We start from the raw sequence: 111,451 nt of genomic DNA, 5'->3' as shown, positions 1-111,451 counted from the left end.
TTATACTGAACTCCCACATTGATGTCATCTTCTCTCATCCCAACATTTGTTCACTCTTTTATGCTGTCTCCAGTGTGAAAGACCTTGGGGAAATAAAAAGATCCTTCAAATAATATACCCTTCTCAGTCTTCCAGGTTATGTAATACTTCAGTGCTGTTCTAGGTTCATCCACAATCCATCAAATTCAGTTTAATTCACTTATTCTAACTTCAATTCTGATATACAAACCCTGACCTCCAAAAGAAGTGTCAGATGAGAAACCGGGCACGGTGGCTGACGCCTGTAATCCCAGCACTTTGGGAGGCCAAGGCGGGTGGATCATGAGGTCAAGAGATTGAGACCATCCTGGCCAACATGGTGAAACCCCGTCTCTACTAAAAATACAAAAATTAGCCGGATGCGGTGGCAAACACTTGTAGTCCCAGCTACTCAGGAAGCTGAAACAGGAGAATCACTTGAACCCCGGAGGTGGAGGTTGCAGTGAGCCGAGATTGTGGCACTGCACTCCAGCCTGGGTGACAGAGTAAGACTCCATCTCAAAAAAAAAAAAAAAAAAAAAAAGAAGTGTCAGATGAGTCTCTCTCTCCCTCGTCTCCAAAGTTTTTTGGGGCTCTCCCTTTTGTTTCCCTCTAGAATGGAACTGTGTTGCCCCTAGCTACCTGCAGATGAGAAAATGTAGTCGTTCCTGGGGAAAAAAAAAAAAAGACTTGGATTTTACCAAGTTTACTTAAATTGGTATCTTTCCAATTACCTAGGCTGGATATTGCCCATATCTAGTAGGCTATACTCACCTTAGTTCTTTGCAACATATGAGGCACAACATACATATAGTACACCAAGCATGTGGTAAGTTAGAAATGACAGGGAAGTGCTCCCCAAAGCAGTGGGAGACGCAGTGTGGTCTCTCACATCCATTCAATGTGCATTCTTTTTCCTGGAATATCTGTTACCTACCCTTCTCAGGAACAAGAACCAGGATGATGGGGAGTATGTGTCAAATAAGCACAATCATCACGCACTGGTGCCTGTAATCACCCTGTGCACATAGTGAGAAACAGACATTCTGGAAAGGAGTTTTGATTCTCCCACTGACTGTCCACTGGACTGGTCACTAGCTCTGGGTGGTGCTCCAACAATGGTCACTTCTCGCGGAGAACACAAACACCAGCATCACAGCGCTGGGTTCCCATGGATGTCACGACTTCCCAGCTGTCGATGATAGGGTCATAACATTCAATGCTACTTAGCAGGGAATTACCATCATATCTGAGTGGGAAAGAAGCAAAAGAAAGAAATGAGTCAGCTGCGTGCAGTGGCACGTGCCTGTAATCCCAGCTATGCAGGAGGCTGAGGTAAGAGGATTGCTTAAGCCCAGGAGGGAATTTGAGACCAGCCTGGGCAACATGGTGAGACCCTGTCTCAATAAAATTTAAAGAAAGAAAGAAATTTGCCTTCTATTCCTTTCCACAAAAGTTCTTCATTAAGGCTGCCACTGGAGGCCAGGCATGGTGACTCTCGCCTGTAATCCTAGCACTTTGGGAGACTGAGGTGGAAGGACTGCTTGAGCCCAGGAGTTGGAGACCAGCCCAGGCAACATAAAAACCTAGTCTGGCACAGTGGCGTGCACCTGCGGTCCTAGCTACTCTACTCAGACTCCCGCCTGGGTGACAGAGCAAGACTCTGTCTCTAAAAAAGAAAAATCAAGTTGCCACTGGAGATGTCTACCCCTACCCAAGTCTTGTCTCCATCCAAAAGTGAGGATCAGATCACATAGACTCTTGCTCTGGCTACATATTGAGTCTGGATTCGTTTCTAAATCCTCACCCTGCAATTGCATAGAGTCTCCCCCGAAGCACTGTGGCCCCTACATAGCATCGTGGAGTGGTCATACTGGTGACAGTTGTCCAGGAATCAGTGCGAATGTTGTATGCTTCGACGGAAGAAAGGTGGGCTGTACCATCAAATCCCCCCACCACATAAATGTGGTCATTCAGCAGGGCTACTCCTGCACCTGGGGAAAATGAAGGCATTAGCAAATGAATGGTACTAAGCCTAGAATCTGAATTATAGAAATAAACTACAGTCACTAATGACTAGCTGAGTTCTAGAGTAGATGAGGGATATGGACTGGGCCCACATGGGCCTAGAATAATCTAGTCCAGCACAAGTTATTCCATCTATAAACTCTTTGGCTTGGACTTGAAATGATAAAAGATAAATCATAAAAATGGTTCTCTTCTTTACTTTCATTAACTCAGAGCCCAACCCTTCTAATTAGGAGAAAGGGAGGAAGTGAAAAAAAGGTGGCAATAAACGTAGATGGAGGGAAAGGAGTGTGATTATGGTTCTGAAGCAATTTTTACCCACAATAAGTAAACTAGAACAGCACAGTGTTCTCTCCTTTTCTACATCCCAGCCTGCTCCACTTCAAAAAGTTCTCGGTGAAGGTAAGTAGCTACACTTTTGTCCTTATGCATTAGAGACTTTATTTAATAGACATTTATTTAACATGTACTACACAGGCAAAATTGTACTAGATATTCTAAAACATAGGGAGAGAACAAAGACATGAAGGCTTTTGCTTTCAAATTTATAATCTACTTGTAAGTATCAACTGTCTTTATCCTCACTAATATTTAGAGAAAACAGAGACAAGGAAGAGAGCAGAATCTCATTTTTACATTAATCTACAGTTTGTCCCATGCACCACCATTATAGATGTAAAGGTCTGACAGCATTGCCTATTGTCCCCTCCCTCAGATCTGGTCTTACCAGAACGCTTTGTGGCCATTGGTGTAACATTAGTCCAATGTCCTGTATGAGGGTCGTATTTCTCAACTGAATTTAAGATATTCAAGCCGTCATATCCTCCTGGAAGACAGAGACCATTCCAGAAAGAGTGGTAAATCCTCATGCCCATTCCTGCTCAGTCTTTCTCTGAGTGCTTCAACTAATTATTTTAGTTTCAATTTTCCCACAAGGGTTCCAATAACTCTAAGAGGAATCTGACAGTACGCTTATAAGAAAAAGATAATCCCAATTAATGGAAAATATATTAAGACACACCAGGGTTGAAGGGAAGTCTACGAACTTCATTCTGGTAAAAAGGAATCCTTACCCACAGTCCATTACCCATTGAAGTCCCTCCCATTCCTGCATCCCAGACTCAATACCTAGACAGTAGATCACTCCACTGGCCACTACGAGTCCGGCACCTTCCCGGGCTGTCTGCATATCTCCCAGCATGCTCCACTGGTCAATGTTTGGATCATACCGCTCCATACTGGTGTGACGCCTGCTTCCATCAAAGCCTCCAGAGACATAGATCATATCTGCTCAGAATAAACAAATTAGACTATTAGAGAATGAGAGATTTCTAAGAACTCTTTCCTCTACAAATTTTCCAAGGGTTCTTTAAAAGTCTGAGAGCAAAAACAAAGTATTTTTTAATGAGATAAGTCAATTAAGTTTTATAGACAAGGAAGACATCTAAAAAGAATGGGGTAAAATAAAATCCTTAAAAGTATTCAAAGACCACCTGGGAGTTTGCAAAAATACAACTAGTGCCAGTTCCCCACCCAGCACATTGGAACTTGATTTGCCAACTTTGTAGTCAATACTGAAACATCCATGAATATTGAACAGCTTCTATTACACTGATATTTCTGAAAGCAAAAAGGAGTATTTGTCGGGTGGACACAGTGGCTCACACCTGTAATCCCAGCACCTTGGGAGGCCGAGGCGGGTGAATCACTTGAGCTCAGGAGTTAGAGATCAGCCTGGGCAACATGGCGAAATCCCATCTCTACTAAAAATACAAAAATATAGCTGGGCATGGTGGTGCATGCCTGTAGTCCCAGCTACTCAGGAAGCTGAGGTGGGAGGATCGCTTGAGCTTGGGGAGGTTGAGGCTGCAGTGAGCTGTGATCACACCACTGCACTCCAGCCTGGGCAACAGAGAGAGACCCTGTCTCAAATAGTAATAATAATAACATTTGACCTTAATTTTTTCTCCATATTTCATGCTCCTGCCAGACAACAGGAGAGGTTAAAAACCCTGGTCCAGCCACAGTAAGATGGAAATAATTGCCCTGCACATCCAGCCTACCTCCCAGGGTGGTGGCTCCGGCAAGACCTCGTCGGACATTCATAGGGGCCACAGAATACCAGACCCCATCCTCATCGGCTGTGTAGTCTAGACATTCCACTGAACTAAGGCGGGAACGGCCATCATAGCCACCAATGACGTAGATCCGGTCATGTAGGGACACTGAGGCCACATAACGTCTCTTACGAGTGATGCTCTATGGATTTGGAGAGAAGAGGTACAGAGCATTTCAGTTAGGCAAGTTTTGGGCCTTACCTTTTGCTATCTTCCCTGTTGTATCTGCACACCTCTATGTTTCTTCACCTGTCATCATGAACCCTCCTTAAGTGGTTCATCCTCAAGTGGCTCCCAAATAGCTACCTACTGAACAAAATGCCTGTTGTGGTACTCTTAAAGATACAAGCTTTCTGCATATCTGCCTCCTTCCAAGACTTCCAAAAGATTTAACAGCTTTCTGTTATCCAGTATCTGACTCCTTTCTTTTCCATAAGGCACTGGGCTAAGAGACTGATATCCTTCCATAAAGTGGAAAAGTATTCCCACATTGCTAATCAAAGGGCGAGGATTTATTATAAGAACCTTAAAAGGTAGGAGGGTTGGATTTCCATGTTTTCTCAGAAATTACTTTTGTTCATTCAGCACTGAGAGACTTGCTGAGGGAGACAGGTACACACTTTTTTTTTTCTGAGGTGGGATCTCACTGTCACCCAGGCTGGAGTGCAGTGGCACAATCACAGTTCACTGCAACCTCGAACTCCTGGGCTCAAGCAATCTTCTGCCACAGCCTCCCAAGTAGCTAGGACTATAGGCATGCACCACCATGCCTGGCTAATTTTTTTGTTTACTTTTTTGTAGAGACAGAGTCTCACCATATTGTCTAGGCTGGTCTTGAACTCCTGGCCTCAAGAGATCCTCCCATCTCAGCCTCCCAAAGGGCTGGGATTACAGGTGAGCTACCACGCCCAGCCCAAACTTCTGAGCTCAACTGAACACTAGGTTCAATTCAACACAATTTAACATTCAGTTCAGTTTAACACAGCACGACCAATGAAATGTGCTGGGAATTATACAGACAGCTTAGAAAGGCACCTAACTAGTGGTGGCCGTCTGAGTTTACCCTGACACAGGGCCACTGACATTTCTAAGGCATAATCTTCTAATCTAAACAGTCAAAAACTGTTTAGTGAGTACCTACTACATGCACAAGACTGTTGTAAGAAACATGATCCTGTTATTAGGCTTTTCTACTCTTAAGGCTGGATTAGCTATGATCTGGAGCCAGAGACTGAGGACATTTAAACTCCCTCCCAATGAATGGTTTCACCATTTTTACTGGCAAAAAGCTCCACTCCTGAGTCTTGGGGTCATATTTCTCTACCACGTCAATGGGAGACTGCTGGCTTCCGAAGCCCCCAACCACCAAAAGCACTTCATTGGCTCCTGAAGACAAAGGCAGAAAAAAGATGGGTTAGTTCGGCATCCCTGGATGGGTAACTAGTCACAGGGAAGTGTCAACAGAAACAGCTCTAGGATGTCTTGTTTTATGTGGCTGAGGGATGCAATCCGAAATGGGAGATAATCATAAGGCTGTTGAATAGGGAGTTATTTTTCCTTGAGGCTGTAGCTCTCAAGTCTCTGAAACTTAAATTTCTGGACATTAAAACTCTAGAAAGCAAACTTCAACATGACTCTGCACCATTTCTTTTTTTTTCTTTTTCTGGAGAGAGAATTTCGCTCTTGTTGACCAGGCTGGAGTGCAATGGCATGATCTCGGCTCACCACAACCTCTGCCTCCTGGACTCAAGCAATTCTCCTGCCTCAGCCTAAAGAGTAGCTGGGATTACAGGCATGTGCCACCATGCCCGGCTAATTTTGTATTTTTAGTAGAGATGGGGTTGGTCAGGCTAGTCCCAAACTCCCAACCTCAAGTGATCCGCCAGCCTCGACCTCCCGAAGTGCTGGGATTACAGGTGTGAGTCACTGTGCCCGGCAACACTGCACCATTTCAACCTATTGAGATGACTGGTTGACATAATCCTTGAGGTCTTAAATGCAGGTGAGAGGCTAAAGGCACTCTCTGCACTTCGCCTGAAAAACTCAAATTGGGAGGCTTTTTTGTTGTAATGGGGAAAGAACTGTCCTAACCTTGTCACAAAAAAAAGCTGCATGTTGAAACTCAGGATCCAAGTGATGGATTTAAAATCTCTTTTTCTTTTTCTGAATTGAGAAAGGGTCTTGCTATATTGCCCAGGCTGATCTCAAACTCCTAGCCTAAAGTGATTCTCCTGCTTCAGCCTCCCAAAGTGCTGGGATTACAGGAATGAGTCACTGTGCCTGGCCTAAAATCTCTTTTCCATGAACACTTCCTTCTCCAATTTAGTCAACTATATGATCACATTCCCTGCCAATTCATCAAAACCACCAGGCAACAAAAGACTAGAGTTTTAAAGGAAAAGTCTTTTTCTCTATTTTCTCAAAGAAGCTATTCTGACAGCCTTTATATCTTCCCCTTCCCCTAAGGCCTTACTCTGATAAAATATTTCCTACCTTGGCTCTTGGAGACAGGGTCTTGCTATATTGCCCAGGCTGGTCTCAAACTCCCGGCCTCAAGCGATACTCCTGCCTTAGCCTCCCAAGTAGCTGGGATTACAGGTATGAGCCACAGCACCTGGCTTGGCTTTTTTCAAAGAGCAAAGTCTCTTTGAGAAAATCCCCTGTGCATGTGCTTCATTAGAACTCATGGAGAGTATAGTTAGCTGGAGCTTTGGAAAATTCAATCACCAGGAAGCATCTAGGAGACCAAAGTGATCTTATAAGTAACCTGGACTTGAAAGAGCAAATGTAGTACCTTGAAGCTGACAGGAAACACAGATAAACCCCTAATGAAGTAATGGATTTGACAATTATCATCAATTGCTGGGCTGGAATCATTATTTCAAAAGCTAATATATTACTATGAGACACTGTGTGCTTCCTAATGGTGATGAATAGGAAGGACCACACTACCACCTAGTCTTTTTTCCAAAAAATTGAGCCTGACTTTTAACAAGCCTCTAGTCCAACCACTAGTTTACAGGCAATACATGGGAGAAGAACGTGTTCAATGACACTACAAAGATGCAACAGGAGAGTCTAGAATGTGGGAAATTCTACAGGTCGAATAGCTTGGCTTCTTCAAGAAATTGGCTAGGAAAAACCAAAACAGGGTGGAAACCTTGACTGAAAAGGGACATGAAATCGCGAGCAACGTGTGGACTTTGTCTGGATTCTGATTTGAACAACGTAAGTACTCAAAAACAAACAACAAAAAATTATGGAAAAAAAAGTTACACAAACACGTACTTATGACAATAAGGAATTGTGTGATTTTAAACAGTGATAATGGCATTCTAGATGTGTCAAAAACTTTTTCCTTATCTTTTAGAGACACATGTGGAAGTATGACACATAGGGATGGAATAATATCCAGTCTGGAATTTGCTTCAAAATAGCCCGGGCACAGTGGCTCACGCCTGTAATCCCAACACTTTGGGAGGCCAAGACTGGCAGATCACTTGAGGTAAGGAGTACAAGACCAGCCTAGCCAACAAGTCAAAACCCCGTCTCTACTAAAAATACAAAAATTAGCTGAGTGTGGTGGCGCACACCTGAAATCCCAACTACTAGGGCGGCTCAGGCATGAGAATGCTTGAACCCAGGAAGTGGAGGTTGTAGTGAGCTGAGATAGCGCCACTACACTCCAGCCTGGGCAATAAGGCAAAACTCCATCTCAAAGAAAAAGCTATGTGTTGATAATTGTTAAAACAGAGTGATGGGTATGGGGGATCATTATATTACTATTTTTATGTTTGAGATTTTTCTTAATAAAACATATACACCCACACATAAACCATGGGGTTTTTCTAAGAGGGCACTTGTCTTATGTACTTGACAAATAAAGTGGACCCTCTCCAAAGCGAGCCAGCAAGTAGGTCTCAGGAGTCAGCTCCTTCGAAAATCAAAGCATGGCCAGGTGTGGCTCACGCCTATAATCCTAGCACTTTGGGAGGCCAAAGCAGGTAAATCATCTGAGGTCAGGAATTCAAGACCAGCCTGGCTAACATGGCGAAACCCCGTCTCTACTAAAAATACAAAAATTAGCTGGGTGCGGTGATGCGCACCTGTAGTCTCAGCTACTTGGGAGGCTGAGGCAGGAGAATCACTTGAACCCAGGAGGCAGAGGTTGCAGTGAGCCAAGACTGCACCACTGCACTCCAGACTAGGCAACAGAGCAAGACTCCATCTCAAAAAAAAATAATAATAAATAAAAAAATCAAAGCATAAGAATGAAGGGTTCTTCAGTGATTGAACTAATTTTATGTCTGCCTAAAATTACTTCAAGTTGGGAGAAGCTAGGACCACAAGTTATTTGTTTCTTCTTTGGGAACACTATTCCCCTACCTATTCCTTTTTCTTACTCCACCTCTTTTCTTCCTGACTTGAATAGACAAGGTAAGTGTGATCCTTCTATCCAAATACATTTCCCATGTAGATGAATATGATGCCAGCAGATGATATATGTATGAATAAAAATTCCCACACCAATCAAGAGGTACTTCCTGTGCTATGCAAATTTTAAAGTTTTCTATTGATTTTTCAGCTCTTATTTCTGTTGCTTTATATAACTCCCTGCCCCACACCCTGCAACCCCCCAAAAATAAATATATATATCTAAAGAAGTCAGGCACAGTGGCTCATAACTATAATCCTAGCACTTTGGGAGGCCAAAGTGGGCAGATTGCTTGGGCCCAGGGGTTCGAGGCCACTTTGGGTAACATGGTGAGACTCCCGTATCTAGAAAAAAAAAAAAAAAAAATAGCCAGGTGTGGTGGCAAATGCCTGTGGTCCCAGCTACTCCTGAGGCTGACATGGGAGGATCGCTTAAGTCCAGGAGGTTAAGGCTGCAGTGAACAAGGTCGTGTTCCTGCACTCCAGCCTGGGGAACAAGAGTGAGAACTTGTCTCAAAAAATAAAGTAACAAAATAAAGAAGGCTGGGCGTGGTGGCTCACGCCTGTAATCACAGCACTTTGGGAGGCCGAGGTGGGTGGATCACTTGAGGTCAGGAGTTCGAGGCCAGCCTGGCCAACATGGTGAAACCCCATCTCTACTAAAAATACAAAAATTAGCTAGGTGTGGTGGCACACACCTGTAGTCCCAGCTACTTGGGAGGGTGAGACACAAGAATGGCTTGAACCTGGGAGATGCAGGTTGCAGTGGGCAGAGATCGCACCACTGCACTCCAGCCTAGGTGACAGAGCAAGACTCTGTCTCAAAAAAATTAAATACAAATACAAACACAAAAATTAGCCAGGTGTGGTGGTGTGCGTTTGTAGTCCCAGCTACTCCGGAGGCTGAGGCAGGAGAATCACTTGAACCTGGGAGGCGGAGGTTGCAGTGAGCCGAGATCATGCCACTGCAGTCCAGCCTGGGTGACAAAGCAAGACTGTCTCAAAAATAAGACAAAATAAAGAAAAAAGCCCTCTCTTTCTTGATATGATTTCATTCAGGCACCTTTTGAAGGGTGGGAGAAAAGAAGTAGAAAGGAAATAGATTATATTAAAAACCCAGAGAACTGACAGTACTTCCTGTTGGCTGAAATTTTCCCAATAAACATTCTGATAACTATATGTCTACAGTGGAACTTGGTAAGAGGTGTTGGTGTGATGTGTAAAGGAGTTTGTTTTGTTTTGTTTAAAAGACAAGGCCTTCCTCTGTCACCTAGGCTGGAGTGCAGTGGCACAATCTCAGCTCACCACAGCATCAACCTCCCAGGCTCAAGCAATCCTCCTACCTCAGCCTCCCGAGCAGCTAGGAGCAGTGTGCCACCAAACCCAGCTATTTTTTTTTTTTTTTTTAAAGAGAGGAGGTCTCACTATGTTGCTCAGGCTGGTCTCTAACTCCTGAAATCAAGCGATGCTTCTGCTTCAGCCTCCCAAAGTGCTGGGATGACAGACGTGAGCCACCGCACCAGCCACTCAGGGGTTTTATGGCTCTAAATGGCTGGGATTCTTCAATCACTGATTCCCAAACTTCTTTGCCGTGAAGGACTCTCTTCGTTATTTTCTCTGACAGATCCTGTGTTTTGACAGACTGTCTACCAAAGTGAGTTTAAGTAATTAACTTCCCCGCAACTGCCAACAGAGCTTTTGATAACTATGAGAGCAACAGTGTTTCACACTGAATGGATATAATTTTAGTTAAATCTGAAGTCTTTATTTAGCCTGTTCAGCTTTTTCTAGCACAAAAATGATTTTCTTTTAGAAAATTTAAAAATAACTCAAGGACTAGTATAATCACCATCCCCACTCACATATTACCCCTCCCTGTTAAAAAGACTTGAAAAGTATTTTCCTTGTGATTATAAAACATATAATATACATTTTTACTGCTAAAAAACTTGGAAAATACAGACAAGTATTATGAAAAAAAAAATTACCCATAGTTCCACAATACAAAGACACACCAAAATGTAACATAATTTCCTTCCAGCCTTGTTTCTGCACATTTATAAAACACAAATGGGGAACGGGCGCAGTGGCTAGCGCCTGTAATCCCAGCACTTTGGGAGGCTGAGGCGGGTGGATCAAGAGGTCAGGAGTTCGAGACCAGACTGGCCAACATGGTGAAACCCCATCTCTGGTGAAAATACAAAAATCAGCCAGACATGGTAGCACATGCCTGTAATCCCAGTTACTTGGGAGGCTGAGGCAGGAGAATGGCGTGAACCTGGAAGGCGGAGCTTGCAGCGAGCCAAGATCGCACCACTGCAGCCTGGCGATAGAGCAAGACTCCGCCTCAAAAAAAAAACCAAAAAAAAAAAAAAACCCAAAAACAAACAAAAAAACCTACAAATGTGACCATATTATTGTATCCTGATGTTTTTCATTTTCCAAATATATGAATAACTCTTTTAGTACATGATTATAATATTCTTAGGCATTTCAGGGTTTGTAATTTTGGGTTATAAACAATCACATAAATAACCCTGTGATAAATATCCTGAATATGAAACTTTTCCTGGTTGTTTTCTTAAAGAAATGGGAAGAATGCTGAGTAATGAACATAAATTAGAAAAAAATTTTTTGAGCCAGGCATAGTGGCTCACACCTGTAACCCTAGCACTTTGGGAGGCCAAGGCAGGCAGATCACATGAGCCCAGGAGATCAAGACCAGCCTGAGCAGCATGGCAAAACCCTGTCTCTACTAAAAATACAAAAAATTAGCCAGGTCTGGTGGTGGACACCTGTAGTCCCAAGTCCCAGCTACCTGGGAGACTGAGGTGGGAGGATCACTTGAGTCCAGGAAGTGGACGCTGCAGTGAGCCAAAATCATGTCATTGCACTATAGTGACAGAGTGAGACTTTGTATCAAAACAAACAAACAAAATAGATGACCATGGTGGCATACGCCTATAGTCCCAGCTACCGAGGAGGCTGAGATGGGAGGATTGCTTGAGCCCAGGAAGGGAAATTTCAGTGAACCAAGATCATGCCACTGCACTCTAGCCTGGGAGGCAGAGTGAGACCCTGTCTCAAAAAAAAAAAAAAAAAAAAAAAAAATTATTTTGATATATAAGGTGACTTTTTGAAGCTGTTACCAATTATACTCCCACCAACACTATAAAAGTGCCAACTCATTCTACTTTCTGAGGCACTGGATAGTTTTTAAATCTCTGACACTCTGGTAGGCAAAAAATTATGTTTAATTCTTTATTACTAATAAGACCCTATTATTAATTAGGTTGAACTCCCTCCCTTGTATCTAGTAGCCAGCTTTACTTGCCCTTCTGCGAACTGTACACTCAAATCTTTATTGTTTCTCTTATGCATTCTTTTTTTTTTTTTCTTTTTTGAGACAAGGTCTTGCTCTGTTGCCCAGGCTAGAGTGTACTGGTGCAATTATGGCTCACTGAAGCCTCAGCCTCGACCTCCTGGGCTCAAGCATCCTCCTAGCCTCCCACTTCAGCTTCCCTAGTAGCTGGGACCACTAATTTTTTTCTTTTCTTTCTTTTTTTTTTGAGACGGCATCTCGCTGTATGGCCCAAGCTGGAGTGCAGTGGTGTGATCTCGGCTCACTGCAACCTCTGCCTCCTGGGCTAAAATAATTCTCCTGCCTCAACCTCCCCAGTAGCTGGGATTACAGGCATGCGTCACCATGCCCGGCTAATTTTTATACTTTTGGTAGAGACAGGGTTTCACCCTGTTGGCCAGGCTAGTCTCAAATTCCTGGGCTCCATCGCCTGCCTCAGCCTCTCAGAGTGCTGGGATTACAGGTGTGAGCCACTGCTCTTGGCCCTGTCTCATGCATTCTTATGAGCTCTTTACACACAAATGGTTTTAACCCTTTAACCCTTTATCTATCTATCTATCTATCTATCTATCTATCTATCTATCTATCTAATCTATCTAAGATGGAGTTTTGCTCTTGTTGCCCAGGCTGGAGTGCAATGGTACGATCTTGGTTCACCACAATCTCCACCTCCCAGATTCAAGCAATTTCCCGAGTAGCTGGGATTACAGGCATGCGCCACCACGCCTGGCTAATTTTGTATTTTTAGTAGAGACAGGATTTCTCCATGTAGGTCAGACTGGTCTCGAACTCCCGACCTCAGGTGATCCACCTGCCTCAGCCTCCCAAAGTGCTGGGATTACAGGCGTGAGCCACCCCACCCGGCCAACCCCTTAACCCTTTAAAGGGTTGTTCCAAACCTATGTTCCTAATTTATCATAATTTTGTATATGATTTTTTTATTCAAATACGTTTTTATTCTTTGTCATTTCTTCCACTATTTTGTGCCTAGAAAGTCTTTCTTCCTCAGAAGAACTCCTAAGGTTTTAATGTTTTAACCCTAAGTTGGAGACCAATACTCAAACAATCTGACCCGTGTAAAAAAAAGCTAGTGAAAGAGTCAACCTGAAAGAAGCCTGTTTGTTCTCTGCCAGTGATGGAGTACTTGTTAGTGAGATTTTTATCTTTTTAATGAGAAAAGCTTGTCTAGGACATGTGACAAGAACAGTGTGAAAAAGAACATTTCTAAAACTGAAGAACCTGGCAGTGGCATGGTCATTATTTTTAGAAGGAGGGGAAGGGGAGTGTGTGTGTGCTGCAATACGTTGTTAGAGGAATAGGGCAGATGCAGGACTGCTAAAATAACCGGGTTCAGAGACTCACATTTCCATTTGCACTGATCTTTAGTTCAAAAAAGGAGACAGCCACAAATTAGAAAAGCAATTTCCATTCTATCTTCTTTGAGACAGTAATGGGTAAGGTTAATAACTAAAAATCCCTTATTTGGCAGGCTATTTTAACTTGGCTGTCAATTTAATTTCCTTCTGCTGTATGCAGAAGAGTCATTATCCTGGTAGCTGGTTTAGCAGCCAATATGCATAGAGATGGGTAGAGGACACGACGGTAAGAACAATCTACCTTCTAAGGCACTGACAAAACGATACTAAGAATCTAATTGGAAACTGCTTTGGCATTTCCCTTCTAGAACTTCTGAAAAATAACCTTGAGACTATGAAGATATATAGATTTATAGTTTAATCCCTTAAGGTCAGGGCAATAAGCAAGTTCTCTAACCAAGCAGGAGCCCCTTCTGCTGCCTGTTCAGAGATATGCAGGAAATGTACCTCCAAAGAATCTTCTGGGTTTACTGATTCACAAAAATTTTCATTAGCTTTTAGTTCAATTTAATAAGCAAATAATGAGTGCTATCATGCAAAAAGGAAACATTTTTCTGTGTTGGAAAGTACCTTAGTGACTGAACGTTAACTCTGTTGATATAAAGAACTGGTAACCCAGAGAAGTTAAAGGACTTGTCCAAACAGCAAGTAACTAGAGTGAGTGACGGAAATGGGAGTAAAAATCTAAGTAAGCAAAATGTCTCATCTCCTAGTGCCAGGTTCTTTCCACTACATGACTGGCTTTCATGGTGTAGGTTGAGTAACCCTTATTTGAAATGCTTACGACAAGAAGTGCTTCAGATTTCAGACACTTTTCGATTTCTGTAATATCTGCATTATTTCTTTGCATAACCAAATATTTGCGCATCCCTAATTCAGAAACCCCAAATCCAAAATGCCTCAATGAGCATTTCCTTTGAGCATTATGTTGGCACTCAAAGTTTTAGATCTTGGAGCATTTTGAATTTCAAGATTTTCAGATTAGGGATACCCAACCCGAATTTTTTTTTTTTTTAGACAGAGTCTCACTCTGTTGCCCAGGCTGGAGTGCAGTGGCGCAATCTCGGCTCACTGCAGGCTCTGTCTCCTGGGTTCACGCCATTCTCCTGCCTCAGCCTCTCGAGTAACTTGAACTACAGGCGCCCGCCACCACACCTGGCTTTTTTTTTTTTTTTTTTTTTGTATTTTTAGTAGATACGGGGTTTCACCGTGTTAGCCTGGATGGTCTCGATCTCCTGACCTCATGATCCACCCACCTCGGCCTCCCAAAGTGCTGGGATTACAAGTGAGAGCCACCGCGCCCGGCCACCCAACCCAATTTTTAAAAATAATAATAATTTATTTAAAAAACAAAAGTAATGGCCAGGCACGGTGGCTCATGCCTGTAATCGCAGCACTTTAGGAGGCTGAGGTGGGTGGATCACCTGAGGTCAGGAGTCTGAGACCAGCCTGGCCAACATGGTGAAACCCCGTCTCTACTAAAAAATACAAAAAATTAGCCAGGCATGGTGGCACACACCTGTAATCCCAGCTACTTGGGAGGCTGAGGCAGGAGAATCACTTGAACCCAGGAGACAGAGGTTGCAGTGAGCGAAGATTATGCCACTGCACTCCAGCCTGGGCAACAAGAGCGACACTTCGTCTCAAAAAAAAAAGTTCCTACCCTGAGAGGAAAGGCAAAATTGGGAGTTACTGTTTAATGGGTACAGAGTTTCAGTCTTGTTAAGATGAAAAGAGTTACAGAGATTGATTGTATAACAATGTAAGTGTATTTAACATGATTCAACTGTACACGCAAAAATGGTTAAGATGGTAAATTTTATGCTAAATATATTTGATTTATTTATTTTTGAGATGGAGTCTCACTCTGTCGCCCAGGCTGGAGTACAATGGCGTAATCTTGGCTCACTGCAACCTCCACCTCCTGGGTTCAAGCGATTCTCCTGCCTCAGCCTCTGGAGTAGTTGGGATTACAGGTGTGCGCCACCACACTCAGCTAATGTTTGCATTTTTAGTAGAGCTGGGGTTTCGACATGTTGGCCAGGCTGGTCTCGAACTACCGACCTCAAGTGATCTGCCCACCTTGGCCTCCCAAAGTGCTGGGATTACAGGTGTGAGATACCATGCCTGGCCTGTTACATATATTTTACAAAAAAGAAAAAAAAGCCTTCCATCCAGAAGGTATACAAATATTTTCCTATAATTTCTTCTAATATTCTCATAGTTTTTCAACATTCAGTTCTTCAATCTATCTTGTGTTGATATGTATCTGTGTATAAAGTATATGAAACACAGATCACATTTTGTCATCTTGCAGTAATAGCAAATACCACCTACAATGCCCTATCTAAAAGTTCTCTTTTTAAAAAAATGCAGTATCTTTGAATGGTAAGATGATGGATGATTTTTATTTATTTTTTGCTTCTCTGTATATCTAAAAGTGCTACATTGAACATACAGTACTTATGCCATTAAAAAATACAGGAGAGGTAGCCAGGCATGGTGGCTCATGCCTATAATCCCAGCACTTTGGGAGGCCGAGGTGGGTGGATCAATTGCAGCCAGGAGTTTGAGACCAGCCTGGTCAACATGGAGAAACCCTATCTCTACCAAAAATACAAAAATTAGCCGGGGATGGTGGCAGTCGCCTGTTGTCCCAGCTACTCGGGAGGCTGAGGCACAAGAATTGCTTGCGCCTGGGAGAGGTTGTAGCGAGCCAAGATTGCACCACTGCACTACAGTCTGGGTGACAGAGCAAGACTCTGTCTCAAAAAAAAAAAAAAAAAAAGGAAAAAAATATTTTTTATATATATATGGGAGGCCTGTAATCCCAGCACTTTGGGAGGCCAAGGCAGGTGAACTGCTTGAGTCCAGGAGTTCAAGACCCAGCCTGGGCAACAAAGGAAGGCTCTGTCTCTACAAAAAAATACAAAAATTAGCCAGGCATGGTGGCACGTGCCTGTGGTCCCAGCTACTTGGGAGGCTGCGGTGGGAAGACTGCTTGAGTCCAGGAGGCTAAGGCTGCAGTGAACCAAGATCACGCCACTGCACTCCACCCTGGGCAACATAGTGAGACCTTATTTCTATTAAAAAAAATAAAATATAGCAGATAAATCACCATTCTACCTAAACCCATCAGTGAGCAGCTTAATTATCAACTAACACCTTAGCACGCATGATGAGTCCTCAGTCAGATAAAAGGAAACAATAAAACAAAATACCACCCCATACATATAGAGTAATTCATAACTTATAAAATATTTTTATACACTATACACCTAGGCTTTTGGACAGTGAAGCAGAGAGAATAGGAAATGGAAAGTATGGTAATATCTGAGTGTGTGCCAGCTATAGTGTTAGGTATCTTATATACGTTATCTCATTCAATCCTCCCAACATTGAGATGAGACACTAACTCTCATCTTAATGGTAGATGTATTGGCTCAGATAAATTGATACCTTGCCCAACCAGTCATTGCTGGGGCTTGGATTTGAACCTAGGTCTATTTGCTAAGATAATAGCTAATACACATAGTTATTATGTGCCAAGAACTGTTTTAAGGCTTTACATAAATAACTTTATTTACTTTTCATAACAATGTTACATGCAGGTGCTATGATGATTCCATTTACAGATGAAGCAATTGAAGCACACAGAGGTTAAGGTTCCTGCCCAAGTTAATACATCTAGTACGACGTAAACTGGTACCTGCACTGACAGTAACTGCCAAAACCCATGTACTTTCTACCATACTGGGCTCCTTTTCTTCCTCTCTTCATTCCAGAATGGAAAAACCACATAAGGGGAAGTGAAGAGGTGGGTGGAAGCATATACTACTTACATGCCACTATGTGGCACTAAAATTATCTCTAATTCCCAGAATCTAAATAATATTGACAAAAAATTGTAACATATTATGTAATGCCTGACAATGTATAAAGTGCTTTTGTATTTTATCTCATTTAATTTCCAAATAATTATGCGAAGGAGATAGAGAAGATATCCTTGATTTACAGGAAAGAAAGCTTAAGAGTGGTAAAGTGACTTGTCTGAGATGATAGAAGAAAAGGTCTGAAACGAGGTCTCTGTACTTCTTATAGAGTGTTATTTTCAACTACATTGTCACCTGCAAAAAGTAGTTGAAAAGCATCCCCTCATTCTGCCAAGATACCAGCTTACCTAGGCGAGCCCTTGTCCTGGGTCCCTGCATCTGACTCCGAAGTTCAGGCCTCAGATGAAACTTCTTTGCTTCATCAACCAGATCCCTGCATTGTAAACTACAGCGGATGAAAGGCTGAAATACAGCAGACAGTAGAGTGAGGCACAGGGGATACCTGTAATACTGTAAGAGTACAAAGGGCACATGCAAATAATTAACTTCTGACTACAGAAAGTTTGCAAAGCCCTGTGATTCCAGGAGTACTGCTGGTAGTAACTATGCTCTGGGTTTCCAGAAATGATTTTTAAAATTTATTTGAAAAACAGATAATATACTAGATGGATCAAAAATCAAATGATATAAACAGATATGTTGAGCAGTATTTCCCATCTAGCTCAGCGCTTACATTTAACTATTTTTACATAGTTTGTATGCCCTTCCAGGGATTATGTAAACACATGTACTTAATAATAAGAATTTTAAGGGGAAAACCAAAAAGATTCTGTTATTTTCTGGGTGACAGGAAGAATCATATTTTGTCTGAAATATCTCCCCCAAGGTTCACCGTCCTGTTTTAATTACCATGTCTATTTCTGACAACTCTGTACTGGACATCTTTCATTTGCCTCCCAACTCACTCTGTACCCTTTTCCACTCTGCTCTCTGGCTCAGAAGACTGGCTTATATGAACTGTGTCAATAGGGCTTCCTATGCCTTCTAGCTTCTGGTTGGGATCAGCCCAACCAAAGGTCAAGGTTTCTCTCAAGGCAGTGACCTACATGATTCTCTTTCCTTTAAGGTTCTAGTAACCACTCCTCAACCTTATCCCTTCAGGCTTAGGGGCTGCTAATAGCTTATGTCCTAGATCCAGGTTATTTCACTGTCTTTTGTTGTTTCTCTGAACTTGCACCTTTGTAAACAGCTTCTTTATTAAAAGAAACTCTAAAATTGTCCTATTTTGAGTATAGCATCTGTTTCCTGTTGGGACCCTAAAGGACACAGCTCTAATTAAATAGCACCTCTATTAACCTGACCCAAGAAGTTCTTAGTTGAACTGGAAAGGAAAACAAACAATAAATAGTAGTAAACACTTATGTACAAAGACTTGGTTTTAAAAGCTTTCACATAGTAACTTACTGAATGCTAACAAGAACCTATGAGGAAGGTACTATTATCATCCCTGTTTTACAGATAAGAAAGCTGAGGCACAAATATATTAAGACATCAAATATATTAAGACATATTAAGTTCACAGAGTAAGTGGTGAATTTGGGATTTCAGGCCCGAGTCTGGGTCCAGAGTCTGTGCTCCTAAACACAATGTAAAGAACTAGACACAAGGGATATGTGAATTGGTTGTAAGAGAGACAGAATCACAAATAGGAGAAAAAGAGTTTGCGATGTGACACTGACCATGCTGCAACTTTTCTAATGTGAACAACTGAAAAACTGTTTGTAGTTAACTAAGAGATCTAGAGCTGGGCCAGCAAGAGGAACTCTCTTGCTGGGTTACCTACATATTATAAATCAATGCTCCCTCGAAGTATGGTCCAGGCAACACAGGTGGTACATAAGGTAAAAATTATGAAAAAGCATCACAGAGAACTTAAGTTGGAGAAACACTTTTATAAATCAACTCAACATGATATGACTACAGTTGACACTAAAATGCATCAAACTCCTTTCATGCTGGCTTACCAGATGTCAAAAATGAAGAGGCTTGCTAAGTGTGGCATAAGGGCAATTTGGAACAATTTATGTTTAATGGAGAAGGGGACAAAGTTTATTATCAGGTGTTTATATAAAACACTCAGGGGCATGTAAAACAAAAAGACAGCAAAACACAAAATTGAACCACAGATTTTCATTTGTGTCAAGAGCCTGACTTGCCAAGAAATTCGCTTTTCTTAGAAATATGCCTGGGGACTACCCAGCACCACTCTCACTGGCATTCCTAGAGAGGCAAAACAGGAGACTCTGTGCCTACATTAAAATAATCAATTCTGAATACGTAACACTAAGGTAAGAGTTTGTCAACATTTTGGATCCTGAGAGTGTTGCACTACTTACCTCAGCATCTATTACATCTGTGATATACCTGGGGGTTAGGAGGGGCATCCGCACATACTGTAGCAGGTTAGGCAAGGATTCTTCCCGCTCTTTCTTGGCATGCTTCACCCAGTTGATGACAGCCTCAAAGACTGGCTCTTCAGAATCCACCTGTAAATGTATAATTACACACCATGGATCCTACTTTTCCAATTAGCTTACCATCTCAAAAAGTAACCACGTTCACTTTCTCCTTCCTGCTTCCCATTGCCCACCACCATTATTTCCCATCTTCCAGAAATAGCTAGGCTCTTGGGAAAACAATTTTTTTCAGACACAGCTAACAGACCAGAAAAGAATGATAGTCAATTTGGGTAAAAAAAAAATAAAATAAAATAAAAAATATATATATATATCTATCTATCTAAGATAGATAGTACCTAATAAATCACCAGTTACATATTGGCCTTCGTTTCAGAATTTCTCCCATACCTGAATTGCTTCTGGTCTTCTCTATAACTTTAAGGAAGGTAGGTGGGGGAATCTGTTGCCTTATTCAAAATCAGCTCTTGAAATAATTTTAAGTCATAATTGTTACCTAATAATCTCCAGGCTCTCCCCTCAAATTGTTCACCCAAGCCTCTGAAGCAGGAGCTTCTCTAACATCACTATGTTGCAGTTTTCAAAAGCATTATCGCCTTTCTGCCCGTGGACGCTGCCGAAGAAGCATCTTTAAAGTCTCTCCTCCCTGCCGTCATGTCTAAGTCAGAGTCTCCTAAAGAGCCCAAACAGCTGAGGAAGCTCTTCATTGGAGGGTTGAGCTTTGAAATAACCAGTGAGAGCCTGAGGAGCCATTCTGAGCAATGGGGAACGCTCATGGACTGTGTGGTAATGAGAGACTCAAACACCAAGCGCTCCAGGGGCTTTGGGTTTGTCACATATGCCACTGTGGAGGAGGTGGATGCAGCCATGAATGCAAGGCCACATAAGGTGGATGGAAGAGTTGTAGAATCAAAGAGAGCTGTCTCAAGAGAAGATTCTCAAAGACCAGGTGCCCACTTCACTGTGAAAAAGATATTTGTTGGCAGCATTAAAGAAGACACTGAAGAACATCACCTAAGAGATAATTTGAACAGTTTGGAAAAATGGAAATGATTGAAATAATGACTGACTGAGGCAGTGGCAAGAAAAGGGGCTTTGCCTTTGTAACCTCTGATGACCATGACTCCGTGAATAAGACTGTCATTCAGAAATACCATCCTATGAATGGCCACAACTGTGAAGTTAGGAGAGCCCTGTCAAAGTAAGAGATGGCTAGTGCTTCATCCAGCCAAAGAGGTCGAAGTGGTTCTGGAAACTTTGGTTTGGTCGTGGAGGTGGTTTTGGTTGGGATGACAGCCGTGGTGGTGGTGGATATGGTGGCAGTGAGGATGGCTATAATGGATTTGGTAATGATGGAAGCAATTTAGGAGGTGGTGGAAGCTACAGTGATTTTGGCAACTACAACAATCAGTCTTCAAATTTTGGACCCATGAAGGGAGGAAACTTTGGGATGCAGAAGCTCTGGGCCCCTATGGTGGTGGAGGCCAATACTCTGCCAAACCACGAAACTAAGGTGGCTATGGTGGTTTCAGTAGCAGCAGTAGCTATGGCAGTGGCAGAAGATTTTAATTAGGAAACAAGGCTTAGCTGGAGAGGAGAGCCAGAGAAGTGACAGGGAAGCTACAGGTTACAACAGATTTATGAACTCGGCCAAGCACAGTGGCGGCAGGGCCTAACTGCTACAAAGGAGACATGTTTTAGACAAATACGTATATGGGCAAAAAACTCGAGGACTGTATTTGTGACTAATTGTGCAACAGGTTATTTTAGTTTCTGTTCTGTGGAAAGCGTAAAGCATTCCAACAAAGGGTTTTAACGCAGATTTTTTTTTTTTTGCACCCATGCTGTCGATTGCTAAATGTAATAGTCTGATGGTGATGCTGAATAAATGTCTTAAAAAAAAAAAAGAAAAGCATTATCAATTAGCCTTCAAGGAACTACTGTGTATTAGGCACTATGCTATTTGAGAAGATATGTTTAATTAATCATCTGGGGAACTTAGGTCTAAGCATACATATGACCAATTAGATAATGTGAGATACACTCTAAAAAAACCTACACTACATCACTGGAAGGATCTAGGTATATAATAACACCTAGGACTTCCCAAAGACAGACACCTGAATACAGGTCCTGTGTCCCTTCTACCAGCCCCTAGAGAGTATGTATTCTGGGAGATACCTTTCAGAGTGTCACTGTGATTAGATAAAAAAACTTTTCCGAAGAACTGTGATACTCTAAAAACGCAGAAGATGTTTCGCAAAGTTCATTCATTTGAGGGCTTTACTGAACCCCTCTCTTAACTGCCAGGCACTGTCCTGGAAACTGATTACACAATGGTGAACAAATCAGATATGGTGAACAAATAAGATATGATCCTTGCTCTTAACTGGGGAGTCAAACTGCTAAATCAGAAAAATGAACAATCTCACCATTATTACATGCTACATAGGAAAGGTACTGGGGCTATGAGACAGAACAACATGAGATTTCCTAGTTTAGATTGGTGAGGCAGGGAAGGCCTCCCTGAAGAAGCAACAAATTGAAATCTGATGGATGAGTAGCAGTTAGCCAGGGGGAGTAAGAGAGTACTCCAAGGCAGACAGAAGAGCACACTCAAAAGCACTAGAAATGCACTGTCCAATACACTACCCATGTGTGGCTATTTACATTCACCGTAATTAAAACTAAATTAAAAACAGCTTCTCAGTTGCATTAGCCACATTTCAAGTGCCCAACAGCAACACGGGGGTAGCGGGAGCAAACTAGACCCCATAGATATAGAGTACTTCCATCTTCATAGAATGTACTATTGAACAGCTCTGTCCTACAGCAAAAAAGAACTGGCAGCTTGAAGAAATGACTAGAAGGCTAGTGTAGCAGAGTGAATGAGAGTGATAGAGGAGTAAAATATGAAGCTGGAGAGTTAAGCAAGGGCCAGATACAGAGAGCATTAGAATACTGGATTTGACTCTAAGAGCAACTTGAAATCATCCGAAGGTTTCAAGCAGGCTAGTGATATGATCATACTGATGTTTTTTAAAGATTATCCTGGCTACTGTGGGTAGAACACTTTAAAGGGCCAAGAGCTAGAAGAGGTTAGATGCTGCTCTGGTACATTAGGCAAAAGGTGAAGGTGCTTACTGGACTATAGTTGTGGCAGTGGTGAGCCACTGGAGAAATACTTGGGAAGTCAAACTAACCCAGGCAATTGTTGGATGAGATGCAGGGGAGGGTATAGAAGGTGTCCTTGATCTTAATTTAAAACTTTTATATGATTGGCAAATAGTTTTAAGCAGATACATGCTAAACTCTGACACATTCTAGGTTAAATTAGACACATCAATTTAAAGATGGAGTTTTCCAACCATGAGCAGAGGTTTTTCAGTTTGTTTTTTTAAGACTAATCAAATGAAGCAGCAGGTGATTTAAGACTAATCAAATGATGAGCAGGAACGAAGAAATCTGTAACTGATTGTGATCAATAGTTGTAAACACCACTGCCCTCAGACCAGCCATGAGCAGATAATCATGAGAAGATAGAATAAATTAGAACTTCAGAAAAACAGCTAACGGGGAAGAAAAAACCCAAACATTAATGCCTCACTACAGAGAAAAATAGATTTTCTCCACAATAGATTTTCATAAAGAATTCTCTTGAGTATTAGGTACTGGCATTCTTATTTTATGCTCGGAACAGTCCTGTGTACTTAGCACTAATACTATCTAAATTTTATAGAAGAGGAAACTGAAGATTAGTGGTTAGGTAACACATGCCACACAGCCAAGACTAAATCCCAGTTGGACTCTAAAATCCATGCTGTTTTAACCAATATGACATCCTGCTTCCCATTGTTTTAAGTACTATTATTTTATTTAATAAGAGGGAGCATTAGCAACTGAGAGTCAGACATCTGGTTCCTATTTCTGGCTGGTATAGGGAACAGAAAAAATATGTCACTTGCTTTCTTTCCAGAAAAAAAGCAAAGGGTAGTCTTGATGCACACTTAACAAAAAACTATACATAAGAGTTCTCAAGCTGTTTTTCATTTCAGCTTCTAAATAAGGTTAGTTATTTGTTCTCTCTGCCCCATCCAGTTTTATTCCAAAGCCTGTATAATTCCAAAAGAAATGACTTCTATGATTATTTCCTGATTTGGACAATTAGAAACAAACTGAAAACATGATGAGCTCATAGTTGAGTGATTAAGAGAAGACACTCCGGAGCCAGACTACTCGAATTTGAAACCTGGCTCTACCACTTACTAGCGGTGGTACGAAATCTTCACTTTCCTCCTGTGAAAAATGAAGATGTGAGAATTAAATGAGATAAAAATACCAAGAATGGTGCCATTAGAATGGAAGCTCCAGTGGACAGGGATTTTTGCTTTGTTCATAATTTGATCTGCAGCACCTGGCAATGTTCTGGGCACACAGTAAGCATTCAACAAGTATTTAGTAAGTGAACCAACAGTAAATGCTGAGTAAGTATTAGCTATTATATGTAGTGAACGTCAAATCTGTAGTGCTCATTCTATTCACTGTATTTTCCAATATGTGTACAAATCAAGAAAAATCAAGATATTCTAGTGAATTGCCAGTTTCCAAGTCTGATGAATATGTTTTTTGGCTATGCCTGCCATTTCAGCACAAGGATACAATGTCCCACACTAAGAGGCTGAGAACTAAGATTTTAGCAAATTCTTGACTCAATAGCATTTGCAACAGCAGCTTCTCTGGGCTGATACAGAGCCCAGTGTGTCAGGCTGGAAAATAATTCCTCTACAGTTGGAACCAGTGTCACCAATGTGCTCTAATCCATTTTCCCTCGGAACAGTCACTAGAGAAAGGTGTAAAGAAACACTTGACTAAAATTTGATAAGAAATATACTTAAGGCCAGGAGCAGTGGCTCACGCTTATAATCTCAACATTTTGGGAGGCCGAAGTGGGTGGATCACCTGAGGTCAGGAGTTCCAGAGCAGCCTGGCCACGATAGTGAAACTCTGTCTACTAAAAATACAAAAATTAGCTGGTGTAGTGGTGGGCGCCTATAGTCCCAGCTACTTGGGAGGCTGAGGCAGGAGAATCACTTGAACCCAGAAGGTGAAGGTTACAGTGAGCTGAGATCACACCACTGCACTCCAGCCTGGAAGAAGTATACTTAAGACCTGTTATTGGCCGGGCGCGGTGGCTCACGCCTGTAATCCCAGCACTTCGGGAGGCTGAGGCGGGCAGATCACGAGGTCAGGAGATTGAGACCATCCTGGCTAACACGGTGAAACCCCGTCTCTACTAAAAATACAAAAAATTAGCCGGGCGTGGTGGCGGGCGCCTGTAGTCCCAGCTACTCGGGAGGCCGAGGCAGGAGAATGGTATGAACCCAGGAGGCAGAGCTTGCAGTGAGATGAGATCGCGCCCACTGCACTCCAGTCTGGGCAACAGAGCGAGACTCTGTCTCAAAAAAAAAAAAAAAGACCTGTTATTATATTACACAAATATCCTAGTTTTAACAAAATAAATCAGGAGAGAGTAATCGTTTAGTTTATGGAAGTATATTAGAGGCTTTCTTTAAATAGTATTGCCTGAGCCTAGCATTGCTTGAGCCTAGCAGTCCAAGACCAGCCTGGGCAACACAGCGAGACCCCATCTCAACAAAAATTTTAAAAAATTAGCCCGGTGTGGCAATATGCAGTTCCAGCTACACAGGAGGATGAGGTGGGAGAGCTGCTTGAGCTCAGACATCCAGGCTGCAGTGAGTCACAATTGCACCACTGCACTCCAGCCTGGGTGACAGAGCGAGACCATCTCAAAAGGAAAAAAAAAAAATTAAAGAATTGGGCCACTGGAGATCAATACTATAGGCTTCAAAGACATCTAATAACTATATTGGACTTCTCACTCCAATTCTTAGCCTAACTACAAACCTATATGCAATAAAAACTCTGCTACTGGTACTCTGATTTAGAATTAGGATTGACTTTTCTTCTGTGTAGGTTAAGTCACTGAATGCCTGCCTGGCACAGGTAGTATACCCCTGGTAGGTGAAGTATTATTCCTTCTGCTTCCCCCGCAAGAGACAGGGTCTCCCTCTGTTGCCTAGGCTAGAGTGCAGTGGTGCGATCATGGCTCACTGCAGCCTCAAACTCCCGGGCTCAAGAGATCCTCCTACCTCAGCCTCTCAAGTAGCTGGGACCACAGGTGCTCACCACCATGCCAGGCTAATTTTATTTTTTTGTAGAGACAGGGTTTTGCCATGTTGCCCAGGCTAGCATCAAACTCCTGGATGCAAGCAGTTCTCCTGGTCTCAGCGTCCCAAAGTGCTGGGATTACAGGCATAGGGCACTGCGCCTGGCCTACTATTCCTTTAACATCCAGTTCGCGTGTCCCTTCCTTCCATCCGCTGCATCCTCACAAGACAATTATGATTTGGTTCCTGCTTCTGTAGATCCTCACTTCCAAACTTTTGTCTCCTCATTTCTGATCCAGTCCTGAGCAAAGGTTTATTCTTTTTTCTTCTATGTAATGTCCTTACTTTGTATAGGCTCATTATTCTCATTATCCTCTTTATAACTTTTTTTTTTTTTTTGTCTATATCTCTGTCTCTACTAGCAGGCTGTGAATTTTCTGAAAGCAAGAACTATATTTACCCACTTGGGGATCTGTAGCACCTGGCATAGTAAGTGCTACATAGTAGATATTCTCAATAAATGTTTGTGAAATGAGTGAATGGGTAATAGAGAAGTGGTCTACAGATACCTACTTTACTTCCAATTTCTGCTTATTCTATACTCTGTTTAATTGTGATTCTTACCCACTGGAATCATATATCTAATTGAAGAAAGTAGCAAACTCCCTCTCCATAAAAATGCAAATAAATTTGGTACAGGAGGGGTTAATGAAAATGCACACTTGATTATGAAGCCCTGATGGTAAGTAACTGCATCCTACTTTGCAAGTTTTGTAATTGCCCAATCTTGAAGAAACCATAACATCAAGACAAATCTGTACCTGAATTTCGTCGCACTTGATTAGCTTTTCCACCTCTCCTTGACTCAGAAGAATGAATTCTTCATGCTGTACCACTTCAGGAAAATGCTTCTGGCTAAAAACCTCAGCTGCTTGCATCAGGTCAACACAATTGTGGGTTTCAGCAAAATCCCTAATACCCAGGCAATTAGAAGGGTCCAACTGACTTTCTAAGAACTCACAGCAGGCTTGTTTCACACCTAGGACAGACACAGGCAGCAAACACTTTAGAATAGTTGGACAGATGTGATCTAGGCTATATTCTTGTATCTCAGCATCTTCTCTACATGTTATCAGATGAACCCTTGTTTCAACACCTAAGAAACAGATTAGAAATTCTATGCTTAAGGAACTTAAACTCTATTTCTGGCTTATGTACTATGCCGCTTTCAGCAAGACCTTTACACCCGTCTCTGCTTAATCTTTAAAATGAGTATTGCAAGATGAATCACATCCAGAGACCTGGCACAATTCAACAAAAATGCCTATAAAACTCTTGGGAATCAAACTATAAAACCAATTGCTAATTCAGCATAATGTATCCATTTTCTACTCTACATGAAAACTTACTAAAAGACTAGAGTGAAAGAAAAGCAGAAGACAGTAATAACGAATCTCATATTTATCTAATTGAAAAGTTCAGAGTATTTTAATTTTATGACTGCACTAATGCAAAAGCTTCACACCGTTTAAATCATGCATTAAAAACTAAAAATGTGTCAATTATGTATATATAAAAACTGAAAATATAACTGAATGTTAAAAAAGAAAAACTGGGGACCAGGAATGGTGGCTCGTGCCTATTAATTCCAGCACTCTGGGAGGCAAGGTGGGAGGATCACTCCAGCCCATGAGCTTGAGACCAGCCTAAGCAACATTAAAAATTTTTTTTAATTAGCTGGGTGTGGTGGCATGCGCCTGTGGTCCCAGCTACTCAGGAGGCTGAGGAGTGAGAATTGCTTGAGCCCAAGAATTCAAGGATACAGTGAGCTGTGACTGCACCACCGTGCTCTAATCTGGGTGACAGAGTGAGACTCTGTCTCAAAAACAAAACAAAAAACCTGGGAATTGTAAGGGAAAACAAACCACCTGTAATCCTGTGAAAACATCATACTTTAGTATTTTGTGCATCAATTTAAATTTCATTTATCTTAATGAAATACTACCACTTAATGCTCCAGATAGATAAAGAGTATCCACGTAGGCTATGTATAGTATCAGTTTTTTATTATATTTCCTTATAGGTGTGTTATATACATGTATGTAAGAAAACACATAATTTCTCCTTCCTCCACTTTTTTTAAAAACAGAAAAGGTACAAATGCTCTCTCTTATAGAGCCAAATACTCATATCTGGAGAAGTTCCTTTATAGTGCTATTGACATCTGATCTCTTATTGCTCAATGAGACAAAAGCCATGGCCAGTAAACGTGAGCATCCATAGTTTGTCTCCAAAATGTTCATGATTAAGTTTACACTATTAATTTTCAACCTTTCCATGGCTATTTTGACATAAACAATAGCAAGTTTTAATGTCTGTACCTTTCAACTGAAGCAGACAGGCTGCAGGAAGCAGTTCTTGTACATTCTCCACTGTCACATGTACTGTTTCTGTGTACACAAAGTCCAATAAAATTTCCATGGTAGAGGCAGTCAAACCTTGGATGTCAACATAAGGTTTCCCCTTCTCTGAGAGCTAAAAATTCGAAAGGTATAAAAGAATGATGGTTATAATTCCACAAGATAAAGGCAGAATCTCATATCTAAGAGCTTAGAGATGTTAATAATATTAATTGAACATTTATCTTTAAAAATTATGGGCCAGGCATGGTGGCTCATGCCTGTAATCCCAGCACTTTCAGAGGCCAAGGCAGGCAGATCACCTGAGGCCAGGAATTCAAGACCAGCCTGGCCAACACAGTGAAACCCCGTCTCCACTAGAAATACAAAAATTAGGCATGGTGGCACATACCTGTAGTGCCAGCTAATCAGGAGGCTGAGGCAGAAGAATTGCTTCAACCCAGGAGGCGGAGGTTGCAGTGAGCCAAGATTGCGCCACTGCACTGCAGCCTGGGCACCAGAGTGAGACTCCGTTTCAAAAAAATAAAAAAGTAAGAAAATAATAAAATTATGCTCTATTTTGTTGGATTTTAATAAAGCAAATATGGCACATTATCTGTAGCTTTCCAAGTGAAGTGGGTAGTTATCTATACCCCAGGAGTAAGTATTAGGTGACACCTTCCTGCAATAGCAATTTTGCCAGTGAGTAACTTTAAAAATCTATTTCATATTAAAATACAGATGTATTGGCTGGGCGCGGTGGCTCACGCTTGTAATCCCAGCACTTTGGGAGGCCGAGGCGGGCGGATCACGAGGTCTGGAGATCGAGACCACGGTGAAACCCTGTCTCTACTAAAAATACAAAAAATTAGCCGGGCATGGTGGCGGGCGCCTGTAGTCCCAGCTACTCGGAGAGGCTGAGGCAGGAGAATGGCGTGAACCCGGGAGGCGGAGCTTGCAGTGAGCCGCGATTGCGCCACTGCACTCCAGCCTGGGCGACAGAGCGAGACTCCGTCTCAAAAAAAAAAAAAAAAAATACATATGTATTACAGAAAAGAATGCAAAAGTTCCATGAACGTAACACTGGTCCGTGAACTTTTAAGATAAGACACAAAATTTCAAAGAAATTTCATGTTTGTAGAGGACCCTGTGGGTTTTAACTCCAGTCTCTCCAGGATTACCTAGTTCTTATCATCTGTCCTTAGACTACATTTTTTTTCCTTTTTTGAGATAGAGTCTCTCTGTTCCCCAGGCTGGAGTGCAGTGGTGCAATCTCGGCTCACCGTAACCTCTGCCTCCCAGGTTCAAGTGTTTCTCGTGTCTCAGCCTCCCAAGTAGCTGGGATTACAGGAGTGCACCACTACATCCAGCTAATTTTTTTTTTTTTGAGACACAGTCTTGCTCTGTTGCCCAGGCTGGAGTGCAGTGGCATAATCTTGGCTCACTTCAAGCTTCACCTCCCAATATCAATCAGCTCAGAGGGCAGAGTTGATTGCAGTCATTACAGTGTTAGAAGATTTTAATCAACCTGTTAATATTATATCAGATTCTGCATATGTAGTACAGGCTACAAGGGATGTTGAGACAGCTCTAATTAAATATAGCATGGATGATCAGTTAAACCAGCTGTTCAATTTGTTACAACAAACTGTAAGAAAAAGGAATTTCCCATTTTATATTACTCATATTCGAGCACATACTAATGTACCAGGACCTTTAACTGAAGCAAATGAAAAAGCTGACTTACTGGTATCCTCTGCATTCATAAAAGCATAAGAACTTCATGCTTTGACTCATATAAATGCAGCAGGGTTAAAAAACAAATTTGATGTCACGTGGAAACAGGCAAAAAATATTGTACAACATTGTACCCAGTGTCAAGTACTACACCTGCCCACCCAAGAGGCAGGAGTTAATCCCAGAGGTCTGTGTCCTAACGCATTATGGCAAATGGATGTTACCCATGTACCTTCATTTGGAAAATTATCATATGTTCATGTAACAATTGATACTTATTCACATTTCATATGGGCAACATGCCAGACAGGAGAAAGTACTTCCCATGTTAAAAAACATTTATTATCTTGTTTTGCTGTGATGGGAGTTCCAGAAAAAATTAAAACTGACAATGGACCAGGTTATTGTAGTAAAGCTTTCCAAAAATTCTTAAATCAGTGGAATATTACACATACAACAGGAATTCCTTATAATTCCCAAGGACAGGCCATAGTTGAAAGAACTAATAGAACACTCAAAACTCAGTTACTTAAACAAAAAAAAGGGGGAGACAGTAAGGAGTGTACCTCTCCTCAGATGCAGCTTAATCTAGCACTCTATACTTTAAATTTTTTAAACATTTATAGAAATCAGACTACTACTTCTGCAGAACAACATCTTAACGGGTAAAAAGAACAGTCCACATGAAGGAAAACTGATTTGGTGGAAAGACAACAAAAATAGGACATGGGAGATAGGGAAGGTGATAACCTGGGGAAGAGGTTTTGCTTGTGTTTCACCAGGAGAAAATCAGCTTCCTGTTTGGATACCCACTAGACATTTGAAGTTCTACAATGAACCCATCGGAGATGCAAAGAAAAGCGCCTCCACGGAGACGGAATCACCGCAATCGGGCACCATTGACTCGCAGGATGAATCAAGTGGTGATATTAGAAAAACAGATGAAGTCACCACGCACCAAGAAGGCGGAGCTGCCAACCTGGGCACAGTTAAAGAAGCTGACACTGTTGGCTAGAAAAAGCCTAGCTAGCACAAAGGTGACACAAACCTCAGAAAAAATGCTGTTTGCAGCTTTAATGGTTGTATCAACGGTGGTAAGTCTCCCCATGCCTGCAGGAGCAGCTGCAGCTAATTATACCTACTGGGCCTATGTGCCTTTCCCACCCTTAATTCGGGCAGTCACTTGGATGGATAATCCCATTGAAGTATATGTTTTTTTTTTTTTTTTTTTTGAGACGGAGTCTTGCTCTGTCACCCACACTGGAGTGCAGTGGCGCGATCTCGGCTCACTGCAAGCTCCGCCCTCTGGGTTCACGCCATTCTCCTGCCTCAGCCTCCCGAGTAGATGGGATTACAGGCGCCCGCCACCACGTCCGGCTAATTTTTTGTATTTTTAGTAGAGACGGGGTTTCACCGTGTTAGCCAGGATGGTCTCGATCTCCTGACCTCGTAATCCGCCCGCCTCGGCCTCCCAAAGTGCTGGGATTACAGGCGTGAGCCACTGCGCCCGGCCTTATTAACTTTTTTTGCACACAAAAACAATAAACATTTTCTAAAAATACATACAAACAAAAAGATGCGTATCAAACATATTAGGAAGGTTACACATGGGAAGTCGGGGAATAGAAATGGGGGGTGGGAGTTAAAATAAGGTAGAGAGGGACTTTATGTGGATCAGTGATAATAACTCAATCCTCTATTTGACAAAGAAGAGGGAGAAGGAAGAGGAAGAAAAAGAAAGTGGGATAAAGGATCAGAAAGGGAGGAAAATAGAAAAAATTAGAGTATGACTCCAGGGTAGACCTGTTTTGTTGTCACTGAGTTGGTTGGTTGGTTTGTCTGTTGTATTTTTCATGTTTCGCCAAGTTGGCCAGACTGGTCTCGAACTCCTAGCCCGAAGTGATCAACCCGCCTCGCCCCCCAGAGTGCCGGGACCACAGGTGTGAGCCACCACGTCCAGCCCCCACATTGCTTCTGGCCTCCATGGTAGACCTCCCAGACGGAGCGGCCGGGCAGAGGCGCTCCTCACTTCTTCCCAGACACGGGGCGGCCAGGCAGAGGCGCTCCTCACTTCCCAGACGGGGCGGCCAGGCAGAGACGCTCCTCACTTCTTCCCAGACGATAGGTGGCCGGGCAGAGGCGCCCCTCACTTCCCAGACAATGGGTGGCCGGGCAGAGGCGCTCCTCACTTCCCAGACGATGGGTGGCCGGGCAGAGGTGCTCCTCACTTCCCAGACGGGAGGCCGGGCAGAGGCGCTCCTCACTTCCCAGACGGGGCGGCCGGGCCGAGGCGCTCCTCACTTCCCAGACGGGGCGGCCAGGCCGAGGCGCTCCTCACTTCCTAGACGGGGCGGCCGGGCAGAGGCGCTCCTCACTTCTTCCCGGACGGGGCGCCGGGCAGAGGCGCTCCTCACTTCTTCCCGGACGGGGCGGCCGGGCAGAGGCGCTCCTCACTTCTTCCCGGACGGGGCGGCCGGGCAGAGGCGCTCCTCACTTCTTCCCGGACGGGGCGGCCGGGCAGAGGCGCTCCTCACTTCTTCCCGGACGGGGCGGCCGGGCAGAGGCGCTCCTCACCTCCCAGACGATAGGTGGCCGGGCAGAGGCGCTCCTCATTTCACAGATGGGGCGGCCGGGCAGAGGCGCTCCTCACTTCCCAGACGGGGCGGCCGGGCAGAGGCGCTCCTCACTTCTTCCCGGATGGGGCGGCCGGGCAGAGGCGCTCCTCACTTCTTCCCGGACGGGGCGGCCGGGCAGAGGCGCTCCTCACTTCTTCCTCTTCCCGGATGGGGCGGCCGGGCAGAGGCCCTCCTCACTTCTTCCCGGACGGGGCGGCTGGGCAGAGGCGCTCCTCACTTCCCAGACGATGGGTGGCCGGGCAGAGGCTCTCCTCACTTCCCAGACGGGGGCCGGGCAGAGGCGCTCCTCACTTCCCAGACCGGGTGGCCGGGCAGAGGCGCTCCTCACTTCCCAGACGGTAGGTGGCCGGGCAGAGGCGCTCCTCACTTCCCAGACGGTGGGTGGCCGGGCAGAGGCGCTCCTCACTTCCCAGACAGGGCGGTGGCCGGGCAGGGGCTCGGGAGGCTGAGGCGGGCAGAGCACTCGGCGTCAGGAGCTGGTGAGCAGCGTGGCCAACATGGCGACCGCCCGCCTGCAGCCAAACGAGAAAAAGCAGGCAGCGGTGGCGCGTGGCGGCAGTCCCAGGCAGTCCGCGGCGCGGGCAGCAGCGAGCTGAGTAGATTGCAGCCTGGGCCACAGAGGCAAAGAAAGAAAGAAAAGGAAGGAAGGAAGGAAGGAAGGAAGGAAGGAAGGAAGGAAGGAAGGAAGGAAGGAAGGGAAGTATATGTTAATAATAGTGTGTGGGTAGCTGGTCCCACAGATGATCGTTGCCCTGCAAAACCGGAGGAAGAAGGAATGATGATAAATATTTCCATTGGGTATCGTTATCCTCCTATATGTCTCGGGAGAGCACCAGGATGTTTAATGCCTGCTATCCAAAATTGGTTGGTAGAAGTACCTACTCTCAATCCCACCAGTAGATTTACTTATCATATGGTAAGCGGTATGTCACTCAAACCACAGGTAAACTATTTACAAGACTTCTCTTATCAAAGATCATTAAAATTTAGGCCAAAAGGAAGACCTTGCCCCAAGGAGATTTCCATAGAAACAAAAGATTTAGTTTGGGAAGAATGTGTAGCCGATAGTGCTGTGATTTTACAAAACAACACATTTGGAACTGTTATAGATTGGGCACCTCGAGGTCAATTCTACCACGATTGCACAGGACAAACTCAATTCTGTCCCAATGCACTAGTGAGTCCAACTGTTGATAGTGACTTAGCAAAAAATTTAGACAAACATAGGTACAAGAAATTTCAGTCTTTCTACCCTTGGAAATGGGGAGAAAAGGGAACCTCTACTCCAAGACCAAAAATAATAAGTCCGGTTTTTGGTCCTGAACATCCAGAATTATGGAGGCTTACTGTGGCTTCATACCACCTTAGAATTTGGTCTGGGAACCAAACTGTAGAAACAAGAGATTATAAAACATTTTACTCTATCAACCTAAATTCCAGTCTAACAGTTCCTTTACTAAGTTGTGTAAAACCCCCTTATATGTTAGTCATAGGAAATGTAGTTATTAAACCAGACTCCCAAACTATAACATGTGAAAATTGCAGATTGTTTACTTGCATTGATTCGACTTTTGATTGGCAGCACTGTATTCTGCTTGTGAGAGCAAGAGAAGGCGTGTGGATTCCTGTGTCCATGGATCGACCATGGGAGGCCTCGCCATCCATTCATATTTTGACTGAAGTATTAAAAGGCATTTTAAATAGATCCAAAAGATTCATTTTTACTTTAATTGCAGTGATTATGGGATTGATTGCAGTCACAGCTACAGCCGCTGTGGCAGGAGTCACATTGCACTCTTCTGTTCAGACAGTAAGCTTTGTTGACAATTGGCAAAAGAATTCCACAAGGTTGTGGAATTCACAATCTGGTATCGATCAAAAATTGGCTAATCAAATTAATGACCTTAGACAAACTGTCATTTGGATGGGAGATAGGCTCATGAGCTTGGAACATCGTTTCCAGTTACAGTGTGACTGGAATACGTCAAATTTTTGTATTACACCCCAAGTTTATAATGAGTCTAGACATCACTGGGACATGGTAAGACGCCATTTACAGGGAAGAGAAGATAATCTCACTTTAGACATTTCCAAATTAAAAGAACAAATTTTTGAAGCCTCTCAGAGTCACTTAAATATTGTGCCTGGAGCTGAGGCGTTAGATCAAGTGGCAAAAAATCTTTATGGATTAAACCCCACGACTTGGATTAAGTCTATTGGAAACTCTACTGCAGTAAATTTTGGAATTATGTGTCTCTGTTTAATCGGTTTGTTTTTAGTGTGCCGGACCAGTCGAAGAATCCTGCGCCAAAATCGAGAGAACGAACAAGCCTTCATCGCCATGGCACATTTATATAGAGGGAAAGGGAGGGAGAATGTTGCGGGAAGTCAGGGACCTTGAACTGAGGGACTGGCTGAAGCCACAGCAGAAAAGCATAAAATATGAAGATTCCATGGACATTTTATTAGTTCTCCAAAACTAATACTTTTGTAATATCTTATGTCTTTACTTTAATCTCTTAATCCCATCATCATCTTTGTAAGCTGAGGAGGATATATGTCACCTCAGGACCCTGTGATGATTGCCTTAACTACACAAATTGTTTGTAGAGGACGTGTGTTTGAACAATACGAAAACTGGGCATCTTGAAAAAAGAACGAGATAACAGCGGTGTTCAGGAAACAAGGGAGGCAACCTTGAACTGGCCGCCGGTGAGCCGGACGGAACAGAGCCATATCTTTTCTCCTTCTGCACACAAATAGGAGAGATATCGCTGAATTCTTTTTCTCAGCAAGGAATATCCCTGAGAAAGAGAATGCGCTCTGAGGGTAGCCTATAAACGACCCCCTTGGAGGCGTGCAGCCTTTTACGGTTGAAGCCGAAGGGATGAAATAAGCCCCGGCCTCCTGTAGTGCTCCCAGGCGTATTAGGATGAGGAAATTCCCACCTAATAAATTTTGGCCAGTCAGGTTGTCTGCTCTCAAACCCTATTTCCTGATAAAATGTTATCAATGACTATGCGTGCCCAAAAATTTCGTTGTCAATTTTAATTTCAATTTTAACACCGCCCTGTGAACTCATCCTGCCTCCACTTGCTTTGTGATATTCTATTACCTTGTGAAGTATGTAATCTCAGTATCGTGATGACAATGGTAGTTTTGTTGAAAAGAAAAGGGGGAAATGTGGGGAAAAGAAAGAGAGATCAGCCTGTTACTGTGTCTATATAGAAGGAACTAGACATAAGAGACTCCATTTAGTTCTGTATTTGAGATGCTGTTAATCTGTGACCCTACCCCCAACCTTGTCCTTGCAAGAGACATGTGCTGTGGTGACTTAAGGTTAAAAGGATTTTGGGCGGTGCAGAATGTGCTTTGTTTACTGAGTAAGGAGAAAACCGCCTTTAGGAATAAGGTGGGGCTTGCTGAAGCAATACTGCTAAAAGGTTTATGGAGATGTTCGCATATACATCTCAAAGCACAGCACCGGTAATGGTAAAGATAATTATGAATAAATACTAAGGGAACTCAGAGGCCGGTGCCGGTGTGGGTCCTCTGTAAGCACAGCACCGGTCCCCTGGGCCCCGCTTTTCCTTCTCTACACTTTGTCTCTGTGTCTTATTCCTTTTCTCAAGTCTTTCGTCCCACCTAACGAGAAGCACCCACAGGTATGGAGGGGCAGGCCACCCCTACAAGGTTCAAGCGATTCTCCTGCCTCAGCCTTCTGAGTAGCTGGACTACAGGCACGTGCCACCACGCCTGGATAATTTTTGTGTTTTTAGTAGAGATGGGGTTTCACCGTGTTAGCCAGGCTGGTCTTGAACTCCTGACCTCAAGTGATCCGCCCACCTCAGCCTCTCAAAACGCTGGGATTACAGGCGTGAGCCATCATGCCCGGCCCTTAGACTGCATTTAGTAATGATGAAAAAGAACATGCAGGTCATCCTAAGGGACTTTCTTATGTAACATCATCTGAATACAAATAAACTATTTGCTACTTTTTCAAAATACTGGGTTAGACTAACTGAATTGTTAGTAGTATATTTAGTCTGAATTGTTAGTAGTATATCTTCTTGAAGCTATGAGTATTGATGAGGCCAGATAATCATAGAAAACTATTTAGCTAAGAGAAGAAATCTTCAGCTTTACAGGAAACTATCTGAAAATACCTTATGAAAATTTTACTAGATCTTAATCTTAGTTTAGAAATTCATTTTACTCAAAAAACTCTGGTGCATCTCCATTATTAACTAAACGGCTTTATCATTTTTGATTTCTCCATCAGCCAGAGAATAACCAAAAAGCACTCTCTACCAAAGCCAAGAACAAAATCAATCCCTAACAGTAAAAAAGTCACTAGCATATTATTTTGAAAAAACACATTAGGTTTCATTAACATTTAATACAGTACTAATATTCATAAACAATTACTGTCCCAACACATTAAATGCATTTAATAATTATGATACTGAAATATGTAAGTACATGTATTCCAGAAATTTCTCATTCAATAAACTATATTTCCATCAAATAGTTTAAATATGGAAACAATTTCACTATGTAAGAGCTTACAGCAATTATACACTTTACATTTATATTTTGCTTTAGAATTTTTCAGCATGCTTCTCATTTACTACTATTTCATCTGATTCTCACAGCAACCTGGTAAGGTAGTTAGGTCTGATACTATCACTATTTAAGAGATATAGGGTCTAAGGATCAAAGAAGATCCAAGACTTTTTTTTTTTTTTTGAGACAGAGTCTTGCTCTGTCGCCCAGGCTGGAGTGCAGTGGCGCAATCTCGGCTCACTGCCAGCTCCGCCTCCGGGGTTCACGCCATTATCCTGCCTCAGCCTCCCGAGTAGCTGGGACTACAGGCGCCCGCCACCACGCATGGTTTATTTTTTGTATTTTTAGTAGAGACGGGGTTTCACTGTGTTAGCCAGGATGGTCTCGATCTCCAGACCTCGTGATCCACCTGCTTCGGCCTCCCAAAGTGCTGGGATTACAGACGTGAGCCACCATGCCCGGCTGAAGATCCAAGACTTAATCAGTCACTTAGCTAGTAAGAGACAGATATCATTCTTATCAAAGTATTTCAGAAAAAAAAAAGAGAGAGAGAGAGACATAAAACCCAGGTCCTCTTGCCTCAGTCTTGTGATCTTTCAATCAGATGACATTTGAGGAGCATTTCATGGCTGAAGAGAACAAGGAAACCACCTAGTTCAACTACTTTATTTTACAGATCAACCCAGTGAAGTTAGATGCTTCCCAGGGTTTATACAGAATTGCTAAGAGAACTAAGCCTAGAATCCAGGTCTCTGGACTCTCTCCTTTAAACAATTACTCTCAAAAATAAAGACAAAACCATCTAGCATTTCCTTGCCTGATGTCAGTTTTTAAAGAAAGAAATCATTGGGCCGGGTGCGGTGGCTCACGCTTGTAATCCCAGCACTTTCGGAGGCCGAGGCGGGCGGATCATGAGGTCAGGAGATCGACACCACGGTGAACCCCGTCTCTACTAAAAATACAAAAAAAAAAAAAAAAAATTAGCCGGGCGTGCTGGCGGGCGCCTGTAGTCCCAGCTACTCGGAGAGGCTGAGGCAGGAGAATGGCGTGAACCCGGGAGGCGGAGCTTGCAGTGAGCCGAGATTGCGCCACTGCACTCCAGCCTGGGCGACAGAGCGAGACTCCGTCTCAAAAAAAAAAAAAAAAAAAAGAAAGAAAGAAATCATTACTGATGAGAAAAAAAAGAATGAATTTTCAGATAACAAAAGAATAAAGACAGACTATTTTCAAGCTGACAAAAAACAGGATGCACAATATATAATTAGCAATCAGCAGTTCTAGTTCATTTCTTGCTCAGCAGCTGCTGGGTGACACTCTCTTTACCCAGTTAAATTACAAATGCTTCTGATGATCTTGGGTATATCTCATGGAAAACAGTATAGGACAGGGATCTGCCTTGTTATATCACACAAGTTTATTTAAAAATTAGCCTGGATTAGCTGGAATGACCTGTCAGGTTCCTGTTCTCCCTATTAGCCATGTGACTGAGCATTGGCTCATAGTATTTTTAACTATACCAGTTTTAAAATTAGATTGTAGTATATAAAATTCATGCTTCAGAGGCCAAGGCGGCACAAGAGTTAAAAACTGTTCGGGCTTTAGAGTCGGAAAATATAAAATTAAATCCCACCTCTAGCACTTACAAGCCATGGGACTTTGGGCAAGTGATTTAATATCTGAAACCCTATTCCTTCATTTGTAAAATGAGATGGTAATACCTACCCCTAGGGTGAGTCAGATATGCACAACAATCACTAGCACAGTACCTGGCCCATAAAAGGTAGTTATTACCATCATAGAATACGCCTCTCCCATTCTGATCCAGCAGCAATATCTTCACTAAGATGATAGAACTAACTAAAACAAACAAACAAACAAAAAAACTTGTGCTTAAAAAGACTTTTACAAAAGTGTTTTCATAATGAAATATTTCAGGCATACATGTAAGTGTAAATTATATAATAAACAGTGGTGCACCCACAACTGAGCTTTGAAAAAATAAATCAAGATAATTTATTTAAATCTGCTCTTAAAATGAGACTTGGGATCTTGAAAAACAAAGACTTGCAATGTTCTTTTCTGTTCAGCTTTCTAAGAATATTCAACACAATATATTCAACAGCCTTACTCTACATTTCAAGTATTTTGTCAGGCAATTACTAAGTAGTGTTTCTTAATACTTTGTGAGCACTACCTGTATTCTCTCAAGCCAACATTTTCCTAATTCCCTTTGTTAAGTGCTTATGAGTTAACTTCTTTTTTCAGATTATACACTCTATGCTTGTACAGCTATTCATTAAAAATTCTTCTTCCTTTCATTTGAAGTTATCCTAAAATCTACACTGATTTTCTTCACATATTGTTAGGAGGAGTGGGATGCGGTTTGAATCCTACTCCTCTCTCCTTCCTTTCTCCTTATCCCTCTGGTATTCACTTAAAAATTTTTAAACTTTAGAAGGAGAAAAGGCTGGGTGCAGTGGCTCACACCTGTAATGCCAGGTGTGGCCACTCTGGGAGGCCAAGGCAGGAGGATTGCTTGAGCCCAGGAGTTCAAGACCAGCGTGGGCAACATAGTGAGACCCTGTCTCTAGAAATAAATAAATAAAATTAAAAACAAAAAAAGGAGGAAAATTGGAAGACAAATTTAAGAAATAGTAAAATCGAATAGCTGACATTTGTGTGTTTTACTACATATTACACTATTCTAAGCACTTCGTATGTTATTTCATTAAAAAATCTTCACAACAACCTTAATAACCATGTGTTATTACATATTACTATTATCCCTAATTTAAAGATGAGGAAACTAAGGCATAGTCATCTAAGTGGCAGATCTTATCCAGAATCTGCCAAAACATCACAGTGTAAAAATTCACAATTATATCAAACTTCTACTATTTTATTCAGTTAAATTAGACAACTAGAGTTCCACGGGAGTTTCATTTGTGTGGGGCTAATTTACTACTTACCTCAGTAGTGAACATGGCACAGAAGTAATCACTACAGGCAGCCAGCACAATCCGATGGGCAGGGAAGTCTTTCTGCTCTACTCTCAATGTCACATCACAGAGGGTATTGCTCTTCCTGAGGGAGTTCATTGAATTGAGGATGGATTTAGCGTGAGTATTTGTCATTATGTCTTTGGGGGCCATAATGCCTCCCATAAAGCAGTGCGGAGAAAGAACAAAATGGGTCCTTGGATTCTGCAACTACAAGAGAAAAAAAAACAATGAGCATATTCAAAGAACTAGGGAAACTGAACATATTTAATTAGCTTTACAAATTAAGAACCTAAGAGGCTTCCTCAAACCCAAACATACACAAGTTGAGGGCACTCCTATGCCTGGCATCACCACCAACCACTATCTAGCCACTATCTAGTCCATGTAAAAGTTCTCTCTTCTTCCTCTGAATTCCTCTATCACGGAGTGTCCCTACCACTTGACATTTATTATGATCAATGCTGAAATGTAAGTAGAGATAAACAATATATGCCCTGTAAATCTTGACAAGGTTCTTGTCTCAAATGATAAGCTGAAAATATAAAATTTCTTAAAGGTGTTATATCATTACTATTTAATGTCCTTAAGTAGATAAGTATTTAGAGGGTGAGGATCCTGCTTTATGTATGCTTTCTATCCTAGAAGTTGCACAGTAAATGTTTAGAATTTAATGTAAGAAAAAGTGTATATTCAACTTCAACTTAACAGCAAGAAAGGCCAGTCAGTAAAAATAAACTTTTTTCTAAAGAAGTATCCAAATGATTATGTCTGATGACTTCCAAATATATCTGGATTTCTTCTTAAAATAAAACTTCAGGCCGGGCCCAACAGCTCACTCCTGTAATTCCAGCACTTTAGGAGGCTGAGGTGGGTGGATCAGTTGAGGTCAGGAGTTTCAGCCTGGCCAACATGGTGAAACCTAGTCTCTACTAAAAAAACAAAAAATAGCCAGGTGTGGTGATGCACGCCTATAATCTTAGCTACCAAGAAGGCTGAGGCCCGAGAATCGCTTGAACCCAGGAGGTGGAGGTTGCAGTGAGCCAAGATCACACCATTGCACTCCAGCCTGGGCAACAGAGCAAGACTCTGTCTCAAAAAAAAAGAAACTTCAATTGAGGACCCATTACCTACACTGAAGAGTGGAAACCATGCAAGTTATCGATGGACTTACACTTGCTTAAGATATTGAAGCTCTTCAACAAGAGGGTATTCCTACTCTACATCTGTAAATGTCCATTACTGTTAACGAATCGATATTGGAATCCAAAACTTTCTGAAATGATCCAGGGGAAAGGAAATCAAACTGTGGTCTCCAAAAGTCCACAAGTCACAATTAATCTTTCAACAGGAAAAATGAGATCCTAAATTCTCATCTACTTCTGTTTATAGTTGGCATTTTACTCTATAAGCACTATAGATAATCCCTCCAACAACTCTGCAAGACCCATTTTACAGAAAAGGGGGTGATTCATCAAAGCATATGTTTTTCAAAAAGACTTAAGTCAACTTAGTTTCAACTCTAGGGGTGTAAAAAGAGTCTGGAACAAATGTCCATTTACTGTGAAGACAGCCTGGGGGGTGTTTTATCGTTTCCGTGTCAAAATGACAGTAACCCCGGTGCAGAGTGGTCTTCCTTCTAGGGGATTCCTGCCTCAACACTCCAAGTCTCAACATATCCTTCATCCTTACCCTTCTGAAGTGACCTATTTTCTAGAACTTCCGTTAACATCTGAATAGAGGGATTCCACTTCGGGAGATTCGGGGCAGGGAATGGGTAGTAAATTCGGGAAAGACTAAATTCTAGAGAAGGAAACGAAGTCCTTCCTCCTGATACCACCAGGCATATGGCCGGTACCGGCAGGTGGAGGCATCGGAGAGGGGCAGTTCAGGGGGAGAGCTGAGAGGGCGACCGAGGCCAGATGCCCCACCCCCCGCCAGCCTTCCTCCTCTGTCGGGCATGTCTCCCATTCCGCCTTGCAGAGAGACCAAGGATGGGGGGTAGGGCCATAACCCGGAGTTGACGGACAGGAAGGGAAGGGCTGACTGCCATCACTTCCGCGCAACTCACCTCCGCTCCCGAGCACACACAGCCGCGCCGGGCCCGTCCCCAGCCTGTGGGGATGGAGTGGGGCGCGGGGCCAGCAGGCGGCTCAGGAAGAGCCGAAGCGCCGCCGCCGCCGCCTCGACCCGGAAGCTCTGGAGGCTCTGGAGCCGTCCGGGTCTGGTCCCTGCGTCCGCGCGACGTGATGACGCAATGCAGCTGGAGCACCGCCCTCCTCCCGCTCCAGAGTCTGCGTCACGTGAGGAGGTGAGGAGGTGGTGTCACGTGACCTGTCAGTACCCTAGTGCGGGGCTTCTGTACGCTGCTACGAAGCCGAATTACAAAAAGGTCGGGTGGGCAGGGCATGGTGGCTCGCTCACGCCTATAACCCCGGCACTTTGGAAGGCCAAGGCGAGCGAATTACCTGAGCTCCGGAGTTCCAGACCCGCCTGGGGATCACGGCAAAACCCCGTTTCTACAAAAAAGAAAAAAAAAAATTAGCCCGCACCGCGCCTTTAGTCCCAGCTACTCGAGAGGCTAACAGGAGGATCACTTGAGCCAGGCAGCAGAGGTTGCAGTGAGCCAGGATCGCCACTGCACTCCAGCCTGGGCTACAGAATGAGACCCTGTTAAAAAAAAAAAAAAAAAAAAAAAAAAAAAAAAAAGTCCGGGCGTGGTGGCTCACGCCTGTAATTCCAGCACTTTGGGAGGCCGAGGCGGGTGTATTACTTGAGGTCAGGAGTTCGAGACCAGCCTGGCCAACATGGTGAAACCCCATTTCTACTGAAAATACAAAAATATTAGCCGGGCGTTGTGGCACGCGCCTGTAATCCCAACTACTCAGGAGGCTAAGGCAGGACAATCGCTAGAACCCGGGAGGCGGGGCTTGCAGTGAGCCGAGATCGCGCCACTGCACTCCAGCCTGGGCAACAGAGCGAGACTCCGTCTCAAAAAAAAAAAAAAAAAAAAAAGGCCGGGCGCGGTGGCTCACACCTGTAATCCCAGCACTTTGGGAGGCCGAGACGGGTGGATCACGAGGTCAGGAGATCGAGACCATTCTGGCTAACACGGTGAAACCCCGTCTCTACTTAAAATACAAAAAAATTAGCTGGGCGTAGTGGCGGACGCCTGTAGTCCCAGCTACTCGGGAGGCTGAGGCAGGAGAATGGCGGGAACCCGGGAGGAGGAGCTTGCAGTGAGCCGAGATCGCGCCACTGTACTCCAGCCTGGGCGACAGAGCAAGACTCCGTCTCAAAAAAAAAAAGAAAAAACAAAAAAAGACTGGATGTTGTGGGGTCCGGCAGGGAGCCTGGGAATGTATCTACTGCTCGGCGATTGGCTGAGCCTGAGTTCCTCCCTACCGCTCACAAGGCAAGACAGACAGAGAGAATTTCAACACTTAATATGCCAAGCATCTGATTGCAGCAAGTATGTTTTACCTTCCGGGTGCTGAGGAACTTTTTGACATCGAGAAAACCCACAGAGGCCTCAAATTTCTTCACGTCCATTGTCCACAATGGCCTTTTCGGACCGAACAACGCTGCGGCGAGAATCCTCTGAGCCTTGCGATCCACGGACCTCAGTATATACTCTACATCATAATGGGCCCTGTCATCACCACTGAATTGATTCTAAGGAAATTCTAATTGATTCAGGAAATTCTAATTTATTTTGGTGCACTTATCTTAGTGACTGAAAAGGCAAAAAGGTTAATTAGTTCAGCTCATCTGAATGTATAGACAAATTGTGTTTGGTAATACTATTTTCCTCTGTGAGCCCTTCGATTCTTTTTTTTTTTTTTTTTTTTTTTTTTTGAGACGGACTCTTGCTCTGTCGCCCGGGCTGGAGTGCACTGGCGCGATCTCAGCTCACTGCAACCTCCGCCTCCCGGGTTCAAGCGATTCTCCTGCCTCACTCAGCCTCTCCGAGTAGCTGGGACTACAGGTGCGCACCACCACGCCCGACTAATTTTTGTATTTTTAGTAGAGACGGTGTTTCGCCGTCTTGGCCGGGCTGGTCTCTAATTCCTAACCTCGTGATCCGCCCGCCTTGGCCTCCCAAAGTGCTGGGATTACAGGCGTCAGCCACAGTGCCTGGCCCTTTGATTCTTAAGAGTACTAAAACCATAGCCAAGTGGGTAGCATTCTAAATTTACATTGTGTCCCCATCTTCCATATCATACCTTCCCGATCTAAAACTGTCCTTGACTCACACATTGTAGAGAAAGATGCAAGATTGGTATATTATTGGGGGCATTTTGGAAATATTCGTCGATTTTAATAAAATTTTCCTGCACGTACACTTGTGCACATGTAAAACGATATATGTACAAGATTGTTAACTGTAGCATTGTTTGTAGATTAGATCGACAACAACCTTAAATGTCCATTAGTAGGGGACTGATTCAATAAGGTATAGTACATCCATAAAATCCAATACCATGAAGCTGTGAACAATTTATATACTCTATTATTGGTGTAAAAAGGTGGAAGACATATTCATATTTGCTTGTGTATGTGTAACATGTATTTGAAAAGACAAAATAAAGTGGTAACCTTGGTTTCTTTGGGGAAAAGAACTGTTTGGTTGTGAGACAGAGTGGGAAGGAGATTTTTGCCCTTTGTAATTTATTTTGCCTTTTGAATTTTGCATCATGTGAATTAAAAATAATGGTCAGAGCCTGGTGTGGTGGTGTGCACCTGTTGTCCTATCTACTTTGGAGACTGAAGTGGGAAGATTGCTTGAGCCCCAAAGTTCGTGACCTGGGCAACATAGCAAGAGCACGCCTCAAAATATATTTCTATGTTCAATTTTTTAAAAAGTAAAAATAGGCTGGGCACAGTGGCTCACGCCTGTAATCCTAACACTTTGAGAGGCCGAGGCGGGCGGATCACCTGAGGTCAGGAGTTCCAGACCTGCCTGGCCAACATGGCAAAACCCCGTCACTACTAAAAATAAAAAAATTAGCCAGTCATGGTGGCGTGCGCCTGAAATCCCAGCTACTCGGGAGGCTGAGGCTGGAGAATCGCTTGAACCCAGGGAGCAGAGGTTGCAGTGAGCTGAGATCACGCCACTGCACTCCAGCCTGGGCAACAGAGCAAGGCTCCATCTCAAATAAATTAATTAATTAATTAAATTAAAAGTAAAAATAATTCCTTGTTTTCAGGATGTAAAATAGTACTTAAGTGATATTGCCTAATTCCTGGTTGCTAAATCAAGGATTTTTCCAAATATGAGAAGCAACTTAACAAAAGAGGCTTTGTTTAGAGTATGCCCACTCCTTTTATTCACAAAATAAAAGATGGAGAAGCTGTTAGCAAGATTATCACCAAAGGAACAAGTTCAGACTTCTGACTTTTTTCTTCTTTATTTTTTCCTCTTTCTTTTTAATATTTGTGGGTACATAGTAGGTGTATATATTTAGGGGTACAGAGGGATTTTGATACAGGCATATCATGTGTACTAATCACATCGTAGAAAGTTGGGTATCCATCACCTGAAGCATTTATCCTTTGTGTTACAAACAATCCAAGTATACTTTTAGTTATTTCAAAATGTACAATTCAATTATTATTGACTATACTCACCCTGTTCTATCAAATACTGGGTCTTATTCATTCTTGCTACTTTTTCCGTACCCATTACTCTCCCCACCTTCCCCCAACCCCCACTGTCCTTCCCAGCCTCTGGTAATCATCCTTCTACTCTCTATCTCCATGAGTTCAATTGGTTTGATGTTTAGGTCCCACAAATAAGTGACAACATGCGATGTTTGTCTTTCTGTGCCTGGTTTATTTCACTTAACATAATGACCTTCAGTTCGATCCATGTTGTTGCAAATGACAGAATCTTATTCTTTTTAATGACTGAATAGTACTCCATCACGAATAAGTACCACATTTTCTTTATCCATTCATCTGTTGATGGACACTTAGGTTGCTTCCAAATCTTAGCTATTGTGAACACTGCTGCAACAAACATGGGAGTGCAGATATCCCTACGATACACTGATTTACTTTCTTTCTTTTTTTTTTTTGAGACAGTCTCGCTCTGTTGCCCAGGCGGGAGTGCAGTGGTGCGATCTCGGCTCACTGCAACCTCTGCCTCCCAGGTTCAAGCAATTTTTCTGTCTCAGCCTCCTGAGTAGCTGGGACTACAGGTTTGTGCCACCACGCCTGGCTAATTTTTGTAATTAATTTTTAATTAATTAATTTTTTTAATAATTTTGTATTTTTAGTAGAGACAAGGTTTCACATATTGGCCAGGCTGGTCTCGAACTCCTGACCTCGTGATCTGCCCACCTCAGCCTCCCAAAGTGCTGGGATTACAGGCATGAGCCACCACACACAGTTGATTTACTTTCTTTTGGGTATATACACAGTAGTTGGATTGCTGGATTGTATGGTAGTTCTAGGTTTCGTTTTTTTTTTTTTTTTTTTGAGATGGAGTCTCGCTGTTGCCCAGGCTGGAGTGCAGTGGCGCAATTTCGGCTCACTGCAGGCTCCGCCCCCCGGGGTTCACACCATTCTCCTGCCTCAGCCTCCCGAGTAGCTGGGACTACAGGCGCCCACCACCACACCCGGCTAATTTTTTTTTTGTATTTTTTTAGTAGAGACGGGGTTTCACTGTGTTAGCCAGGCTGGTCTTGAACTCCTGAACTCGTGATCCACCTGCCTCGGCCTCCCAAAGTGCTGGGATTACGGGCGTGAGCCACCGTGCCCGGCCTCTAGGTTTAGTTTTTTGAGGAGCCTCCAAACTGTTCTCCATAGTCATTGCACTAATTTACATTCCCACCAATAGTGTACAAGGGTTCCCTTTTCTCCACATTGTTGCCAGCATTTGTTATTGCCTGACTTCTGGATAAAAGCCATTTTAACTGGGATGAGATGATATCTCATGTAATTTTGATTTGCATTTCTCTGTTTAATTATGTTGAGCACCTCTTCATATGCCTGTTTGCCATTTTTATGTCTTTTTTTGAGAAATGTCTAAATATTTTGCCCACTTTTATTTTTTAAATATTTATTTATTTTGAGACAGGGTGTTATTCTGTCACCCAGACTGGAGTACAGTGGTATGATCTCGGCTCACTGCAACTGCTGCTCCTCTATGCCAGGCTCTAGTATTTTGTTAAGAATGTTTGCATCAATATTCATCAGATATGTCGGTCTGTAGTTTTTTTTTTTTTTTTTTTTTTTTGATTTTTTTTTTTTTTTCTTTTTTTTTCTTTTTTTTTTTTTAATGTGTCTTTGTCTGGTTTTGGTATCAGGGTAATACTGGCCTTGTAGATTGAGTTTGGAAGTATTCCCTCCTCCTCTATTTTTTGGAACAGTTTGAGTAGGCTTGGTATTACTCTCATTACAAATGTTTGGTAGAATTCAGCAGTGAAGCCATCAGGTCCCAGGCTTTTCTTTACTGAGAGACTTTTTATTACAGATTTGATCTTGTTACTTCTTACTGGTCTGTCCAGGTTTTTGATTTCTTCATCGTTCAATCTTGGTAAGTTTTTTTTTTTCTTTTTAAAAAGAAAATGGATGGCTTATAGAGATATGTTAGGCTCTCCCCTATATTTTGATTTACTGATAGGAAAAGGGGTAAAATCAGACTCTTAGCTTTTATTCTTCGCCTTTCTTTAATCCAAGCTCATCAGTGTTTTTGTCATTTGTTCTGTAATGCCTAGCACATAACAGGTCCTCAAGTATTTAGAAAGTAAGTGAATGAACCAGAAGTATGCAATTAGAGAAAGAAGGTAATAGTTACTTGCTGCTAGTTAGCAGTTCTGACAAAAGCAAGGGAAGAGATTGAAAACAGGAGCAAAAGGAATTTTTAAGTGATCTGAGTCTTTAGAACATGAGCTTTAAATGAGAATGACCTGGATTCAAATACTGGCTCCAATCCTGTCCATCACATTAGGAAAAATTATTAGTTTCATGGAGGGATCTGAATTTGCAGCCACTAGTGTTGAACTGGAAGGAAACCTAGAGATCACACCTGATGTAAGTCCATCCATTTTCTAGATGAGGCAATAAGCAGATTCATAGCAGCTGAAATCCAGTGTGGTCCTCAAACCTGTTAGGTGCTAGGCACTATGGAATAAGTAAATGACAAGCACTGATGAACTGTGATTAAAGAAAGGCCGAGGCGGGCAGATCACTTGAGGTCAGGAGTTCAAGACCAGCCCTGGCCAACATGGTGAAACCTCATCTCTACTAAAAAGACAAAAATTAGCTGGGCATGGTGGCATGTGCCTGTAATCCCAGCTACTTGGGAGGCTGAGGCAGGAGAATCACTTGAACCCCAGAGGCGGAGGTTGCAGTGAGCCGAGATTGTACCATGGCACTCCTGGACAACAGAGCGAGACTCTGTCTCAACAAAAAAAAAAAAAAAAAAGGAGGTCAAGAATGAAAGCTGAGAATCTGATTCTATCCCTTTCCTATTAGTGAATGAAGAACTAGGGGAAAGACTAACTTATTTTCTAACTGCACTTACTATGTATTCCACAGAGTCAACGATATAAAATGACGTACCAAAAGTACCAAATAGGTGCCCAATAAATGTTATCTCTTAGATCCTCTTTCCCTGATCTTGTCTAGTAAAGAGAAATGAAGAAACACACATTAGGTTGTTTTTTAATTTATTTTATTTTTTTAAGAGATAGGCTCCTTGCTCTGTCACCTAGACTGGAGTGCAGTGGTGTGATCATAGCTCACTGCATCCTCCAACTCCTGGACTCAAGCAATCCTCCCACACACACTAGGCCTTCTCAACAGCTGTGGATCTCATTTCCTTATCTAGAAAATGGAGTCGGATCAGATATGATCCCTAGGTTTCCTTCCATTTCCTATACTAGCGGCTGCAAACTCAGATGCCTGCAGGGGCCAGCAGATGACTGCACTGAGACCATCACTCTAGGTAGGGACCATGATGAACTGGAGAGCACCAGCCTTCTATAAAGGACATACATAGCTGCTTTTGAGCAGCAGTTGATTGCTCTCACTGTGCAAGGCCAAACATGTCTACAGATGTTTTTGATGTACAGGTAATCAGTTTGTGACTTCTGCCAACAGTTCCTTAAGCATTTTTTAAGACTTAAAATGGTTTTGGATTAAACATATAAAACGGCCGGGCGCGGTGGCTCACGCTTGTAATCCCAGCACTTTGGGAGGCCGAGGCAGGCGGATCACGAGGTCAGGAGATCGAGACCACAGTGAAACCCCGTCTCTACTAAAAATACAAAAAATTAGCCGGGCGTGGTGGCGGGTGCCTGTAGTGCCAGCTACTCAGAGAGGCTGAGGCAGGAGAATGGCGTGAACCCGGGAGGCGGAGCTTGCAGTGAGCCGAGATCGCGCCACTGCACTCCAGCCTGGGCGACGGAGCAAGACTCTGTCTCAAAAAAATATATATATATATAAAACACTCATTGCATAAAGGCAGTAAGTATCACATGATCTTAGGCACAAGGATCACGTAGGTGCTCACCACCTAACTTAAAATACTTTTTTTTTTTTTTTTTTTTTTTGAGACGGAGTCTTGCTCTGTCGCCCAGGCTGGAGTGCAGTGGCTCAATCTCGGCTCACTGCAAGCTCCACCTCCCGGGTTCACGCCATTCTCCTGCCTCAGCCTCTCCCAGTAGCTGGGACTACAGGCGCCCGCCACCACGCCCGGCTAATTTTTTGTATTTTTTAGTAGAGACGGGGTTTCACCGTGGTCTCGATCTCCTGACCTCGTGATCTGCCCGCCTCGGCCTCCCAAAGTGCTGGGATTACAAGCGTGAGCCACTGCGCCCGGCCCTTTTTTTTTTTTTTTTTTTTTTGAGACGGAGTCTCGCTCTGTCGCCCAGGCTGGAGTGCAGTGGCGCAATCTCGGCTCACTGCAAGCTCCTCCTCCCAGGTTCACGCCATTCTCCTGCCTCAGCCTCTCCGACTATCTGGGACTACAGGCGCCCGCCACCACGCCCGGCTAATTTTTTGTATTTTTAGTAGAGACGGGGTTCCACCGTGGTCTCGATCTCCTGACCTCGTGATCCGCCCGCCTCGGCCTCCCAAAGTGCTGGGATTACAAGCGTGAGCCACCGCGCCCGGCCAAAATAACATACTTTAAAGATTCTTAGTCCTTCAGAGGTAAACATTATTCTAAATTAACATTCCCTCTTTAAAGTTTTTACCATGTTTGTATCCTTAAACCTATCATTAATTTAGCAAGTTTCTTAATTTTACATACATGCAATTATGCAAATGTATTCTGTTGCTTCCCTCCCTTCCTGCCGATCTTATTTCTAAGGATCAACCATGTTGTTGCTTGTCACTGTAATTCATTTTCACCAGTAGTGTTTCATTATATGAATACACCAAGATATAGTTTTCCATTCAACAGTTTTGGACATTTGGCTTGTTTGCAATATTTTGCTACTACAAACAGCTGCAATGAACCCTTTGGTACAAGCCAGGTTTTTCAAGAGCAGTGTGTTTCAAAGCGTGAGTAGTGACCCATTACTGAGTCATGAGAACAATTTAGTGGGTCAGCCAGCACTGTTTTTAAGTGAAGTAACCTAGGGTAGATATCAGATGCATTTCATATTGTATAGTGTCGTTTCACGAAATGTTTGAATGTTGTTAACATGTATACACTCTGTGTGTGTCCACGTAAAGTGGTCCTGCCAATGTATACTTCCACCAGCAGCATCTGGTCTGCTCCACATCTGTACCAACACTCAATATTAGGCTTCTAATTTGGTTTCAGTCTGGTTGGAGTGAGACAGGTTATCATTTTGGTTTTAATTGACATTTCCCTGGTTACCACTTGAGGCAGAGAAACTTTTCCTGTTGGTGTAGGTGGATTATTTTTTTAAAAGGATCATTCGTTCTTCCATTGTAGAAACTTGACCCTTGACGTGAACCCAACTTTAACTCAAGAAGACTGCCCTTAAACTGCCTGCATTAGCTGTGAAGCGATTACTGCTATCTTGCACTATATAATGAACAGAATTCATGTCAGGTTGAGTACAATTCACAATAGCACCGAAAAGCATGGAATGACCCTGGATGAGACAACCTTAGGCAACATGGGATATATATCCTTAAACTTTGGGATGTATTCCAACACTTTTGATAATCTTCTAATTATTTTTACTATACTTTTTCTTTTGAGATGGAATATCGCTCTGTTGCCCAGGCTGGAATGCAGTGGCATGATCTTGGCTCACTGCAACATCCGCCTCCTGGGTTCAAGCAACAAGTAGCTGGGATTATACGCACCCACCACTGTGCCTGGCTGATTTTTGTATTTTTAGTAGAGACGGGGTTTCACCATCTTGGCCAGGCTGGTCTTGAACTCCTGACCTCATGATCCACCCACCTCAGCCTCCCAAAGTGCTTGGATTAAAGGCATGAGTGACCGCATCCAGCCTATTACTATTATTTTTTGAGACAGTCTTGCTCTGTTGCCCAGGCCAGAGTGCAGTGGTGTGATCTCAGCTCACTGCAACCTCCACCTCCTGGGTTCAAGTGATTCTCGTGCCTTAGACTCCCGAGTAGCTGGGATTACAGGTGCCCACCACCACACGAGGTTAGTTTTTGTATTTTTGGTAGAGATGGGGTTTCACCATGTTGGCCAGGCTGGTCTCGAACTCCTGGCCTCAAGCAATCCACCCGCCTCGGACTCCCAAAGTGTTGGGATTACAGGCACGAGCAACTGCACCTGGCCCTGAGAATCTCCTAATTATTGAACACTACTATAGCATACTGATTTCTCTAACAAGATGGTCTGTTCTTTCCAAATGGCTCTATGAAAAAAAAAAATTTAAAAATGTAAAAAGATAATCCATGCAACAATTACATAAAAAAGTAAAGCTGTATTGGGGAACGGATGCTAGGAATTCAATTAGGTCCATTTATTGGCCTGCATGTGCCAGCCTGTCAATGCCTATGACTCAAATTTGTGCCTCAGGAGAATCTGAAATTAGCACAGGTCTTAATCTTTTGGAGTTGTGTGCAAATAATCAAGACCATACATGTGAAATCTTTGAATGCCAAGTGTCTTCTGTACTTTCTTTTATTAACATCATAGTCTTTGCATCAAGATACATAGCAATGATAGCAGGTTTCTTTTTAAAGCTTAGTATTAAATATTAAATATCTTTCCCCATTTAAATTTTACATTACTCTGCCAAGAAAAAAAAAAAAATTAAAACTCAAGTTACTTGAAGCCTGGACACACTTCCATGATTAGCCGGGCTAGGTAAAAGTTGGTGGCTTTATTCTTCCTGCTCTATAAGCAGATCCAGGCCCTAGAAAGATGGGACCAGGGTATATAATTGTTTTTGAAAAGTGTGCTACAAAAATGGATGGCCTGTTATAAGCCAGGATACAAAGTTAAGGATGGGGGTAAGGGAGGGACATTTTCTTCCAGAAAAAAAGACAGAATTTCTGAAGAGTCCCAGTCCATAATTTTCCCAAAATGGTTGGAGGAGAGGGTAAAATCTCAACATGAGTTTCAAAGTACTGTCTCTGTGAGGGGCCGGTAGATGCCTTGCTGAGGAGGGGATGGCTAAGTTTGACCATGCCCCATCCCCAGCTAGGAGAATGGAAATGGAAAGTTTATTGCCCAGTGGGTGTGAAAGTGGGCTGAAGCTTGGTTGGTACTGAATTCTCTAAGAGGTTTCTTCTAGAAACAGACAACTCAGACTCTTCCTCTCACTTCAGCAAAGAAGTTATTTTTAAAAGCACTTGGGAAGTTCCTCCTCCACCCCGCAGGTGGGAAGGCTCAGAGAAGGGTGTCATCAGTACAGCCGCCTTCTAGGCCGTAACGGAATTCCTGAAGGTTGGAGACCCCATAGAAGTGGACAAAGGCTGCTGCCACCACCAGGACATGGAAAATCTGATGAGACTGGAACTGTAGGAATAAAAAGAGAAGAGCCTTTAGGATAATGCAAGAAGGAATAAGAAACAAGTAGGAGAAAGCATTTGCTTCTTCTAGTTTCTCCTTAATTAAACAAATTTGTTAATATCATAAAAGTGGTATATTTAGAAAGTTTTAAAAACACAGTCCTTGTCAGAGATACACCAAAATGTTAATATTGATGATTTTCCTTCAATGTACATATATGTACCTCCAAACACTATATGATTCCAGTCTCTTACCACCTTTTCCTCAGACCTTTAACTTTGGGCTGTTCACTCACCATCATAGGCCTTGCTGGAAGATTCATTTCTTACCCATATGTCAAATTTTCCAGGAAAGAAGCGCTCAGGAATTCGAGCAGCATAAAGGCCAGCTCCAGTGATGTACATCACAGCCATGAGGAAGAACCAGCCCATCTGGCCCACTGTGGTAGCCTTGACAAAGCCCTCAGCGATAGTAAAGTGCATGGTGGGCACGACGCCACTCAAGCCAAGTCCCAGGAACACACCTGAACAGAACAGACATAAGACTGTCAAACAAGGAAACAGCCACCGCATGGAAAGCACTGCTGTCTTACTCTGGAATTTCAATGTTTATGATAATTAGCTATTTTTGGATGAATAGTACATGTCTAGGAAACTTCACTACAAGATGGATAACACTCAGCAGATATTTCTTCTATGTCCTGAATGGGAAGAAGCTGTGTAAGTGCTTACTACCTTTTAAGGAGCACCAAGAACAAAGATCTCATATTCTTCATTATCTGTTAAGGAATTTAGGTAAAAATGGTATGTCAAGACTCTCTGATGGCTAACTTGGGTACAGAACTTAGATGGCAAGGCTTCAGTTGCCTCCCATGTCAGAGAAGCATAGGATAGGCTTCTTGTTAAGATCATAAAAGTCTTACATAACCAGAACTCTAACCTCCTGAGTAGACAGATATACCTAGATTAGCAGTTATCCTGTAGCTGCTGGGACACACAAATAAGGCAAGAGCAAGGGAAGAATGGGTACGTGTCTCAACACCATTACACTACACATAACTGAAGGGCAGGGACCACCTCTCCATCTTTGTAAATACCTTTGTTTAAGCACAGTGCATGGCACGTGGCTGGTGCTTGATAAATATGTAATTATTATTATTTTTTTCTTTTCTTTCTTTCTTTCTTTCTTTCTTTTTTTTGAGATAAGAGTCTTGCTTTATTGCCCAAGCTGGAGTGCAGTGGCGCAATCTTGGCTCACTACAACCTCTGCTCCCCACCAGGTTCAAGTGATTCTCCCACCTCAGCCTCTTGAGTAGCCGGAATTACAGGCAGCTGCCACAACACCGACTAATTTTTATATTTTAAATAAAAACAGGGTTTTACCATGTCGGCCAGGCTGGTCTCAAACTCCTGACTTCAAGTGATCTGCCTGCCTCGGCCCCCCAGAGTGCTGGGATTACAGGTGTGAGCCACTGCTCCTGGACAATATTTAATTATTTTAACTGAAGGTTAAAACATAGCAGATATTAATTGTAAAGGGACTAAAGACTAGTGGTAATTGGTGGTGTTGCTGCAAGTAATAAAATCTTAAAATAAGAGTCCAGATGAGATGAGACAACACGAAGAGGTTGATGCTTGTAGCTAGTACTTTGTTACCTGTTTATGCTCAAGGTATTTTCATTCAACAAACCAGGTATTCCATTCCCTTAGTAAAATGTCTGAGTGTTTTAATTTTAATTCCTTGGTCTGAGCTTGGGACTCGGGTCACTAAAATTACTGTGCTTGCTACATTTTTAAACTGACACAAACCAAGAATAAGAGTAGCTATATCTGTGCTTGCAGTTAATTGACCAGCTGGGTAATGATCTGTCCTATTAGCATTCTACTGAAATAGTATGACACTTGGGGGAGAACTGAGCTTTGAAATTGATGCTGTTTTGAAAGTTCTGAAACACACATCAGGGTTTGGGTGGGGTTCTCAAGCTGCAAACCTTAAGGGTCAAATAGGTTTGAGCCTATCAGGCCTAAGGTCTAAATACCTCTGAGGTTTACGTACATCCTCTGACCTACCTGCTCTTGTCTGCCGGTGCTTAGGAGTGGCAAACCGGTCCCACTGCGCCACAATGATGGCAGAAATGCCCAGGACACAGACGATGGAGAGGTAGATGAGCCGTGGCTGTGGGGAGCAGTAGAAGGAATAATAGAGCCAGGGGACAAAGCTCCCCATAATTAGAAGAGCAATCCCTGAATAGTCCAGTCTAAAAAGAACCACAAAAATGAAACAAATCAGTGGGGGAAATGAATTTGTATGGCTCATTTAACTAGCTCTTTCTGTTCTCCACCTGCTCCCAGATTTAACCATCCCCTCACTTCCCATACAATCTATCCTGTATTCTGGATTAAAATTCCACAAGGTCACTTCTATTTTACGATGGAAAAGTCTCTAAGAATCCCCATTCAAAGAACTCTATCCCTTTCCCTTACTAGTGAACGGCCGTATCTCCCGTAGTAGACACTTGAATTTAGAAATTCCATCACAATCCAGCTGGTTCCCAGCATCACACTAGGAAGGGCTTTGAAAATTCTCCTATTCTGATAGAATGAGTTCTAAAAACAAAATTCTTAAATTGGGAATAGTATTAAGGGATACTCTAGCTTTTTCTATCTTAGTTGAGTTTTTAAATGAGGAAAATGTACCCTTCTTACTGGTGTTGTTAGGAAAAACAAAATAATACACCACTGTCACCACCAAAACCAACAATAACAACACAAACAAGCAAACAAATAGAACCCCAGGCTCACAGCTGGGGAAAAGAGAAAGCAGACGATGATGGACATCTGGAGCTTCCAGCAATGCATGGGCAGCAAAGATAAGCTTTACTTGACTGCTGGGTAGGAGCACCAGCAGAATGAAACATAGACTATTTACCACACCCTACTTTGGCTTGGGCTAATAGTAAGTTACGCTAGGAATGGGTACAAGGTCTTGGAAAGCAGCCAGTGCACTGGCACTCTAAGCCTCAGAAAAGATAGTACTTTTCAGGTAGAAAATATATTCCACAATTGGTCTCTCCATCTGTTGAGGAGGATGCAGTAAGTCTGTTCATGAAGCGTTTAAGAAAAAAGCTTCATCACCCCACTATCCCCACAGAACAGAGAGCCTTTCCTCTGGCATATCAAGAAACCTTTAGGAGTGATATGAACTCCTATCGCCCAGTAAGCACTGGGATCTCAAGATGTGACAATAGTGCACAGTCTTTTCCTATGGTGTTCTTTCAACTCACTTGGAAAAAGTCCGAGAGACTTTCTCTGAATGACAATAGACGGTGTGAAAGAGCCAGGAGAAGCTGAGGCAGAGCACTGCACCCAAAAAGAACATCCCAAAAACCACCTTCTCCTGTAGAGGGGCCATGAAGTACATATTTGGTCTGAGCATGGTCAAGATTCCCAAAAAGAGAAACAGCACGAAACCTGCAGGAGGGTAAAATAAAAAAACCTGTAAGAAAAAAGGGAATGTGTACACTTTGATGGTTGATGTTTTTGAATCAGTGAGCTATGGGCAACATCACTAATCATCAGGGAAATAGAAATTAAAAGCACAATGAGATACCACCTTACTCCTGCAAGAAAGGCCATTATTAAAAAATCAAAAAACAACAGATGTTGGCATGGATGTGGTGAAAGGGGAATGCTTATACACTCCTTGTGGGAATGTAAATTATAAATTCGTATAACCTCTGTGGAAAAGGGTATAGAGATTCCTTAAAGAACTAAAAGTAGAGCTACTATTTGATCCACCAATCCCACTACTAGGTATCTACTCAAAGGAAAAGCAGTCACACAAAAAAGACACATGTACATGTATGTTTATTGTGGCACAATTCATAACTCTAAAGATACGGAACCAACCTAAGTGTCCATTGACCAATGAGTGAATAGATGTGGTGTACGTACACCATGGAATACTACTCAGCCATAAAAAGGAATGCAACAATGTCTTTTGCAGCAACCTGGATAAAGCTGAAGGCCACTATTCTAAGTGAAGTAACTTAGGAATGAAAAATCAAATACTGTATATGTTCTCACTTATAAGTGGCAGCTAAGCTGTGAGTACGCAAAGGCATACAGAGTGATATAACGGACTGCGGAGACTCAGAAGCAGGAGGGTGAGATAGGGGTGTGGGATAGAAAAACGACATATTGGGTACAATGTACACTACTAAGGTGATGGGTGCATTAAAATCTCAGAATTCGGCCAGGCGCGGTGGCTCAAGCCTGTAATCCCAGCACTTTGGGAGGCGGAGGCGGGTGGATCACGAGATCAGGAGATCGAGACCATCCTGCCTAACACGGTGAAAAACTGTCTCTACTAAAAATACAAAAAATTAGCCGGGCATGGTGGCAGGTGCCTGTAGTCCCAGCTACTCAGGAGGCCGAGGCAGGAGAATGGCGTAAACCCTGGAGGCAGAGCTTGCAGTGAGCCGAGATCGCGCCACTGCACTGCCGCCTGGGCAACGGAGCGAGACTCCATCTCGAAAAACAAAATAAAATAAAATAAAATCTCAGAATTCACCAGTATATAATTCATCCATGTAACCAACCCCCCCCACCCCTTTGTACCCCAAGAGCTATTGAAATAAAAAAAAAATCAGAAAGCTATGAGGTTTAGCTGTGTACTTGCAGTCAAACGTTTCAAAGAAAGTGGCACTGGTCACAGAAACCCAAACAAAAAGACCATTTTTTGAAATATTGGCATTTTACTTTTACAGTCGGAAATTATGAAGTACAAGGAATCGTCTCCACCTAGAACAGTTCTGCCAGGGATCACAAAAGAATATCTAGTCCCAATTTCTTTGGTTTCTAGGCCTTTTACTCTCAGTCTTAAAGATCAGTGATCAAGGGTCAACCAAGGTCATTAGCTTAAAGTCATTAGTAGTTTAAAGGTAGAATCCCAGCTGTCAATCAATCTGAGCAACTTTTTTGGGCTCTATAATCCCTTCGCAGTTAGGGAGACAACAAATTCGACCTTTCCCCATCCAAATCACTCACCAAGCAGATGGGTCCAGATGTTGCCAGTTTCTGTATGGATGCGGAAGATGCTCTTGAAGCAAGCCCGAAAGGAGGGCATGGGTGGTCTATGACCATGTAGCAGATAGTCATTGTCCTTTAGCCAGTCAGGGAGCACATCATATGGGATGACCCTCCAACGTCCCTCCCAGACCTAGAACAGATACGCTTTCTCTGGGTAGGGCACTAGATAGTACCTTCCCCAAGGACAAGCAGTGATGGAGAATCAGTCTAGGAAGATGTCAGTCAGGCTCTGAATGGTCCTAGGTAATAGTGGAGAACCAGCCTGGACTGGGAGATATCCAAGACATAGCATGAATGGGGCTAGCAGAGTCCTGACTCATATTTTGACCATTAAAAAAAAAAAAAAAAATCCTGGCTGGGTGTGGCGGCTCACGCCTGTAATCCTAGCACTTTGGGAGGCTGAGGTGGGTGGATCACCTGAGGTCAGGAGTTCAAGACCTGCCTGACTAACATGGTGAAACCCTGTCTCTACCAAAAATACAAAAAATTGGCCAGGCATGGTGGTGGGCACCTGTAATCCCAGCTACTCGGGAGGCTGAGGCAGGAGAATGGTTTGAACCTGGCAGGTGGGGGTTGCAGTGAGCTGAGATTGCACCACTGCACTCCAGCCTGGGCAACCGAGCAAGACTCTGTATTAAAAAAACAAAAACAAACAAACAAAAAATCTCTTTGTCTTTGTTTTATGTTAGTTTATCTGGAGAAGGTTTAGGTAAGTGTTTCTCAACCTTTTAAAAAAATATGGTCCAACCAGGCTGGGCGCAGTGGTTCACACCGTAATCCCAGCACTTTGGGAGGCTGAGGCAGGTGGATCACCTGAGGTTGGGAATTCGAGACCAGCCTGACCAATATGGAGAATCCCTGTATCTACTAAAAATACAAAAATAAGCCAGGCATGGTGGCACATGCCTGTAATCCCAGCTACTCAGGAGGCTGAGGCAGGAGAATTGCTTGAACCTGGGAGGTGGAGGTTGCAGTGAGCTGAGATCGTGCCATTGCACCTGGGAGACAAGACCAAAACTCTGTCTCAAAAAAAAAAAAAAAATATGGTACAATCTCCTTTAGGCTACTTGAGATTTCAAAATTGATATACTGAATAAAAACAAAAAAATTATAAACATTGTTTTAAAAAACATACAGATCCCTCCTTTGCCCCTCTCCAGGAGATTCTATCTCATGTCTCATCCCTCCCCCAATTAGATTCTAAGTTCTTACCACGTCTTTTTAGAGTAGGGGTTCTTAATCTAGGATCCATGCACTACGGACAGGATCCGGGGAATAGACGGAAAACATTGTATTTCCATTTACCTCTAAGTAAATTGATCATTTTCCTCAATTATAAGCATAGGCAACAAACCACAGTATTAGTAGAACTTGTGGCTTTGTCACCAATAGAAATCAGATACTTTCACACATTAGTTCTGCAGGTATCTCAAAATACTGTTTCTATTCATCATTACTTAGAAATTACAAATTTTAATAAAATACATTAGTGCTCACCATTCATGTATATTTAATGTGCTAACAAAGGCACTCATACTACTGTCATATTGAAATATTTTGATGACTTCCAAAGGCGCCCCTTGCATAGAAAAGAACCCGTTTTAAGAATATATTTTGAACGGCCGGGCGCGGTGGCTCACGCTTGTAATCCCAGCACTTTGGGAGGCCGAGGCGGGCGGATCACGAGGTCAGGAGATCGAGACCACGGTGAAACCCCATCTCTACTAAAAATACAAAAAATTAGCCGGGCGTGGTGGTGGGCGCCTGTAGTCCCAGCTACTTGGAGAGGCTGAGGCAGGAGAATGGCGTGAACCTGGGAGGTGGAGCTTGTGGTGAGCCGAGATTGCGCCACTGCACTCCAGCCTGGGCGACAGAGCGAGACTCTGTCTCAAAAAAAAAAAAAAAAGAATATATTTTGAACAATGCCTCACAGAGTAGACAGTAAAAATTTAGCCAGTCTTCACATTGATTTACCTCATCTTAACCAAAAAACAAATCCACTCCTTCCCAGGAGTAAAAGCTCTTCAACCCAGTGCAAGCTTGCTGGCTGCAGACATCCCAGACAGGCCTGCCGCCCTTCCCCTTCCAGGACAGAAGCTCATAGGCCATACCTTGTACACAAACTCCTCCATCTTCTCCATGGCGTGGTGGGCTTGCAGGGGAAGTGTCAGTACCCGCACCTCCTCCTCTTCTTCTTGGGGCACTGGGCATGTTTGCTCTTCCTCAGCCTATGGGGGAAAAAACCCACAACAATCCAAGGAGTCATCTCATAAATTGTACTATTCCAGAGCAGAGAGACCCAGAAAAACCCAAACCTAACGCCTTCTGCCTAGCCTCTTTCCTACAGAGGGTCTTGTGGTCTCTTCTCCAAAAGCATACATACTGAGTTTACAACACTAGTTAGAAATTTATTAATACTTCGTAAATGCTGGAGTGAACATTCTATGCAGTACGTAAAAGAAGGACTGTCACAGAGACTAGTATTGGGGGAATACACCAGCTCTAGGTACTGAATGACATCCTTTTCTTTAGGATAGTGGTTCTTCACTTTCTCAGTTTCCCAAAGAGTTCTCTTTTCTAGGCCATTACATTTTCTTTCTTTCTTTTCTTTTCTTTTTTTTTTTTTTTTTTTTTTTTGAGATGGAATATCCCTCTGTTGCCCAGGCTGGAGTACAGTGGTGCGATCTCTGTTCACTGCAACCTCCGCCTCCCCGGTTCAAGCAATTCTCATGCCTCGGCCTCCAAGTAGCTGAGATTACAGGCGCCCACCACCATGCCTGACTAATTTTTGTATTTTTAGTAGAGATGGGGTTTCACCATGTTGGCCAGGCTGGTCTCGAACTCCTGACCTCACGTGATCCTCCTGCCTCAGCCTCGCAAAGTGCTGGGATTACAGGCTGAGCCACCACGCCCAGCCTACATTTTCAAAACAATGAAAAAGACACAGAGTCTCAGAGAGTTCCGTAACATTAATTCTGTTCAGAGTTCCCTGTTCACTGACTCTAGGGATGCTGTCACGATTGAAACTCTGTATCTACAGCAGCTCCCAGGAGTACCAGGGCCTCAGAACTGCTTCCATGGAAAACAGCAGTACTGACTCCAGGGCCTAAAAAGCACACCCAGTAGAGCACTTGCCTGTGAAAGGGAGAGAACTCTCTCTCTCTCTCTATCCCCAGGCACCGAATCATGGCTATAGAAAGCCTGGCAGTTCAACTCCTTTTCTGGGCTATTTCTCTCCTGTTGTTGATGGTCACTAGTAAACACATGGTCCATCTTAGATTTTGTGCTACAGCTTCCAGCTAGCCTACCCCAATGTCCATTCTCTCTCTTCCTAAGTAACAAAGCCCACGGTTTTGTTCAGGGTGGCAATGTTACTGCAATTTTACTCAGGCTGCACTTTCTAACCTCCACTGCAGCTGAATATAGTTATGTAATTAAGTTCTGGCCGAAGTCTTATAGGTACTTCCTGATAGTTCCTTAATTTATTTTTGTTTTTCTGAGAGGGGGTTTCACTCTTGTTGCCCAGGCTGGAGTGCAATAGCACGATCTCGGCTCACTGCAACCTCTGCCTCCCAGGTTCAAGTGATTCTCCTGCCTCAGCCTCCCGAGTAGCTGGGATTACAGGCGACTGCCACCATACCCAGCTAATTTTTGTGTTTTTAGTAGAACTGGTCTCGAACTCCTGATCTCAGGTGATCCTCCTGCCTCGGCCTCCCAAAGTGTTGGGATTACAGGTGTGAGCCACCGTGCCCGGTCCTGATGGTCCCTTTAAAAGAGAAAGAGTTGGCCAGGCACAGTGGCTCACACCTGTAATACCAACACTTTGGGAGGCCGAGGCAGGAGGATCACTTGAGCCTAGGAGTTTAAGATCGGCCTGGGCAACATGGCAAGATCTTATCTCAATAAAAATAAAAGGGAAAGAGAGGGCATTTCTTGTCCTCGTTTCCCTTTCATGGTGGGTAGAATGTGGGTATGATGGGCACATATTAAGAGTGATGGGGGAGTGCCTGACAGTGGTAGATCCTCCATATCAGCCCTGGATTGGTTACTTCTGAAATTCTTCTGCTTGAGAGACTTCTGTCCTGTCAAAACTGTAAGGATTTTTGTGTGTTATATGAAGTCAAACCTAATCCTAATTGACTGCTTCCTTCATTCATTCAGCTATTTACTGATTATTTATTGGACTGCAGGCCTTGTGCTAAGCACTGGTGTTACAAAGATGAGTGAATTTCCCAAAAGTTTACAATGGGGAAAGCAGACAACAAGATGTTTATAATAGTATCATAGGGACTTGGATAGAGACATTTCCAGGATGCAATGTTCCTCCTTTTGGACGGTGAGATCTTAAAAAAGAGAAACTGACAGAGTTCTAAGGAGAGAAACTGAACAAGGGGATGACTCCTGGGAAGATGACTTACTTTGGGTGGGTTGGCGATTACCCGTTTGCCCTTCTCTTCTAGCAGGGGTCCCAGTTCAGCCAGTTCCACCGTGTCAGCTTCCCTGTTACTGGCAGGAGCCCCATTCCCCTGTGCCACCACAGATCCTTTGTGGGAAGACATCTGGCTGGTACCTCAATACCCTGCAGCTTCAGCTTGGGGAAAGGTTGGGGTCTCTCAGCCCCAGGGGGCAGAGATCTCCCTCTGATGGTAGACGCTAAAAGCAAACACAAATATGAAGGATTGACAATTTATTCCTCTTACAGTTTCATTTCTATACTCTAATATTGAATAAGAAGCTAATCAACCCATATCCTGTCTCCAATTCTAAAGGCCAGTTAATTGCTTAAATGAAACCTATTCCTGTCCTCCCTCTTTAATGCCAACCTTTACCTAGAACCTCACTAATCTTATAGTTAAGGCTGAAAATGTAACACCTAGTTGCTTGCTTTCAAATGATCTATGGTTACTGCACCAAACTGTCACCACAGAAAAACAGCTACTCACCCTCAACTCCCTCCCACAGGTATGGAACCATTTAGTGAGAAGAGTCTCACCCACCACTCTCAAAGCTCACCCTGCCCAAGAAAGGCCTAGCTCTGAGACTGAGGAACAAAAATATAAAGCCAACATCTGGTTGCAATTACTACAGATCATCCAGGCTTAGAAATGAATTAAATGCCAACTGAACTCAGTTGGACCTTATCTACAAATGCTCTGATGTGTCATACATACAAAAGGAACTTGGTTGTGGGACAGATGACTAGCGGTTAATTTCTCTGCGAAGTCTACTAATTCTATTATAGGATTATAGCCTGAGTTCAACCCTGGGATAACAAGCTTTCATCACAATCTGTCCTGGAAGCAAGCAAGAACTTACCTGGAAGCAGGAAGATGAAGACAAGGAGGCAGCCCCAGTTTACCCTTTGCCACACACATACCTAATAACCAGCTCCATAAGAACTTGTTTCAACCACCACAACCCATAATCTAAGCCCCGCTCAAATGAGTATTTCAAAAACTAGAGACAGGCACACACAAAATCAGAAAAACCCAGAATTTCATTTTCTAGGAAAAATCTCAAGACACTTTAGGTTTTCCTGGGTTGGATTTTCATAGTAGTCTTTAATCAGGTCTCAGGGAAATGCAAATAAAAAAAGAGGGAAAGAGGGAGAATGTTTCCAAAGATTTCCACTATGCTGTAAATTATTAGTTCTTTCCCCACCCCTACCCCATACAAAGGACTTTATTAGTTATAACAATAGCAGTAGCCAGAATATTAGCATTTTCTTGCATTGGTTACCCAAGCCCCACCCAAACCCAAATAACCACATTGCAATGCAGGGAGGGCCAGGTAACACCTGCGCATGGAGTGGTTTACATTCCAGGAGAGGAAACTTAAGCTTAGGGAGCCCCAGTCTTTTATATTGGGCAGTAAACATAACTTTGCTCCAGAGGGAGACACTGTATCATCCATGGCTATTCACTATATACAAATATCTTTGCTATCTTGTGTTAGTTCTTTTTTATCTACGAGTAATCACAATTCCTTCTCAGGGATTATAAATCTCTTTCTCTGACTCCCCAACTCTCTCTGTCTCTCCCCCTCCTTCCCTCCTGGAGCTGGGACATCATTCTTTTCCTGCCCTTGGACATCAGAAACTCCAGGTTCTCCTGCCTTGGGATTCTGGGACGTGCACCAATAGCTCCTTGGGTTCTCAGGCCTTCAGCCTTAAACTGAACCAGTTACGGACTTCCTTGGTTGTCTAGCTTGCAGATGGCATATTGTGGGACTTAGCCTCCATAATCTCATGAGCCAATTCCCAGAAAAAATCCCACCTCTATCCATATGTATGTATCCTATTGGTGCTTTCTGGAGAACATTTACTAACACATCAGGTAAGGGCAATCCTCAAGCTTCTAAACAGTCATGAGTCATGCTATGCTCAACCCACAAGCACAGTTGAAAGCAACCGGCAATCTAGTCCAAGAGAGACAAAAACAATAACTTGCTATACAGCAGACCTTTATATGGTGTCAACACATAGACAGTTCCTCTTCCTTTAAATGTGCAAGACTCTGACGAGATGCCAGCACACAGTCATAGTGAACAATTGAGCTCAAGGAGAACAGGAAGCTGGAGGCCTATGAAAACCTCGAGGATGGGCAACCCGTGTGAGAGGGACACTAGGAAATCTTTCTCAATAGGCTGACCTCAAAACATATTTCCTCAAAGTGAAGTACTACTGAATCAGCAGCTTTACTAAAAAAAACTTTATATCGCAAGCAAAAAACATTAATAGTTTTGGGCATCTTAGATAAATCTGAAAAGAGGGGCACACTTAGCTTGGGATACTGTTGGCAGTAATTTAGATCAGGCTACCAGGGCAGAAACAAAACAAAATTCTGGTTCTGAGATGCAATACGTGGATCATAAAATAATAAATATACTTTATTTTGGTTAGAACCCATTTCAAAATGAATGAATGAATGGGGCAGATTCCAGCTTGCCAGCATATGACTTAGCTTCTAGCCACTTAGATAAGGGCTTATGCGCATTTTCTTGTGCTTGTAATGGCTTCTCTTAACCCTTTCCCCTGAGTAAGTCAACACATTCATTGAATATTTAGCAAGTGTATTTAGGACTAGCACCCTAAGGCATTCTAAGATACTGTGCAAAATACAAGTTGAACAAGTTATAGCATTGTTTTCAAAGAGCCAGATAACATAGGTAGTTTGTAATATGCACAAAAATAAGTGATACAATTTGATTGCTCCTAGAGGGCAGTGGAGGGAGAGAACCCCTCAACTAGAATGGTCACACACTAAATTTAGTAACTTTGAGTGCTATGTAACTATTTTACTAGAGGCAATGAGAATAATATAGAGAAAATTTAAGTTGGGCAATTAGGGTCCAAAGATCATATGAAGAATCCAGATTGGCATTCTTACTAATTTCATCATTTGATCTGAAAAGTTTTTATGCCCTCAAGTCTTCTGGCTATCATCAAAGTCTTTTCCCTTTTCAGTCCAAATAATTTACTATTAGTTCTTCTGATTCCCTCTAGCTTCTCTATCACTAGCTCCTATACCACCTCTCCACATCTTCTAGACCCAGAGTCACCAAAACTTGAGATCCCCAGTTAACTCACAAACCAGCCATCAGCTACAACTCATCATACAAAATATATCATCATGCATTAAAGTACATACAATGGAGGTAAATGGAGATCATGTCATCATAGTGAGCAAAGTCCATTGTCCAGTTTGGTCTTCTAAACTGTAGTAACACAGAGACAGGAAAGGGAGAGATAGGGATGGGATGTCTGGCAAGAAAGAAGAGCAAATAATACCAGGATCTGAAAATACCACTTCTATGGGGTGGATCACTCACAAACAATGGAGAATTACAAGTGTGTTTTAGTCTATGATGTAAAATCAGAACAAACCCCTAAGGTGTTAAAGAGCCAACCTTCTGCCAGCTTTCTATGTCCTTAAGTATTTTAGAGGAAATGCCTTTCCCCTCAAGCTTGCCACACCCAATATTGCAAATTATATTTGAGCCAAACTCGACTGAGTGCATTTTTGATGGGATTTCTTCAACTTAAGCTAATAAACCTTTACCACTAAGCTTTCCAACTGGGTAAACCTAGGATATTAGAGAGAAAAGCTGTGGAGCAGGGAGGTGTTTGTACTCCTATAAATAAGATAATCCTGTGCCAAACTTGGGGAAAAGATTGATTTTTAATCACCAGCCAGTTAGCTGGAGAGTTATTTCACTTACAGTTTTTGGAGACATTTATATTGTGAACCAATTCCCAAGTTTTCTAGGCTACAGCACACCTTTCCTGGAGGCAAAGACATAAAGTTTCTAAGAGTTTAGTTCCCGGGCCTTTAGAGAGTCTATGGGTAGCCTCTATCCATGCCTAGCTTGATTCTTGTTCTAAAGCAAGACCAGTCTAGCAGTATAGATAAGAACACAGCCATCTTTCCCCCTATCTACTGTCTGTTAGGGAAGATAGTTTCATAGCTTTGTTGGAGAAATATCAGTCAAAGCAAAGGTACATGTTTGAAATCACCAAACTACAGTAAACAGGGCCTCAGCTCTTCTACTTGATGCCAAGTGTCCCAAAGTCTGAAGTGGAAAAACAATCTGACTTCCTTTGTAGCTCTTCCCCAACAGAAGAAGTCTTTTTTTTTTTTTTTTTTTAAAGAAAGGGTCTTGCTCTGTCATCCAGGCTGGAGTGCAGTGGTGTGATCTTAGCTCACTGTAGCCTCAACCTGCCGGACTCAGCGATCCTCCCACCTTAGCTTCCCAAGTCTTAGTAACTGGGACTACAGGCATGTGCCCCCATGCCCAGCTAATTTTGTTTATTTTTTGTAGAGACGAGGTCTCACTATGTCGCCGAGCATTGGCATCCCAAAGTGCTGGGATTACAGGTATGAGCCACTGTGCCTGGCTGAAGAGGTGTTTTTGAGCCCTAACAGACAGGCAAACTTTGCTAATGTCATGACAAAAACAAGTGAACAGTATACAGGCATATGAAAGATTTTAATGCCAGCCCATTTTTTCTTTTTGGAGTCAGGGTCTTGCTCCCAAGTTCAGCCAGTTCCAGGCCCAGGCTGGAGTGCGTGGCACCATCATAGCTCACTGCAGCCTAGTACTCCTGGACTCAAGCAATTCTCCTACATCAGCCTCCCAAAGTGCTGGGATTACAGGTGTGAGCCACCGTGCCCAGCCAATGCTAGCCCCCACTTTTATTTTTGGAGACAAGAGCCTCGCTCTATCCCCAAGGCTGGAGTGCACTGGCACGATCTGCTCACTGCAACTCTGCCTCCCAGGTTCAAGCGATTCTCATGCCTCAGCCTCCCAAGTAGCTGGGATTACAGGCACCTGCCACCACATCTGGATATTTTTGTATTTTTAGTAGAGACGGGGTTTTGCCATGTTGACCAGGTTGGTCTCGAACTCCTGACCTCAGGTGATCCACTTGCCTCAGCCTCCCAAAGTGCTGGGATTACAGGCATGAGCCACCACGCCTGGCCTATGCCCCCAATATTTCTGAGCAGGAAAAAGGGAATCAACTTTGAGCATGGTAAGAGGAACAAAGTCCAGGAGGTGACATTACGGACAAATGGACATAACATAGGTGAGTACTGGTCCAAGAAAAAAACCTCACCATAATTCACAAAGCTTCTAGATATAAAGACGACTGCTTATCTTACCTGTGTGATAATAAGTAGATGGGACAGGATAATGTAGCAGGAGTGTTAAAGGGTTTCAGTTTGGCTTTGTATTAGAAGTCAAAGCAAATTTCCTATGGAAGTAGAGAACAAATATACTAGCCTAGAAAGAAGGGCAATTTCTAACCTTCATTAATCTGAGAATACCAATTGATTACTTACAATACGCACAGTGTTGTGGCCACAGAGACAAGGCAAAGAGGAGTCAGAGGGGTGAAATGTTTGTTGGCCTCTAAACGGGGGAAATAACTTTCCTAATATCATTACTACAAGGCTTAGTGCCATTATGTGCAGGAGGAATTCAAAAGAAAAGCGCAACTTTAGTTGAAGGGATCAGAAAAGTTTTGTGGAAGATTTTATGAAAGGAGATTGATAGGTAGAGATGGAAACAGGGCATTCCAGGAGGGTATATGGTGTGAACATGCCATGAAAGAACACAGTCCCCAGGGCAGTAAACAATTCATTTTTCCATAGAGTCCTGGAAAGGTAAAATGAGGCCAGATTGAAGAAACTGAAAATAGCCTAAAAGCCTACTTAAGGTGGTGTACTTTATAATTCAGCAATGGGAATCAGTGGATTAATGTTGCTTCCTGTTACTTTTCTGAGATTCTCTCCTACCTGCAGGCAAAGTCTTGACCATTAAGAATAGAAAGCTTTCAGATTCTACTCTACAATTAGGTATAGTTTTGTGGAGGTCTACCCTAATATGGGCCTTCACAGGTAACATCAGTTTTTATGACCGATTTCCCAAGTACAAATCACAATATGGGTACATAAAAGTTACTCCTGGAGTAAATACATTTAGTGGCTGCAAGCCGGTACCCTGACATTGCAATCTGTTTAGCACCACCCTAAATTCCTGGCAGTATACAGATACAATACAACCTCAGGAACCGAAGTTGCACCATCGTACCCTACCCAACTACTAGGAAAAGAGAAAAGCAGTGAACCGACCCCACTATTACTTCATTTCAGAAAAGAACCAGCCATTACAATCTTCATTTGTTTTGTAGATGGCAGCCTATGTATTCTCCGCTGTATTTTCTAGCTCGTCTTCTAAATCACTTGAGAGAAGTACTATGGTTAATCTAGTAAAGTACCATGGCCTCCTAGTGCTCCTTTGACATCTGAAACGGTGTAAACTGAAATTGGCCTTGTCAGTTTCCCATTCTCCCACAGAGCACCAGCAACTGAGGGAAAAAAAACACTTATCTATTTTCTTAAAAATCGAAGGCTTGAAGACCAAAATTATCAAACAGAAGATAGTATACATCAATCCTAGATACCTAAGGTAATGAAATTTCATTTTCCCCCAAAGTAGCCCCGCATTTCAGCCTTCAGGATTACCTTAACCCTGCAGAGCGATCACCAACCTCCCTTCCCACCCCATCAAAGTGAGGGCAGTGTCACGACTTGACCTGCCAAAGATTGTTGGTGGAGGAACCTAAAGGCTTCCTGGCAACCCAATGCGGCTGTTCCCCGCTGAGAGGCGGTTCGCGACCTAGGCCCGCAGCCCTCCCTCCCCACGCGTGGCGGCCTCGGGGCCAAGCTTAGCTCTGGCTCTCTGGTCCCGATCTGGGAACCCACGCATCTCCATCCCGTGGGGCTAAAAGCGCAGTACTCACAGGACTGCTGGGAGTCTGGGGACAGCCGGGGACGAGCGCCCACCGCACCTAGGCCGCCTCGGAGGCGGCGCGCAGTGGGAGGGGCCGGAAATGTTTACAACCTCGACCGGCTGGACGCCGGGAGGCCGGGCGGCTCCATGGCTGGGGCCCGGGCCCCTTGGCACATCGAAGCGGGTTCCCCCAAACGGCTGTCTCCTCCGCAGGCCTGGGTCGGGGCCCCCGGGGTCCCCGCGCTCCCGCCGAGTCCCCGCCCACCGCGCAGCCCCGAGGAGACTTACAGCCTGGCAGGCGGGCTCTGCTGGGGGCCGCGGTCCCCCGCGCTACATCCCGCGGCGCTGGAGGCGGCCTGCGGCCGAGCGGCCCCGATCTTCAGCGCCCTCCCCGCGCCGGAAGGGGCGCGCGACCTCCCGCGTCACCTCCGCAGCCGCGTCACCTCCTCGCGGGCTCTGCCTGGCCCCTCCAATCCCAGGCCTTCTCGCGGAGTCCCAATCACAGGCCCGCGCCCGCCGGCCACACCTCCCGCCCCGGGCCCCGCCCTTCTGCCCCGCCTTCCCTGCCGCCTGTCCACCTCCCCGCCGCGGCCAGGTAACCTCCACCCGCCTCGGGCTTGCGGTCGCTCGTCCGATTCCACACTCCACCTCGTTATCGCAGCCTGAAGTGCGTGATGGAGAAGGAATTTCAGAGAATGAGACCGAACGTCGGGAAGGAATGCTGAATTTTCTACCATACACCTTATCTCATCTCCTCTGTCCCCAAGGCTAGTCGTTTCATCTCTGAAACACTTCTTAATCTCTTCTTCAACCGCATGGTCCTTCCCTCCCTTCCACAAACTATTTACTGAGCCTCTACCATGTGCCAGGCCCTGGGCTAGACCTCAGTCTGCCTCCTGTTATTTTCTTGTCAGAGAGCAGAATTGTTTCTAACTACTCTTGCTGGTGAACCCGTGCCCCAGCTCCTGCTCCCACAGGCACCTAGAGTGCAGATCGGGGAGATGACATAGGGTAGTACAGCCCTTGTCTGAACCACACAACACAGAAGGGGATTTCAGGGTCTGGCCATTTTCTCATTTCTCCCAAGAATGAAATAGTATTATTTTATTCCCACTTTTCAGATGAGGTAACTGTCATTTGGAGGGGTTCGGTAATGTGCTCAAGGTCACAGACTGGCCAGGGACAGAAGCTTGGCTCTCTGTGGCTCTAGAGCCCAAGCTCTGGAGTCTCAGGTACAGCAATACACAGTTGCTGAAAAGCAGAAAAGCAATGTCAATCTTCCTCTTGTGAGCAAACCTTTAACTCACAGGATTATCATAAGGATTAAATTATGTGATGTAGATAGAGTACTTGGCACAGTACCTCAATATGGCTGTTAACGCCAAAAAATTTTTAATTTTTCTTTTTTAGGGATAGGTTCTCACTGTCACCTAGGCTGGAGTGCAGTGGTGCAATCATATCATAGCTCACTGTGCAACTAGTGCCATTCTAGAGGCAGAGAAAGTGACTTATTGTAATCTGATATAGGTGCCTCAGGGACGTGGAGTTAATTCTCTTGGTCCTGGTTAAAAGCATGGGCTCTGGAGTCAGATAGAGCCAAGCTTCTGTCCCAGGCCAGTCTATGATCTTGAGCACATTACTGAACCCCTCCAAATGATAATTACCTCATCTGAAAAGTGGGAATAAAATAATACCATTTCATTGGGTCTTTGTCAGGATTGAGTGAGACAATTCATGCAGGCTCTTATTATGAGGCCTGGCCAATGGTAAGTGCTTTATAAATGTTAGCTATTATTGTGTTGCCATTTGTATAAAACCCTCAGAAACTTTCCACTGTCCACAGGATTGAGTCCGGGTTTCTTCAGCATAGTGTTTCAAGGCCCTTTGCGAGATGGCTCTAACCTCTAAAGCCTCATCGTTCTCCATTTTCCCTCTGGCGTGTTGGGCCTTGGTGAACTAGTTCTCTAAAGTGAACTTCTCTTTCATTCCTCCAGGCTGTTGCACATGCTGATCCTTCTGTTGGACTGCCCTTCTCATTGTCTGCTGCAAGATGCCAGCAGTTTACAATGCCCACTTCTAGGTTTGACTTTGGCCTCAGACAATTCTAAATTCACATTTAGGCTCTGCCAGCCACTGACCAGCTGTATGACCTTTGGTAAATTATTAATCTTCAGCTCACATGATTATCATAAGGATTAAATTATGTGATGTAGATCAAGTACTTAGCACAGTACCTGGTACATGGCTGTTAACTCGAAACTATTTTTGTTTGTATTTTTAGGGACAGGCTCTCACTCTGTCGCCTAGGCTGGAGTACAGTGGTGTGATCATAAGATCATAGCTCACTGCAGCCTCGAACTCCTGGGCTTCACGGTATCTTCTCACCTCAGCCTCCCAAGTAGCTGGGCTACAGATTCGTGCCACCATGCCCAGTTAATTTTTTATTTTTGTGGAGATAGGGTCTCACTATGTTGCCCAGGCTGTCAAAAATGTTACCTCTCTTTCCCCCCTTGCTCTGTTTCTGAATCTTTCTCAACCTCTTCCCAGCTGCACTTTGTATGTACCTCTGCTATGGTATTAGTCACACCGTGTTATAATTATTTGTCACTTGTTGGCTGGGCGCAGTGGCTCACACCTGTAATCCCAACACTTTGGGAGGCTGAGGTGGGCGGATCACGAGGTCAGGAGATCGAGACCATCCTGGCTAACACGGTGAAACCCCATCTCTACTAAAAATACAAAAAGTTAGCCAGGCATGGTGGCAGGCGCCTGTAGTCCCAGCTACTTGGGAGGCTGAGGCAGCAGAATGGTGTGAACCCAGGAGGCAGAGCTTGCAGTGAGCCGAGATTGTGCCACTGCACTCCAGCCTGGGCGATGGAGCAAGACTCCGTCTCAAAAAAAAAAAAAATTATTTGTCACTTGTCTGTCTTAGACTGTGAGTTCTTTGGGGGTCTAAGACCAGTGTTGGTCACACTTGTATCCTCAGGGCCTCGCACAGTGCTTGGCACATGCCAGATCCTTAATAAACGTTTGTATGTTGAGTGGATGAGGCAAAAACCCATACAAGACAAGGAATGGTGATCTTCCACGCAGGAAATTCTCTTTACAAGACTGCTTCACTGTCTGAGCCCAACATTCCTAAGCAAGATTTTCCTTCCTGGAGGTGAGGTGGCTGAGACTGTGTTACAGAGCCCAGTGCCATACACATATTAGCTGATCAAGAAATGTTGGATGGAACACCACCAACAGAATTTACTGAAGGTTCTGCCCTAGGGAGGAGTGAATTCTGAGGGTCCCACAAACCTTTTTCCCAGAAGCCCCAGAAACAGCAATAGACAGTTGCTGAAAAGCAGAAAAGCAATGTCGACCTTCATTCTGAGTCCACCACATTGTTTTGTTGCAATGAGAGTAACAAGGAAGAATCTGGAGAGGCTGCCCTAGTCCTACCCTGGGAAAGGGAGTAGATTGGGTCATGCTCCATAGCAGAGGAGAAGGGCACTCAGGACAGATGAGCCTGAGGGAGGCCAACTCTATCCGGGCATCAACAATTCTGGCCAGGGCTGGTGATGTCAGGTTACTTTTTAAGGAAGAAGGCTTCCCTTCCAAACAGAAAGACAACACTTTGATTTGTGTGCCAGGTTCCCTGAAGGATAAATATGGTGAAGGATAGACCAAGAGAAGAAAGAAGGGGAAGAGTGGCATATCAAGGGAACACTGTGAGGGGCAGCTGGGCTCAAAAATGTCCCCTCTAATGTGTGTTCTCCTTCCCCCACCTTGAGAGCCTCCAGGGAGAAGCAGAGCTCTGGCTCTGCTGAGACAGCTGCTGAGACGATCACTGAGTCTGCTGGCAGCTCACATTTCAGCACATGGTACAAATTCTCAAAGGTTCTTTGGAACGCCTGGGAGAGTTCTATGGTGGCAAATCCTTCCTCCCTAGGTCCTCGGGGATTTGGAAACAAGGACCCCAGACACAACAACCCTTTCAATACCACACAGGGGCCTCAGCCCCATTTATTTGCACAGCCAGGGGTTCCTGCCACAAACAGCAGTTTTCGATTATCAGTAGCTGTTTCCCTCTAGCCTGGGCAGGGGCTGAGAGAGACGCACACAGAAATATGGTATTTCAGACTTCTTTGAGATCTGAAGAAACCATTTCCTCCTTTCTTGCCATCTCCATAAGACCACCTCTGGAAGTATGCTCAACTTATACTCACAGGCACAGATGTACTCATAGGTTAAACAGTGAAGGTTAAGTAAAACCCATTGCACAGACTGTTCCTTTCATCACAGACACAAAGAAGGTGAGAGTAAGATGCTATCAAGGAACTAGCCAATCTTGGACCAAGCGTACATGCTCCCTTCTTTCTTACTCCATGGAAGAGACTGCTCCATGGGCCTCTGCTGGACCTGTTGCCACAGGGAGATTTAGGAGGCCTTCCAAGGAGTGACTCAGCCTTGGCCCTCTTCCATGGCTACAGGAATATTGTTCCTGCAGGTACTATCCAGATTTCAGCTCTAGATGTAACTGAAAAAAGCTGAAACTCTCAGGAAAGGAATCTAAGGCTTATAGTACTTGAGTACTGATGGGGAACAATTGCAGCAAACAGCACCAGGGAAGCTGGAGGATGCTCAGTAGGTGAATCGCATCTTTTGCGAGTAGCCCAATTTGTCCAAGTTGGGATGGCAGGCCAGCTGCACCATTGGGGGTGGCCCACAAAGCAGTACCAGCACATCATCCCCTGGAGCAGGCAGGTGTTCCCGGATCATGTCAGCAGTCACAAAGCCCTTGCTGTAGGCCCAATCTGAAGTATGGGGAGAAGAAAGTACTTAATACTCTAAATACATGCTGGCAAGGGGGTGTGGTGCTATCAGACTGGGGAGGGTCCTGAAAGGCTCTGGAGAAAGTGTCAAGTGGTAGCGGCAGCTGGGAATGGGTATACTCAGCCTGCCTCAAGCTGAGCCTTAGCAGCACAGCCATCCCTGTCACCCACCTGGTAAACAGGAACCCAAAGGAAAGGGACCAGGAGATCACTGTGTCTGTGCACTCAGACTTCCGAGTTGGCAGTGTGAGGCAAGGTTGATTTCAACGAAGCCAGAACTCACAAAGGGGCAAGGCTTTGATTTGGATGATGAGGGGATAGTGGGATGTCCAGAAATGGGAAGGATACCTTTTGGGGGATGATCCAGAGTGAACCAGAGCTTAAAGCGATTGGGATAGCGGGCCTGCAGTTCCTCCAAGTCCTCCCGCAAGATGATATCCTTTTCTGTCTGAAATGCAAAGGGGAAGCAAAGTCTTTAGGAGTCTTCTCAGGCCCACATAAAAAGTTTTCTGCTATACAACTTTCCAACTAAGAAAAAGAATGTTAAGGGAAAGCAAAAGTTCTAGGAAATAAGACTTGCAGTGCTTTTAGGGAGTTAGGATGAGGAGAAGAGGGGAACAGCCTTTATCTACACATTATGAGGAACAAAGATGAATATTTAACCAAGAAGATCTAAGTTTCTGTGCTCCAGACTAGATGCCTTAAAAGTTTTCTTCTTTCAGGCCGGGCGCGGTGGCTCACGCTTGTAATCCCAGCACTTTGGGAGGCCGAGGCGGGCGAATCACGAGGTCAGGAGATTGAGACCACGGTGAAACCCCGTCTCTACTAAAAATATAAAAAATTAGCCGGGCGTGGTGGCGGGCGCCTGTAGTCCCAGCTACTCGGAGAGGCTGAGGCAGGAGAATGGCGTGAACCCGGGAGGCGGAGCTTGCAGTGAGCCGAGATTGCGCCACTGCACTCCAGCCTGGGTGACAGAGCGAGACTCTGTCTCAAAAAAAAAAAAGTTTTCTTCTTTCCTTGGGGGCCAGGGAAGGAATTTGATTCACTGCTCTGTCCTTTCTCCTCCTTATTGAAAGAGGACCCTGTGCCTTACAGAGGGGACCTCGGGCAGAGGCTAAAACAGGGCACTGGGCCAGTTCTGCCCATCCATACCATGTCTCTCAGCCCTACCCACACAACAACTTTGAAGTCTTAGGGTGGAGGAAAACAAACCAACCTGGTTGGCAAAAAGCAGAAAGCACTGGGTTGGATCTTCAGGGACTTTCAGGATGGCCCGGATCAGCTGTAGCATTGGGGTGATTCCTGCATGAAGATACCCCACAGTGAAATGTACTGGCCACACTCTCTGCCCTGTCCTGGCTCCTTAGCTGACCAGCCCTTTCATCTTCATTCTGCTCATTCACCGCTCCACTCCATTTTCCTTTAGGATTCTCATCCTCTAAACTCTTCCTGCATATTCTCCAACATCTGTATTTCCGGGCACCCTTCAAATTCATGTAAGTTCATATTGTAGAAATCTTTCTTAGGAACTAATCTAAGACTCTTCCGAAAGTCCTTTGGAGGCTAGGACTCCAATGTCACAGATGACTACAAGTACCTCCGGATTCAATGATGAGGGTTCTAGAACACTGTATTTGCAGAGGTTAAGTGCATGTACTTAGGCATTAGGCAGAGCCAAATACTAATTTTGCTCCAGACCATTACCAGTGAAATAACCCTGTGGAAATCATTTAGCCTCTCTGGACCTCCATTGTCTCTCTGTAAAAGGAAAAGGCTAGTACCTACTTCATAGATACCTATATATGTGTCTAATTTATGTGTCTAATATATAGTAGTGTATTAGACTACACAGTGTCTAATACATAGGAGTGTCCAGTGTTAATTTTCTTTCTTCCTAGCTGGTCATTCCTAGCTGCTTCTCTCTTCTCTCACCTGAAAACTATTAGATCCATTCAATATGAGGAAAGCCCATTTAATTTGTTTCTCTAATTCCATCAATTAAAATATTTTTTTGGTATCTACCTGCTTATGATTTTGTTTTTCAGATACTAGGGAGTTCTAAGCATTGCTGGAAATCCCCTGATGAACGGCTTGGCTATGATTACCAATCTTCAGAGGGTCACCTAGGAATTTGCATGGCAACAGTCAACAATGGTGGGAGAGAAAGGCCCTCAGTGTAATGCACCTGTCCCGCCGGCAATCATTCCCAGTTTCTTCGCCACTCGGGGTTCTGGTGGAGATTTCTTGTTGGGCTGAATGTTAAAATGCCCTGAGAAGTGAGGTGAAGAGAGCAGTGGAAAAATAAAGTCAATACAGCGAACTTAGAAAACAAATGCAGAGTTGAAAATATGCCCGAGGCCAGTTGAGCAGCTGCTATGACATCTGATCCTGGAGCTTTGGTGGAAGCTTGAGGTGAGCCAGCCCTGACAATAATATATTTGAGGGACAATGGGGCCAGGGCTATCTGTGAGTCAGTTCAGGGCCACACAGCGTATCAGCTGCTTCTGGCAAAGTGTCACTCCCTGGTGAAGGAGACAGGCACGGAGCCAGGTGTGAATCTATTTTCCCAAGTGGCACACAGCAACTCCAGGGACTTGCTAATGCACCCAGCTGTTCCCATGAGAAGGGCTGCAAGCTATCTCTGGCTTGCTCCACAGCTCACCCAGGGGGGCAAATTTTTGAAGGAGGGGAAGAGGGGCACATGTTTGCTTTAGTAATCTCCACAGCTGCCATGGCTAGGGAATTCAAGTGGAGGAGGAACTGCTTTCTGTGGCAAATGGGGCTGAGAAACATGCCTTTCTATTGTATCAGTACTATGTTTAGAAGGAAGGGCGGCCCTGGCCCTTAAAGACGTGCATACACATGTGTACACACAGCCATACTGTGCCAAGAGGACTATGGGAACTGATAAAGTGGGAGACAGGCTCAAGGAGAAGACAGGTCATTACCTTTTCCAGTGTAAGTGAGCAACCCGCTTGGCCCCCGAAACTCCACCACATCCCCAACCTTCAGGCTATCCAGGTACTGAGACATCTTCCCTCCCTCAGGAAATTTGGGGTGCACACCCTTCAGGTAGACCTTATAAGACAGAGAGAAAAATACCTTATTTGGAATGTCACTGGTTTCTGAGCCCCATGTTGACTAAACCTCCCTGAGGCTGGGGCAGGGATCAGATATGTGCTATCTTTTCCCCATCTACATACTTTCTTTTTTTTTTTTGAGTCAGAGTTTGGTCTTGCTGCCCAGGCTGGAGTGCAGTGGTGCAATCTCGGCTCACTGCAACCTCTGCTTCCTGGGTGCAAGTAAGTCTCCTGCCTCAGTCTCCTGAGTAGCTCGTACTTTCTTCATATCCACAGAGTACATACCATTTCTTGCTATCAGGCAAATCTTAGAAATTTCCACAAATCCCAGAAAGAATGGGTAAGCAGCCCCTGGGTCCCTTCCTAGCCCCTTACCTTGATGACAAGATCCACGTAGCCTTGATCCTCATCACTGGTGACAGGAGTGTATGGCCTGATGACCAGGCTGCCATCAATTCGGGTGGAGAGGTAGATATGTTTGCCTGGGGACCATGCAGAGAGCTACATAAGGGTTGTCTGTGATGTGCTGCATCCCTCAAAATACTCAAAGAGATTTGAGAGAACAAGATGTCTTGCTTCCTGCTGTGGTCCCAAGGAACTACCAGGCAGGGAAGATTTGCCCCGTTGAGCCCTCAGTTGGATCTCTTATAAGCGCCCAGTTGAGGAAACGCTTATTTCCAGCGTTTCCTGCCAGTTACTGCCAGGACCTTGACAGATGAGCCAAAGGGTCTGGGCAATGGGAAAAAGTTAGTAGTGCTTGCTCAGAGGGAGTAATTAGCAAATCCTGCAGGGAAGAGGCAAGACTGTTGAGTGTTAAAGCTGGATGGGGGTCATGGAAGCCACACCCTAGAGGGGCCCAGTGGCATCTCACAGCTTGGAGGATGCAGAGCCAAGTGGGGGAAGGGGAATGGTGTGTGGAGCAAACCGGTTGAAGCAGCATGCTTCATGAGACCCCAGGAGGGGCGTCACCTTCTGAGGATACCAGGGAAAGGAGCCCATTCCACACTTTCCTTACCCACAGGCAGCCCCAGAGTGTGGTGGGCGGTGGGCAGGGCAAAGCGGAACCTCTTGGTGTTGTGGCTCACAGTCTGGAGGGTGGAGGACACAAGTGTTTCACCAAGCGCGCCTGGCGCTGCCACGTCCCTTGGACATCCCATCCACCATGGGTGCTGTACCCTCCATGCCAGGAGCACTCTGGTCCCCTCCTGCACCCTGGCCCTTTCTTCCCCAACTTACCGTCTTGTCTAGCAGTCGTAGCAGGTACTTTTCACTGGGGTCCAGGAGAGTGACCTGAGGCCGGCGGGACCTCCGAACCAAGTAGGAGCCCACAGCCAGGCCGAGCAGAGTGACCAGCCCCACCCCCAGGGAGGCCAGCAGGACGGGGCTCTGTGGGTAGAGGAGGCAGCGTGACCGCCAGGCTGGGTAAGAGCCCGGGGCTTGGGTGGTGATCGTCCCAGGGGTGGCGATCGTCCCAGGGGTGGCGATCCCGAGCTCCAGCGCGGAGGCATGCCAAGGACAGAGGGGTAACCCGGCGGGGTCCCGAGCCCGGATGTGCGGGATCGGGACCCCAGCATCCACGTTGGGCCCAGAGCCCTGCGGGGCGGGGTCGGCAGCGACAGCCCCTGGTCCGGAGCTGAGTGGCCAGAACCAGATGGGGAGGGGTCCCCCAATGGAGGATACTGAACGAGGGTCTTACCGGCTGGATCCCCATGACGGAGCGCCTTTGCCTCCACCGCCTGACAAGCCGACAGATCCCACAATGCGCCGCGGGGCGGGTCGGAGGGCGGGGCAGGCCAGAGGCGGGGCCTGGCAGGAGGCGGGACCTCGCGGTTGGGAGGGCAGGAGGCGGGGCCTGGCGGGGGGTGTCTGTCGGGGGCGGGGCCTAGCAGGAGGCGTCGGCGGCAGGGCCTTTTGGAGGCGGGGCCCGGCAGAGGCGGGGCTGGGCCCCTCTGCGCACCACCCTTTCCTTTCGCTGCTCGGTGGCTCAGGGTCTTGGTGCTTATTAAAGTTTTTTTTTTTTTTTTTTTTTTTTTTTGAGTGGGAGCCTCGCTCTGTCGCCCAGACTGGAGTGCAGTGGCGCGATCTCCGTTACTGCAACCTCCGCCTCCCGGGTTCAAGTGGTTCTTCTGCCCCCGCCCCCCGAGTATCTGGGACTACTGGCGTGCGCCACCACGCCCGGCTAATTTTTTTTTTTTGTATTTTTGGTACAGACTGGGTTTCACCGTGTTGGTTAGGGTGGTCTCGAGCTCCAGGGCTCAAATAAGCTACCCGCTTCGGCCTCCCAACGTGTTGAGATTACAGGCGTGAACCATCGCGCCAGGCCCCAAGATCTTTTAAGACCGCGGCTCCAGCCTCTCCTCCCTGCCACTTCGACCCGCTTATATCCGAACTGGATGGGCGTTCTGCCTAAGGTAGAACCATGCTAAATTGGGGGATTGGAAATCTCTCGAGTCTGCGGGTGCTGAGCGGAGAGTGTTAACGATGAACCAGAGACAGGCTGAAAGTAGAGCAGAAGGGCCTGAAGTTAATCATTGTGCAGTCAACCTTAGTTTTTCAACCGGCTGAATTGCAGCAAGAGAATGGAACAGCCCAGAGGAGTCTCTTACAGGAGTGAACAGTGGCATGGCAACTTCATTTCCTTTTGACAAAAGACTGATTTTGTTTACAGCGCCAAGCCGTCAGCCTATCAGGATCATTCAGGAGCTTCCTTTGGTTCCAAAGACCAAGGTTCACATCCTGATTTGGGTTCTTGTGCCCTTAGAGTCAAAGAAATGGGCTTTGGAGGCAGAGTGTACAGAATAAGAATCTTGCCTCTAGCACTTATTGGCTCTGTGACCTTAGATAGCTTACTCAACCTGAGTTTCTTCATCTACAGATGGATATACAGATGGATATCTACAGATGGATATATATTATTATCTACAGATAGATTGTATCTAGTTCATAGCCTTGGCGTGAGGCTTCAATGAGATATGCTAACGTGCTTAGTGTAGTGCCTGTCATAAAGCAAAATATTCAACAGATGACAGCTACTATTATAATTTAAAAGACAGCACAGAGGGTCAGCTAGGGTTTTAGGAATGAGCTCTGCCTGGGGCACAAGCATGGGACAGGAGGAGGCAGGAAAAAACATCAGGAGCCGCTGGAGCTACAGATTTCCCAAGATGACCATTCTTTCTCATACATGAGTTTCTCAACTAGAATGACATTTGCTCTTTGATGTACAGTGATGGATGAGATCTCTGCAGATGTCGGTGTCAACATCTTAAACTAATACCATCAGGGCAGCAGGGACATTTGAGCCTCCAGTTTTCAGTTGTATTTGGTGAACTCTGTGAATGATCCAAGAGATACTTAGTTTTCCTTTTCCTCTCCACTGGCTGAAAATGTTCCTAAGACCCCAGTACATGTTCCTCTGAATTTCTGAAGCAGCCTGCACACTGACTTGAGGGAAGTGAGTGCACCAGGGCATGGTGATGTGCCAATCCATGCAGAGAGGGTTGAAAAGGGGAAGGAAGGGACCCTTCCTCTTTTCTGTTCCGAGAGAATGAGGTGATTATGTTCCGGTGCTTCTGACACCCCCACTGCTGGCTTGGTTAAGAAGCCACACTACTGATCCTTGCCACTGCTCCACTCTGGCTAAAGAGGTTCTAGGCCTTCCTCCCTCTAGTGAATAGATGTGGCAAGAGAGGGGGAGGTATGAAACCAAAGGAGAGCGTAACTACAACTCGGGCTTCTCTCAGTGATTGCATTTTCTGAACCCTAAAGTGGCGCATTCTAACAAGTATGAGTGTATCACTGGGAACCACAGGACAGAATGGTTGGGTGTGGGCTTATCCTGGAAACTAAGTGTTGGACTCAGTAATTGTGGGAAGGCTCTTTTGCCCCTGAAAATGAATGCTGCAGGAGTGGTGGGAAGGGGCTGATGGCCTGGCAGGTCTTCCTGTCTCAGATTCTGTGGTGAATTGAACTCCACTCCACCATGACTCATGGTAATCTTACATTACTCCTTGTTTGGAGGAAAAGATAGGCATTTCTGAATTTTTATTTAACCCAATCTTTTAAGTTTAGGATTTCCTCCTGGGTATACAATAAAGAATAGAACAGGCTGGGTTCACGCCTGTAATCTCATCACTTTGGGAGGCTGGGGCAGATGGATCACTTGAGCCCAGGAGTTTGAGACCAGCCTGGGTAACATGGCAAAATCCTGTCTTTACAAAAATACAAAAATTAGCCGAGTGCGATGGCGCTGGCCTGTAGTCCTAGATACTAAGGAGGCTGAGGTGCAGGGATTGCTTGAGCCTGGGAGATCAATGCTGCAGTGAGCCATGATTGCGCCACTGCACTCCAGCCTGGGCAATAGAGCAAGACCCTATTTCAAAAAAAAAAAAAAGAATATAATGTAGTGTGAGGCAGAAGTAGAATTTCAAACCTGTGTTTTATAATTCTGAATTAGGATGTAAAACACAGTGGCCCTTTTTAGATAAGATACCCAGAAAGAAGCTTGGAGGAAGACTTGCTCATACAGAGGAGATGGCATGGAGGAATCAGACTAGGAGATGTAATAATGACAAAAAAATTAACATTTATTGAACATGTGCAATATAGCAAGAACTAGGTAAATTGCTTTTCACATATTCTGACAACATCCATTTAATCCTGACAACAACTGTGAGATAGATATTATCATTACTAGTCTCATTTTATGGAGTGGGGGGAAACTGAAGTTTAGGACAAGTAAGTCACTTGCCCAAGATCACCTACTAAATGGCAAACTCAGACTGCATACCAGGCAGCTGGATGTTGAAAACTAACAACCTTACACCCTTTTTGAACTTTTTTTTTTTTTTCTGAGACGGAGTCTCGCTCTGTCACCCAGGCTGGAGTGCAGTGGCGCAATCTCGGCTCACTGCAACCTCTGCCTCCCAGGTTCAAGCGATTCTCCTGCCTCAGCCTCCTGAGAGCTGGGATTATAGGCACGTGCCACCATGCCCAGCTAATTTTTGTACTTTTAGTAGAGATGAGCTTTCACCATGTTGGCCAGGCTGGTCTCAAACTCCTAACTTCGTGATCCGCCTGCCTTGGCCTCCCAAAGTGCTGGGATTACAGGCATAAGCCACTGTGCCTGGCTGAATTTTTTAGTATGGAAACTATCAAACATGTACAAAAGTAGACAGAACAGTATAATAAAGCCCCACGTACCCATCACCCTCTTCAACAATTATTAAATCATGGCCAGCTTTCTTTCATTTCTTCCCCAGTCCGTTCCTTCCTCCAGTATTATTTTTAAGCAAATCCCATACTTTATATAACTTTGTCCTTAACTATTTTAGTGTGTATCTTTAAAAGACAGGGACTTAAAAATAACCATAATACCATTATCACATGTAAAAATAATTAACAATAATCATTTAGTTTCATCAGATAGCTAGTCAGTGTTCAAAGTTCCAGCTGTCTCTTTTTTTTTTTTTTTTTTTTTTGAGATGCAGTCTCACTCTGTCAACCAGGCTGCAGTGCAGTGGCACAATCTTGGCTCACTACCAGCTCCACCTCCCAGGTTCACACCATTCTCCTGCCTCAGCCTCCCGAGTAGCTGGGACTACAGGCGCCCACCACCACGCCTGGCTAATTTTTTGTATTGTTAGTAGAGACGGGGTTTCACTGTTTTAGCCAGGATGGTCTCAATCTCCTGACCTCGTGATCCATCCTCCTCAGCCTCCCAAAGTGCTGGGATTACAGGCATGAGCCACTGCGCCCGGCCTTTTTTTTTTTTTTTTTTTTTTTTTTTTTTTGAGATGAAGTCTCACTGTGTCACCCAGGCTGGAGTGCAGTGGTGCGATCTCAGGTCACTGCAACCTCTGCCTCCCGGGTTCAAAAGATTCTCCTGCCTCAGCCTCCTGAGTAGCTGGGATTATAGGCGCCTTCTACAGTGCCCGCCATGGCGCCTGGCTAATTTTTGTATTTTTAGTAAAGACGAGGTTTCACCATCTTGGCCAGGCTGGTCTTGAACTCCTGACCTTGTGATCCACCCGCCTCCGCCTCCCAAAGTGCTGGAATTACAGGCATGAGCCACTGCGCCTAGCCCCAGCTGTCTCATTTTAAATTTGTAATTGTCATACATTAAAATAGACTCTTGGGTATGCAGTTCTGTGAATTCTAGAACATATATAGATTTGTGTCACCACTATAATCAGGATATAGACTAGTTTGATCACCCCGCAAAACTCCCATATGCTATCCCTTTATGGCCACATCCTCCCCTTACCTTTAACTCCTGGTTATCGCTGATGTGTTCCCTGTCAATACACTTTTGCCTCTTTATGAATGTCACATAAATAAAGTCTATACAATATGTAAGCTTTTGAGTGGATTTCTTTCACTCAGCATAGTTTGAGATTCATCCAAGTTATCATGTGTATTTATGGTTCATTCTTTTTATTGCTAGTAGTATTCTGTTGTATGGCTGTATCATAGTTTGTTTATCCATTCATCAGCTGAAGGACATTTGAGTTATTTCTAATTTTTGGTGATGATCAAAATTGCTTTAAACATTCATGTGCAGATTTCCATGTGAACCTAGTTTTTATTTCTCTGAAATATCCACAGGTATGATTTCTGGATCACATGGAAGGTGTATATTTAACTTTATAAAAAGCTGCCAAACTGTTTTTCAAGGTGATTATACCATTTCGTCTTCCCACTAGCAATGGATGAGAATTCCAATTGCTGCAACTTGGTATTGACAGCACTTTTGATTTTGGCCATTCTAATAGGCATGAAGAGGTATCTCATTGTGATTTTACTTTTTTTTTTGTTTTTTTGAGATAGAGTCTCCTCTGTCACCCAGGCTGGAGTGCAGTGGTATGATCACAGCTCACTGCAGCCTCAACCTCCCAGGCTCCAGCAGTTCTCCTACCTGAACCTCCCTGAGTAGCTGAGACCACAGGCATGTGCCACCACTCCTGGCTAATTTTTTAAAAAATTTTTGTAAATACGAGCTTTCACTTTACTGCCCAGGCTGGTCTTGAACTCCTGGGCTCAAGTGATCCTCCCGCCTTGGCCTCCTAGTGTGTTGGGATTACAGACATGAGCCACCATGCTATCCTCATTATGATTTTAATTTGCATTTATCTAATGGTTGATGATAATAAACATGTTCTTATTTGCCATCTATATATTATCTTTGGTGAAGTGTCTGTTCAAGTATTTTGCCCAGTTTTAATTGGATTGTTTTCTTCCACTTGAGTTGTGAGAGTTCTTTTTCTTTTTTTTCTTGAGATGGAGTTTCGTTCTTGTCACCCAGGCTGGAGTGCAATGGCACAGTCTCAGCTCACTGCAACCTCTGCCTCCAGGGTTCAAGCGAATCTCTGGCCTCAGCCTCCCAAGTAGCTGGAATTACAGGTGCCTGCCACCATGCCCAGCTAATTTTTGTATTTTTAGTAGAGATGGGGTTTCACCATGCTGGCCAGGCTGGTCTCAAACTCCTGACCTGAAGTGATCTGCCCGCTTCGGCCTCCCAAAGTGCCAGGATTATAGACATGAGACGCCACGCCTGGCTGAGAGTTCTTTATATATTCTGAATACAAAACTCCTCGTTGGGTATTGCAAATATTTTATTTCAGCCTGTAGCTTGTCTTTCCATTGTCTTAAAGTGTCTTTTGCACTGAGAAGGTTTTCAGTTTTGTTGAAGTCCAATTTATCAAATTTTTTTTTTTTTTAGATGAAGTCTCTCTCTGTTGCCCAAGCTGGAGTGCAGTGGCATGATCTTGGCTCACTGCAACCTCTGCCTCCTGGGTTCAAGTGATTCTCCTTCCTCAGCCTCCCGAGTAGCTGGGACTACATGCATGTGCCACTATGCCCAGCTAATTTTTGTATTTTTAGTAGAGGCAGGGTTTCACTATGTTGGCCAGGCTGGTCCAATCTATCAATTCTTTAAATGCAGCATGCCTTTGGATGTCACATATGAGAACACTTTGCCTAACCCCAAGTTATAAAGATTTTATCCTATATTTTCTTCTAAAAGTTATAACTTTGTGGTTTACATTTCTATCCATGATCTATTTTAAATTTTATTTTGAATGAAGTATAAGGTTTAGGTTATGCTTTGTTTATTTTTGTATACAGATGTTCTTTTGTTCCAGCTTCTTTTGTAGAAAAGGCTATCCTCTCTCCATTGAGCTGCTTTTGCACCCTCCTCAAAAATCAGTTGGTGTATTTTTGTGGGTCTATTTATGATTTCTGTATTCTGTTATATTGAACTATGTGTCTGTCCCTTCATGAATACCATACTGTCTTGATTCCTGTAGCTTTATAGTGAAGTCTTGAAATTAGATAGTGTGATTCCTCTAACTTTATTCTTCTTTTCCAACATTGTTTTAACTATTCTGGTTCTTTGCCTTTCTATATAAATTGAGATTAGCTTGTCTAATCTCAATTCCAAAAGAATTCTGCTGGGATTTCAATTGGAACTGTGTTAAATCTATACATCAATATGGAAGAGAATGAGATCTTTATTATGTTAAGTTTTCAAATCCATGATTATAATGTTTCCATTTCTTTAGGTCTTTTAAAATTTCTTTCATTAGTATTTAATAATTTTCAACATACACATTCTGTATATGTTTTGTTAGACTTATACTTAAGTTTTGGCACAACATTTAGTTATAAACAATAAGAAACTTGAAGAAAATTGCTGACATTTAGTTATAAACAACAAGAAACTTGAAGAAAATTGCTAGATATAAAATGAAGCTAAAATAGAATGAAGTCCATTTCACCATAATTATTAGATATACATTGATAGTTTAATATGCTAATATCAACAGAAAATACAAAGTACCCAGGAGATAAAAATAACAAAGGAGGTACAGAGCTCTCATGAGAAAATTATCAAATTTCCTTAAATGACATACAAAGAAGCCTTCCCATTTCAGTGGATGGCAACTCCATCCTTCCAGTAGTTTGGAAAAAAACTTTGCAGTTATCCTTACTCCTTTTCTCAATGCTTACAACCAATTTTTGGAAAATTCTTTTGGTTTCGTCTTCAAAATATATTCAACATTTGGCTGTTTTCACCACTTCCATTGCCACCACTCTGGTCTAAACCATCATCTTTTCTTGCCTGGATTCCTGCAGAAGCATCCTCATTGGCCTTGTTTCCAACCTTGTTCCTCTGTAATCTAGTCTCTACATAGTAGGCAGAGTATTACTTTTATAACTTCAGCCAGATCATGCCAAACCCTTCAGTCGAAACCCTGCAATTCTGCTTCTCACTTGTTTATCTTCATTGTCTGTCTCCTGCTTTAGTATGTAAGCTCCATGAGGGTTGCAAACTTGGTCTGTTTACCGATGAACCTCAAGTGGCTAGGATAATGCAAATAATAAAAGAGGCAATTATTTGCTCTAGGAAAAAATTACACACAAAATATAATCACAGATCGCTACTGCTTAATCAAGAGGTCAAACAATTCCCCAGCACAGTGAAACTTCTAGGCTGACTTGCCACATCTCCATAAATCCAGTCGGTAAGGAAACAGTGGGCCCTTTAGCACCCATGACACAGCAGGCAGCATGGGCTTAACAGTTCCCCTTTCCCTGAAAGTTCCAAGAGGGAACTTGGTGAACGGTAGCAATGTTGAGTGGGCCTGGGTGGATGCTGAGCACAAAATGGATCTGTCTCACAGCTGAGAAATGCTACGCTTAGGAAACCCCCAGTCTTATAAGGGGACCACTAGAAAGCCTACCCAATCTTTGCCCCACAGGGAGACATTATTTTTATTTTTCTGGTTAGCAAAGAAATCTCTGGGGAGGGAGAAGTGGGGAGATCTTACTATCCCTTAATATGGCTGGAGAACCATGCCTCTAAATTTCTCCCAGAGGGAGTCACTGTCTTAATAAACAAATCTGCCCTCTGCAAAAGGAAGACACTACCTTTAGCTTCTAAGGCTGTTTGCTGCCCAAACATCCTGGAAAAGATAGTCTGAGATGTACAAATACTTTGGAGAATTGTCCCACAACTACTTGTTCAGCAGTGAATATTTTACAAAAGCATCATAATGTAATCATTGATTTAACTATATTGAAAGAATCGGGCTGGGTGAGGTGGCTTACACCTGTAATCCCAACACTTTGGGAGGCCAAGGCAGGTGGATCACTTGAAGCCAGGTGTTCGAGACCAGCCTGGCCAACATGGTAAAACCTCGTCTCTACTAAAAGTACAAAAATTAACCAGGCGTAGTGGTGGGCGCCCGTAACCCCAGCTACTCGGGAGGCTGAGGCACAAGAATCGCTTGAACCCAGGAGGTGGAGGTTGCAGTGAGCTAAGATTGTGCCACTGCCCTCCAGCCTGGGTGACAGAGTGAAACTCTGTCTAAAAAAAAAAAAAAAAAAAAAAAAAAAGAAAAGAAAGAATAGGAGAAAGATAAATGCATATTTGTTGACTTGGATAAAAGGACATGTCCTAATATGACAAGGAATTGTCTATAAAACAAACATTTTAAAATGGCAGTTTAAGTATGTTATTTAGAAAGATGAACGCAACACTAGAAGAAATAATAGAAAGCCTTATAGTTATGTTTAGCGAACAGAACTAGGGCCAAGGGAGGTGGGGCTGTTTTTCTCTTTCTCTCCCCTTCCTCCCTTCCTGCCTTCCTTCCCTCCTTCCCTCTTTTCTTCCTTCCTTCCTTCCTTCCTTCCCTCCTTCCCTCCTTTCCTTCCTTCTTTCCTTCCCTCCCTTCCTTCCTTCCTTCATTCCTTCCTTCCTTCCTCTTTCTCTCTTCCTTTCTCCCTTCCTTCCTTCCTTCCTTTTTCTTTCCTTTCCTTTCCTTTCCTTTCCTTTCCTTTCCTTTCCTTTCCTTTCCTTTCCTTTTCTTTTTCTGTCTTTCTACAGAGTTTCGCTCTTGTCGCCCAGGCTGGAGTGCAGTGGCGTGATGTTGGCTCACTGCAACCTCCTCCTCCTGGGTTCAAGCGATTCTCCTGTCTCAGCCTCCCGAGTAGCTGGGATTACAGGCACGCCACCACACCTGGCTAATTTTTTATTTTTAGTAGAGATGGGGTTTCTCCATGCTGGTCAGGCTGGTCTCTAACTCCCGACCTCAGGTGATCTGCCTGCCTCGGCCTCCCAAAGTGCTGGGATTACAGGCATGAGCCACCGTGCCCGGCTGGGGCAGTTTTTCATTATAATCCTTTTGTTGCTATTTTTTTTTAATCTCCAGTGATCTGTGATCACGCCTCATTGAACCTGACCGATCAGCAGCCTTTGATCCAGCTGATTATTACCTGCTTTTGAAGCACTGTCTTCACAGCACACTCAATTGGTTTTCCTCCTACCTCTGTATCTACCTTTCCCACTCTCTTTTCTTGGGCCCCCTTCATCTGCTCTACCTCTTAATGTTGAAATGATCCAGGACTCCGTCCTTGCTAATCTCATGGCTTTATATGGTGACAAATCTCAAACTGTGCAACCAGGAAGTCATTAGAAATCTTGACAAGAACAAGTTTGGTTGAGTGGTAGAGGTAAAATCTTGGTTGGAGGGAGTCTGAGAGAGAAGTTCATAGATTTATAAAATATAGTTATAATCCTTTCAAGGACACAGATTATTTTTACACTATAAATCCCAAGTAAAACCTTATATTGACCAAACACAAATCTAAATGTAAAGACTTTACATTCATGAATTCTGTCCCTTATAGATATTTCTCCAGACATGTTTTATGTACCATGACTTATTTGTCGAACTAGTGGTTTTGCCTTTTGTGGTGGAAATAATTTCTTTTGACCCATCTGCTGTTTGAAAAATCTATTCTCTCCTTGCATCATTTGAACACTCTCTGCTTGTAGTACAATTGTTTAAATGTGGTCTCACCCTGTCACGAAAGCTGTTGCTGATTTATCAAAGAGCAGGGCTTCTCAACCTTGGCGCTACTGACATTTTGGGCTGGTCAATTCTTTGTTGTCAAGGGCTGTTCTGCCCATTATAGTTTGCTTAGCAGTATGAACCAAAAGTATCCAAGACAGGTCTCAATCAACTTAGAAAATTTATTTTGCCAAGGTTAGGGATGCACCTGTGACACAGCCTCAGGAGGTCCTGACTACATGTCCCAAGGTGGTCAGAACACAGCTTGGTTTTATACATTTTAGGGAGACATGAGACATCAATCAATACATGTAAGATGTACTTTGGTTTGGTCTGGAAAGGCAGGACAACTTGAAGCAGGAGCTTCCAAGTCATAGGTAGATAGGAGACAAATGGTTGCATTATTTTGAGTCTTTGATCAGCTTTTCACTGAATATGCAATTTACATGTGAGGTGGGGGTAGAGGAATGATCACTTATGCCTTAGTTTGGCTCAATGAATCTGCATTTTTACATAAGCAAGAAGGCAGAGGGAGCCATCAGATGCACATTTGTCTCAGGTGAGCAGGATGAGTTTGAGTTCTTTGTCCCGCACCTGTGAAGAGAAGCTATCAATTTACTTTGCCAAGGTGAAATTCAACAGAACTGTTTTAGGGTAAAGATCCTGAGGCCCACAAGGAATTTCCTTGCAGGCAAATTGTGAGGAAGGTATGTAGCTTTAAAAAACAAAAATCTTCGTAGCTCTCTTCTTTAGGAATAAAATGGGAGGCAGGGCTGGGCGCAGTGGCTCCTGCCTATAATCCCAGCACTTGGGGAGGCTGAGGCGGGTGGATTGCCTGGGGTCAGGGGTTCAGGACCAGCCTGGCCAACATGGTGAAACTCTGTCTCTACTGATAATACAAAAATTAGCTGGGCCTGGTGGCGGGGACCTGTAATCCCAGCTACCTGGGAGGCTGAAACAGGAGAATTGCTTGAACCTGGCGGGCAGAGGTCGCAGTGAGCCGAGATCGTGCCACTGCACTCCAGCCTGGGCAACAAGAGGAAAAACTCTTTTTTTCTCTTCTTTCAAAAAAAAAAAAAAAAAAAAAGGAAGGGAGGCAGGTTTGTCTGACTGACACAGTTCCCAGCTTGACTTTTCCCTTTGGCTTAGTGATTTTGGGGTCCTGAAATTTATTCTCTGTTCACAGCAGCATCCCCAGCTATTGCACTAGATGTCAATGGTATCCTCTAGCTGTGAAAAGAGGACCCTGGGACAATGGAATGCAGGGAGGCTTGGAAGAAGGCATATGTAGGGCGAGGGTAGAGTGGAAGTGGGGAAGCCAACTCAAACACTTCTTTGTGGTCTCATTTTATTTTTGCTTTTGCTCTGTTCTTTTCCACTCTTTGTTGTTTAAAACAGCCCAAGTTTCAGCCTCTGTTTTTCAGCATCTGCTACACTTCTTGCGCATTGTTCTTGCCATGGTAGAGGCTGGGGTGAGGAGCCAATATCTGGAGGGAATTAGTGCCTTCCGTGGGCACAGAAAGAGCCCTGGAAATAACTGAGATTGATTGTTTCTTTCTTTCTTTTTTCTAATTGTTTCTTTAATCTTTGTTTTCCTGCTCACTACCCCTTATTGTGTGCGGTGCTGTGCCTTGATCAGTCTTTGCTAAGGACATGGTCTGAATCAAGTCCAAGTTCTCCATGCCTCTTTGAGCCTTGTAATTTGTCAAAGAATAAAGGGAAAAATGGTATTCCAGAAAGTGAGTAGAGTGTAGGATGGCCAGTAGCAATGAACTGGTAGATGTAGGCAGTGGCTAGATGGTATTCTTGTGAAGAATTAGGAGTTAACCCTTTAAATGGTATTCTTGTGAAGAATTAGGAGTTAACCCTTTAAATGATGATGATACTGATGGTATTAGCTAATATAAACAAGCCCTTAGTACATGCCTGCTACTGTTTTAAGTGTGTTTCATTAATTAAATCATTTAATTTTCACAACCTCATGAGTAGGAGCTATTTTTATTCCTGTATTAGAGATGAGAAAAATGCCCAGAGGGATCCAAAGAACTTGCTCAAGAGGCAGAGCTATGTTTTTTATTCATGCACTCTGCCGTCAAATCCTCATTCTTAAGGCCAATGATATTTACGTACCACATGGTCACTCTAGGAAATGCCAGTGACATTGAACAAGGTTCCTATGGAAGTTGGGGATGCTTTGTTACATTTTTGTTGGTTTTGTTTTGCCTTTAGTAATATCTGTAGTCGCTGGATTGTTTTCAGTGGGGAGATTTCCTCAGGTACTGGGACAAGGTTTCTGACAAGCATGAGAGGTCATCAGGGCTCCTCATGTCTTGATAAGATATCACTGACACCGAGTACTGACCCAGACATTGAACTGCTTCCATCTCTTACCACACCTCATCTCCCTGATACCTTTTCTCCCATGCTTACACAGATTTAACTCAGTGGTCCATCCCTACAGTCATTGCCTTGCATATATTTTTAACTTCTTTGCTTCTCAATTCATTGTATAAGATTGGAAAATCCACAACACAGTTTAAATCCAGTGGTCAATCTTCACTATTTATTCTGAGCCTGCACCTATTTAGCTCACCATGGCTGGGGGAAACACACAACCGTGCTGATTGGTATCATGTTGAATTCATAATCAAGAGCCTTGAGTAGGCCCTTAATGTTGTCTGTAATGCTTCCCTAATCCATTCTCTCTCATACTCTCATAGACAATTTCCCACCTTCTCTGTCCTCTAAGCCTCCCATACCTTTTCTCCATCCTCACTCTCAATTGATAACTTTGCCTCTTTTTTTTTCACTGGGAAATTAAAGTAATCAGAAGAGGACTTCTACAGACTCCCCCCACCGTATCTACCCAGCCACCAGCTTTAGCACCCATATACTCTGCCTTCTCCACCTGTTACCATTAGTTAATTTAAAATCACTCCCTCTGCTCAAGCACTGGATCTCATCTCCCTTCCTCTAATGAAGAACATTGCTATACAATTCTCCTATAAATAAATTACCAGTGATTTATTTATTGGCTTCCTTCCTTCATGGCAATTAAGTTTGCTACATTGATTGACTTTTCCTTTCCCAAAAGATTTCTCTGTGGCAGGTGACACTGCTAGATAGCATTTTACCCATAGTAGAACTTCTTTCAAAATTGAAGTCAGTCCTCTCACATCCTGCTGCTGCCTCATCAATTAAGTTTATGTAACATTCTAAATCATTTGTTGTCATTTCCATGTTCTTTTTTTTTTTAATTTTTTTGAGACGGAGTCTTGCTCTTTCACCCAGGCCAAGGTGCAGTGGCACGATCTCGGCTCACTGCAAGCTCCGCCTCCCGGGTTCACACCATTCTCCTGCCTCAGCCTCCTGAGTAGCTGGGACTACAGGCGCCCGCCACCGCGCCTGGCTAATTTTTTGTATTTTTAGTAGAGACGGGGTTTCACCGTGTTAGCCAGGATGGTCTTGATATCCTGACCTCGTGATCTGCCCGCCTTGGCCTCCCAAAGTGCTGGGATTACAGGCGTGAGCCACCGTGCCCGGCGTCATTTCCATGTTCATAGCATCTTCACTAGCAGTGGATTCCATTTCAAGAAACCCCCTTCTTTGATCATCCGTAAGAAGTAACTCCTTACCGGTTTAAGTTTTATCATGCGATTGCAGCAATTCAGTCACATCTTCAGGCTTCATTTCTAATTCTAGTTCTCTTGAACCAGAAGTACCACCTTTTCAGGTACTTCCTCCACTGAAGTCTTAAACCCTTCAAAGTCATTCATGAAGGCTGGAATTGACTTCTTCCAGACTCTTGTCAATGTTGATATTTTGAACTCCTCTCATGAATAAGAAATGTTCTTAATGGCATCTGAAATGGTAAACGCTTTCAGAGATTTTTCAACTTATTTTTCCCAGATCCGTCAGAGGAATCATGCAACTATCACCTCACTAGGCTGGGTGCAGTGGCTTATGCCTGTAATCCCAGCACTTTGGGAGACCGAGGCCAGGAGATCACGTGAGGTCAGGAATTCCAGACCTGCCTGGGCAACATGGTGAAACCCCGTCTCTACTAAGAATAAAAAAATTAGCCATACATGGTGGCGGGTGCCTGTAGCTTTAGCTACTCAGGAGGCAGAGGCAGGACAATCACTTGAAACCAGAAGGTGGAGGTGGCAGGTGAGCCGAGATTGTGCCATTGCACTCCAGCCTGGGTGATGGAACGAGACTCCGTCTCAAAAACAAACAAACAAAACCAAAAAAACTATAGCCTTACTATAAGTATTTCTTAAATCATAAGACTTGAAAGTCAAAATTACTCCTCGATCCATCCATACATGGCAGAATGGATGTTGTGTTGGCAGGCATAAAAACAATATTAATCTTCTTGTACATCTCCATCAGAGTTCTTGGGTGATCAGGTGCATTGCCAGTGAGCAATAATATTTTAAAAGTCATCTTTCTTTTGAGCAATAGTTTTCAACAGTGGACTTAAAATATTCAGCAAACCATGCTATCAACAGATGTGCTGTCATCCAGGCTTTGTTATTCCATTTCTAGAGCACAGGTAGAGTAGATTTAGCTATTTCTTTAGGGCCCTAGGATTTTTGGAATGGTAAATGAGCATTGGCTTCAACTTAAAGCCACCAGCTGCATTAGCCCCAAACAAGAGAGTGAGCCTGTACTTTGATGCTTTGAAGCCAGGCATTGACTTCTCCTCTCTAGCTATGAAAGTCCTAGGTGGCATCTTCTTCCATTAGAAGGCTGTTTCATTCACACTGACAATCTGTTGTTTAGTGTAGCCACTTTCATCAATGATCTTAGCTAGATCTTCTGGATAACTTGCTACACCTTGCACTTTTATATTATGGGGAGGGCTTCTTTCCTTAAACTTATGAACCAATCTCTGCTAGCTTCAAACTTTTATTCTGCAGCTTCCTCACCTCCCTTAGCCTTCATAGAATTGAAGAGAGTTAGGGCCTTGCTCTGGATTAGGCTTTGGCTTCAGGGAATGTTTTGGCTGGTTTGATCTATCCAGATCACTCAAACTTTCTTCCTGTCAACAATAAGTCTGCTTCACTTTCTTATCATTCATATGTTCAGTGGAGGAGCACCTTAAATTTCCTTGAGAAACTTTTTATCTACATTCACAACTTAGCTAACTGTTTGACACGAGAGGCCTAGCTTTTAGCCCGTCTTGGTTTTCAACACGCTGTCCTCGCTAAGCTTCATCATTTCTGGTTTTTGATTTAAAGAGAGAGACATGTGATTCTTCTTTTCACTTTAACACCTAGAGGCCAATGTAGGGTTATTAATTGTCATAATTTCTTTTCTTTCTTTCTCTTTTTTTTTTTTTGAGACCAAGTTTCACTCTTGTTGCCCAGGCTGGAGTGCGATGGCACCATCTCGGCTCACCACAACGTCCGCCTCCTGGGTTCAAGTGATTCTCCTGCCTCAGCCTCTCGAGTAGCTGGGATTTACAGGCATGTGCCACCACACCCGGCTAATTTTGTATTTTTAGTAGAGGTGGGGTTTCTCCGTGTTGGTCAGGCTGGTCTTGAACTCCTTACCTCAGGTGATCTGCCTGCCTCAGCCTCCCAAAGTGCTGGGATTACAGGTGTGAGCCACTGTGCTTGGCCTCTTTTTTTTTTTTTTTTGAGATGGAGTTTTGCTCTGTTGCCCAGGCTGGAGTGCAGTGACACGATCTCCGCTCACTGCAAACTCTGCCTCCCAGGTTCAAATGATTCTCCTGCCTCAGCCTTCTGAGTAGCTGGGATTACAGGTGTGTGCCACCTGTTTTTTTTTTTTTTTTTTTTTTTTTTTTTTTTTGTCAGTGCCTCCCCCCCCCCCCCCCCCCCCCCCCCCCCCCCCCCCCCCCCTTTGAGTAGCCTGGGATTCCACCCGCCCCCCCCCCCTGTCGTGCCCCCCCAGCCTGGCTAATTTTTATATTTTTAGCAGAGACAGGGTTTTACTATGTTGGCCAGGCTTGTCTCAAACCCCTGACCTCAGGAGATCTGCCCGCCTTGGCCTCCCAAAGTGCTAGGATTACAGGCGTGAGTCACCGCACCTGGCCAGTTGGCATAATTTTAATATTGTGTCTCAGGGAGAAGAGAGGCCCAAGGAGAAGGAGAGGGATGGGGAGTGGCTGGCTGATTGGTGGAGCAGTCAGAACACACACAACATTTATTGATCAACTTTGCTGTCTTATAAGGGTTAGTTCATGGCACTCCCAAATAACATTAGTAACATCAAAGATCACTGACCACAGATCACCGTGACAGATATAATAATAATGATGAAAAAGTTTGAAATATTTTGAGAATTACCAAAACCTGACACAGACACATGAAGTGACACATGCTATTGGGGAAATGGTACTGATAGTCTTGCTCAATGCAGGGTTGCCACAGACCTTCAATTTGTAAAACACACAATATCTGCAAAGCACATTTTACAGTGAAATGCAGTAAAGCAAGATATACCTGCATAATTTTCCATGCTGTTACCTCCAACTTTTTTAAAGTTATTAGATTCAGGTGAGCCTCTTATTGATCGGAAAAGCTGTATTTGTTTTCTAACTGAGTAAGACAGTCTGTTTTTGGCTAATGCCAAAATGTAGTTAATTTCTGTTTTTAATAGATTATATTTATATTTATGGATTTGTTTATCTCGAATGTGATGTATATCACAGCACATACCTTTTATTTTTATTTTTATTCCCTCTTTTATTGCCTAAAAAGATTGGGATCCGTTGAGTTTTTCTTTTCTTCCCCATTACATTTCATTTTCTCTCTAGTTTGGGCATTAAACACTATTTCTAGCGTTTGGAATTATCCTAAAAATTTAACACAAATATTTTTACTTAATGTTTATAGTTAATATGATTACTCTTCCACTGAACTAGAAACTTAGAATACTTTAACCCTGATTAGCGTCCCTCTTTCTCAATATATAAACATGTATACACACGGCCGGGCGCGGTGGCTCACGCCTGTAATCCCAGCCCTTTGGGAGGCCGAGGCGGGTGGATCACGAGGTCAGGAGATCGAGACCACGGTGAAACCCCGTCTTTACTAAAAATACAAAAAATTAGCCAGGTGCAGTGGCGGGCGCCTGTAGTCCCAGGTACTCAGGAGGCTGAGGCAGGAGAATGGTGTGAACCTGGGAGGCGGAACTTGCAATGAGCCGAGACTGCGCCAGCCTGGGCAACAGAGCAAGACTCCATCTCGAGGTAAAAAAAAAAAAAAGAAATTGTGATGTGGTTTTATTGGTCAAAGTATTGTGGTCAATACTTTGGAAGGCTCTTGGGGTAGCTTTGTGAAGGGCAAGGCACTCTAGCATGGGCAAGGCTGCTGGGTACGAAAGGCAAATTTGCTGACTTGGCAAAATATCTTAGCCTGGCCTTGACCTTCAATTATCTCAGCTACCAGGTCAACCTGTGGATTAGAGGATCTCTGGAAATCTATGTAAACCCAAGAGTCCAGAAGTCTAGTGCACTGAGACCCAAAGTCCACACTTTGCCCTCTACCCAATGCCTTTTCCCACGGCTCCCTCTGGCTCCTCTCCCTTCCTGTCTTCCCCTCCCTAGGGGCCTACCATGACTGAGCTTCCCTATGGGACAGCTCCTTCCCAGGGTCACTATGGCCTGTCCTGTTGGTCATTCAAGGGGTGACCGGGGGGAGGAAAACACACCAAATTCCAGAGCATGGCCCTGCCTCAGAGCACACTCTTTCCTTGCCACATGCTAGTCACTTCCCTTTTTGACCCTCCTTACTTTTTCTGGCTAAAATGCCCTGTCTGATCTTCTCCCAGTCAGACCACTCCCTCCCAGGTACTCACTCTTTTCCTGGGGAGGGGCTCCAACCAGGAATTGGTAGCTGGCACGCTGGAGAAGAGGGGAGTCTCTCTGCATCTCCTTGAAGGTTTGCAGGTGGTTCTTGCTTTCAGAGTTGTTTTGTTTGACAGCTTTTTGCCAAGCTATGTCCTCCTTTTCCTTTTGAGGATAAGATATGTCAGTCCTGAGGTTCACCCCCAGATTCTCTGGAGACAATTGAGGAGCAGCCTTTGAGGACAGGCTGGGCAAGCCCCAGCTTCCTGTGTCCAGGGAAGCCAAGTGTCAGGGCTCAGGGAACCGCTCTCCCCACCTCATCATGAGACCACACAGGGCTTTCCAGCAGAGGCCATGGGTCCTGAGTTGGAAAGTGGGGCTCCCTGGTTTGTGTGGAGTGCCTGCGGGAAAGGCTAAGGCTTGTGCGGAGTAAGCACTTGTGTGCCCCCACCGTTGTCAGGCTGGCCAGTGTCGTCTACCTCGGCTTAGGCCTGGGCTAGGTCCTGTGAGCTATGCTGGCACCCAGTGCCTGGCCCTGTCCTCAAGGAACATAGGCCCCGGTGCCTCAATTCTAGAGTGCTTCCTTTTGCTCAAATCTGACCACGCACACTTTTCTGAACCATTCACCACACCTGCCCTGTGCTTAGCTCCAGCGGGTCTGAGATGTTTTAGGAAAAATGTGGATTTCAAAGCCTGGCCAGGAACTGTGTGAGGTTTGGTCTTCTCATTTGCAGATGTTGTCCACTTAGGGAAGCTATTTCCAATCCTTCATGTGAGAAATAGGAAAAATTACATCTCCATGCTAGGTCCTGGTTGGGAAGTGGCCAGCACCCAGGTCGTCATTGCCTGCTAGTCCTGCCAGTCAGCCTGGTACTTTAGAGGTGGGCGTGCACTACCCTCCCCACACCTGGAGTCCCCTTTCTTCCTCCCTGCTCCTAGTCAAATCCCACTGATATATGAAGGGATAGTGGAAAGTGGCTGTTTTAAATTCAGGAATTTAGAAAGTAACTGTGAATCAAGCTGGTAGTGTTGGTTTTGAATGATTTTTTCAATAACACGCAAGTCCTTTACAGAGTTTTTGAAGGAAAGCTACAGGAAGTCTCTATCACTCCTATTCCATACCCCTCTGGCAAGCGGGTCTCCTAGTAACCACAAATTAGGCATCTCATTGTCAGTTGTCTCCTATGTCTGATACTACTCTGTTTTCCCCTGGAAACATCTGTTTTCTTCATCTATACTTCTCTACTGTCACCATTGATGGTTATAACAAATTACTCATGTATTTCTTTCATGGGTTAGCAATTTACAGAAAGTAAATTGCCTTTTTTTTTTTTGAGACAGAGTTTCACTGTGTTGCCCAGGCTAGAGTGCACTGCTGTGATCTTGGTTCACTGCAACCTCTCCCTCCTGGGCTAAAGCCATCCTCCCACCACAGCCTCCCAAGTAGCTGGGACTACAGGTGTGCACCACCAGCCTTAGCTAATTTTTTGTATTTTTGGTAGAGATGGGGTTTTACTATGTTCTGGTCTCAAATTCCTGATCTGACTACCTCGGTCTCCCAAATTGCTGGAATTACAGGCATGAGCAACTGCGCCCAGCCATCTTTTCTTAAGAAAAACAAAACAAAATTATTTCATTTCCTTTATGTTTATTAAAAAAAATTATTCTGTCTTGACTTCTCTTTTCTGAGAACATTTACAGTGATTCTAGAGTTTCCCACATAGATGGGGCCTAAATGTTGATTTTTATTTAGCTATTTTCCTACTTAATAATTGAAAATGGGTTCCACTATCAGGTTCTGGTACTCACCAACAGAAGTTTATATTCAGCATTTTGGATTTTTCTCATGGAGGAAGAAGCTCATGAGGAATAAGGATATAATTGCTGTGACATATTTCCCAAAGCAATGATGCATGCTGCCAGGGGTTGGATGTAGCTCTGCAGAGAAATGTGGGCAGCACATGGATCTTAAGTACCTCCTCAGAGAAGCACACAGGCGCCATTTTCTTACCCTTTCCCCTTCTGTTCCTACTTCAAGGTATCACTGGCTTATTCTTTCCTGAGCTTTCTCCCTCTGCATACTAACACCTCTCACCCCCAATTTTTGCTATCTAAAAACGGCAAAAATTGCCATCTAAATGGCCTTTTAAAAGGCCAAGGAGCTTGATTCTTTTTATTCTTTACATTCTGTACTTCCTGATGGGTTTTCAAATGTATTCTTATTTTCTAGCTTTTTATGACAGGAAGTTAACTAAAGATGCCTTTATTTACCTGCTTAAAACAAGGATACGTCTTAGGAGGACCATGCAATAGAAGGGAAAAACCCTCTTGGAGTAGGGATCCAACCAGAAGAGGTGTTGTACCAAGGAAAGGAAACCAAAATAGAAGGTAAAAGGCCCAAGTATGATGCTTTCAAATTCCACATCTCCACTAAACCTCCCCCCTCCTGTCTCCCAGCCATGATGCTGACTGATTCCTCAAGGCTTACCCTTCCAAATTCATGTTTGGTTGGAGCAGTAGAATTTTTGTTGGAACTTCTACCTCAGAGTCAAGTAAAAAATCGATATTTGAGTATTAACCCTCATCGCATATGCCACATTTCCAACGGAAATATTGAGGTAGCAAGGAAAATGGAAACTAACTGGAAGTTTCTAACCATGTGAAAATTCTCACCATAATCAGAGCAGTATGTCCACTGGAATCATTTCATCTGCCTTTGGCTCTTGGATCACACACAGACAAATATAATTTGAAGTTCCTCTGAAAGCAGGGATTTTTCTGAAACTAAAAATAAAACAACCTTAGTGTCTGAAGGGCAGGGCTCTGACCGCACAGAGTAGGTTGAAGCCACTGAATGTTTCCTATAAGACAGCCAAGCCTGGTCAACACTCCCAGGAGACACTACCTAGCAACCATTGTTCTTTCTGAATGGGGAGCAGGCAGCTCACCATCTCCCCCATCACTTGTAAGTGAAAGTTAGATTTGGGTGGTGAGAAATGTTAACACCAGCTTTCTAGCTGTGGTAAACACAGTAAGTCCTCTAAATATTCCATTTGCTCCTCTATTCCTAGCCCCCTTGCAGTTAAGTGAGGCCACAATACTAACTCTAGCCAATGAAAAATGAGTGGAAATTAGTATGTATCCTTTCTGGGGTAAGACAGTAAAAAACCCACATGAAATTCTCCATTTTTTCTCTTCCCTTACTCTGGTGACTAAGTTGGCTATGCATTCCAGATGGCATAGCTGCAAGACAGTGGAGCATCCGTCAGCCTAGTTCCCTGGGTGACTATATGGAGCAGAGTCAACACCTGGATGAGACATATAATTTGGGGGAGAAATAAACTTTTATTGTATTTAACCACTGAGATTTGGGGTTGTTTGTTACCACAGCATAACTTAGCTATCCTGATTTGACCCAGTATTTTAGAAATCATTTAGAATGCAATTCCACCACTTTGAATTAAATTGGCAGGTTTTGAATAATACCTTCAACAACTTACAAAGCCCTCATGGAGAATTGTAAAGAAGAGCTACAGGGAGCTGTTGAGTCTTTCTTCATTATTCTCATTCCACATCCCCTTTCCAGGCTAAGATCAGGCCCAACGGGTAAGTAGATCTCTTAGTTACCACAAATTGGTCATTAAACCTCTATTCTTTCCTAGCCCCTCTGATGTTAATGTTTGACCCAAGAAATTTCCATATTCTTCCTCTGCTCTGCTTCAGTTTTATCATTGACACCATCCCACTTTTCCCCTGGCCTTGTGGAATTTTACAGTATGTGTATATGGCCCAGTAGTCTTGACTTGAGGAAACTCACATGCAGATTTCTGGAGCTCTTTTTCCTGCATAGTTCTCTCCTTCCTGGAATTCTGCTCTGTAATGTCTGTGGTTCAGAAATTACCTCAATGCAGAAACCCAGGGGAACTGTAAGACTTACTTTGTGTCTGTACTTTCCCTCCTGGGTTACTTGTTGTTCAATGTCCGAAGGCATTTTTTTTCTTATATTTTATCCAATTTTCTAGTTGTTTATAAGGAAGTTAATACCAGTTCTAATTACCCCATAAAGATCCTAAATTCAACTTTTAAATCTAAAAACATCTACAATTATAGATGAGCTTTACTTAGTGATAGTATTATTTTGCTAAAGGCACATGTATAAAACTATAGCATTATGCTGTAGGTCATGACTCACTTGAGACTGAGATAAATAAGCATCTTTTTCCTCTTCCTCTTCTCCTTTTCCTTCTCCTACCCCTTCCTACTTTTTCTTCTTAGTCTTCAAAAAACCTTCCTCATCTTCTTTCTTCTCTCTCAACCAAAATGCTTCTTTTAAAAAAATTTATATAGAAGTAAAAATGAGCATAAAATTTCCAGTATAAAATACAATTATTAGTCTAAGAGCTAGTATTATTGTAACTTCAGTTTGAGACTCCACATTTTAGTTTCTACATCATTTTAGAGACTCATACATTTTAAAAAACAACTATTAGTCTATGTTTTTGGACACACAATGTATAAAGATATTTTATGATATCAATAGCTGAAAGGGGTGGGAAGCCAGCAGTATAGGAGCAGAATTTTTGTATCTCTTGAAGTTAAGTTAGTATACATTCAAATTAGAGTGTCATAACTTCAGGATGTGAAGTGTAATCCCCATGGCAACCTTAAATAAAATGGTTATAGAATATACACAAAAGGGAATGAGAAGAAAAGTAAAACATTACACTACAAAAAACCCCAGCTAAACACAAAAGACAGTAATGCAGGAACGAGGAACCAAAGATCTATAAGGCATATAGAAAAACAATAGCAAAACCTGTGTGAGATTTTCCTACATAGCCCTGGTATTTATATGGTTTATTTAAAAATTGGCCCACATTGTTATTTTTCAAAATATAGTTTTCTCTTATTCAGCTCTCCTTCCTTTACATTTTATAACTTGACAATTCTGCGTATTACAATAGTGATTCTTTCCTATTACCCACTGTTGATGCTATTAGAGAACTTTTATATATTCTACAAATATTCTTTCTTCTTTGTTTTGAGGCAGTGTTTTACTCCTATTGCCCAGGCTGGAGTGCAGTGGTGCAATCATGGTTCACTGCAGCCTCAACTTCCCTGGTTCAGGCAATCCTCCTGCCTCAGCCTCCCAAGTAGCTGAGACTACAGGTGTGCACCACCACACCCAGCTAATTTTCTGTATTTTTAGTGGAGACAGGTTTTTGCCATGTTGCTCAGGCTGGTCTCGAACTCCTGAGTCCAAGCGATTTGCCCATCTCAGCCTCCCAAAGTGCTGAGATTACAGGTGTGAGCCATTGTGCCCGGTGAAATATTCTTTCTTACCCCGAGTTTTTTTTTTTTAATAATCCTACTGTATTATATTTTATTCAAAGTATTTGTTAGCTATCCTGACATTCTTGGTCATTGGACCATTATCCTATGTACATTAAAAAAATTTTGTGACTGGCATATAATAATTGTACATATTTATGGAGTGTAATGTGATGTTTCAGTACCTGTATAAATTGTGCAATGACCAAATCAGAGTAATTAGCATACCCATCACCTTGAACATTTATTTCTTTGTGAGGATAACATTAAAAAACCTCTCCTCTAGCTCTTTTGAAACATGCATTATTGTTAATTCTAGTCATCCTAGTATACAATAGACCACCAGAACTTATTCCCCCTATCTAACTACAGCTTTGTACTCACTGAACAATCTCTCATTATCCTTGCTCCCCAACTACCCTCCCCATCCTGTGGTAACCACTATTCTAGTCTACTTCTATGCGAGTGCCTACTGAGGTACCCCACTCGACATACTAAAATTTTGTCATAGCTTATCAAGGAACTATATTCTAGGACCTCCCTTTGGAAAAGAAAGAAGAAATCGCAGAGGGAAATTGGAAAATACTTAGAGATAAATGAAAATTAAAATACAGCATACCGGCGTGCGCGCCCAGGCTTTCGCCGGGTGGCAGTCCCAGCGGAGCTTGCAGGTACGGGCGGGACCGGGTTTCGTTCGCGGGCCCGGGGGTGGCGGGGGCCGGGGAGTGAGGGGCCGGCTGAGCCCACCTCGCTGGGCCCTCCCTGGCGCCCGGCCTTCGGCGGCGGCGGCGGCGAGCGCGCGGGCCGCCATGTCGTACATGCTCCCGCACCTGCACAGCGGCTGGCAGGTGGACCAGGCCATCCTCTCGGAGGAGGACCGCGTGGTCGTCATCTGCTTCGGCCACGACTGGGACCCTACGTGCATGAAGATGGACGAGGTCCTGTACAGCATCGCCGAGAAGGAACAAGCACGTCATGATTGACTTGGGGACTGGCAACAACAACAAGATTAACTGGGCCATGGAGGACAAGCAGGAGATGGTCGACATCATAGAGACCGTGTACCGCGGGGCCCGCAAAGGCCGCGGCCTGGTGGTGTCCCCCAAGGACTACTCCACCAAGTACCGCTGCTGAGGTGCCCTCAGTCTGCGCAGATAAATGTCGTGGAGCCCTTTTTGTGTGGAAATGTTTTAAGCTATTTAAAGCCTTTGGAAAATACAGGAAGCTCCAGGGCTGGAGGACCTCTGAGATGGAATTGATTACATGGTCTTAACTCACCGAAATAAACAAGCACGTGGTGAGAAAAAAAAAAAATACAACATACCAAAACTTAGAGGATGCAATAAAAGCCATGTGTGTTAGGTAACAAGAGCACCCTAATGGCGCTGGTTCCGAGTTCTTCTTCCTCCCCAACACAGGCCCGCCAAAAGGAGCCAGTCAGAGGTCACGCCTTCCCGCCTCAGCCTAGACCCAGCCCCTCAGCCAACCAGCGACCCCCAGGTAACGTCCCTAGGCATAAAAGACGGAGGCTGCAGAGCCCTCGCTCTCTTTCTTCTTCCGCTTCGGCTCTCCCTCGGACTCCTCCAATAAAGATCTCTTGACTGCAACCGGTGTGGCGTGGTCTGAGTCTGAGCCTACAGAGTCACCCTTTCAATGTGGAGGGGTTAATTTATAGCTATAAATTCTCATACTTAGAAAGAAGAAAGATCTCAAATCAACAACCTTACAGTTTCAAGAACTAGAAAAAGATAACAAAGTTCAAAGCTAGCAGAAGGAAGTAACTAATAATAAAGCAGAGATAAACAAAATAGAGAACAGAAAAATTATAAAGAAAATATGATGACTCACACCTGTAATCCCAGCACTTTGGGAGGCCGAGGTGGGTGGATCACTTGAGGCCAGGAGGTCAAGACCAGCCTGGCCAATGTGGTGAAACTCTGTCTCTGCAAAAAATGCAAAAATTAGCTAGGCATGGTGGTGCACATCTGTAATCCCAGCTACTTGGGAGGCTGAGGTGAGGGGATCACTTGAACCCGGGAGGCAGAGTTTGCAGTGGGCTGAGATTGCACGCCTGCATTCCAGCCTGGGTGACAGAGCGAGACTGTGTCAAAGAAAAAGAAAAGAAACTAATCCAAAAGTTGTTCTTTGAAGAGACGAACAAAATTGATAAATCTTTAGCTAGACTGAGTAAGAATAAAAGGAGGGAAGACTAAAATACTAAAATCAGAAAGTGGGACATTACTATTGATTCACAGAAATAAAAAGGATTATAAGAGACTATTATGAACAATTGTATGCCAACAAATTGGATATCCCAGATTAAACGGACAAATTCCTAGAAACACAAAACCTACCAAGACTGAATCGTTAAAAAATAGAAACCATGAGTTGACTCATAATTAGTAAAATCTAATCAGTAATAAAAAAAATCTCCTGACAAAGAAAGCCCTGGATATGATGGCTTCTGTGGTGAATTCTACCAAACATTTAAAGAACTAACATGAATCCTCAAGCTGTTCCAAAAAATTTAAGAGGAGGAAACACTCCCTAGTTCATCCTGTGAGGCTGGTTTTGCCCTGATACCAAAGCTAGCAAAAACACAACAAGGAAACTACAGATCAATATCCCTTTTGAACATTCGTATAAAAATCCTCAACAAAATACTAGCCAAAAGAATTAAGCAGCATCTTAAGGATTATATACCATGATCAAGAGGGATTTATTCCTGGATGTAATAATGGATTAACATATGAAAACCAATGTAATACACCACATTAACATAATGAAGGGGAAGAAAACCACATAATTATCTCAATTGATGCAGAAAAAGCCTTTGACAAAATTCAACACACTTTCATTATAAAAACATTCCACAACCTGGGAATAGAAGAAAATTACCACAACATAATAAAAGTCATATATAAAAAATTCACAGTGAACATCATACTGAATAGTAAAAGACTAAAAACTTTTCCTGTAAGATCAGGTACAAGGCAAGGATGCCCGCTTTTGCCACTTCTACTCAACATAGTACTGGAAATTCTAGCCAGAGCAATTAGGCACAAAGAAAGATAGAAAAAAAATCCAAATTTGAAAAGAAGAGCAAAATTTTCTCTGTTTGAAGATATGATCTTATATGTACAAAGTCCTAAAGATTCTACCAAAAAAACCTGTTAGAACTATTAAACTAATTCAGCAAATTAGCAGGATACAAAATCAACACCAAAACATCAGTTGAATTCTATGCAGTAAAAAACAGAATAAACACTCTGAAAATGAAATTAAGGAAAAAGAAATCTATTTCTAATACCATCAAAGAGAACAAAGTCCTTAGGAATTCACTTAGCCAAGGATGTGACTTGTACAATGAAAACTACAAAATATTGCCAAAGAAATTAAAGAAAGCATAAATAAATGGAAAGCCATCCTATGTTCATTGATTGGCGCACTTAATATTGTTAAGATGTTAATACTTTCAAAGTGATCTACAGATTCAATGCAATACCTATCAAAATCCCAATGATGTCTTTTGCAGAAATAGAAAAATCCTTCCTAAAATTCTTATGGAATTTGCCTTGAGTGGGCAAAACAGTCTTGAAAAAGAAGAGCAAAGTTGGAGGACTCACACTTCCTTATTTCAAAACTCACTACAAAGCTACAGTAATCAAAACGTGTGGTATTGGCATAAAAGAAGACATACAGACTAATGGAATAGAAAAGAAAGCCCAGAAATAAACTCTAACATACAGTCAAATGATTTTTGATAAGGGAGCCAAGACCACTCAATGGGAAAAGGACCGTCTTTTCAACAAATGGTGCTGAGAAAGCTGGATATGCACATGCATAAGAATAAAGTTGGATCCTTACCTTACATCACATACAAATATTAAATTGATATGGATGAAAGACAAACTTGAGGGTAAAACTATAAAACTCTTAGAAGAAAACATAGGCAAAAGCTTCACAGTATTGGATCTGGCAACGAATTTTTGGATATGACACCAAAGGGACTGGCAACAAAAGAAAGAATAGACAATTTAGACTTTATGAAAATTAAAAGCTTTTGTGCATCAAAAACACTATCAACAGAGTAAAACAGCAGCCCACAAAGTTGGAGGAAATATTTGAAAATCATACATCTTTTTTTTTTTTTTGAGACAGGGTCTTTCTGTGCCACCCAGGCTGAAGTGCAGTGGCACAATCATAACTCACTGCAGCCTCAACCTACTGGGCTCAAGTAATCCTCACCTCAGCCTCCCGAGTAGCTAGGACCACAGGCCTGCACCACCACATCTGGTTAGTTTTTAAATTTTTTTGTAAAGACAGGGTCTTGCTATGTTGTCCAGGCTGATCTCAAACTCCTGGGCTCAAGCAATCCTCTTGCCTCAGTCTCCCAAAGTGCTGGGATTACTGGCATGAGCCCCCACATCCAGCCCAAATCGTGTATCTTATAAGGGATTAGTATCCAGTTTATATAGACAACTCCGAACACTCAACAGCAGCAACAACAACAAAAAAACCTGATTCAAAAATGGGCAAAAGGAGTTGAATAGACATTTCTCCAAAGAAGATATATAAATGGCCAATAAGCACATGAAAAGATGCTCAATATCACTGATCATAAGGGGAGTGCAAATCAAAACCACAGTGAAATTCCATCCCACACATATTAGGATGGCTACTATTAAAAAGAAACAGGAAATAATAAGTGTTGGCTAGGATGAACAAAAGTTGAAATCCTTATGCACTGTTCGTGGAAATGTAAAATGGTGCAGTTGCTGTGGAAAACTGTATGGTGCTTCCTCAAAAAAATAGAAATAGAATTGTCACATGATCCAGTAATTCCACTGCTGGATGTATACCAAAAGAATTGAAAGCAAGGTCTTGAAATAATATTTGTGGACCCATATTTACGGCAGCATTATTCACATTGGCAACTCAAATGTCCCTCAACAGATGCATGGGAAAACACAATGTGGTGTGTACATAAAATGGAACATTATTTAGCAAGAAAAAGAGATGAAGTTCTGATTCATACTACAGCATGAATGAGACTTGAAAATTCCCAGAGCTCTCAGCTAATTATAGTAACTGCAAATAGAGTGTTTATAGCTAGCAATGGAACTCCATTTTTTTTTTTTTTTAATCCTACAGAGCTCCTATGTTACCCGGGAGAAAGGAACGGAACAGGTATTCCCTGATAGAGGAAACAGTATAAAGATCCTAAGGGTTAAACTTGGGTGTGGACCCCAAAATTGACTGGATCATGAGGTGTGGGATTATGAAGCTGAGGAAGATTGTGTTCACCCCCCAACTCATTCTGGTCTGCCCTTGGGACGTGGTACTTGATCAAACCTCTTCAGTTAATAGCAATTCCTTCTTACCTGGCCCCATTGCATACTAAACCCTGGCCATGCCCCTTATAAATTAGCAATCTGATTCCCAAACTTTGTAAGGCTAATAATTTGCAAAAGCAAAAACAGCATTTATCTGGACTGATGCCCATCTTAAACAGAGTGGAATAGGGAAACGCAGGTTATAGGAGGAGAAAAAAGAGCATTGTCACTGTGAGAGTGGCCAGAGAGATAATGAAGAGAGCTAAAAAAATGGAGTGTCATGGTGAAGATGATTTCAAGAAGGATGGGATCTCATAGAAATATAAGAAAGAGGGGCCGGGCGAGGTGGCTCACGCCTGTAATCCCAGCACTTTGGGAGGCCGAGGTGGGCGGATCACGAGGTCAGGAGATCAAGACCATCCTGGCTAACACCGTGAAACCCCGTCTCCACTAAAAAAATACAAAAAAAATTAGCCGGGCGTGGTGGCAGGCGCCTGTAGTCCCAGCCACTCGAGAGGCTGAGGCAGGAGAATGGCGTGAATCCGGGAGGCAGAGCTGCAGTGAGTCGAGATTGTGCCACTGCATTCCAGCCTGGGCGACAGAGCAAGACTCCATCTCAAAAAAAAAAAAAAAAAAAAAAAAAAAAAAAATATATATATATATATATATATATATGAAAGAGAATGTAGAAACTGCAATGAAGAGGTCACTGGCTACCTTAAGAGTAGTTTCAATGGACAGGTGAATTTTGAAGCCCAAGTTTGGTGACACAAGAATTGTCTAGGTGCTGAAGAAACAAAGACGATGGGCAAAAGCTGTTCTTATTAGTCATGGTAGATAGGGGAGGGAGCAGTGTTTGTCATGGAGGTTTTCAGAACACAGTAGACTTGATGTTTGTAAATTAGAGAAAGGAGCGTATAGGTGGGAAAAATATATTCATTTCTGTGATTCCTGATGTGCAAATTTTTGTAGACTCAATTATCATCTACTGAGGCTATACTGCCCTCATGTGGTGCAGACTGCCCAGGAACTTTATTCTAAGCTAGAAGTCTGCAAACTTGCTGTAAAGGGCCAGATAGCAAATATTTTCGACTTTGAGAATCATTCGGTCTTTGTCATAACTACGCCGTGTAGAGTGAAAGGAGCCACAGATAGCTCTTTGAGGAAGACGTGGTCCCAGCTGTGCCGGAACTCTGGTCCACCCGCTCCTGCAACTGACTCGCCGCTGTTCAGTCTCCAGAGGAAATCGTGCCACAGACGCAGCTTTTAACAACATGAGAGGCCGGGCGCGGTGGCTCACGCTTGTAATCCCAGCACTCTGGGAGGCCGAGGCGGGCGGATCACGAGGTCAGGAGATCGAGACCACAGTGAAACCCCGTCTCTACTAAAAATACAAAAAATTAGCCGGGCTGGTGGCGGGCCCTGTAGTCCCAGATATCGAGAGGCTGAGGCAGGAGAATGGCGTGAACCCGGGAGGCGGAGCTTGCAGTGAGCCGAGATCGCGCCACTGCACTCCAGCCTGGGTGACAGAGCGAGACTCCGTCTCAAAAAAAACAACAACAACAACAACAAACAAACAAACAAAAACAACATGAGAAAGACATCCCTGGAACCACAAGTTAATTCACTGAATTAGAATTACCCTAACCGGTCAGGCGCAGTGGCTCACGTTTGTAGTTCCAGCACTTCGGCAGGCCCAGGCAGGTGGTGGATGACTTAAGCCCATGTTCAAGTCTAGCCCGGGCAATACAGGGAGACGTCTTCTCTACAAAAAATACAAAATTTATTCGGGCGTGGTGGTGCGCACCTGTGGTCCCAGCTACTTGGGGGGCTGAGGTGGGAGGATCTCTTGAGCCCAGGAGGTCGAGGCTGCAGTAAGCTGATATCGCGCTACTGAACTCCAGCCTAGGCGACAGAGTGAGACCCTGTCTCTAAAAATAAAATTACCCTAAATAGCCGCAACCTAACATCCCTGGAGCAGATGTGTGCTGACTTGATCAAAAGTGCAAAGGAAAATAATCTCAAAGTGAAAGGACCATTTTGGATCCCTACCAAGATTCTAAGAATCACTAAGAGAAAAACTCCTGTGGTGAAGGTTGTTTAAGACTTAGAAGAATCCAAGATAAATCCCCATAAGAATCCACAAGCGACTCGCTGACTGACACAGAACTTCTGAATTGCTGAATTGATTACTTCCATCAGTATTGAGCCAGGTGTTGAAGTCACCTCTGCACAGGATTAATCAATTTTTTAAAAGTGATTATCAGTTGGTTAAAAAAGAAAAAAAGTAGCCCCAGATAATACATAAATAGGTACAAGTATTTCAATAAAACTTTATTTACAAAAAATATGTGGGGGTCAGATTTGGCCTGCAGCCTCTGGTTTCCTGGCCCTTGATCTAAACCTGTGTTCTCAATATTTGGATGGAACATTAAAGTTATCTGGGGATTATTTTTGTTTGTTTTGTTTTTAAGAGAATAACTCCTGGTCTTAAAGGATCCTACCTCCTCAGCCTCCAGAGTAGCTGGAACTACAGGTGTGGCCCACCAGCCTGGCCCTCTGGGGATTGTTTTAAAAATAATGTGAGTGCCCAGGGTACACCTCAGACTGATTGAATATGAAACTTTGGGTGTAGGGCCAGGTCACTAATACTTTATAAAATGCCACCACCAGGGAGGGAGTCCATTGTGCAGTCATGAATATGCTTCTAGTTTTAAGTGCAGCCCACCTTTATTGAGTGCTTATTATGTGCCAGGTGCTGAGCTAAGAGCTTTCTGTATATTGTATTATCTCATTTAATCCTTAAAGCAACTCTATGAATTGGGAACCATTATTGAGCTCATCTTATAGATAAGGAAACTGAATTTTTGTGAGATTAAGTAATCTGCTCAAGGTCATGTAGCTATTAAGAGAAGAACAGTGATTCAAACTGAGAACATCTGCCTTTAGAGCCTGAGCTTCCCATTGCTAGGCTACTCTATTTGTTACTATTATTTTTAACTGAAAACCACTGAGAACTATGTGAATTGAACTATTTTTATCATATACTATATTTTATTTTTAAAATTTATTTTATAAAATAGAGATGGGGTCTCACTGTGTTGACCAGGCTGGTCTCAAACTCCTGGCCTCAAGCAATCCTCCTGCCTCGGCCTCCCAAAGTATTGGGATTACAGGGGTAAGCCACCACACCTGGCCATATACTATATTGTATTTTATTTTTTGCTTTTGAGACAGAGTCTCAGTCTGTCACCCAGGCTGGAGTGCAGTGGTGCAATCTCCTGGGCTCAAGTGATTCTCATGCCTCAGCCTCCCAAGTGGCTGGGACTACAGACGCCCGCTACAATGCCCGGCTGATTTTTGTATTTTTAGTAGAGATGGGGTTTCACCATGATGGCCAGGCCGGTCTTGAACTCCTGACCTCAGGTGATCTGGCAGCCTCAGCCTCCCAGAGTGCCGGGATTAGAGGTGTGAGCCACTGCGCATGGCATTAATATACTATATTTTAAATAAGGCAGGCAAAGTTAGTCACAAGCAATTTTCCCTAGATTTAATAAATGCAATAAATGCACTTTTTCTAGTGCCACAGCTTTTTTTTTTTTTTTTTTTTTGAGATGGAGTCTCACTCTGTCACCAGGCTGGAGTGCAGTGGCGCGATCTTGGCTCACTGCATTCTTCTTATGAATCAGATTCTTCTCAGACCTTTTCCACAGCTTTAGCACATCATA

At 43.6% G+C, this 111,451-nt stretch overlaps 3 protein-coding genes and 2 pseudogenes across 7 annotated transcripts; 2 read left to right on the top strand and 3 right to left on the bottom strand.

Annotated features, from left to right (window-relative positions):
* Positions 1–708: 708 nt before the first annotated feature.
* On the bottom strand, positions 709–42,427 carry KLHL12 (kelch like family member 12). Of its 2 annotated transcripts, none has more exons than XM_030818630.1 (12): positions 42,241–42,427; positions 40,140–40,379; positions 28,214–28,367; positions 26,654–26,871; positions 19,564–19,713; positions 17,515–17,629; positions 5,434–5,549; positions 4,110–4,305; positions 3,175–3,333; positions 2,774–2,872; positions 1,826–2,012; positions 709–1,267 (listed from the first exon to the last, which is right to left on the bottom strand). In XM_030818630.1, the coding sequence occupies exons 2-12, from the start codon at positions 40,332–40,334 to the stop codon at positions 1,141–1,143; spliced, it is 1,716 nt and encodes a 571-aa protein (XP_030674490.1). In that variant the 5' UTR covers positions 40,335–40,379; positions 42,241–42,427; the 3' UTR covers positions 709–1,140. The 2 variants fall into 2 exon arrangements, with proteins under 2 accessions (XP_030674490.1, XP_003264616.1); XM_003264568.4 differs by having other exon boundaries at positions 5,443–5,549.
* On the top strand, positions 20,001–21,213 carry LOC115836676 (annotated as a pseudogene).
* A 9,802-nt stretch (positions 42,428–52,229) lies between the features above and the next one.
* ADIPOR1 (adiponectin receptor 1) lies at positions 52,230–69,982 on the bottom strand. 3 transcript variants are annotated; one of them, XM_030818629.1, is made up of 10 exons: positions 69,771–69,907; positions 67,850–67,941; positions 65,837–65,903; positions 62,606–62,840; positions 60,299–60,415; positions 58,146–58,317; positions 56,381–56,567; positions 55,167–55,354; positions 53,427–53,620; positions 52,231–53,103 (listed from the first exon to the last, which is right to left on the bottom strand). In XM_030818629.1, exons 4-10 carry the CDS (start codon positions 62,744–62,746, stop codon positions 52,975–52,977), a joined length of 1,128 nt encoding a protein of 375 aa, XP_030674489.1. In that variant the 5' UTR covers positions 62,747–62,840; positions 65,837–65,903; positions 67,850–67,941; positions 69,771–69,907; the 3' UTR covers positions 52,231–52,974. The 3 variants fall into 3 exon arrangements, with proteins under 3 accessions (XP_030674487.1, XP_030674489.1, XP_030674488.1); XM_030818628.1 differs by lacking the exon at positions 67,850–67,941 and having other exon boundaries at positions 69,771–69,982; XM_030818627.1 differs by lacking the exons at positions 65,837–65,903; positions 67,850–67,941 and having other exon boundaries at positions 52,230–53,103; positions 69,771–69,982.
* A 3,480-nt stretch (positions 69,983–73,462) lies between these two features.
* Positions 73,463–79,171, bottom strand: LOC100597887 (NADH-cytochrome b5 reductase 1). The gene is made up of 9 exons (XM_003264571.4): positions 79,079–79,171; positions 78,619–78,768; positions 78,398–78,470; positions 77,758–77,864; positions 77,251–77,380; positions 76,488–76,571; positions 75,519–75,604; positions 74,651–74,750; positions 73,463–74,284 (listed from the first exon to the last, which is right to left on the bottom strand). The coding sequence occupies exons 1-9, from the start codon at positions 79,091–79,093 to the stop codon at positions 74,112–74,114; spliced, it is 918 nt and encodes a 305-aa protein (XP_003264619.1). The 5' UTR covers positions 79,094–79,171; the 3' UTR covers positions 73,463–74,111.
* Positions 79,172–103,196: 24,025 nt separating this feature from the next.
* LOC115836626 lies at positions 103,197–103,691 on the top strand (annotated as a pseudogene). The gene has a single exon (XR_004031627.1). The product of XR_004031627.1 is annotated as a thioredoxin-like protein 4A pseudogene (transcript).
* The last annotated feature ends 7,760 nt before the right edge of the window (positions 103,692–111,451 follow it).

The sequence above is a fragment of the Nomascus leucogenys genome, chromosome 9, assembly GCF_006542625.1.
Source record: "Nomascus leucogenys isolate Asia chromosome 9, Asia_NLE_v1, whole genome shotgun sequence".
In the NCBI taxonomy this organism is placed as follows: domain Eukaryota; kingdom Metazoa; phylum Chordata; class Mammalia; order Primates; family Hylobatidae; genus Nomascus; species Nomascus leucogenys.
Note: the sequence above shows the minus strand (reverse complement) of the source record. Positions and strands in the feature narration are given on the sequence as shown.

Coding starts and splice junctions, on each gene's coding strand:
- LOC100597887 (XM_003264571.4), bottom strand. Junction 77,381..77,757: donor ACGTGGATCTTGTCATCAAG/GTAAGGGGCTAG, acceptor CTGTCTTATAAG/GTCTACCTGAAGGGTGTGCA. Junction 75,605..76,487: donor AATGATTGCCGGCGGGACAG/GTGCATTACACT, acceptor ATCTTCATGCAG/GAATCACCCCAATGCTACAG.
- ADIPOR1 (XM_030818627.1), bottom strand. CDS start 62,746: ATGTCTTCCCACAAAGGATCTGTGGTGGCACAGGGGAATGGGGCTCCT. Junction 60,416..62,605: donor TAATCGCCAACCCACCCAAA/GTAAGTCATCTT, acceptor TTTCCCCCATAG/GCTGAGGAAGAGCAAACATG. Junction 55,355..56,380: donor GTCTCTCGGACTTTTTCCAA/GTGAGTTGAAAG, acceptor GGTTCTTTTTAG/ACTGGACTATTCAGGGATTG.
- KLHL12 (XM_030818630.1), bottom strand. CDS start 40,334: ATGGGAGGCATTATGGCCCCCAAAGACATAATGACAAATACTCACGCT. Junction 2,873..3,174: donor TGGAGTGATCTACTGTCTAG/GTATTGAGTCTG, acceptor TCTGTCTTCCAG/GAGGATATGACGGCTTGAAT. Junction 2,013..2,773: donor AATGGCCACAAAGCGTTCTG/GTAAGACCAGAT, acceptor CATTTTCCCCAG/GTGCAGGAGTAGCCCTGCTG.